The following is a 141792-nucleotide window of genomic DNA, read 5'->3' as shown; positions in this document are numbered from 1 at the left end:
GCAGCAACTTCTTATACGACTGAATATACAGAAACAACACTAGATCCCTCAAGTCAGCTCCCACGGACTCAACCTCCTCCGGTTTCGCCCCAACCAGAGGATCACCCTCGGAATGAAGCACCGAGCCGAGAGTCTCGAGGACGAGGCGCGCGTGGTCGCCGGAGATCTGGAGGACCTCGGCGATTACGCCCGATCCGACGCGGTTGTTCGTGGCGGCGTCGGCTAGCTTGCGCTTCACGGGAGCTAGGGTTTGGATCGGGTCGGCGAAAACGAGCTTCTGGATCGGGAGGAGCCCGTGCTCGAAAGAGACCCGTCGAGGGTGGATTGCTGAATTCGGGTTCGGGTTTGGGTCTGGAGGCGGTGGTGACTGGTCGATGAGGTCTTGGTCTTCTTCGATCATGGCTCCTTCGTATGTGAAGTTGCAGATCTTTTCTTTGGGTGACGAATCATATGGGCATTGAAGGGGGGGAAGAGAAGAGGAGAGAGAGAGAGATTATTGTAGTGCGCGCACGTGTATGCTATTAATCTACGTCTTTGTTTCTGTCGCCGTCGGATTTACCGTTGATCCGAGCTATGACACGTCAGACGAGAATGATTCCCTTTTCATATTTTTAAAAGATGAGTTTATCATGTAAACTACTTAACACATACTCTTTGATTAAATTGTTTCAGAGTACTTGAAGAAGAATCGGTCGCACATCAAAGGTTCCATGTATTATATGCATTTTTCAAAGGCGTTCGGCTAAGCTTTTAACGAAGGGGATATGTGGTCAATGGGCCATTCAGTGTGGGTCAAGAACGTTACAACCTCATTTGGTGGAGAACTCACTGGCGACAAGCTCACCAACACTTATGACCTCGTTGAAAAAATGCAGTATCTTTACGTTCGTGTTGTCAAGGCTTAGCATTATTTAATGGTATCCAGTTTAAAACTAAAAGGTAACAGCGACACCAAACGAACAACCAACCAAAAACAAAGACAAGCTAAGTAAATGTGGCGAGGGCCTTCTCCTTCTTTTTCATGTGTCACCGAGGGTACGACGTGCCATGACCAGCGAGGCCAGTACATTGCCTCTAACATATCCACTCTGTGTGGAAGGGTACACAAACTCATTCCCGACCATTTTCCCAACGCGAGCCATCACATCAAGTCCGTCCAAAACCCGTCCAAACGCGATGTGCTCGCCGTCGTCGTAGTCCGGGGACACCTTCATGTGGAGCATGAACTGAGATCCGTTGGTGCCCGTAGAGAGGATGCCTGGACCGTCGTGCTTCCTGATGCAGTCCTCCTTGGGGAACTGCTGGCCGTAGATGGACTCGCCTCCAAGTCCGTTACCGTGAGTGATGTCCCCACCGAACCAAATATGATCTGGGATTATGCCGTGGATGATGGTTCCTTTGTAGTGGAGCGGCATGCCGGACTCCCCTACGCCTTTCTCGCCGGTACAGATCACAAAAGTTAATGGGCCCAGAGTGGATTAATGGGCCACGTGAAAAATGGGATAGGTTTTTTCCATCGCGTAGGTTTCACGCTACATTATCCATTTGACTTCTTCTTTCTTTTTAATTTAATAATTGACCGGTCAGTTTAATTAAAGGAACAAAGGAAGGTAGAAGGAAAAGGACATTCATCCGCCGCGGAATCTGGACCGTACGATTCTCCGACAGCCGTTTCCCGGCTTTAACATACGGGCAAATCTGTAACTTACACTTCTTCGTCTGCTTCGAGAATATATAAATCGAGAGATAAAAGAGTTTGAAGAGCAGCTATTGAGAGAGAGAGAGAGAGAGATGGCTAGTGGAATCGCTCGTGGTCGTTTGGCTGAGGAGAGGAAGTCGTGGAGGAAGAATCATCCTCATGTACCTATATTCTTCTTCTGTAAATTTTTTTGATTTTTGATCTTTGGGTATGGTTTATTGTCTCTGATTATACACTTGTTGTGATGGTGAAATTAGGGGTTTGTGGCGAAGCCAGAGACTGGGTCTGATGGGTCTGTGAATCTGATGGTGTGGCATTGCACTATTCCTGGTAAAGCTGGGGTAAGTGTGTAGGTTCTGTTTTGTTTCTCTTTATAAGCTTGATTCTTTTATTGTACTTGTATCTCCCTCCATGTTCTGTATTGGCGCATTAAAGTTATGGTCTTGATGATCATTTTGAATTCGAACTCTCCCATTATTAATTTTGAATGTTGGTAGAAAGAGTAGCTGTAATCTCATAAAGTTGTGTGGTCTTTTTGATCATGTGTGTCTAAGTTGAACTCTGCTGTGTACCTTTTTCAGACTTTTCGACTTGGTTAAGAGTTTTTAGTACAAAAGTAATTGCTATTCATTCCTTTAGTATTATTCATAGCTACTTGACACGACACTGTAGACTGATTATTATCTCAATTATTCTAGAAAGAGTGGCTGTAATCTCGCTATTCATCTTCACCTGTGGTGCTCTGAATCCAAGCTTTGAAATTGCATAAATGTTGTGGTCTTGATCGTGTTTTTTTTTGCATTTGAACTCTGCTGTGTACCCTTACTTAGCCTTTTCGACTTGTTTCATCACTGATAAATAGTTTTTGTGCAAGAGTAATTGCTAATCATAATTAGCTACTTTACACGCCACTGTAGACTGATTGTCCCATTAGTTGTTGTGAATGCGCACTTAGTAGATAGAATCTGTGATGTCCTGACCTTGGTCTAGATAACGACATTGAATCTAACTCTGATGTCTCTATCTTACACTCTTTAGTTTGAGGTTTAATTGGCTTTTCGATATCTTCAAATGGTTGCCTTGGTTGGTTTATAAGTGTAACTGCTAGCGTTATACTCATAGTGAATTTGCTTGACACTACAGACTGATTGGGAAGGTGGATACTTTCCATTAACGATGCACTTCAGCGAGGACTATCCAAGCAAACCCCCCAAATGCAAATTCCCACCAGGCTTTTTCCACCCTAATGTCTATCCATCAGGAACAGTCTGTCTCTCCATCCTTAACGAGGATTCCGTAAGTACACTCTTTTCTTTGCATTTTCTCCATGACCAAATCGATCTTCATCATGCTCTCAACCTCCCTGTTGTTTAAATGTTGATTAGGGATGGAGACCAGCCATCGCAGTGAAGCAGATTCTTGTCGGTATTCAGGATTTACTTGACACCCCTAATCCCGCTGACCCTGCACAGACTGATGGTTACCATCTCTTCATTCAGGTACTATCTCTAATTGATGGCATAGTTTATGAAACATATGAACCAAAGTGATTGTGAGTTTATTATACTGATGGAGATTCAAATATATGCAGGATGCAGTTGAGTACAAGAAAAGGGTTAAGCTGCAGTCCAAGCAGTATCCTCCCATTGTCTAAAATAACCTCAGAAGGGAACAAACACCAAAACTGATGACAAAAACTTTGAATCTTTTGTGGTCTTTGTGATTTGTGTTTAAATATCATCGGATGACTGAAAACTCCTCATTATGGCACCTTTGAGACACTACTATAATCTCTTTTATTTTTCATAAAAGAAAAAAAAACTCTATTTCTCTCTGTTAAATATGTTAATATTCTTGGTTACTGAATCAGTTGGTGTTTACTTCTTTATTCATTTACTATGTTCTCTAATCCATTATGTGTTACCAATTAAATCTGATGTCTTATTCTCAATTCTGGCGGATTCTAAAATTCAATTGTATTTGTACATCAAAAGCTTAACATATGAGATCTTAATTATTCTCTGAACTTCAAAGTAAACAAACTAGCAAAGGTAAGGATTCATACCAACTCACAATTATTCAACGTGACAACAAGAACGAGATTCATCTACAAGGGAAAAATGTCTACAGTAGAGACTCCAAACATTATGTGTAAAACTATCAAAACTATATTCATCAGTAGATGATCCCTGATCTTACAAAATCATCAACAAGATGATTGAACTTTTCTAGTAGAATGAATCATAAGAAAATGATATACGCAAGGACTTGTCGAAGTCAATATCATCAGAAGATGATAATGATTGATTTTGATATCATCAGAAGATGATGTACTCACTGATACCTTCCCTCCGGTGTCTCTTGTCCTAAGTGTGGGATCATCGCATAGACATCAAAGTCTTTACCCTCTTCTCCCGCTCTTGCCGTTTTGCAAGCGGAGTGCTCTTCAGTTTCTGAATCTCCGCCATCACAATCTTCTCTACCACGTCGATAGAATTGAGTAGCTTCTTCTCGGGAGTGATGAACCCTGCTTCTTCTTCCTCCTCAGATATCTCCTTTGTGATGTCAAGCAACATCTTATGGACTTTAGCAGTTGATGGTGGGCAACTACGCTTCAATCCCACAGCTGGAGCAGGCGTCACCATTACGCAATTGGGCTCATCTGCCGCCAATGCTAGTGGAGTTTCAAGAACACGAACTTGTTGGCGAGATGGAGTCTCAGCCCCCAGGCCACTGTCTACTCCCATACCAGCTCTTCTTTTTCTCTCAATAGCCTGAAATTGACATAGCCATAAACAGAGTAGTAAATCGCCAGTACAAGCAAAGACTAGTGCAAGAACAGCTACGATTCAGACACAAACCAATCATCATTAAGCTGGAAAGGAAGTGCTTAAGAGACCCAAATGTGGAAACTAAGACTCAGCAAAACCCATTGTCAGACGAGAATGAACACACAAAAGGCTGAGCAAGCTTTTGGGCTTTATGATTCATCTAACACAAAAACGCTAAGATAGCCTACTTCAATGGATTCATACACAAACCAATCGCAATTCAGCTGAAAAAGGACAAAGAGACCCAGTGATGAAACCAAGACTCAGCAAGAACATTCTCCATCTAACCAAGCTCCACCCAAAACTGATTTATAACCAGAAGGACTGGTGAATTTACCCGCATAATGTGGGTTATATCACGTAGAGGCGTCCTTGGGTACCAAGAAGGTAACAAACTCCGTGAAGCGCCACCTCTTTCACGCCTAGCAGACGCCATAGGCACGTTCTCTCTTCCCTGGGAGGATCTAAACTGACTCTGACCACTCCCGCTCCCATTCCCATGACCAGGCCTCCATGAACTGTAATTGCCTCCAACCAAAGATCCAGGCACGCGAGAACCCGATGGCAATCTGCGAACTGGATGTTCGAACACACCGAGACGCGAGGCTGGCTCGTCGTCGAGCAACACACCGCGACTGCGTCTGTTGGCAAATATCGCCGCGTAATCCACCGGCTTCTCCAATCGGTCTCTTGCCTCTGCCATTTTAAGATCCGGTGGCTGAAAAAAAACAAGAATCAGATTCGTCAATTAGAGAAATCTCAAGACCGAAAATGTCAAATTCAAATCCGAATCCGTCATTTTCAATATAAATCTCAAGAAATCGATTCACAAGAACGGTGTTAAAGTCACTAATAGTCAAACCGAAGGGATGGAGATTTGTTTACCTCTGAATCTTCAGTAAGCGATTGATGAACTGATGAAACTCTTGAAGCGGCGAGTATTCTGGGGGAAGAGAGTGAGTTACGATCTCTCAGAGGAGCGGGATTATAAACAAATCAAAACGTTCGCACGTGCGAGAGTGAGAGAGAGACGCGCTCACCTAGTCACGTGTCTGGAGAGAGCAATTTCGAAATTCGAATGAGAGGCGGGATAAAACGCAGATAAACCTACCTACCGTTCCTGGTTTTGGAGATTACGGTTTTGCCCTTCGATTGCGTTAGCTTTGTTGTTGTCTACGTGCGAGTCTACCTGAGCTTCTGTGCTTTGTTGCTAAACGAACCGGATCATTTAACTAACCGTTCACGGACGGATACAGATCTGACCGTTCTTTTTGCTAGTGTAGCCGACACATATCTAAGCTAAGAAGTAACGCTTGGGGGTGCTTAAATTTTTTTTTTTTTTTTAAGGTTTTTTTTGTTTGATTTAAAAAAATTAAAAATTAAAAATTAAAAATTAAAAATTAAAAATTAAAAACGAACCAATCACGGGCCGCCGCCGCCACGTGTCAGTGAGGCCCGTGAAACAGTGCAAGCACTGAAAAAACACGGCGCTTGATCTAGCGTCTTTGGCGTCGGTGCTTCTTCTTTTGCTATGGACCCCACCCGTCAGCACTTGTCTAAGCGTCTACTTTAATGCTGGCCTTAGATTCGAAACGTTATAATTAATGAAATTGTACAAACCTGATGTTTAGAGTAATTACATTTTTTTAAATTTACTCTAATCTAGCTTAAATGTTGGATCTAAAAGTCTTTTTTTTTTCCAGGACAGAAGACGGTTACATCTAATTAATCTCTTTTAATAAAAACAACTTGTGATTCTATATCATGAAACCCCGTCTCGTTTTATACAAATTTGAAATGGTTGGTCAGATTGTGTGTTTATAAAACGTTGGTAACAAGTCATGAAATTCTTACAAAGTTTGTTGAAATAATCATGTTTGAGATCTTTAGAACATGAAAAACTTAATGGGACATTGTTTTATTATTACAAACTTTGTTATTGTTATCAAGATGATAAACAAACAACAAACCATATTAATTGATAACAATAACCCAACGATGAAGAATCCTAAACCCTACGACATGGCAAAACAAAGAAAACACAGCTTCTCGAGAAGCAAGACATGATGGTGCATAAATTTTACACTCGGATTCGCAAAACTTCCTTGATTTCTCAGCTATTAGTCTAGCTTGATTCGACCAAGACTTTCAGATACTGATCTCATCTTTGGACGAACCTCTGGATCCTTCTCCGTGCAGTTCAAGGCGACATGAATGGCTGCAATAACTTGCTTCTCTTCATAACCTTTGTTTATAATCTCTTGGTCTAAAATCTCGTCCAAATGCTTCCCTTCTTTAAACCAACTCCTCACAACACACACAAGCTCTTCACCATTGTTTTCAGATGAAGCATTAGGCTTACGACCAGTCAACAACTCCATTAAGACAACCCCAAACGAATACACATCGCACTTCTGAGATAATTTGCAACCAGAAGTAGCTCGAGCCTCTGGTGCAAGGTAAGCAACCGAGGGAGATGAGATTCTTGTCACCACTGTAGCAGAGGTTAAGAAGGTTTGGTCTAGGCTTTGCCTCTTTGCGGATAACGAACCGGTGAGTTTTGAGTAGCCCGAGACTAGACGTGTTAGACCAAAGCCTGAGATGCGAGGCTGCAGCTCATCATCGAGCAGGATTTTTGTTGATTTTAGGTTTCCATGGACGTATTTTCTAGGGCTGTACTCGTGTATATACATCAACCCACGAGCAGTTCCTTGTGCAATATGTAACCTTTCAGGCCAAGATAGTGAAGGCAGAGTATTTGAGGATCCTCCTACAAAACAAAACTAAAAAGTCAACGATGAACAACAAGAATCAAAAACTTGGCAACTGTTTATCGATAAACAAACATCCCTCAGAGCTTAATCTGACTCATGTTTCTGTCTCATTAAACACTGTTTAAACTGATCTTAAACCAGAAATGTTATCTCATGCAAGTCAATACGAACAAGACCGTTACACAACTTTCCAGTGTTCTCTCCTATTTCAAATCTACCACAAACAAAACAAAACGAATTAAGTTTCTTCTTCCGACAAGAAGAAAGATCCAAAGCTTGTCTGAAACTAAAACAGTTACCACACATGTGAACTAGTTCAGAAAGATTATGAATGCGAAAGGAACAAGAGGAACACGCCAATCAATACAATAAAATCAAACAAAGACTCAAAGACAGAAACTTTATGTACATAGATCCAACCATCAACTCGATCAATAACACTAACTACCAAATAAACCTAATCTTGTCTTTTTTTTCAATCTCAATCAAACCTCATAAAGGTAAAGCAAAACAACAAAATAAAAGAATAATAATTGTAATTAGTGGTTAAGCTAATGATGAAGTTTGCCATTACCATGTAAAGCAGAGTACAAGCTGCCATTACGAATGTAATCCGTGATCAAAAGCCTCTCGTCCTCTGCATAGTAATAAGCTCTCAGCCGTACGATATTCGGATGGTGGACCCTACCGATTGCCTCCACCTCATTTTCAAAATCTTTCCTCCGCCACGTGGCGTCCCCGTCGCTGAGCCTTCTAACGGCGACGACGGTGGACGTTGAAAAAGTCGCCGCCACCGTGCCCGATCCCATCCCGGCGACTACTCTGTACACGATCCCGCTTCTGCTCTTCCCCACGACGTAAGCTGAAGCTCTCAGCATATCCTCGAGCTCTAGCTCGAAGCCTTCGTCCATCGCAACGAGCTTACCTACGTCCCCCTCCGGCGGCGGCGCCGTGTTCTCCGATTTGAACTCACCGGAGCTCTGTTTTCTTCGAATCAGCCATACGGAGAGAGAAACCACTCCGATCACGACGGAGAATCCGGTTATCAGTGAAACCGTTACGGTTCCGGTAACCGGTTTATTCTTACTTTCGAAAATCCGGTTTGGTTTTCTGTTGAGGACTTTCGAGCCTTCCGGTTTAGGACTGACGAGTTTAGGATTCGAAGCTTCTTCTCTACACATCTTCTGTAACGGAAAGCCACAGAGATCAGAGTTTCCGGCGAACGCGGTTGGTCCTTGGTTCAACAGAGAGCCTATCTGAGGTATTTTTCCGGTGAGAATGTTATGGCCGAGGTCCAAGCTCACGAAGACCGGGAATCGGCCGTACGACGGCGGAATTTCGCCGGAGAATCGGTTGTAAGAGAGGTTGAGAGTGCCGACGAGGCTTCCGAGTTGGGTGAGCGACTCGGGGAGCGAGCCGTTGAGGCGGTTGGAGGAGACGTCGAGATGAGTGAGATTCTTCAGGGCTTTTATTTGGGCCGGGACTGGGCCGGTGATTGAGTTGTGGGAGAGGTCGATGTAACGGAGGTTAACGGCGTTGAAGAGACGAGTGGGGACGGGTTCGGAGAAGTTGTTGCGGCTGAGTTCGAGTCTTGTGAGTGAGTCGAGGAGTCCGAGTTCTGAGGGGATGTAGCCGGAGAGTCTTCTTCCGGAGAGAATTAGGGAGGTGACTCTGCCGCGTGTGCAGGTGATGCCAGGCCAGTGGCATGGAGTTTGGTCGGATTCGGACCAGGAAGTCATCACACGTGTCGGGTCGTGAGCGACCGCGGATTTGAGTGCAAGAAGAGATAGGCCATCGTGGTTTAGCGACGAGGAGAAGCTGATGAAGTGGAAGAAGATAGAAGAAACAAGAAGTGAAAGAAGTCGATGAATTTGCATTTTTTTCTCGTGCAACGAGGAGTTGCTGAGATAGAGAGAGAGGCGAGCGAAGAAGATGAAGAAGAAGACGAAGGAGAAGAATGTAGGTGATGATGGGTTCTAGTGTAGCAACGTGGTGTAATGTAGACATGGGAAAGTTTTTTGAATTCTTGTGAGAGCTTCAAGTATGTTGGAGGATGTGACAAAATTTGAAAATATAATAATAAAATAATAGTGTTATTTGTTTGGTTTTGGATTTGTTAAATATCCAATGCTTTAGTCATTGACTGATGCAGGTGTGTTGCTTTTCTATAAATGTCTGTGCTTTTTAAAACAATTTTAAAATTCTCATCAATGTTTTTGGCCAAAGATGGTGATGTCGATGATCATTGGATTTGGTTTTTGTTGGAAAATGGACATGACTGGGGTTTTCACTAGGAAGTCGAGTCTCCCGACAAGATTTTGAATTTGAGTTTGCATTAGTAGATAGAGCAGAACATATAAGCTCTAGTCATTATGTGACCGAGGCTCAATTAGCTAGTAGGAACATTACATGTCTTCACCAGCCAAAATGATATAAATGATTGAACAAAGCTCGTGGGATTGACGTGAGGGGTAACTATATTTCTAGGAGCGAACTCCATCATGTTATCAAACTTTATGAAATTATGTGATAATCCGTATAATTGAAACACATGCCAATGACACTTACACAAACACTGAGAACCTTGTAGTTTGAACTCTGATGATTTGACAATATGTGGCACATGGACTATAACGAACGCATTGAATTTTATTCAAATTAAAAGTAAAAAGAGCTACATAATAGTAACAATTTTAAAGCCATTCATCATCAGCTCATTACACAAACATTTTCAACATAAAGACGTATTTAGAATATCATTAACAAGATTTATGACTCAGTTTCTCATACATAAAATAACAAAAATAAAATTGAAGTGGAGTTAGAAAAATATTTAAAAACGATCTTTTCACAGCAAACAATTTTTACTCGTAAAAATTAAGATTACAAAATTAATATTCAGACCTTTTGAACAACAAATTATTACATAAACAGATATATGTGTCATATATTGAAAAATATACAATGAAAAATGAGTTTAATGATGTTTTTCGAAAGGAAGCCTTACTCGCTAAATGAAAGAATCAAAATCTATTATTTCCTTCTCATGATATTTTTCTGATACAAAATTTGTGTTTGTCTAAACACTTTTAGCTAGAATTCGTAATAACATATACTCCATCCGTTTCATAGTAGATGATGTTTTAGAAGATTTTTGTTGTTTCGAAATAGATGATGTTTTGATATTTTTATGTTATTTTTAACTTTATTGAAAACTGTGTAACTAATTAGATGTTGTAGTCATTTCTGTAATTGATTGGATGATTTTTAAATTATATTTTTAAAACTACTTTTTAGAGAAAAATAAATTTATGAATCTTTGTGCACTAAGGAATAACATCATGTATTGTGAAACGGAGGGAGTATAACATTATAAAACGCAAAGATTCTGTATGAACTTCTGAATTTTCTTCAAAATACAAACTCCTTTGTATCCAGATCATTGGAAGATGATTTTACATTGACTTTAATCGCAATTTTTGAAACACTACAAGAAAACACAAATTTAACGACGGCCAAAATCGTCGTTATTTCCTCGGAAAAGAAGACTTACGAGGAAATGGCGATGAAAGGCGTTTCGTCGTTATATGATTGTCGTAAGAGAAGATTCGTCGCCATTTCCTCGTTAATTAGCGAGGTTATATTTTCCTCGTAAAGAAGAATTAAGTTTTCGTCGTAAAGACCACGTGGGGTTTCCACGTAACGCGGTCGTTGTGGTTCCTCGTAAGAAACTCGTAAATGATTCGTCGTAAAATACCCGCAAAAACCTCTAAATAAATTCGTCGTAATAACAACGAAAGGAACACGAAAACAATTCGTCGTAATAGAATCGTAACTAAATCCACGTAAAATCCTCGTTAATTTTCCTCGATATTTCGTCGTTAATTTTCCTCGTTAATACATCGGGAATTAGCGACGCAATTACTTTGTTTTCTTTACTGAATTTATAAATAAAAATTATATTTATTTAATTTATTAATAAAATTTTAATTGAAATTAAATCGAATAGAAAATTTTTTTTGGCCGAATTAAAATGAAATTATATAATATATAAATAAGTTTTGAATTTTAAAATACAATAACAAAAAAAAAACTAATGCTGCATTGCCGCGTCGTAGAATTCCTCGCTCCTTCTCGAGAGATCTTCCTCGTTGACTTGCACGGATGTCTCGCCTGGAATGGGGTTTTGTTGTCTCATGGTCCTGAACATGGCCTCCCATTCCGGATTTGTGGCCGCTATGACGTCCAAGAAGTTCTCGAGACCAGTCATACGAGCTGTGAACGACGATTTTGTCGAGGCCAACTCGTTTTGTGTCGACGACAGCTGATGTTGTGTCGTCTCCAACACGTCGCGCAGCTGAGAGACTTCATCATCCCGTCTCTGGCCATAAGAGGAAGTCGCTCTCGGAACATCGTTGACGGAACCAATCCCCAACACACGTCCCTTTTTCTTGGGAGCGACCTTAAAAAACAATAAAATATATATTAAAATTTAAATTTTAAAGTAAAATGGAATTAATAAAAAATTTATATAAAATTTACCTCCTCGTAAATTCTATCCACTTCTATTGTGGATAAGACGACGGGTGATCCGTCGGCGGACTCCTGCGCCAGCTGGGTCTCACGCTCGTCAATACGAGCTGCCACATCATTGTAGATCTTCTCAGACTTCTCATCTACAAATGCGCCCGCCTTGTTCTTGTGGGTCCGATCGAAAAGTTCCATAAGAGTCGGTAAACGTCCCAACTCCTTGGCCTAAAAATAGTTAAGAAAGTTTTTATTATATATATATATATATATATATATATATATATATAAAAAAATCAAAAAGTTAAATATTTAAATTACGTACCATTTCCAAACGGACGCGGGCGTGTGGCTTTTGGCCCGTACTATGTTGCATCGCCCTGTGGCCGTGCTCATCTACCGAGTTACGGGAGGCGGAGCAAGACTGGGCGACTCTCATGGCATCAGGATCCCTCCAGTAACGGATGAGGCCATCCCACACGTCCGTGGTGATGGTTGTGGGTTTGCCCCGCTCATAGCCCTTCACGATCCAGTCACCCTTCCAGTTGGAGACCGTGTCCAACAAACGTTTCTTCGCCTTGTCGATAAACTCTTTCCGCACCTTCTCAGTGACCCCCATGGACCAATTAAATTTTTGCTGCAAAAAAAAAAATATTAATAATTAGTTTAGAAAAATAAAATTTAAAAAAATATAAATCAGGAATAAATTGTAAAAACTTACAGCGTAAATCTTGAACCACGTCCTTCTGATGTAGATCGGAGTGGATTTCCAGTTGGGATGTGCCATGGAGAAGTAACCTTTAATCGTCTCGGTTACTTCTGTTGCAAGGCAGTTATCAACCCCAAACCTGGAAAAAAAAAACAAATTCAAAGTTTTAAATATTTATTAAAGTCACAAATGAATTTTAAAAAATAAATGTAACATACATACCAAAGTGTTCCTTCAGGTCGGTCGGGGTCTATGATCGGTAAGCCTTCTCTGCCTGGCAAACCGAGAATGTCCTCAACAGTGTACTGAGAGTAAGGACAACTCGCTGGCACCATCAAATCAGCATGAACCTGATGGGCGGGCATCTGAGGAGGCACATGAGGAGCTGGCATCGGAGGAGGAGCTACCGGAGGAGGCACATGAGGAACTGATGGCGATGCCGTAGAAGAAGGCGAGACTCTCTGAGAAGATTGAGTCTCGGGGACGGTCTCCTGCTGACCCGAAGAACCGGGAGCTGAAGAAGAACCGGGAAGTGAAGGCGGGTCTAACCGACTACCCGGTGGACCGAACATCTGCGAGTAGTGAGCACTACGCTGGTGTCTACGAATAGTCTGCAAAATTTAAATTTCTAAATTAAAATCAAGAGTAAATAAAAAATTATGAACAGTATTAACTACGTAATTAATAAAATGAGGAAACCTAAATTTTGTAAACTAATTTCGTAAACTAAATTCCCTAAACTAACCACCTAATCTAAATTCCCTAAACTACTTAGAGAGGAAAGAGAGTTACCATGTTGAGAGGAAATGGAGAGGCTGTAGAGAGGAATTAGAGAGGAAATGAAGAGGGCTGCGGTTTCGCCTATATATAGGATTAGTGTTCGTCGAAAATTCGTCGCAAAATAACGAGGAAAGACAGAGGCCCGTCTTTCGTTTTGTCGCAAGGCCCAAGCAAATTAACGAGGATATACAGAGGCCCGTCTTTTTTTAACGTCGTTCTTGCGATGATTTTTGTTTTATCATCGATTTTACGTGGGCCCGTCTTTCGTTTCGTCGCAAGGCCCAAGCAAATTAACGAGGATATACAGAGGCCCGTGTTTTATTTAACGTCGTTCTTGCGACGATTTTTGTTTTTATCATCGATTTTACGTGCAAATAGCGAGGCTTTTTTTGCTAACCCCTAAAATCTTAAACCCCAAACCTCAAACCCTATCTTTCTTATCTCCAAACCTCAAACCCTATCTTTCTTATATTTCTTATCTAATACTTCATATATTTCTAACCCTTTAACTTCAATATATATATTTTTTTGAATTTGAAAGGTTTAATACGTTGGAAAACAATTTTACAAATTTTGAATTTGACGTATCACACAACAAATCAAACACACGCTACAAATCATATATGAAAGGTTTAAAAACAAAAAAAAAAAGAGAAGAAGATATTTGAATACAAATGATGTAGATTTATGTGGGCTACACTTACGTATCTCGTCATATGTGTTTCCAATATCTTTCTTCTCTTTTTTTTTTAAGTTTATATAAAATTGAAAATTAATTTTTTTTTAGTTTATATGAAGTAGGATGGGGAGTTTTAGGGTTTGCACATTTGGGGTTTAGGGATTTGGGTTTCATTTTAGTTTAGGGTTTATATTTACCGACGAATTAACGACGAAAAGTAAAATAAAAAAGCTAACCTCGCTCATTCCACGTAAGTTAACGAGGCTCTTACGACGTTTTGGTCTTACGTGGAATAAGCGAGGTCCGCTTTTTTAATTATAAATCGTCGCTTAGTCCACGTAAGTTACGAGGCTCTTACGACGTTTACTGTTACCGTGGAATATGCGAGGTAATGTATTATTAATCGTCGTAAAATTCCCGTGAGATAACGTGGAAAGTACGACGACTGTCTCTAAACCCCTAAAACGAAACCCCAAATCCCAAACCACATCTTCTTTATCTTCTACTTCATATATCAAACACTTCTATCCTTTAACCTCAAGCAATTCATTCTAATCCAAACCGAAAATTATAAAAACACAATTCCTTTACTTATAATTAATGTCGATATCTTATTTATAAATAAACTCCCATTATCTTTAATTATATATAATAAATCAAACTCATACAAATATGAAATACATTAATCGGATTCATCGACATTCTCGTCATCACTTGAAACATCATCATTTACATGAAACTCGTCTTCAACAGCTTCCTCCGTGGGATCTTCGGTAAGATCTTCATACTCGTGATTATGCGGATCAATGAGAAGGATGTCATCAATTTCTTGTTCAGGTTCATGAACTTCATTTATTTGTTCTTCTTGCAATGGTGGTTCTTCTCCTACGATGATTCGTCCTCGAGGTGTAACTTTGATCACGGCTAACCAATTTATACCCGACTCTCTCATCCGTGGGTATGGAAGGAAGCTAACTTGGTCTGCTTGTGAAGCTAAGATGAAGGGCTCGAATTTGTTGTACCTCCGGCCACCGTTGACATCTACTACACCGAATTTGTTCAACCGAACACCTCTATTGACGACGGGGTCGAACCATTCACACTTGAAGAGGACGCATTTTAGCTTCAATATCCCTGGGAATTCGACTTCAATAATCTCCGTCAAGATTCCGTAGAAATCTGTTTCTCCTTTCACACAAATTCCATAGTTACTGGTTGCCCGCTGTTTACCATACTCATATGTGTGAAAAGTATAGCCTCGTGTGAAATACATCTGTGATGTGGTGACCTTTACAAGTGGAGATTGAATTACTTCGTGTAACCACTTAGGATAATCTGCATCGTCGTCATAATCAACCTATTTAAAAATAAAAAGAACGTTGAAATACAAATCATTCATGTATGAAAATTTTAAAAGTATTTGATTAATACCTGATTCTTCAACCACTTAACAAAGTGTTGATCTTTTCTTTTGTCTACGTCACTTGTGGATATACCAGGAAATGTTTCTTTGACTTGTGAAACAAACATGCTGTAAATTCACATTTTACATGAATTAATCTCTCTCAATTATATAATGTATACTCAATTTAAGTTACCTTTCAAAATAACGCATCAATGGATCCTCGCAATTGAGTAGAATATAGGTGTGTGCACTATGAGCGTCTTCTTCACTCGACCACCAAACCTGTTTTGATTTCCCACCAAGTCGTCCAATCTGGCTAAAGATTTCTGGAACACCAACAACTGCATATGTGGGCGCAACGCCACCATCATCATATCTTCTTGGAGCTCTTCTTCGGGTACGTACTTTTGACGCAAAGTAGTACGATGTGAAGTGAGAAACTTCTTCTGTCAAACTTCCAGCAATTATAGAACCTTCAACTTTGGCGAGGTTCTTTGCTTTTCCCTTCAAATATTTCATGGCTCGCTCGTACTGATACATCCATCCGTAATGTACCGGTCCACGAAGCAATGCCTCATATGGGAGGTGGATAGCTAGATGCTCCATCACGTCAAAAAAGCCTGGAGGAAATATCTTCTCCAAGTTGCACAATAAGATAGGAATGTTCTCCTGAAGCTGTTCTACGACTTCTTCTTTAAGAGTGCGTGTGCTCAAATCCCTGAAAAATGCTCCAATGCCTATTCCAAAAACAATTAAACACATTGTTAGTCAAATACTATTATTGTAAACTAAACCAATTTAATATTATTGTCCTATTGTAAACTACCTGCAAGTGCTTCATGTACGTTTGTTGCAAGTAGCTCCGCAAATGCAAATGGCAGAAGTCGTTGCATAAAGACATGACAATCATGACTCTTCATCCCGGAGAACTTTTGACCCTTTTCAACACATCTTGAAAGATTTGAAACATACCCATCAGGGAACTTCACTTCTGATGCCACCCAATTGAACAAAACCGACTTTTTTTCTGAAGACAATCTAAAAATTGGAACGGGAACTTGGCCATTGCTTTTTATATGTAACTCACTTCTTGAGCAAATATCCGGCAAGTCCAACCTCGATTTTATGTTGTCTTTTGTCTTCCCTGGGACATTCAATATTGTATTCATGATGTTCTCAAAGAAATTCTTCTCTATATGCATCACATCAAGGTTGTGGCGCAGAAGAAGATCCTTCCAATATGGTAACTCCCAAAATATACTCTTCTTGTGCCAGTTGTGATGAACACCGTAAGAATCAGGCATATTACGAGGGACATGCCAATTACCACCCCAGCGAACTGTTTCGTTAGCTCCGTAGTAGTCGATTTGCGCTTCAATTTGTTCTCCAGTTAGATATGGAGGAGGAGTGTCTCTCACAACCTTTTTGTGCCTAAACAAATTCTTGTTTCTTCGGTACGGATGGCCAACTGGAAGAAATCGACGGTGACAATCGAACCAACTTGTCTTTCTACCATTCTTCAGTTGAAATGCATCTGTCGTTCCATTACAATATGGACAAGCTAATCTCCCATGTGTAGTCCATCCAGACAACATCCCATAGGCAGGAAAGTCACTTATGGTCCACAAAAGCATAGCTCGCATCGTAAAATTCTTCTTCGTTGAGCAGTCATACGTCCTCACCCCTGTTGACCACAAATCCTTCAACTCTTTTATCAGTGGTTGTAGGAAAACATCAAGTGACCTTTTTGGATGCTTCGGACCGGGTATTAATATGGTCAAGAATAAAAACTCCTGTTGCATGCACATCTCCGGTGGCAGGTTGTATGGCGTAAGAAAGACAGGCCACAATGAATATTGTCTCCCTGACATTCCAAATGGACTAAATCCATCTGTGCATAATCCGAGGTACACATTCCGGCTATTGCTAGCGAAATTCGGATGTACTTTGTTAAAATGTTTCCAGGCTCTTGCATCTGATGGATGAGTCATCTCACCATCCGTCTGAGTATGCTCGGCATGCCACCTCATCTTTCCAGCAGTCTGCTCCGATTGGTACAATCTTTTCAATCTATCTGTAATTGGTAGGTACCACATCCTTTGGTACGGTACCCTATTACGTCCCCTTCCTTGCGGCTTGAATCGTGGTTTCTTGCAGAATCGACATTCTTCCAACTTCTCATCATCTCCCCAGTAGATCATGCAGTTGTCGATGCAAACATCTATCATCTCCGAAGGCAACCCAAGACTATAAACCAGTTTCTGAATCTCATAATAAGAATCAGCAGACTCATTGTCTTCCGGCAAATACTCTTTAAATAAATCTGCCCATTCGTTCATGCAACTTTCAGGTAGATTGTGATCAGTTTTAATATTCATCATTCTAGCAGCCAATGACAATTTAGAGAGACCTTCTCTACAACCACTGTAAAGTGGTTGATTTGCCGCATCTAACATTTCATAAAACTTTTTTGAATCTATGTTAGGTTCTTCATCTTCATCATCATGAGCTACGAATGCATCAGTTACCATATCATGAACCCTATCATAATCTACCATCGGCTGATCCTCCTGATGGTAACTATGTGCATTATGCAATTGATGATCAACCGGTTCTTCTTGAAAGTTGCTATTACTACTACTAGCTTCATTCTGATCATAACTATAACCTTCTCCATGTTGAAACCAGATATAATAATTTGGCGTGAAACCTCTATTTACTAAATGCTTCCAAACATTTTCACGATTTGCCAACTTTGAATTGTTACATTTCCTACAAGGACAGAATATTTTACCGCTTTCTTGGGCGAGCGGTGTAGAATCTGCTTGATGCATAAAACGCTCCAACCCAGCAAGATATTCTTTCGTCACTCTCCCGTTAGCATCTCTATGCATATACATCCACCTCCGCAACTCGAAAATATTTCCCAAGCCCGACATTTTTTTCACGTTTTTTTTCTTGTTGGTGTGCTTAAAATTATGTTCAAACCTCCATATATATAGAAAATTTTCGAATCTGGTAGTTGAATTTTGCTAGGAATTTACGACGTTAAATTAGGTAGGTGGCAAAAAAAACGTGTTAAGTTGGTGGATTTTTCGTTCTTTCCTCGTAAGTTATTTCCTCGTAAAATCATGCTAAAATTACGACGAATTTGCGACGAAACACATTTTTCTCGGAAAAACCACGTCAACTTACGACGATTCTACGAGGAAAAGAGAGTTACTCGGTATTTTACAAGGCCATTACGAGGAAACTTTATTTCCTCGCAATTTCATCGTTAAGTCATCGTAATTTCACGAGGAATAGTTTTCCTCGTTAAATTTCCTTGCTAAAACTGTGTTTTCTTGTAGTGAAATTGTTTGTCATTAGTAGTAAAGATGGTAACTTCTTTTCTTATCAAACTCTTTGTCATTGAAAATGATTATCAAATATTAAAAAAAATAAAAACTCACTCAACCCAAAAAAAAAAAATTCAAAGTCATGGTGAATATTTGACAATATATACATTTTCCAGGAAAATTTGACTTTGGGTCTAACTGGTGAATGAAAGAGAATAATACATTTTTACTATTCCTATTTTTTTTTACCATTTACAAAAAATATTTTTTCTCATTCTTTCTCATTCATTTTATTCTAGAGGAATATAGAAAAAAATTGTTCCACCCCATAATAGATAAAGAATAATTTTCCTTTTCATTTCTCTGCATTTTTTTCTCTACTCATTCCTAATGTTCTTATAATGGTCATTTGTGAATATACCAAACATTTTCCCATGGAAATAATCTGATGCCATATTTCAACACATTAAAAGTCATTTCAATATAAGAAATTTGACTAATTCCATATGCATGTATGTTTAAGGATTTACAGGCTTCCTTTGTTTTCTAACATTTTCATATCCACATCCCAAACTATTTAAAAAAATCATTCCAACCAAAATTGCTTTAATAAAAGTTTAATTTATCGTTGTTTTCTCTTATGACATCTTCAACTTCATTCTATTTTTCATTATAAAATAGAATTTACAGTAATAATACTCTAATGATATTTTATTTTTCACTCTATAATAGAGTAAAAAATAAGTTTATTCTATATATAGAATAACTTATTTTTTCTTTGTTCATCACTCTTTTTTTCACTTTAAAATAAAATACAGTTTGAACAACATATATTTATATTATAGAGTTACTCTATTTTAAAGAGATGGTCTTACTTACTATCCATTCAAGACTTAAATATTTTATTATAACTTCTTTTCTATTTTTCTTTTACTTTATAATAAAAACATTTTCATTTCAACTTTTTCTACACACAGTTCCCCCTCTATCTACACTTCTATGGTGAACAAAAAAAAATCTACACTTCTATAAAACAGAAATCACTTCCACACATTTTGTAGATAAAACTATAATAAACTAATGATCATTATTGTTTTTTTCTATGTATAGCATTCACGCCAAATGAATTCAACTTTAGAGGTAAATGTAACACTGCCGTCTACTGTAAAGCTCGATGTGAAGCGCCTGAGTTCCCACCAGGGACTATTGGTAAATGTGTGGTAAATCATATTGGCATTGGACATCTTTGTTGTTGTACAGTTGATAAATTATTCAAGTAATATATAATAATATATTTTTATTAATTATCACCAAAAATGTGTTACTTCAATGTTGTAAGCTATGAGTAATGACAGTGTGGAGTATTGTATTATCAAGCATATGAAATAATCTTAATATATAACAATAAAAGAAATCATAATAAGTTTTTATACATTTACTACAAAAAGTTTCACCTAAGATTTGAAAGTGTAACTAAGTCTGTCAAGCATAAATTATTCAAAAAATATTTAACCTCATTTACCTGTAAACCAAATTTTATGTGAAATTTTTATTCAACTTTTAATCACTTCATTTCAACCACACGGTGTTTATCAACAATACTTACATATCACACTGAACATTCTATCTCAAATCTCCACAAATCTCAAATCTCCACAAACAGTGACAACTTTGTATTATTACGATTGAGTAATTTGATAATCACTTCATATAGTTACCAAATCTCCACAAATCTCATAAGGCTATAAAGGACACATTGTCAAATCTCCACATATAACTATACCAAATCTCCACTTCATATAGTTACCAAATCTCAAATCTCCACAAACAATAAAATTTGGTTTTCACACAAACTATTATTGGAAACAAGTATATTACTTAAAATTGATTCAAATTAAAAATATCAAGCACATAACAAAATATATCTATATAAATTACCAAAAAGAGGGTGTAAATTGTGAAAAGCTTGAGATACTGAAACTATATGAATATCTATCCAGACATACACAAACATTAAAAACCTTGTAATTTGTACAATGATGATTTGACAATGTGTGACATAAGGCTATAAAGGACATATAAGATGCACTCATCATCAATTTACAAACATAAATTTTATTTAAATTCATCATTGAATGACATTTTCTAATGTTTTATCTTATTTTTATACATTATTAAGAATATATTTTTTAAAGGAAAATTTAAAAATTTGACTTTGTGATTTGACCAAACCTTTTTTTATAGAATTTTGATGCCACATTCCAACACATTAAATCATTTTTATACGAATATACAAGAAATTTGACTAATTCGATATGTATGTATATTTAAGGATCCACATGCTTCCTTTGTTTTCACGAACTGTTTTTAAAAATCATTCCAACCAAATGGCTTTATCAAAGGTTCAACTTGTCGTTCTGCTCATGGCATGTTTTCTCCTATTTACTTCTCAATCAGAAGGTAAATATTTTACTTATGTTTCTTCTCACTTTATTTTGTTATAGATTAACGTTATTATTTATTCTTTTTTTGCTGTCAACCGTTATTATTTATTCTACACTAGTTTCTAGTAAACACAATTTTTTTTATAAAATACAAAAATTACTGACACATATTTTGTAGATTAAATTATAATTAACTATGAGCATGTCCATTGGTAGATTTTCAATGGATATCTCACCAATTAAAAATAATTTAAAAAGAAAAAATAAAAGAAAAAGATGAAACTTTCTAAAGAAAAGTTCTGCATTTGGAATTTTCTAGAACCTCGTTAGAACCCCAAATGCTAATTAATGTGTGTTTCATCTATTGGTTTGTCTTTTGTTTTTAGATTAGACTTTAATTTAAAAATTAAAATATTATTTACTTTTTTGTTTTAGATACTCTAAGAATATCTTATCAGTAATGGATGTTCTAAATGATTAATAGTCATTTTTTTTCTTATGAATAGCAAATACGATAAATGAGTGTAATTTCAGAGGTAAGTGTAACACCGCTGCCGACTGTAAAGTTCCATGTGAAGATCCTGAGTTCCCACCAGGGACTATTGGTAAATGTGTGAAATATCTTCTTGGTAGTGGATATCTTTGTTGTTGTACATTGATTGATAAATAATTCAAATAATCTATAACAATATCTTTCTTATTAATTATCGGGTTATCACTAAAAATTCACTACTTCAAATGTCGCAAGCCATGAGAAGTGAACAATGTGGAACACTAAATTATCAAGCACACAGACGAATCATTTATTTTTATCAACCCACATAGAAGAATCACAATAGACAACATTCACAAAAAATAAACCTGTTTCACTTCACATTACATTAACCGTTAAAAGTAAAAGAAACTATGTAAATTTTTATATAATTCTATTTCTCACACTCGGAGGTGGCCTTGAGTTTATTTGATTTTCGTTTAATATAGAATTGATAGCAATAGTATTCAGCTTTTTAACCGTTTCATTACAGCCAAAACAGAGTTACCAACAACACTATCTAGCATACTGACCATATTTTCAGGAGTTCCCACAAACATTGAGAACTTTGTGTTATCACGATTTGACAATGTGTGGCACACAAGCTATGATTTGAACAACCGTATTATTTGAAAATTTATTCAAATTTAAAAGTATAAAGTGCAAAATTCTACAAGACATGTCTATCTATATAGATTGTGGTTAAGTCAGAAAAAGATAAGATAAAATCATTACCACCTGACAAAAGTTACCAACACAAAGATGCATGTGACGATCCCCACTTGCTGTCGGCAACAACTAACCTTTCTGGAGGTTATTTCCGCCAATGCATACACATTCCGATTCAAAAACAAGAACTTTCCATGCTTTTGGCATCGCTATAGTTTGGACTTGTGAGTTGGAGCTTTACTCTCGTGTATCAAGAGGGCGTCGTAGTGACTAAAACCATGGTATAAGACCCGTATTGGATCTTCTTTACCGTATTCTTGACCATATTCTGCTATAGTTATCAATCCTCCAGCCTTTTCGTCCTTCATATACACTGTGATTGGCATCCTGTGATCATGAAAAGCAAGTTCATGTTTCTAACAAAAGACAACAATCTTTTGGAGATTGTTTTAACAATCACGGAACATAAAAGAAAAGGAGGAGAGGAAGTTACTGGAGGACATGTGAAGCCATGAAGAGTTCAGGTTCACCTCCCCACACATGAGGCTTCTGAATTTGTTTGACGTACGTGTCAAAATCTCCTTCTACAAACCTGATGAGAAACATCAAATTGAGTAGGTGCATAAAATGTTATGATCTCAGTAACACCAATAGTAACCAGTCCATGAATCAATGGCTGAAGAAAATGATGCAATAAGAAAAAAAACTAACCATTCTGTTTCTTCTCTTCTATTGATAAATTCCTCAGCAACCTATCACAATCAAGATAACTCATTAATGTAAATATCATGATAAATGTAACATAAAGACCGTTGAATCACAGAGACCAAACAAACCCATATGACTCTCAATTCAACGTTTTTTTTTTCTGTTGCAAGAGAATGATAAATAAAAACACTTAAACCATATTCACTTACTCTTGCACGTAACGCATCAGCGAGTTCTCTCTGTGCCTTCTCGCTTGGAGCCATTTTACCAGAGCGTAAACAAAACCCATGAGCCACAGAACGAAACAAACATCTACCATCTCCAGGTATACCTACAAATCAATTACAATTTTCCAGTTTAACAAATGTCAAAACAAAAAAGAAAAGAAATATAAAGTCACCAAATGTGATACTATCATACACTTACCAATGACAGAGTAATCTTTGTAGACTCTCTTCCCGTTGTTGTGATCACAATCTTTACCCCACGAAGCGTCTGAATGTGCTGATTGAGGAGTTGAAGAACAACAAACAAGCAAGCTGACAATCACACCTGTATAAGCAAATCTTGAACACCAATACATGTTTCTCATGTTGGACATTTTCGCCTCAGGGCTCAAGAAAGAAGCTTCAAGCTTTTTTCCTTTAGGACCATCAACGGTCGATCGATTAATCAATACCGACCAGCTATAAGGTTGTCTATTAGATACCGATACCCCTGAAGAAAGACTGTAAGTTCGGAACTTGCATGATCCCTGAGAGAGGTGAGTGCCTAATTGCCTCTTGATGTAGATAACATTCCTAGAACATGTTGTGATCGGAGTATAACAACTCATCATACCTACACAAAGAGCAAGACTCTTATAGCAAAATCAACTTCGAGAATTGATTTTTTTTTTTTTTTCATTACTTAGCAAAATCTACTTCAAGAACCGAGAAAGCAATAAAATTATCAATAGGCAATTCGATAAAACAGAGGAAGGCTGGGATCTGAATGAACGCAGAAAGAATGATAACAGTTGCGTACGCGTGAAGAATCGGGAGAAGAACACGTGAGAAGAGTGAAACAGAGGATTGCAAGGTCGTTAAGCAAAGTATACCTGAAGAAGGGTGTTAACTGCAACTCACTCGGATTTTTCCGACAAAAGTAAGAAACCAATGTTTGATTGAACAAAGCTGAAAATTTTGATTCTTCTAGTGCACGGTCTCAAATCTTTAACTGGTGATGCGATGAAGCAAACTTGTAGAACACAAGTCGAGAGACGCGATAAGCATCGTCGTCTGTTGCAGGCACCGAACAATCGCTTTACTCGATCTCATCACTAGCTCTCTTGGGCCGAGTATTGGGCCTTTTATTGGGCTGTGGCTCTGTGGTTAATGGCATATCTTTCACCTGGATTCAAATAGTTTGGGAAATACGGTACAATAAAATAATAATTTAAGTTTCGATTTCTATTTTTTTTTTTTTCCATCCATAAATTAATATTTAAACAACTAATCCGGCAAAGAACACGTTTCTTCTGGAGCCATAATCTGGAGTCAGAAAAACATAATTAAACTACAGAGATACGAGAAAATTAAGACACGGAAAACAACAACTTAAGCTAATAGCCTCGCTTAAGATATGAAGAGGGTCGAAGGTGAGAGGATAAGAGAGAGAGACTAGTCATTTTTGTTTTAAGATATTTTTTTCTTCTTGAGTTTCCATTTCTACTATATCAAACGAAAATAAAATAATTATGAAAATTTGAATATACAGAGAAAAATATTATTTTTGTTCAATTAGTTTTCATCAAAATAGATAGAAAACATTTTTATATTTTAAATAAATCTGAAGAAATGAGAAGAATAGAATAACATCTCTGTGCCAAAAATTTAACAAAAAAATTAATATAATTGATATAAAATTCAAAGAATAATAAATTCATCTTTTTTTTATAAGGTCACGAGTTGAAGTCTTGCTGTTTCGAAAACAATTTAATACATTTTTGAAACAATAGTGGAGAAAAGTCTAAACGACTCACATATTAATATCTCGTAATCCAACAAAAAGCTAGTCGCGTCACAATTTTTTTCTTAAACCGGCCAGCATTGCAGTCAGTGTACCGCTAACAGCTTGCCCGTTTGTGGTACACACAAAGGACACTGGCAAGCAATGAGTGAGCTGGGCCCATCTAGATCTCTCGTTTTCGCGGCCTATTTAGATCCAACACATAACTGGCCGTGCAACTTGTTTAGTGGAACCCGTTACTACGCCCTCTGGCGTCGGGGTTCACAGGGGATTGTCATTTTTGGGGTCATTATCGTAAGGGCCATATTGTTTGGTCCTTGTCTTCTGGGCCCACGCATGTTGCAAGAGCTGGTTCCAACTAGATATGTTGAGGCCATTAGAGCATGATTATTGCAAAAACTCGTATAAGAGGTTCTTATTACTTTTTAATGCATTTAATAACAAAAAGTGAAATAAGAGACAAGATTAAGAAACCACACATTTTAGTGGTCCATTGCAAGGTTCTTAATTTAGGGATCTTAAAAAAAAATCATTAAACATTTTTTTATTAAACTTAACATTTTTTATTAAGTAAAACATATTAAAAGATAACATTTTAAACATAGATTTTTAAATAAAAACATAAAAACAAAGATTAGGAAAATAAACGATAATAATTTGAAAGAAGCATCGGAGTTCAGTTGTTGTCTTCATCACGTCCAAATTTAAAACATACATGTTCAACCAAATCATCTTTCAGTTGTTGATGCATGTGTCTATCACGAATTCTAGTTCGAACTCCCATCATATTGGCGATATTTGTAGGCATATCTGTAGAATACGTGAGATCCACAAAGAGATGACACATATCTACAACATTCATCACAAAGAGTTGACATCTATCTACAATATGAACATCGAATTCTATCTATTTATTACCGAGAATTCAATCCTAATCTAACACTAACCAGCATCATTTATTACGGGAATTCAAACCTAACCTAATCTAACACTAACCACCATCATTTATTACCGGAATTCAAACCTAACCAAAGACAAATGTGTTACCTGTATTGATTTTCTCGTCCTTGTTGATGACGAACCTTCCTCTTCTCTCCTGATCCATCTATATTAAGACCAAAAGACAGAAACATTTCAGATAGAATTAAAGGATTTATATCAACAATTGTGCAATGTTCAATGTCAAAAATCTATAACATGTGCAATGTTCAATGTCAAAAATCCTGATCATGATACCAACCAACCTAACGAAAATAAATATTAAGACCTCAAAAGATTTTCTCTGAATATGAACAAATCGTAAATCAAGAAAAGAACACAAAGCTTGATTCTTGAGATGGGTTTTTGTTTGTATTACCGCTAAAGGCAATGCCTGAGGAAGCAACAACACAAGTCTGATTAATTGTGTTATCTTGTCTTCTAAACGCTTCACTTGCAAGTCATGCTCCTCAATCACACCATCTCTGTTACTTTTGAGGTCTTAATCTAGACAAACAAGAACAACACATGCATCAAGCTTTCCTTTCGATTCGATTGAGCTAATTGAAGGATTGAAAAAAAAAATTAAGATATCTTAACCTTTCGATTTGAGGAGCAGCAACATACGAATGCTTCCTCCTCGACAAAAGCCACCGATGATTTGATTCCTCGTCGATGAGAAGAGCCACCGACGATTTGATTCGTCGTCGTCGAGGAGGAGAGCAACAGTCGATTCGATATTTGGTCGAGGAGGAGAACCACCAACGATTTGATTCGTCCTCGAGGAGGAGACCCACCGATACACACGATCGTCGTAGAGGAGGAGAGGACCGGAGATTTGCTTCACCGAGACGACGAGAGCACACGAGAATTTTGCCCACGCCTCGAAACTGATTTTCTCACCCCATCGTTTTCTTCTCCCAAACTGTTTAGCAGACCAACACGTGGCATCAAGAGGCGTCTCTTCTCAAGCCTAATTAAGAGACGTCGCTAATTCTAATTTCCCTTTTTCTTTTTTTTTTAATCTATCATTTAGCTTAAACCCCCTCATTAAAGACCCGGATAAAGATGGTCTTATAAACGATGGAAATAGTCTAGTAATTTTATTTTTTTTTGCTAAAAGGGTAAACATGGTAACGAAGGTTTGATTACAAGGAAAGGAATTGCAATCTCATGTGCAACTGGGGTGATTGGTAAGTGGTGTGAATGCTTTCCACGGCTCATTTGTTTTCTACATCCAATTTAGTTTACCAATCGTACTTTAAGAAAAAAATAAAAGCTACGGCAATAAAAACTAAAATAAAAAATAAAATAGCTTTGAAAATCAATTTTTCTAGAGCTTTATATTTAGTGCTCTGGAAATAATTAATCTACAGCTACAACAATAAAATCTACAACTATTATCCTAAAGCCAAAAAATAAAAGCTACAACACTTGCTAATCATCCCCAAACCATTCAGATGAAAAAGACTGCAAAAAATATAAAAAAAAAACTATGAAGATTGATCAACAGAACAACACTTTGATCTATCACTAAAGCAACAAGCATCAACAAAGGTTCCTTACAAACGCTTCCAGGTACCATGAATGGTGACGAGGAGAAGGCTGCGCAGAGTCTGCGCAGAGTCGGTTCACCGTAGACGAAAACCATAGAACCACTCAGCCGCGACGACGGAGGGCCAACAGCACACCACAGTATCCACACTTGAAATCCTATGTCATTAATTGGAAACATTTCAAATTCACGTTAAACAGTATGGTGATCCTTCCAGAAAAAATCTTATAACACTAAGTGCACTGTGCATTCTTACCAAAATCGACAGAATCAGCCAATATAGCATATAAAAAAAACTATGAAGGGACTTTGTGAATTCGGAGAGTGGGTAAGATATTTGGGATACTCCTTTCAGTTTTACTCAAAAAGGTTTGTCTTTCTAATTAGTGATTAGACAGAAGATACACCGTATATTTGCAAAATAAATGATCAAAGTAATGCTAAAAAGCTGTATCTTACGTACAACTAATACATTTGAAAGTGGAGTTTCGATCTTAACTGAATTTACAGATCACTACAGTCATGTGAGCATCAGTTGAGTACAACAAAACTATCATCTGGACAATGATTGGTATAAGTGTTTTATTTTGCATCACTCGTTACCTGTCACGTATTTACTAATACATGTCACGGTATTAGTATCGAACACTGTGTCAAAATTTATACATATACATACTTGTATATATCATGGCTACTACGAACCTTACGTGTGTAAACATATACCACTAAAAAGTTAGAGGCTGTATCTTCTTCGTCCATATTCAAGTTTATATACCCAGTAAAATTTTATAGGTTTTACTTCTTTTTTTTCCGTCGATAATTTTATTAAAAAGGAAACGGGCCAAGCCCATGGCCGAAGCCCAAGTGCAAGCGTACTGAAACAAAAGCCCATAATACAAACCGGGCAATTACAACGAACAGGCCGAAGCCAAAAGGGAAAGCACGGCCCAACCGGCCCAATACACAAACGCGGGCAGTTCTCCCTAGTCGCGCCGAATCGAGACGGCCACCGACACCATTTTTCGGCGGAGCTCCTAACCTGCAGAGCCTCCACACCTCTGTAGTTGTTCTCCGCAGCCAAGTCTTCACGCCGGAGAATTCATCGACCACGTGAGATCATCTCCGACTTTGCACCACCAAACACTTTGGACAAGCGGCGGAGAAACACCACACTTTTGCCCTTAGCTTCGCCGGAACTCAAAACATGCAGAGCTCCCGACTAGAAGCACAGCTATCATCGAAGCTTTTCCTTCTTCTACTCGGAGAGAATATACCGATGTCAACGATTCCTCATCCGATTGAGATCCAAGATCCAATTATACCCACTTAACCGCGAGCCAAACAGCTCACACACATAAAGGAACCAAAGTCCAAAGTAACGGACCACCACAGCCGGCGACGTAAGGAAGAACATACCTTCACATCCCGGAAATTTGACCGACGACGGCGGAGCTGTCGAAGCCTCCACCCCTCGGAGATAAAACCGGCGTCGACAGATCTGTACAAGCCTCTGTCTCCCGGGAACCGTATCACAATTGACCATACGACAGGCCCACCAAACCCACTCCTCTTGCGACCGCGTCTTCCCTCCAGCGGTAGAGTCGCCGATGATGGATCCCGGACCACCAAAGCTTAGACAAGGCGGGGGAAAGAGAAGGCGAGTGGAGACGGCGACCCCCAGCTTCTCCGGTGATATGAGGGACTCCGGCGATGGCAAACGCGCAGACGCGCCGGCCAATTTTATAGGTTTTACTATCCCTTACCAATATTTTTTTTTTGATCAAAACTATCCCTTGCCAAATTATTGATCCATCATCCATGCAACTAATGATATAGGACTTGTTCGTTTTTCCGTTTTTCCATCCGGATGGAGATGGGAGTTTTGTTCGTTTAGGCACTAAAAGTGCAACTCATTCGGATGGATCATCCAGATGACTTTCGGAAATTTAGGCTTAATTTTAAAGTTCATTCAGCTGATCCAATTTGGACCATTTGGATGAAGATGATTTATTCAATATGGTATAATGTCTATTATGCCCCTGATGTAATTCACAAATTACAAACATAATATCATTTTGTCACATACGTAAACTGACAAAACCACAAAAACACATTTTCTCGCGAAAACCTAAAATCGAATTTTTCACGCCAAAACACTATAAATGCATTTCCGCACAAAATTGCAAAAACGTGTTTTTCCGCCAAAATTGCAAAAACGTGTTTTCCCGTAAAAACGTGTTTTCATGCCAAAATCACAAAAACGTGTTTTCACGCCAAAACCCAAAAACACATTTTTCTGCCAAAACACAAAAATACGTTTTCCACCAAAATCGAGAATGCGCTTTCTCATCAAAATGCATTTCCCGCCAAAATTGATTCTCGTGAAAACCGCAAAAACATATTTTCCCGCCAAAATGCATTTTCCGCGAAACCCGAAAAACGTGTTTTCATGCCAAAACTACAAAAACGCGTTTTCATTCTAAAAATGCAAAAACGCTAAAACGCGTTTTCCCGCCCAAATCGTAAAACGTGTTTTCTCGCCAAAACCAAAAATTGTCGTTTTCCTGCCAAAACCGAAAAATCTTGTTTTCCCGCCAAAACCAAAAATCTCGTTTTCCCGCCAAAACCACAAAAACGTGTTTCCCACCAAAACCACAAAACGTGTTTTCTCGCCAAAACTGAAAATTGTATTTTCCCGCCAAAGCAAAAAGTCTCGTTTTTCCGCCAAAACCGAAAAACGCGTTTTCCCGCTTAAACCGAAAAAATCTCGTTTTCCCGTCAAAACCGCAAAATGTCTTTTCTCGCCAAAACCAAAAATTGTATTTTCCCGCCAAAATCAAAAAAATCTCGTTTTCTGTCAAAACCGAAAAAATCATTTTCCGCCAAAACCGAAGTTACAGTCGGTTTATTATTAATACTCTTTTACTTTGAAACTCTAAAGTTTTTTTTTCAAATACTTGTTTATCAATATTTTTGTTTATTAGAAGTTATTATTGTAGTAAATTTTAACATATGATTAAATCAAGACAATGATATTTTGGTAATTTATTTACTAAACTCATTTGGATGGAAATGAAAATAAAGAAACAAACATAAAATTCATTTAGATGAATCATCTGGATGGACAAACAAACAGTCCCAAAAATCTGAATGAATTATCTGAATAGATCATACAGATGGATCATTTGGATGGAGATTACAGATGGTGAAACGAACAGCTTTATAGTAATTGTTACTTATAAACTAATGTTCTTATATCTGCTAAGCATTTTTTTGTTCTCATTTGTCACAAATACTAATCAAAATCTTTGTGGTTGTCAAAACTCACTCAACTCGATAATTTGACTTATGAATTATTAATGTTTCTTTACCAAAAAAAAATTGGATTTCAAATTCCAGAAAACTATTTATTAAACAATTATGTCAGATTAATGGAAAAACTCAAATATATTTTTAACATGGTGCAAAATAAAACTGATAAAACATAGATCCTCATAAGATCTTGGAGTGAAGTAGTTAGATGAGTATCATTATAAAACATGTAAAATTGTTGGTTGAAAAGTCGTTTATACAATATTTCTTATAATAGTAATACCATATGATAAATCAAAGTTGTAAATATTTGTGGTCTCGTTTATATCCATCATTTTAACTAGACCACGATCTGCAAATGTTGTGATCTGTTAAAGAGTATTATGCACACAAAAATCATGCAAGCTTTTCATTTGTATTATAAGATTAATTTTTATAAAAAGGGTTTACGATATGATATTAGAAAAGAGAAATTAGCTTAAAATGATTGTTGATATAGTAAAAGCTGCTTATTATAGTCTAGCAAAAAACTACTGCTTATTATATTCATACGGGCTATCACGTTTCGAGAAATATTCATTTTTGATAAGTACTCTAAACTTTCTGAACAATCCGTTGATGAAGATTGTAGCATATTTCATATTCTATTGATTCAATTGTCTAAAAACATAAATAGTGCCGTATGCTTCCATATATTTCATAAATATAGAATAATGCGTAAATATGTGTATGTAATACGTACGAGTTTGGTTGGTTAAAGATAGGCTACAAACTCTACACATCAACCTAAAGGGGCAATGGATGTTGGAGAGTAAGTAACGTTTCCAAATTAGAAATGCCCAAAACGACTGTATGTACCTTCCCTCTTTGATTGAAACTTTACTACTACACCCAACCTTACAACAAGGTGATGAAATCGATTTAAGATTGTTAACAATTCTCCAAGTTCACAATATTTAATTTCTCTTCTTATAAAATAAACACCAGCGGTAAGATACACTAGTGTATCAACTGCTAGATTGTGATACAAATAAATGTTCGACTTATTAATTCAAATGTTTCTTTTGGGATTTAGCGTTGGTTATCTGAGTTTCCTCACCTGTTTTCCATAATTAAAATATGTCAGCTATATGATCTGTTTTTAGAATGTATGTGTGAATTGTTTTACATAATTATCTATTATATATAATTTAAAGCCAATTAAATTAATAAATATAATTTCTTTTAGAATTTACAATTAACATTATCTAATAAAAGTACATTAAAAAGGACGATATCTTTTAAACAACAATTTTAGAAAATATAATTTTGGAAGCAAAATAAATTATATTTTAAATATACTAATAAAAGATTATTTAAATTAGTGACAATATTGATATGATGATTACAATTTTTAAATTTAGTGGTCAAGATTTTGGAAGTCAAACGTTGGAGGCGGGTTTCATTCTACTTTAAACCAAGTTTATGAATCTGGTCCAACGTCATTAAAATCTGAAAAGGACGATAAGCCTACAATGTTATCGAAGCCCTTTATGAGCTAAGGGGTGATTCATTTCACGCCAAGCTAATACATTCAAACCATAACGTAACAAATGTCAAAGCATCTTTTAAGATCCATATCATCTGAATATTTTTTCACATTACATTAGCATAGCTAAGGGGAGTGTATTGGACCAGAAGTTTTAGAAGACTTTGGGGTGTTTTAATTTTAGTGGGCGAGTTTTGAAGTTAATCAGACGATTTTGATGAAACTTTAAAAATACAAAATTTATAGGTGGTTTGAAAAGATTTCTTATAAATTCTAGAGTGGTTTAGGTGATTTGAGTATACTAGTTCTCGTCAATATATTTTATGCCTGCATACTTTGCTTTTAGGTCTTTCTACCTATGGTCTCTCTACCTTATATGCATATAGAAATTAAGGTTTTGGCCACTACTAGCATATTAATATATATATATTACCAACAGTCCAATACTAATATACAGAATGAGTCAAAAACAAAACAAGAGTTACTAGCACTACTATTTTAAAGATGGAGAGGTAGTAAATTCTTCCTCTCCTCCAAGTTTAAAGAACTAGCAAAGCTATGTGCAGTGGCAGCTTCTCTGTCGGCATCACTACTGATACATCCACCACTTGTTCCGGAACCTATACCACGTCATATTCCTTCTAATTAATGTTAAAACGTTCTCGAAACAGTGTAGATGCATAGACAAATGATGCACTTTATAGCATTAAGAGTTCATAAAAAAAACAATCTAGAAGCATGAACAATGTTACAAGGAACCCACTGTTTCTCTATTTCAAGTTTTCAAAGAAAGAACAACCGGACCAGATAATGGCTGAGGCTATCCAGTTTCTATGTAGGCTGGTAGATAAAGGTAGCTCATGATTTAATATAACAACAGAAACAGAGAGTAAATGGCATGTTTGGTGCGAAGTAGACATATATCAAAGATTACAGAAGTCAAAGCTTCAACCGAACTGAGAAACATCACTCTGCTTGTAAACTCTCTCGAGTAACTTCATATACGCCTTCCTCCTTAGATACAAAGAGAAAAGCTAGTCAACAATGCTCCAATAAAAACCCCACCATGTAGGATTAGAACTAATAGTAGTATACTTCCAAGCAATGGAAGTTACGTCTCTGTCTCTCCAGTTCAAGAATCCAATAGTGTTATCAAACATTAAAGTCAATTGAAAAAACTGAATTTTTAGCTTACCTTCAAGCAAGCTGAACTCATGCTTCTATCCAAACCCCAACCGATCGTGGTCCTTGTTTTGCATCATATACTGCTCAAGAAGCCATGTCTTGCATCATATACTGCTCTATGTATGAAATCTCCGACTTGATTCGGTTTAACAAAACAGTTTAGTTCCCATCTTTCATTAATCCCTAGATGAAAATGAAATATGAGATTAATAAATCTCATAAATTTATCACTAATTCAACTTGTGAAGGCCACCCATTTATAGACTGGGAGGAAAAACAAGAGAGATGGCTAAAGAAGAATTTTAAAGAACTGGTTCATCGTTTATGAGATTCCAGGTAGAGAAAAAAGCAGCTCGGTGTGATCCAAGGTGTCAGCTCAAACCATCAATTTATCTACTGTAAATTAATGGTGGTGAAAGATTTCAGGAAGAAATAAATCGAACAGAGAGATGAACGACAGTACTCCTCAAGAATGTTTTTTTTTATTTCTCTTCAATTGCCACCTATAGAGATGTTATTCTAACGAAGATGTTTTTAACTATAAAATGATGTAAAGTCTCTTCAAATCCTTTTTCACAATTTTCTTTTGTAAATACTGTTTAGCTTTGAATAACAGTTGATTTCATACAGTTTTTATAAATGATTAATTGAATAATAGATGATTTTAAGTGAGGTTTGATAACTTTGCACAAACTCCTTATTGAATAACACATGATTTGAAACTTTTTCTGAAAATTATTAGTTGAATAACAAGGGGTTTTAACCAAATCCCACAATCTCTTCGAATCTTTCTTTCAATACACCCCCTTAAGTTTGAATAGGATGAGACGACTATAAAGACACATGATACTCGTTGGAGATCACGTTGCTGTTCCGACCTACTCCTAGAGATTTTTTTTTTGTCATCTGGTGGATTAATATTAAAACTTAAACGGGAAGTACACAAAGCTCGCAAAGGTATGAAAACCTTTCCAGAGCCAACAGCCAGCATAGTAGACATTACTATTTGGAATCAAGAAAAGGACCAAGACAACAACTGAGAAGACTTAAATCTAGAAGGGAACAAGACCAGAAGAAACTTTTGGAGTTAAAAACAAGTATCAAGAATGAGAAGCCACGATGATGGAAGCCGGAATGAGAGAGAAAGCGATGATGGTCTAAATTATTGGGGTGATAGCAAAGCTCCAACAACAGTTCCGATACGGAACTACGAGCACCAGCCACTCAAGAACAAGCTTCAACTGAGGGAAGCCACAAGATAACTGATCTCCACCCGAGCATCCGACGAAGAAGAACTCAGTTTACAATCAAACTACTCAAAGACCAATCGTGATTGAGCTAAAGCTAGCTTCCCAATTCCTTACCAAGAAATCCGGAGAACCCGTCAGTTAAAAACCAAGGAACATCACAACTTCACAGCATCATTGCTTCACAAAGACAATACTCCAATAAACCACAGGTCGAGCAAGGCCTTACCGCATACGAATCCCGGTAAGCAACATGACGCCACAGAGGATAGATGTCAATACCATAGATGAAGGCAAGGGGATCCTAACCGAAGGCACTATGAAGACACTAGCCATCAATGCTTAAGACCACCACACTCCAGAAAGTCAAAGAAATCTTGTTAACAATCAAACGTTAGAACACAAGCCAAAGCTAAGATAATCGTAGACAAGGACGTCAAGGGACAAAGAGAAGGCCTTCGAAAACACTACATCACCGAAACCTTATGAAGAATATTTCACCAAATCTGATGGAAGAAGTAGCCACCCACATTATAGGCGGTTTAGACCTGCATACCGCGCACCAGAAAACAGATTCGAAGCTGAAGAAATATCCCAAGCAAGGAGAGAAAGTGATGAGCAAACCCGACAACCTCTCCAAGCAGTCCAAATCCGACAAGGTCTCAGATTCAAATAGCAAACCAACCTAAAACTAAAGACCAGTACACTAACATACGCACAACATCGTAGGTGCGACCAGAAAACATGATAACCTTGAAAGGAAGCTTGAACAGCAGACTTCACTGACGCCGGATTCCGACAGACTGGCTCACGGCCATCACAGAGAAGTCGATGAGGCCACCAACCCTTGGTTCTCCATCCGATTGCAGACCAGAGTATATCCGTGACAACTCTCCCTAAACCAGATCTGAAGCCACGCCTAAACGATGTTGAGATGCCTTAATTCAAACTAAGACGACGAATAAAGAGACGTAGCGGAACCGTTCCCGACGGCGGTGAGAAACACCAACCGCCGGAGCAGCAGATCAGAAGACGGTGGCTCTTTCTTAGGGTTCTTCTGTCGCGAGAGAGTTTTTTTACTCCTAGAGATTAGATCTATAAAAAAAAAGATCAAAGACAATAACAAAAGGATTCAAATTCTTTGATAGCTAACTTATACTCTTAATACTTTTTATCTCCATTGTTTATCAATACTCTTGAATTCTCTATGAATATATCTTCATGCCTTATCAATAAAAAAAATACTTTTCATAATTAGTCAACCGTCTACATTCTTTTTTTTTTTTTTTTTTTTTTTGTCAACTTTCGTTTTCATTAAACGAAGCCCAAAGGGGCATTCTTACAAACAGTCTCAGAATACAATCTAGCCCAAATGAAGTCCAAATCTTAAAGATAATGATAGATTGCATGTTGAACACGTGGTCAACTCGTGGCTTCATCTCTTCCAATCCGTGAAAGAAAAAGGCGGTGCCGGAACCTCGCCGGAAAACTCGCCGATCTTCATCTCGAAACTTGTTTGAGGCTGCTTGTACGTTCTTCATACCTCCAATCGCCGTCGATGTCAAGATCGTCTTCTCCAATTGCTAGAGTTTATCCAGGGAAAAGCTTCAGTAGAATCAAAAATAGAATCTTGTCAGAACGCTAGCCCTTAAGGTAGCTCTGACTCATCTGGATTCAACCTTGAATCTTCAGAGCACGTTCCAAATCTGAGGTTTTGATCATCGTGGAGACTTTGCTCGAACTCGAAACAAAGGATGACACCATCTCCGAATCAAAACCTGAGCATATCTAACTAATAAGAGAAAATAAACTTCTTAATCAGACGGTATATTAAGTAAAAACAGAGGAGAAGAACCGATCTAAAAGGTTTATTTATGTTTCAACTCAAATCGAAGAAAGATAAGATTGATAAACAGTTCGATTTGGATGAAACTGCTACACATCAAAATCGCTTTATGCGAAACTAAATCGCCTTAGCGAAGAGAATTCGCCTTGCGAAAACACAAAATCGATCCGCAAATCGAAAATATTTACACCCAAAAGGATCGATTCAATCATAAGATTGAATCGAAAGTGAAGCTTCTCATCTCTTCTTCTCCCGTGAAAGATCCAGAGAGAGAGAACGGTGAGAAGAGAGAGAGAAGCAACCGTCTACATTCATTCATAGTAATTTTATTATTATTCATTTTATAGAATCCTAATACCATATTTTAAAGTGGATTTTAAGATTTATCATCAAATATTCAAGTTATCTTAGAATGAGTATACATTTTACAAGAAAGTTAAATTACATCATAATTATATATATATATATCTAAATGAGATGTACAAACTTACGAATCTATATCTTTTTAGTTAATTAATAAAAAATACTTTAAGCTCGTTTGCTTTTTAAATAGTTCTATCTTCGGTTTAGTTACAAGCTCACATTTAATATCAACTACTAGTCCATAAAACTTCAGAACTTAGGCTAAATCTTGCGGCAATCATCCAAAGACTCAGGTAATTACAGTTTTTCTTCTCGGGAGGTATAATTACAGTTTTAACAGGGGCTATATGCTAAAAGAAAAGTAGTTAGACTTATTATTGTAAAATTATTCTTCTAATTTAAAAACTCAACAAAACTATTTTATGGCTGATTTATTATGATATTACAATTATGAGAAATATTACACAGACGATTCGACAACCGACAATACTATTTGCCTTACAAGGATCTACGCCTAACTGCATCACTTCAGCCGTTCTACGAAGATCACGCTTGGCCGAGTTTACTTGCACCATGTTGAAGATCCCTTGTAAGCCTTTCTTTCGTAGCATGCATAATTATTTAATAAATCGCTTTCTCCGGGAATTGAAACCTCGACCTGCTGATGTAGAAACATTAATGAACCATTAGTCAAACCGTTGAACTAAGTGGGCTTCCAAATATTTTACTCTTTTACTCTTTCGTTTCAAAATTTTACATTTAGAAAAAATATATTTCAAAAAGAAAGACATTTTACATTTTAATACTTTATTTAATGGTAAATCATAAAAAAGTTTTAAAATGACATTTATTGAAATTACATTGTTTAAATTTTATTAGAAATAATTAACTAAAATAATACATTGATGATTAAATTTTAAACATTTTATTATATCTATACTATTAAAGCAGAATCCTTCTTAGGATTATGCCCCTGACTTTTCCAATTAATTACAAAAATTTCCATTACCTTTTTCAATTATTTTTAATGGTTTTCAGAAATTAAAAGCCCAACAAATTAGAAAGTAGCATGTTTCTGTCCAACTAAACAAAACAGTCCAATAATTTAAACAATTTATCCATCGTTTTTAAGCCCATTTCGTGTATGTTGACTAACTCATCTATATTCGTTTGTGTTCGAACCCTATACCCTAAAACTCTATTCAAACTCTAACTCTATTCAAACCCTATTAACACCGTCAAAAACCCATTGTCCAAAAAACTATACCAAATAAATTGGAGTTTATTATAATGTCTATGTCTTCTTTATAATTTTCTTATATGAAGTTGCCCAAATATATTAAATATTATCTTTCAACAATATTAATTATACTATTATAGTATAGGGTTAGCATATTTCGAAATCATTGGTTTTAAATGTTATTGACCTTTTAAACAGCCAATAATATTTAAATAATTAAATATTTATATTTACCAAATTTTGTATATAAATATAAATATAAAACGTAATAAATAGAAACTCATAGATTTTCGGATTCAAATCAAATAAATTCCAAAAATATTCTCTATAACATCCATTTTTCGTAATTGCTACATACAATAAATTCAAAAGATAATATATAGAAACAAGATTTTCCGATTTAACTAAATTAACTTGATGAACACGCAGAGAATATATTCTGTTTGACATGGTTACTGAATTTTCCGAATAATAATCTTAAAAGATAGAGATATTTGATAATAAAGAGAAGATCCTCCAACTTTCTCCCCAATTTTCTCCTAAAAGCTAAGCATTCACTTTTGTCGGTTTAAAGATACTTAAACTTGTTTTGGGTTGGGTTATAGAAAACAAATGTTGGTCGTTGATTTGTAAGCTCAATTTACCAGTAACCCTTCATGTAATTTTTGATCCAATAGGCTTTAAAGCTCAGTTTTTACTTTTTTATATTCGTTAACATAAACATGGATAATTTTGTTCTTATTAAAAATAATTATTTTTATGAATTAATTTTAAAAGGGTTCTTATTTTGTATTATAAAAGTTAATTTTAAAATAAAAATCTTGATAGTTTTCGTGAAGTTATTATATATTGTAAGAGTTTTAAATATAATTTATTTTCATTATTAAAATCAACTTCAATATAAATAGATTTATAAAAGATAAGAAATATTATTATGTAAGATACAGATTTCTCGATACAACGAAATCACAGAATATTATATGTTAAATATTTAAATTTAGCCAATTTTGTTCTAAAAATACAAAATGTGATTTTTAACTGTATTATCCAAAAAATAGGTAACGAATCAGCACCAAATTAAACTCGAAACTTTATCGAGTTTTTAATATTTTATCCCAATCAAATTGAGAGCTAAACTAATTAATCTGAAACCAAACCTAAATTCACAAATAATCGAACGGTCCCTATATTTTTTAATTCGAAAAAAGCAAAATCACAACCGAAATCGAAAAAAAAAACAAATTACAGTTGAACTGAAAATTGAACGCACGTGCCTAAACATACTAGTGAACAAATAAATGTATTAATAAAATTTTCAACGAAAAATATTCCGCGCTTTCAAAACGCGGATCAAAATCTAGTATATAAATTAAAATATTTATCTTTCTAAAACGGAATGAATATTTTTTTAAAGTTCGTAAAAATTTCATTCACACTGAAATCGGTATCCATGAAAAGATAATTTTATATATCCCCAATTTATGGCATAACTACATATAATAATATTTATAGATGAGTAGGACGCATTATTGATTTTATTTTTCGGCCTATTTTATTTGAATAAAAGATAGAGGTCAGAGCCGGGCAGGCTGGTCCTGTGGGCAGAATAACTCAATTGGATTTAAAATATACCGCTCTATGGTGGTACGTAAGGTAGAGACTTATTATCCGAAATCCGAATTCGATATGAGATGCGCTCTAAAAATAGGATATCTGGGGTGCTCGGATCCGAATCCGGATAGTAAAATCTTGGATCCGTCCAAACTGAATCCGAATCTGGATATCTTAATTTTTAGGTCTGGATATCCATATCTGGATTCGTATTTTTAAAACAGATTAAAATTTTAAATTTCATTAATATTTATATTTGATTTATTAATATTTATACATGAATTAATCTTATAATATTATATTTTAGTTTTTACAATATTATAGACATATATAAATATATTTATAAATATTTGATTTATGTATTATATTTTTTTAAAAAATATTTTTTTAATTATTTTTACGAATCCGGATCCGGATAATAGAATATCGGGACGAATATCTGAAATCCGGATATCCGGAAACCACGAATCTAGATCCAGATATTAAATTCACGAAGCCTGAATCCGGATACCCCGAATTTCTCGAATATCCGGATCCGTCCCAGGCATGTCCGTCCAATAAATTATTATCTACAGTAATACTATGCAATAATTACAAAATTTTAATTGTTATAAAAATCATGTACTAAAAAATTAGGGATAATCAGAGGTAAAAAAATAAAAGTTATCAGATAAAGCCCAAAAGGCCCAACTAATATCCATTGGGATCCAGCAAAAATGGTCTAAAAAGAAACCGTACCGTAAATACAAAAACCAAAAATTGATTTCTCTCTCTTTTTTTTTTTTTTTTTATTTAACCGACGCACTTCCACAGCTAACGTTGCTTTCGTCCTACTTCAAATGGCTATGGAGTAAATAAAGCTTCTTCCTTTTTCTCTCAGACAAGACAGAGAAAGACAGGTCTCTCTCTCTTACAAAACAACTTCTGGAAGTTCTGTTAGAGAGAGAGAAAGAGATAGGAAAGGTTTCTCAAGTCAGACTCTTTGACCGCCATTGATGCACCTTCTTCGCCGCGATATGCTCACTAACTGACAAAAGTCAATTCTTTATCTCCTCAAGTCTCTCTCTCTCTCTCTCTCTCTCCTTAAGGGGTTTCTCTGAGATTCCACCGTTTATGGATCTGACCGGAGCCTTCGGAGCTAGATCCGCCGCCGTTGGGCCGTGCCGGGAACCACCAGGGCTCGAATCGCTTCATATCGGCGGCGGCGACGGTGGTTTCACGGCGTTGCTTGAGCTTCCGCCTACACAAGCCGTGGAGCTTCTTCATTTCACCGATCCTTCGCTGTCTTCTTCTTCTCAAGCGGCGGCGGCGGCCGTCGCCGGAATCGGTTTAGATGTCTCTCCACCGCCGCCGCTTCACGCTTACGGAGCATTGACTTTTCCTTCTAACTCATTCCTCATGGAGCGAGCGGCTCGCTTCTCGGTGATGGCCAATGAGCAGCAGCAGCAGCAAAACGGAAATGTGTCCGGTGAGACTACCACGACGAGCTCGGTGCCTTCTAACTCCGATAGAGTCAAGACCGAGCCTGGTGAGACGGATTCATCTCAGCGTTTGGAGAACAATCGATGTGGCAAGAGGAAAGAACTCGACAAGAAGGTGAGACAATTTTGTTAACATTTGATTCAAGCCAGTGATTGACACGTGTCCCTTAACATGTCTAGGTGAAAGGCTCAACGAAGAAGAAGAACAAAAGCTCTGAAGAGAACGAGAAGCTGCCTTATGTTCACGTTAGAGCTCGCCGCGGTCAAGCAACGGATAGCCATAGCTTAGCAGAACGAGTAACTCAGCTTCTCACACACTTTTGGTCTTAATCAGTTGATTAATTAAATTAATCGCTAATGGATTATTAATATTTGGATTATAGGCAAGAAGGGAGAAGATTAATGCACGAATGAAGCTGCTACAGGAACTGGTCCCAGGCTGTGATAAGGTTTGTCTCTCTAGATAATGACTTGTTAATTAATCATTAGGTCTTCATTTGTGCTTAACGACATAATATTAACTTAATAGATTCACTGTAAAAAGTAAGAATATTGTATAGTTTTTGATGATTTTAGTTTCTTTTTTGTTAATTAATCAACCCAAAAAGTTGATTAATTAATTGCTTTTTAATGAAGAAAAGTGGTTTCTGATGTGCCAAAGTGACCTTAAGGATCTTAACTTTATTATTTCTGTGGGGAGAGGTATCTCAAAGGGTACACTCTTAGCTTTAAGGTTAAACTAGTCACACGGAAGTGATTGGAGATGGCTTTTAGTCGAAATCTTTTTTCCACTTCTCAAAGTATTTTGTTCATTGAGCTTGATCGATTAGTCTATAAGTGAAAGTGAGGGGATGCTAGCTGTAATGCGCCATTAAGGTTATGGGTTTAGGGGACAGATATTGATGGAAAGATCAAGATCAAAGTGTGTGTTTGTGTTTGGGGTCCATTGATAAGTGGGAAGAGAAAGTTGGAAGCTTTCTAATGGGAAGGTGGGGGGGGGGGGGGGGGGGGGGGGGGGGGGGGGGGGGTAGTATCGTCTCTAACACGTTGGGTATCTATCAAGGAAAAATTGACAATGACTCCTTATTAGAAGAACGATTAAAGCAAAGGATCCTTTACTAAAAGTTGATATTGTGTTTGAGTCCCACATACCTAATTAGTTTGGAAACATGGATGTGACGCTCCTCCTCCCCCAGACAAGTAAATTTAAAATCAATAGAAGTTAGCAGCAATTATTGGTGAGATTAGTGGAGATGATGTTATGCTAACATCAGCCTTTTGTAACATTTTTATTGGTTGCGCTGTGAGGACTTGATTGATTGATTGTTCCATGAACCACTAGAGTACTGATTACTTTTTTGAAAGTGATAAAAGTTTGATTGTGATTGGAGATGCCATTTAGATTTAAAGAGCCATCCTCCTTAAGACATAGTAGCTGCTTAGGAAGGAACTCTTGTTTGTTGGTGTGTAAAAAGCAAATGTCTTTGACTTGCAGATTCAAGGTACTGCGTTGGTGCTGGATGAGATCATTAACCATGTCCAGTCTTTACAACGTCAAGTGGAGGTGAGAATTTCCGTGTTCCAGTTTTGTTCTTTCTACCTATATATAGCCTTGAAAGGACACAGCCAAAAGGTCAACTCAAAACAATCTCATCAAAGTTTTTAACTTGTTTTTTTTCCACAGATGCTATCAATGAGACTTGCTGCCGTAAACCCCAGAATAGACTTCAATTTCGACACCTTATTAGCCTCAGAAGTAAGTATCTTCTAATCTCACACAATACTTAGGTCATCTTGATTACTCTTCTACAGAAAAAAAACAATAGCATGTGTCTCTCATTTGAGTAAACCATACCTCTTTGAATAGCTTCTAGTTTATATTATAAAAGGAGAAATTTTGGGTATTTATTGATACAAACATTAATTTAGACCAATTTAGAGCAAGGCGTAGGAAGATCAACGTCTAGTCTTATGAATGGAACTCTGGGACCTGGCAAAATTACAGTACACACAAACAGTTTTAGTGGGTCAAAACTCGGACCACCATTGTTCTGTGTCTTACTGTGAGTTATGTCGGATGTGTTTGTATATTGATGAGCTTTGATGATTTGAAAGAAAAAAATATTTTATTCGTCAGTTATAATCTATGGGGGTCTCTTCCAACATCTTGTTTCTTTTCATCTATCTAATCTCACAATCAAACACCTGTGGATTCTATCTAGAGTAGGAGACTTTAATCTTACTCATCAAAGATGTTTTGGACCAAGGTTAATAAATGCTCTCTCTCTTTCTTCCTACAGCTTGTACATACCCAATAAATAGCTAGGGTCCCTCTCATTAAGCCTAGTTCTTTTTTAGGATAATAATAACAATAGCTGACTTCTTTGACTATAGATCAAGATCTCTATGAATGAATGATTCTCTGAGCTGATATCTTTTCTTGGTTTGGTTTCATTTATTTTGCAGAATGGTTCTTTAATGGATGGGAGCTTTAGTGGTACAGCAATGCAGCTAGCTTGGCCTCATCAAGTCACCGAGACTGAACAATCCTTTCATCACCGGCAACTGCAACAACTACCACTACCACCGCAACAATGGCCTTATGATGGATTGAACCAGCCGGCTTGGGGAAGAGAAGAGGATCAAGATCAGGGCAATGGACACAGCAGTTTGATGGTGGGTTCTGCTAGTTTGCACCCAAACCAGGTCAAAATGGAGCTGTGAGTAGCAGTAGATTATGAATGTGTATATAAGCTTGTCTCGCATTCTCCACATATATATATATATATATATAAATTATAGATTTATATAAGAATTAGCTATCTGTTAAAGAAGTATTTGATTCAGAGAGACAAAACTGGTATATGATTTATTTCTTTTTTTTTTTTACCAGATTTCCACAATGTAGACATTTAGAATATGTATGTGCTACTTCTCAGTCGGAATATTATTATTTCAATCATGGGGAAAGTGTTAAAACTCCATGAAGGACGATTAAATGTTCAAAACTAAAACTGGCAAGAAGAATATTGACGCACATGTAATTACAGTCTGAGACTCAAATGAGACGAAACTTATGTTTCTTGAATGTTATAATCTCTCACTTGTAGATTGGGACGCCTCACTGAAATGTTTGACATAAACACTAGAGACTCTAGAAGAAGAAGAAGATGATCTCATTCCTTCCCTCTACACCTAGTGACATAGAACATTAGCGATCTACTAATGCTTCCAAAAGACATGCTTATGAACCTAACCATTAGGGAAGAGATTTTGTTGAGATACCTCTATTATTCCTGATTAAGCTTTCTCGAACTGACTTTTTTTTTCTCTGATTGATTCATAGCTATGACATTTTAACCTGAAGAAAGAGCTTCCTAAACTTTCCAAATGAACTAATGTAATGGCCCTACTCCGAGGATATTTTATTTTCACCCTCAAGATTTTAAATATTACAATATTTACCACAATATCGATATTTATTACAATATCTTTTTATTATTATAAACCTGACCATATAAATAGAAAGTTTACAACACCTATTCTATGTCCATCTCTCAATCCTTTTCAGTTCTTTTGCCACTTCCATCATCTTTGGAACATCACCTTTATGACCAGTGCATCTAAGTGAGAGCATCAGAACTGCTTCCATTTGCCGCCTCTCTTGTTCTCCAGTTTCATCATCACCCATACTTTCCAACATTTGTGGATCCAATATCTCAACGACTCTTCCCTCCTCCACAAACTTACACACTCTATCTGAAACCCTCAGGTTCAACACACTGTGCTCGTATTCAAACAAACTCTCATCACCCTTGCAACGATCAACCACTTCACGCTTTCCAATCAAGAGATTTTGCAACAGCACTCCAAAACTAAAAACATCAGTATTCTCAGTCACTACACCACTCGTCACATAATTGTACTCTAAATAATCCAAAACTCCTTCTACTCTATCAGCATCGACCTTAACAAACGTCTCTCCTTCCGGGATTGAGACAGAGAGACAAAACCCACTTAGCTTTGCTGTTCCGTTCGAGTCCAAGAAAATATTAGAAGGCTGTATATCCATATGAATCATAGTCCTTGGAAACGCTGTGTGAAGGTAAGAAACCGCAACAGCAATCTCTTTGGCCATCTTGATTACCATTCCCAAGTTTGGAGTATTGTAAGGTATACGTTCTGCATACTCGCATACTAAGACTGGATACTCAAACTCAAGACAGCATCCTAACAGCTTGAGAAAGTTCTTGTGACCACTCACCATGGACGAGACGGTTATGTCACGACAGATCTTTGCTAGTGTATCAGATGTGTATAATTTCCATGTAGCTCTCTTGATTAGTACAGGACGGTTTTCGAGCGTACCTCTGTATATAAACTCGAAGCGAAACATGTGATTGCTCTCGTGGAAGTTGTCGGTGGCTTGGATGATTTGGTTAGCAGAGAAAGTCTTGATTGGATTTGATTTGCCGTTGCAAAGCTCGATGAGGTCTTGTAAGAGGATCTTACCGTTTTCTTGAAACGATCTTAGCCGTTGATTTGCTTCTGAGAGTTTCTTCTTCTTTGACTTGTTGATCAAACAGTCCATATCTGCTGATCAACACCTTTAGAAAAACTACGGAGACAAGATGAAGATGGTTGAATGATAAAAGTTTTGTCGGAACGTACGTGTCAAAAGGAAAATAAATAAATATAAAACAATATAATTTCGTATTTGATTATTCAAAGTAAAAGTCTTTTAACTTGTAGTCAACGGTATCTCATATAGATTACAATCTGAGGCATCAACTCAGCTATGGAATTCTGGAGAAGGAAGAAGGACAAGGAGAGAGCTTGCTTCCTCAAGAATGGAACCGTGTTTCTTCAACAACTCATCGCTGACTGCAACGGCATATCAAACCCTATCCGAATGTTCTCTTCCGACCAAATCTCCAAGGCTACGGATCACTTCGATGCCGAGTGTTCTATCCTTGATGCTTCATCATGTTTCACCTGGTACAAGGGGGTCATCGAAGGCAGATCGTACGTGATCAAGAGATTCACAGAGCCATGGTATGAAGACGAGCCTTACAACGATATTGTCTTGTCTTCTCGGGTAAGTAATCACACTGGTTTCCTCAAACTCATCGGTTCTTGTCTCGAGTTTCCTCGTCCCGTGGTTGTGCTTGAAGACCTAGACTACACAGTTTTGAACCAGCGAGGTAGTGTTGGTTGCGAGGACGCGCTGTTGTTACCGTGGAATGCACGTTTAAAGATAGCTAGAGAGGTTGCGACTGCTATAACGTATCTTCACACGGCTTTCCCTAGAATCATTATACATAGAAATATTAAACCAGCGAATGTTTTGTTGGATAAGAATGGGACGGCTAAGCTCACTGATTTATCTCATGCTGTGACACTCCCTGAGGGTAAATGTTGGATTGAAGAGCCGGTGGTTGGAACGTACGGTTACACAGATCCTATTTATTTCTCGACGGGTATACTTACACCCTATTCAGATGTGTTTAGTTTTGGAATCTTTATGTTGGTTCTTCTGATGGGAAGACAACCACATTTGGTTGAATCAAATGGCCGGTCGGAATTTAATATTCTTGAATATGTGAAGGATCTGCTGGAGAGAGGAGAGCCTGTTGTATTCGGTGGTGGTTTGAACGACATGAAGCCTGGTCAGATGAGAATGTTTCTTGACCTGGCACTGAGATGCTGTGAGGAGAGGAATGAAGATAGGCCAATGATGATCTTGGTGGCAAAAGAGATTAAGCTAATAGAACAAGGATCACTTGAGGATGGTCATATTTAAAAATTGAAGTTATGCTCATAGTAGGGTTTTGTGTTCTGTTATTGTGTATTGCTGGATTACCTAGCCTTTTATAGTATATGTTTGGAGCACAACATCATTTTGACTAAGAAAAGACTTAAAAGAGGGTATATGAATCTGTAGCACAAAAAAAAGAGAGGGTATATGAATCTATCTTTAGGTTCTGAAAGCAGGAAGCTATGCTTCAACAACCAGCTTGAGATGATTCTTGTTGAAACTGTTTATCAGGATTAAGCTACAAAGATAAAGTTTCGTCTGAACACAACTGGAGTCAAAAAGGAAAATAATTGAATTATAAAATATTTATTTCGTATTGGATGTTGATTATTCAAAAAAAAAAAGTATTTTAATTTTTTACATGAAAAAGAATAAAACATGAGGCTGGTTCCAAAGAAAAGTTTTTTTTCTTATTGGTCAATGCAAAGTTTTGTGAAACAAATTCGAGTCAAAAGAAAAAAATATTTAACTCGTATTGGATCTTGAAACATACTGTATGTAATATGCGCGGAGGAGCTTTTTGTACTGGGGTCAAACTAGACAGACCCCTGGAGGAAGGAAGCTTCAATGGAAACCAGCTTCGTTGTTACGTATACGAGTCGATAACTTGAGATCACACTCGTTTGCCTATTAATTTTCAACTCTTTTTCACATAAAAGAATAAGAAACTTTAAGATCTGAACGATGGGATTCTGGAGGAAGAGGGAGAAGAAGGGAAAGGCTAGTAAGTGGTTCCTCAGGAATGGAAGCATATTTCTTGAGGAACTCATATAGTAGCCGACTGCAACGGCATATCAAACCCTATCCCAATGTTCTCTTCCGATCAAATCTCCAAGGCTCACTTCCATCTTAACTGTTCTATCGATCAAGGGACATACTTCACCTGGTACACCGGCGTCATCGAAGGCAGACCTTACTCGATTAAGATATATACAGAATACGAAGAGCCTTACAACGATATTGCCTTCTTGTCTGCTAGGGTAAGTAATCACAGTGGTTTCCTCAAACTCATCGGTCGGCAGCTTAGACGCGCCGTTGTTGCCGTGGAATGCACGATTAAAGATTGTCAAAGAGATTCCTATTGCTGTAGCTTATCTTCACACGGCTTTCCCTAGAATCATTATACATAGAGATATCAAGGCAACAAATGTTTTCTTGGATAAGAATGGGACTGCTGAGCTCAGTGATTTATCGAGTGCAATAACGCTCCCTGAGGGTAAATCGTGGATTGAAGAGCCTAGGCCTGCGCATTTTACCCGGACCCGAATACCCGAACCGGAACCGACCCGAAAATACAGGTTCGGGTCCGGGTCCGGGTCCATGCTAAGTACCTATTGGGTCTTTTTTTTTGGACCCGCGGGTCTCGGTTCGGGTCCGGGTCCTACCCGAGACCCGTTCGGTTACCCGAAGTACCCGCAAATAATTGTATATACTAGGTATATTTGGGTGATTGGGTATATTTTTGGTATTTCAGATTTTTTTTAAGGTTTCGGGTTTGGATTTTCGGGTATAATTGTAGGTTTTTGGTGAAATTTTAGATTTTTAGAAAATATAATTTGGGTATTCGGGTAAAATTCGGGTATGTTTTGAGTTTTCGGGTCTGATTTTGGATAAATTTTTGGGTATTTTTGCGGTTCTTCGGGTATTTTTAGAGTTTTCGGGTCCAGTTCGGGTACTTCGGGTCTATTTCGGGTCCTAAATATCCGAACCGACCCGGATCCGAAATATACCCAAAAATTTTGGGTATTTTACGGGTATTGAAATTATAGACCCGAACCGACCCGGACCCGACAAGACCCGACCCGATCCGGAACCGACCCGAAAAGTTATAGGTACCTATATGGGTCTAAATTGCTAGGACCCGAAGGACCCGAACCAGATAATACCCGACCCGAACCCGACCTGAAGACCCGGATGCCCAGACCTAGAAGAGCCGGTGGTTGGAACTTTAGGATACACAGATCCCACTTATTTCTCCACAGGCATACTGAGAGCATATTCAGATGTGTTCAGTTACGGAATCTTTATGTATGAGATACATTTTCCAGCATCTTGCTAAAAGAACTCATCGCTGATTTGTAACGGTAAAACCAAATGGAAGCATCTTCCAATTGGTTTTAAGCTAGAACCCATCTATCTTAACATGGTATCATAATAGTCTGATCCAAACAGTCCAATCTGATCTACATCGATCTGGCTCAAAGTTGGTCTACCAATCCTTGCCCGAACATTTCGAGATTGACGCTCAAAGAGTCATCATCTCGAGATGGCGTATTAGAGACCAAGTCTCCTACATCGGTAGTTAGAAAGTATACTTAGTAATATATAAGATAGATGGACCAATCCACTTATCACCAATTGGTTTTAGGTTGAGAGGTCATCTAGCTTAATAAAAACCATTCCTATATTCAGCTTTTCTTCTTCTTATATATTAAAGGACTATATATAAACAATCCTTGTATTGTCATTATGGAAACTCAGGTTCTTACATATAACATATAGCATAATGAAAGAAAGTTTGAATACAAGAAGATTCAGACAATATTCACTACTAGGTAAGTCTGTTTTTGAATCTCACCAGAGAAATATGCAGCTTCAGGTCTGTTTCTCTATATGCTTGAGTTCCTTCGCAACATCTATCATGCGAGGCTTGTCTTCTTCTGGTCTTAAGCCAACATATCTCAAAGCAAGTTCAACAAATGCTTTCATTTTTCACTTTTGAATGATCAGGAACGTTGTCACCCATCGATCGATCTATCAGTTTGGTGAACATTCCTTGCCTCAGACACTCCTCAACATAATCAGGTAGTAGCTTATAACTGTCATCTTCGTACGAATTATGATTGCACCAAGACTTTCCTGTCAAAAGACAGAGCATCATGGATCCTAAGTTATAAACATCAACATTCTCAGTGACAAAGCCTGTTGCCATATATTCGGGTTCGACATGTCCCGTTATCCCGCAAACGATGTCATTTACACCAGACTCTCCCTCTGGAATAGGTATGCTGAGGCTGAAAGAAGTGAGCTTGGCAGTCCAATTCTCGTCCAAGAAAATATTATTAAGCTTTAAGTCCCTATGGATTATAATCCTAGGGAACTGAGTATGAAGATACGTCACAGCATCTGCAATCTCACGGGCTATCTTCAATCTCATGTTCCAAGCCAATGGCTTGATGCCTTCCCCTGCATACTTACCAGTAAGAGCACCCTTTTCCGGGTATTCACACACGAGAACCGGGCCAGAAAACTCTAGACAACACCCTAGACAACACAGATTGCGTTGCTCATGTTGAAGTTGTCTGTAGCTTGAAGGATCTGGCGGGAAGAAAACGTACGGATAGGATTGTATTTACCTCCTGAAGATGCTATGAGTTCCTCCAGCAATAAGCTCCCGTGCTTCTGAAAATTGATCTTCTTCTGCTTCTTCTCCTTCCTACTTGACATACACAACATAATTTAACCCAGAAAGATCTTCTTGTGAAGGAAGCGACACTAGAAAGAAAGAAGGAAAGAGAGTAGCCAAAAACAAGTCAAGTCAACCTGAATTGGCTCTGGTTTATCTGTAGGCCTAGAAGATGGCCTACATGGGTAATGTTTTGTGAGTATGCAGAGAAAAGACTTTTCAACTGGTTGACAAATTCACTTAGGCATGTCCTCAGTTTTTACTACTCCGTTTTTGTTTGTTTCTCATCTACCATTTTGGAGAAACAGTGATTCCATTGTGTAGCTTCTCACCTGTTTCATACATTCCTGGATCATTAATTTCGCTGGCATCTTACATTCACGCCTCCGTTCCACTGCCGCTCGGGAGGGCCAGGGCGCTCGGAGTGCAGAAGTAAAAGTGACCCCGGGATCCTAGATGCAGATGAAAGAGTTCCGGGAGCAGATAAAATTGCCAAGGAAGGAGAAGACGTCTCTAGAATGTCAAGGAGCGCTTCTGTGATACAATGAAAAGGATATGCTAGTAAATATCACATACTCACAAAAAAGATTGGAGATAGAAGCTTGTGTTTTACTTGCACTGAGATGCCGCAAGGAGAGGGATGAAGACAGACGAAGATGATCCAAGTAGCTAAATAACTCAAGCGGGCTGAGACATCAATTTCTTAAGAGATCCTTTGTTTTGATATAGCCTCTACACAACTTTTGTTACATTTCTGCTTGGACTATACATAGCCAAGTAAACAATCCTTGTATTATCATTATGGAAACTCAGGTTCTTACATATAAGATACATAATGAAATGAAAGAAAGTTTGAAAGACAACAACATTCACTACTAGTACTGCATATTACATAGAACATTCACTACTAGTACTGCATATTACATAGATAAGTCTGTTTGATGTTTACAATATCGAATCAACACCCCGCTGTTAAATGTCTCCGTCTTGACTCTCATCTTTTTATTATTACAAACTTGACCAGATAAATAAAATTTACAACATCTCATCTACGTCCATCTCTCGATCCTTTTTAATTCTTTGGCCACTTCCATCATCTTTGGAACATCATCATCTATACGTCCATCTCTCGAGCATTAGAACTGCTTCCATTTGCCGTCTCTCTAGTTCTCCAGTTTCATCATCATCCATATTTCCCAACATTTGTGGATCCAATATCTCAACGATCCTTACCTCTTCCACAAACTTACACACCCTATCTGAAACCCTCATCAGGTTCATCACTCCATGCTTTCCAATCAAGAGATTTTGCAACAACACTCCAAAACTAAAAACATCAGTATTCTCAGTCACTACACCACTAGTCATATACTTGTACTCCAAGTAATCTAAAACACCTTCTGCTCTAACAGCATCGATCTTATCAAACGTCTGACCTTCGGGGATTGAGACACAGACACAAAACCCACTTAGCTTTGCTGTTCCGTTTGAGTCCAAGAAAATGTTAGAAGGCTGTATATCCCTATGGATCATAGTTCTTGGAAACGCAGTGTGAAGATAAGAAACCGCAATAGAAATCCCTCTTTCGCCATCTTAATACGCATCCCCAGTCCCCAAACAATCGATCTTATGATCAACAACATCTGTAATTTTTAAATAAACTATGGAGAAAAAATGAGGATGGTTCAAAGATTAAGTTCTGTCTGAACACACTGGAGTCAAAAGGAAAATAAATGAATTATAAAATGTTGACAAAAAAAATAAATGAATTATAAAATAATATATTTCCCAGTTTGACTATTCAAAATAAGTGTCTTAAAATTTTACCTGAAAAAGAAGAAACTGTAAGATCATCTCTCTCTCTCTCTCTCATCTGCAGAGATTGCAATCTGAGGCATCATTCATCACTAGGCGATGGAGCTCTGGAGAAGGAAGAAAGAGAAGTGCAAGGCGAAGAAGTGCTTCCTCAAGAATGGGAGCGTGTTTCTTCAGGAACTCATTGCTGACTGCAACGGCATTTCAAACCCTATTCGAATGTTCTCTTCCGATCAAATCTCCGAGGCCACGAGTCACTTCGATCGCAAGTGTTGTCTCGATGAAAATATGGATACAAACTTCACCTGGTACAAGGGCGACATCGAAGGCAGGCCTTACGCGATCAAAAGACATACAGAGCAATGGTATGTAGAAGAAGATCAGCCAGCTTACAACGACATTGTGTTATCTGCTCGGGTAAGTAATCACAATGGTTTCCTCAAACTCATGGGTTCTTGTCTCGAATTTCCTTTTCCTGTGTTGGTGTTTGAAGACCTAGACTATAGAGTTCTGAACGTTGGAGGAAGTCTTGGCTGCGAGGACGCGCCGTTGTTGTTGCCGTGGAACGCACGTCTAAAGATTGCGAAGGAGGTTGCGACTGCTATAACTTATCTTCATACAGCTTTCCCTAGAATCATTATACATAGAGAAATAAATCCAACAAATGTTTTCTTGGATAAGAATGGGATGGCTAAGCTCACTTGATTTAAGAAAAGACTTTAAGAGGGTATATGAATCTATCTTTAGGTTCTGAAAACATGAAGCATTGGTTCAATAAACCAGCTTGAGATGATGCTTGTTGAAACTGTTTATCAGGTTAGTGGATTAGGATACAACGCTGAAACCTCATGAAATGTTTTGTGTTGATCATTCTATATGTGCAAAATAGAGTATACTGATGTTTACAGCTTTGGAGTCTTGTTGATGGTTCTTCTCACTGGTAGATAGGTTTACTTTTAGTGTATCTGATGGCTCTCCAGTAGGTATTCTTGAATATGTGAAAGGCTTATACGAGGTTGAGAAGCTCAGTGAAGTGCTAATTGATCCTATGATGATGAAAGATATTACAAGTGCTCAGAGATTGGAGGTGGAAGCTAGTGTTTTACTTGCACTGAGATGCTGCGAGGAGAGGTATGAAGACAGACCGAAGCTGATCCAGGTAGCTAAAGAACTCAAGCGGGTTGAGACCTCAAGTTTAAGAGATCCTCTGTTCTGATATAGCCTCTACACAACTTTTGTTACATTTTTTAGCATGGACTATACATAGCTGGAGAGGCTAAGAGTGCCATTGTCTTGTCTGATCAGATGAGCAACTTTATGAAACTATTTGATATGAATTAATATTTTGAAAGTATTGTTAGTAAATTGTATTATATCAAAGTAGAGAATTTGTTTTAAATTATGTAATTTATGAATTAGATATTTAAGATTTTATATGTACGTTTTTACGCAACTCTCTCTTAAATCTGGACATTTATCTGGATCCAAAAACCGACCAGAAAACACAGGTTTGATTTGGATCCATAGATAAATACATGTTGGGTATTTATTGGACCCACGTTCTTGGTTCAAGTCCACATCCTACTTGAGACCCTATCGGATACTCTAAGTACCCGAAATGTTTTGTGCATATTAGGTATTTTTGGATATTTCGAATATGTTTTCGAAATTACTATATCCTCTTAAGTTTCATGTTCTGGTTTTCGGTTATAATTTTGGTTTTTAGGTAAATTTTCAAATTTCTTAAAATATACTATTTTGGGTATCTGGATTAAACTTTGGGTATTTTCGATTTTTCGGGTAAAATTTCTGGTCTTTTCGGCTATTTGAATATTATCGGATATTTTATATATTTTCGGGTTTTGGATTTTTTTTGGGATTTCGAGTACTTCGAGTCTTTTGGGTTCTAAACCCGAATCGATCCGGACCTGCTATGTACCCAAAATTTACATGTATTTTTGTAAGTATTTGAATTATGGACCCAAACCAACCCAACCTTGGAATGAATTGACCCAAACTCAGATAGAAAATTTTCAGATATTTAGTTGAGTTATAATATTTAGGATTTAAAAGACCCGACCAGAAAAAACCCCGACTCTTATCTGATCTGAAGACCCGAATGCCAATGCCCACTCTACTTATTTATTTTGTTCAATTAGTGAGACTTAAGACTTATTTGGCAGATTTTAAGCTAATTTAATAGTATATATTTCCAGGAGTTTTATTTTTTTTAAACTTATATTGAATAACAATTTTATCATAGATATTTTTTATAAAAATTAATTGAACGTAAATATAAATAATTTTATTTTAAAAAATGATTTGGTGAAGTGTTTTTATCAAATTTGATTTTGTAAATATTTAGAATTATATAATGTTAGATGACATTTTATAATATGTTGTATGATATATGCTTTCATTTTAATAATTGATATCTAAATATTATATATCCATCATTGAGCATAATATATTTATATAAGGAGAAAAATAATTGGAGAAGAATGAGAAATAATAATAAGATTTATTTAAAATATTTAAATTATTTATAGTTATAGTAGTTGATGGTAGGATAAAAATATAAAGAGTTATATATAGTTGCAACAACCTTTTTATAATAGATTTTAAAATGATTTTCTTTTCATAATATAAATTTTCAAAATCACATCTATAATATTTTTTTAACAAAAATGTTCTAACAATATATTTAGAATATGATGTATAAGCTTTGTAGATAAATATATTAGAAGTGTTAGTCAAGGAAAATCTATGATGTATAAGGTTTGTAGATAAATATTTCAGGAAGGTCAACATATTCAGAAACACATTTCAATCAACGAAAAAAATGATAGAGTGAAGCCTTTGGTAAAAAAAAAATGATAGAATGAAATGCTGCAAAGTTGGTGGCACCAAGGAATAATATAGTTTTGGTATTTAAATTCATCAGTCACGTTTTGGTTATTGATTCATGAGACATGTTTTGGTAACATGATATTTTAGTTAAGTTGAGTAATAAATAAGAATATTGATTGTTTTATAGTTAAAGAAATGTATGATAATTGATTATTGTATAGTTAGAAAAATATAATGTAAACCAATAAAATAGTTAAGTTTAATGAAAGGGTCCAACAACCTTTTATATGTATATTTTTTTTAGGCTTCTTCTCTTTTAATAGTATAGACTATGTTAAGATCCGCGCCTTGCGCAGGATAAATATTATATATAAAAATTATTTTATGTATTAAATATTTTTACATATTATGAAATAATAATATATATTGAATAATTAAAAGTCAGCAACTATTAAATATATAATTAAATTGGTGCGAACATATAAATCAATTTTATTAATCTAAAAAATATTTTTTTAATATTTGATAGGATATGTAATTAAATTTAAATGATACTAACATACATAGTATATTTTAGTATATATTTTAATATTAATACCTATTAAATGATGATTTCTACTCATAGTTTTTTTGATCATTTGTATCTTTTATAGAAAAAAATTAAATTACTGATAACAAAATTTTTTTTGTGGGATTAATAGTTTTAATAATTTATAATTTAAAAAAAAATAAGTTGTCAATGTTCGTTTAAAATTTTTACCAAAAAATTATTCAAAGTAAATTTTGAAACTAAAAGATTTATGTATTTTATATGGTTTATAGCTTAATTTAAAACGATATATATATATATATATATATTAATCTTAATAATTAATTAAATTATACTTTTTACTTATATAATTTTGTAATCATTTGAATGTGAGACTTTTAACAGTTTTAGTAATTTATAGTCGTTTTTAAAAATTCAAAATATAACATATACAAAAAAATCTAAATTTTTTATTATATGGTTATTGTGGTTGTTTAATTTATTTAATAGTTTAATATTAAACAAATATGATAGAAGATACACTAATTTTTATCAAATTTTTATTATTCAAAATCATTAATTGTCATATATACTTTAGCCACATTAGGCAATTCCGTAAATTTTATTTAAGGAAATAATAAAGTACATTAATAATGAATTTATTGTTAGTTTAATAAAAAGTTTATTATATAATTAGATGGACCAACATATTTCTCTAGTGATTCTAATAATCATCCTATAGTGATGACATATGGTTACAAAAAGAAGTTGTAATGTTTCTCAAATAATATATAGGGGATTATATGATTGGTTAACACTTAACTATGTCGGTTAGCTGTTTCCAAATTGATTTCTCTCCATATTTATAGTCTTTCAACTTCCACGGATAAGTTGAATAGTAGTAGTAAATAGACTTATTCTTGGGTTCACCCCCTAGGGTGAACCTCTAGGTTCACCGACCAATAGGATTGTGTTATTTCATTTTTGGTATCTTTTAAAAAAGGAAACAAAATATTGTCAAATTATATTATCTTTTTAAAATTAAAAAGTAAAAAAAAAAAAATAGTAGTAATTACAAAAAAAATATTTTTAACGTCGTCAGCAAAACATTAAACCCTAAATCCTAATCCCTAAACCCTAAATCCTAAACCCTAAACCCTTGGGTAAACCTAAACCCTTGGGTAAATGGGTAAACCCTAGACCCTTGGGTAAACTCTAAACCCTTGGGTAAAACCTAAATCCTTGGATAAATCCTAAACTCTAAATAAAAACACTAAATCCTAAAACTCTAAACCCTAAATCCTAAACCCTAAACCCTTGAGTGTTTTAGTGTTTAGTGATTTTGATTTAGAGTTTAAGATTTATCCTAGAGTTTAAGATTTATCCTAGGGTTTATGGTTTACCCAAGGGTTTAGGGTTTAGGATTTAGGGTTTAGGGATTAGGATTTAGGGTTTGGTGTTTTGCTAACGACGTTAAAAAAAAAAATTTTAATTCTTTTTTCTGTAACTGCTATTTTTTTTTTTTACTTTTTTTTTAAAAAAATATAATATAACTTGATAATATTTTGTTTCCCGTTTTAAAAGATATCGAATTTGAAATAAAGAAATCCTATTGGCTAGTGAACCTAGAGGTTCACCTTAGGGGGTGAACCCAAGAATAACTCTAGTAAATATTCGTCGCATTGTATACATGCATGCGTATGATTTTCACCGTGTTTGATGTGTCATGTGATATGACCCATATCATAAGGCGTGCAAGGAAAATTTTGCTACTATGCTTGCTTGTGTAGAAAATTACAAAATCATTAAATAATTTCGAGTTGGGTAACTTTGGCATGTAACGGAAGAATATAGTACGCATTGCTACTTATGTTTGCAAGATACCTACCATATGAATAGACTAGTCTTGAGTATTTTGAAAAATTAAAATATTCATATCTCATTATGTACATTAATATATGAATAAATGTTCAAAACTCGATTTATATCTGAAATATAATGACAACTATTAATTAGATATCATAGCTCTAGTAATCTTTGATTTAAAGTAGCATCAGAAGACAGCCTAGCCTAAGTATCATTAATACACCACAAAATCGTCTGTTAGTGCTGGTTGATAGCTTGATGCTATAACTGGGACCACCGGTTTGGAATTTATAATTCCACCCCAAAAAAAAAAGAATTTGTATGAGGACCGGTTAGGTTAGGTTGGGTTTGATGTTAGTTTAATACCTATCGATTGATCCAACGGCTTGGGATCAAAAAGGTGCATAGAGATTAAAGAGTAGAGGATCGGAGCAGTCGAAGGTTTTGTTTTCCTTAGCTTTTCTCCCTTATTGAATTGGGTAATTTAATAGAATTGAGTATAATTTAAATCGAGACCTAAATCTAATGTTATTGGATTCAGTATTTGGTAAATAGAATTTAAATCCATTGAAAACTCCTGTTATTCAATATTGTTTAGATTTAGTTATAATTCTGGTGAATTTTAATGAAATTCAATGTATATTTTAACTAAAACAAATCCTATTTTTTTTATCAATATTTTGAAGGAAACGAGACTTAGGATATCTTTTCCATCAAAGAACTTGCATACTTAAATTTCAATACTTATTCTAATTACCCAATTCAATAACATCCCCGAAATCGTATTTCACCTGATTTTATTTTATTTGTTTTTTTTAGCAAAGATTTTATTTTATTTGTTATATTTCAGATAATCATGATTCTTAAAAAAATTTAAGTTTTTTTTAATTATTAATTAAGATAAAATTAACTGGGCCGGCCCGTTGTGGCCCAGTAATAAATTGACAAAAACATTAAGATAAAATTTTTCTCCTTTTTACTGGTGAAATCGTATTTTACTTGATTTTTATTTATTTGTTATATATTGCAGATAATCATGATTCTTAAATAATGTAGGTTGTCGTAATCACATTATATATAACAAACATAACCAATAATTTTATCATAGATATTTTTTATAAGAAAGCTGGCAGAGAAGCTCGTGAACTGAAGAGAAGAAAAGAGGTGACATTGAGTCGGTGATTCTTTCCGATCGAGTTGCGATCATCTTTTTTTTATATTTCTAGCAAGATGCCAGAACGTGCTAAAGCTTTGGTAAGAAAATTAAATTATTCATATAAATCATTGGTATTGTGTTTCTCTGAGCTAAAACAAGGGTTTTATCTGTCTCCAAAAGAATATGCACGTAGTGAAGCGCGATGGATGGGTGGAAACTCTTCACTTGGATAAGATTACTGCGCGACTTAAGAAACTTAGCTATGGGCTTAGCAGTTACCGCTGTGACATTCTCCTGGTAGCTCGTGAAGTTTATGCCCGTGTCTATGACGGAATCACCACGAGTCAAGTTGACGAGTTGGCTGCTGAGACTGCTGCTTCCATGGCTTGTAACCATCCTGATTATGTCTCCGTAAGTATATATATATAAATTCTAGTCATTCCTTAAGACAGTTATAATTCTTGCCCTGATACATGCATAATAATTGTAATGTTTTTTTTTCTTCTTGTTTTGTCTTTTTATTTTCAGCTGGCTGCAAGGATTGCTGTCTCAAATCTCCAGAAGAACACACAGAAATCATTTTCTGAGACGTGAGTGTCCAGCTTTTGAATTTTATTTTTGTTTGGGTTTAGGGTGTATCATTGATTTGAGTTTTTATGTTTTTTCAGGGTTGCGTACATGTACAATTATGTCAATGAGGGATCGGGACTGAATGCTTCTCTAATAGCTGAGAATGTATTTTCGATAGTTTCGGAGGTACACACTAATAAGCTCTCTCGTCTGTGTAAGGGGTCGGTCGATAGAATGTATTTATTTTATCTTGTATAATATTACTGAATTGTTCTTTCCTTTCAATCTCTCAGAATGCTAAACGTCTGGACAGGGAGATGGTATATGATCGTGATTTTGAATATGATTACTTTGAATTTAAGACTCTTGAGAGATTGTACCTCTTGAAAGTCCAAGGGAAAGTCGTTGAAAGGCCTCAGCACATGTTGATGAGGGTTGCTGTTGGCATCCATTTGGGAGATATTGATTCTGCAATCAAAACTTACCATTTGATGTCTAAGAGATTGTTCACTCATGCATCTCCTGCTCTCTTAAACGCAGGCTCGCCAAGGCCTCAAGTACTTAAATAACTATATAGAGCTTTATTGTTCTTCAATGTATTTTTTTAGCTCATCTTCTTCTAATTGAATTGTGCAGTTGAGCAGCTGCTTTCTTACCTGCATGAAAGATGATAGCATCGAGGGCATATACAATACAGTCAAAGAGTGTGCTGTTCTACGCAAATCTGCCGGCAGTATTGGTGTTTCTCTTCATAACATCCGTGGCACAAAGGGAATCTCTTATGGTATTGGTAAAATGCTGGATGTTTTCAAAGCTACTACTCGTTTTCTTGATCAAGGAGGAGGTAAAAGAGGAATTTGTACATCTTTAGCTTTCCTACTGTTGTAGTGAGTCATCTTAAGTCTTATCTCTCATGTATATTGTTTGCACTAGGTGAAGGAGGAGGCGTTACAGTATACCTGGAGCCATGGCATGCTGATATCTCTGAGTTTCTAGATCATCTTTGGAAGAGCCACGGAAAGGTACCAAGATATTTGTTGACCATGTTATCCTCAGATGTGGTTTGCCTGCTAACAACGTCCATATACATTTTTTTTTCAATGGCAGGAGAAGCACAGGGCTAGAGACTTGTTTTATGCTCTCTGGGTTCCTGATCTTTTCATGGAGAGAGCCCTTGGGGATGAACAGTGGTCACTGTTTTGTCCTAATGAAGCTCCAGGTTTAGCAGATTGCTGGGGACCGGAATTTGAGAGACTGTACACAAAGTATGAAAGAGAGGTGAGTCCCCCTTGTTTCATTTGCTATCTTATGTAACATGATTTCTTATTGTTATCTCAATACCATAACAGTTATGTTTGTCCATGTCTTTTAGGGAAAGGCAAAGAAGGTCGTTAAGGCGCAGGAGCTTTGGAATGAAATCGTGACATGCCAGCTAGAAACAGGAATGCCATACATGCTTTTCAAGGTAAGTAACATATATATATATATATATATATATATATATATATGATTCTGTACATATATATATGTTATTAGCCATAAATATAGCCAACTGGTTCTTAATGTTTCTATTTTAGGACTCATGCAACAGAAAAAGCAATCAGCAAAATCTTGGTACCATAAACTCCTCCTCCGGCTTATGCAGTGGAGTTATTCAATACAGCAGTCCAACAGAAACAGCTGTGTGCAATCTTGCATCCATTGTTTTGCCTAGATTTGTTAGGGATAAAGTGAGTTATAAGAAAATTGTTTTTTTGCGGGTTCTCTAAGTTTCCTTTTTATTATTACGCTCTCTTACTAACATTCTTCTTGCTCACAACAGGATGTTCCAATGGACTCTCATCCATCTGAGCTTGCCGGCAGCCTGGGCTCAAAGAATCGTTACTTTGATTTTCACAGCTTAGCCAAGGTCAGACAGATGCTAACACCTTCCTATTTGCTTCATTTGACCTTAAAATCAGATTCTCAACGGATCTTTCTGATGTGAATTTATCGTTGTTACTTTTGTGTGGCCAGGTAACTGCTAGTGTTACTAATGATCTCGATAGGATAATAGACGCAAATTACTATCCTCTAGAGAGTGCAAAAACTTCGAACATGCGTCATAGGCCTATTGGTATTGGTGTACAAGGTCTTGCAGACGTCTTTATCCTCCTTGGAATGCCATTTGATTCTCCAGAGGTAGACACTCCTCTGCCTGATGATCAACGTTTTTTGTTATATCTGTTCTGTTCCTAAGCACGGTTTTTAATTTGTTACTCAGGCCCTACAACTGAATACGGATATATTTGAAACCATATACTACCATGCTCTCAAAGCATCTTCAGAGCTTTCTGCAAGAGATGACGCGTATGAGACATATAAAGGAAGTCCCATGAGCAAGGTATGTATGCATGTCACCCTGTAACTATTTTACTTAAACTTCATAATGTTCTAATTGTGGGTAGCGTGTAGGGGATTCTTCAACCTGACATGTGGAATGTGACTCCATCAGACCGTTGGGACTGGGATTTTCTTAGGGATATGATATTAAAGAATGGAGTGAGGAACTCTCTTTTGGTATCATTGGCTGGGAACAACAAAGGTTTGGAGCCTTGTGCATCAAACATCATCAATAACGGAGGGTTAAGGTTTGTATATTATTAAATCATTATGACATTGGTACATTTTTGTAACTGTTTTACTCATTTTGTCTTTGGCTTTTGCTCAGTGGTGAATTCACAATCGTGAATAGGCATCTTCTTCACGATTTAACTAATATGGGACTTTGGTCTCAGAGAATGAAAAAGGTTCTCACTAGTGAGAATGGTTCTATAGGAAATATCCCAGAGATACCTGATGATCTGAAAGCAATTTACAGGTATAATAATGCTTAATTGTTTTTTGTCATATTGCTAAAGTCTGAGATTTCACTTCGTTCATCCTGAAATTCAATTCAGAACTGCTTGGGAAGTTAAAAAAAAAACTTTGGTCAAGATGGCTGCTGGTCGTGGAGGCTATGTAGATCAAAGTCAAAGCTTTAACATTCACTTGAATGAACCGAGCCGCCTCAATGTCACTGACTTGCACTTCTACACTTGGTTTCAGGTTTGATTTTTTAATTTAATTTCAAAATAGTAGTATATTGTCTTTCATTTTTTTCTTTTTATTTCACTGTGTTATTGTGAATTTGTACCAACAGGGTTTAAAAGTCGGGATGCAGCACCTGCTATTACGTGCTACAAAGACACATGGGCTTTCGCTTACCTAGTCTATCGGTGTTAAATATTTGGTTACATTTTCCCGAAAGGGGTTACGCCTGGTTTTTTTTTCGTTTTAGTTTAAACTAGGTGTATTGCCCGCATATGCGGGCTTAATCGTTTTACAACACTTTTTAAAATATATTTTTTTCTTAAATCACTGGTTTAACATTAAAATACTTTTCAACATTAAAAAAACTTTAAAATATGTCACTAAAACTTAAAAACTACAAACTACAAACTAAATTCTTACAACAAAAATTTCTGCACGTACAACTCAATTAATCAGATTCATGATTTAAATATTCGTTTATCTTATTCATATAATTTTTGATGTAAACTAGGTTAGTACCCGCGCTACGCCGCGGGATTTTGTTTAACGTTTTGTTTGGAATAAAATTTGATCACATAAAGTGTATGCTTACAATGGAAATTGAGTTCATAGATAGATAGATTCATTGAGTTCATAGATAGATCAAGCTAAAACTGAATAGCGTTCATGGTAATCTCAACGTAAACGGACGTAATATTTTATTTTCTTCATGTTTATAAGAGAAGTACTAAACAGAAGGACTCATCAGGTTTTTGGTATTCTTTATGTTTACAGTTTTGTTTATGATGATTATTTTTAAAATTATCATTCCCTGAATTTAGTCATGATTCTTCGTATCAGAGCAGAAGAATATTGAATACTTAATATATTAAATTGATGTGCCTTTAGGCTACATTCATTTTATATACTTCAATTCAAAGGATCTAGATATTGCTAACTTAATTCTCTGAACACGTATACGAATGAGGTGAATACATTTATTAGTGTAGAATTGCCATGTCTACATTCATTTGGTTTGATACAAAAACAGAAAAAAAATCTGAACTTCAATTAAATTACAGAAAAAAAATATCAAGAGGAAATGAGTTGTACAAAAACATCAAAGCAGTTTCTGGACAATGAATCAATGCTATACAAAGAGAAAAAAGTCGAAACGATTGTAGAAGACGGAGATCCGCATAACATGCACTCTGTTTAAGACTGAAGTTAAACGGAATTAGATTCGAACCGATTTCATATCTCAGAACTCCTAGAAGTCCAAATCGTGATGCGGCTGGAGAAGAACTCGACGCCGACGATACCGGACCGTCTGAAGAAGAACTCGACGCTGACGACCTTGAAGAGTGCCGAGGATCCCCTGCTGTTTGAGCTAGATCCTCTTGATGCGGCTGGAGACGATCTCAACGCCGACGAGCCCAGACAGACTGAAGAAGAACTGGACGCCGACGAGGCCTGATGCGTCTGTAGAAGAACTCGACAACGAGCTCGGAGAGGAGAAGGAGGAAGAGATGCGATAGAGGAGGGGAAGGAAAGATGCGCCTGTAGAAGAACTCGACGACGAGCTCGGAGAGGAGGAGGAGGAAGAGATGCGTCTGTAGAAGAACCACGGCTCAGTTCCAGTGACGTGTTTAATCCAAATGAATTGATTGGTTTCTCAAATTTTTCATTTGATGACATGTCAATCTCACAGCCATTTTCAGTGCTGAGGTGTCATGTTCTCGAGAGAACCTAGCCTGATTATTGTGTTGATTTTTTGTTAAATGTACAACTAATTAAAGTTTTGTTTTTGTTTTAGAACCACTGTCTTCACAACTTTCGCAGGTGCTTTTTCAATAGTATGTTTTGATGTAATTGCACCATCTATACTTTTACACATATATATATATGTATGTGTATATATAACCAATCTTGACAATGATCATAATCGTATTGTTATCTAACAATTGATCGTTGATTAAAATAGTTATTACCAAATTAAACAATTTTTTTATTGTGTTATTTATTATATTATAGTTGTAACGTCACATGATAATGCAAATTCATGATATGTAACTGAGGTTTTTTTCTTAGAACAAAACAACATAGACAACCAAGATAAGCTATTTAAATATGTGTAGATTGAGGTTTCACTTAAGTTCATTGTTTTCACTTTCTTTCCCACGTCTTACCTTCGAAACAAATATGACTGACTATGTGGATGACAATCCCAGAGATCTTTGGTTGTGCATAGATGGAAAGAGCTCATGCGGCTTAGACTTGTTCATGTGTATAAACCCACTTTAAAAGTTATATGATGTGATTACAGTTGTTTTAGAAGTAAGTGCAGATATAATTTTTTGCGCATCGTTAGAAGTTTGTTTACAGAAACTAAGATGCATTTGAATTTATGATCTTGGTGTTAGTTTCAGAATAATCTTTTATGTAAAAATAAACCACTACTATGCCGGAGTAAAAGCTACAACAGAGGACCTTACTGCTTTTCAATTAGTACTTATAAAGAGTTTTGTGAGCTTTTCATTCTTTTGCCAACATTTATATATGTAGCATTCCCCGCTTGTGTTTTCAATGCCTGCAGCTTTGCTGGTGCACAGAAACTCCATAATCTGTGAAACATTGAGGTAACGAACTGAGAATGAAATATTTTATAGATAAATACATCAGGAAAGCTAAATTTGAGTATGTTAGGACATAGGGGTTTACCTCTCTGGCACCGTTACATGTTTTATTTTGTGGACACCCCCATACTTTGCTGAGCTGGAGGAGCAATTGATGTCACTCCCACACAACCTGCAAATGAAAATAGTGTTTGAGAAAATGTGTGGGAGTAAAGTAATAAGGACATCTTATCATTCTAGGTTCTTACTCATGGAGGTAGCTCAGGCCCCTTTCATTGTCAAAGTAGAAAGGAGTCGCATAGGTTGCATTAAGGAATACTTAGATCCCTACGATGTTCAGATGAACAGTTTGTAGACAGGACATGTGCAGCATGGGTTCTGTACCTTTGGCTTAATGCTTGTGGCAAGAATGACCTTAGGCTCCACATCCGCCTGCTCTAATTTCTAGTGGAGTAGGCTAGCTTGCCCGTCAAACACACAGAGACAAACCGTTGTATCCCTGCATAATTTTCTGCAATTGAAAGTTGTTCTTATGAGGCTAACTTTACCTATGATGGATGGCTGCAACTATAATAATGCTGTTTATTTGCTGTAATATATTCATTATGGCTTTGCTAAGACCATGAGCTAACATATTTTTCTCAAATTATGAAAACAAATTTAGTCAGTTCAAGTTTAATTTGTTGGCTTTTGTAAGGGGTGTATTGAATCTGAAATTTAGACTGATTTGATTTTTGTGAGTTTTTAGATGATTTTAAGTGAAGATTATAATTAGTGTGATTTTTGTTAAACAACTCTAGAATCTCATCTGAAACTATGAGATTTAGATTTTTATTTTTATAGCTTATAGAAATCCCTCTCAAACACCTTTAAAAAATTTAAAACACTCTAAAATCTCCAAGCTAATATATATATATATATATATATATATATATATATTTATTTATTTATTTTATTTTTAGTTCTAGATTTATTTTGAAAATGTAAAGCATGATTTTTTTATAAAAAAGCTTTAGAAAAAAATGATTGTTATAAAACTTTTACGGCTCTTTCAAATCAACCTCGTTCTATTACCTTCACTTCTCACTTCAAAGTCTAGAGAATATTATGAGCATATTCAAATACAATATTAGTTTACAACTCCCAAAATAAAAAAAATTACATAAACATAAATCTCCGATCTTTTTTTAAAAGATTATCTTGTAATTTATATTTAGCATATACCAATGTATCTATCTATACTATACTATTAAAACTGAAATACACTTATAAATTAATCTTTAGTTTTTCAATTTATTTACATCTCAAGGCCACTAAAATAATAAATTTACTTATCTTTTAGGATTCTTGTCTTTTAGAGTTTAATGAATGCATTTTCTTAAAATAAAGTACAACAAATTATGTACTATTTCTTTTTAATGCTGATTTATTCTGATATTACAATTATGATATGAGAAAGATTACATAGACGATTCGATAACCGATAATACTACCTGCTTTTTGAGGACCTACACCTAACTGCATTACTTGAGCTGTCATATGAAGATCCACGCCTCACTAGATTTACTTGCACCATGTTGAAGATCTCTTATAAGCATTTCTTCCGTAGTCTGCATGATTGTTAAATAAATCGCTATTTTCGGACTTGAAACCTGGATTTCCTATAATCTGCAAGAAATTGCATAGTCTGGGATTCGAACCTCATACCTCGATGTGAAAGCCTTTAAACCTTGACCAGTAGGCAACTATGCTTCTTCTTATTTAAAGAATAATTCCTATAATCAAGCTAAACAATAAATTACACTTAATCAATACCAAAAGTGTAACAAAATGTTCATTATTACGGGCTCGTTATTTTTTATTTTGATATATTAACTATGTCTAAAAAAACATAGAAAGTGTTATAAAAAAAGATAATATAAAACACACAAAATTGTAAATAATATATATTCAATTTTTGATTGTATAACTCAAATATAACCATCGACAACAATTTTATTCTACCTAAATATTTGATCCATAAAAAATACATTTGCACAAAGACACGAGTTATATTTTAAAAATATTGGTGCAACAGTGGATGAATAAAAAAAAAAATTATTCACTATAGATTATAAAATTTATGGGTTTAGAAATACATTAAAAAATTATTTAATGCATATAAATTTTATAAGTATATATTACCATTTATATAAGATAAATATTTTTTAAAACGTAAAAAAGAATAGCCGCGCGGATGCGCAGATCAAGTTCTAGTATACAATAAAAAATTAATAAATTAATAAATATAATAAATTAATAAATTAATAAATTTTGTATGACCAATTCAAATATGATGCAAAATTATAAGATCATAATTTTTTAGAACATACTATACAAATATATAGTTTCATTAAAATTTAAATTAATAATTTATATATAAAAAGTTTATATAAGTGTAAATAATAATTTGTATTATTTGTTTTATATTCACAGTAGATTTTATTTCTTTTTCGTAAGATTTCACAAAAGCTTTATCTCACACCGTTGATCTTTTAAGCAAGTTTTTAATTTTTTAAAGTAGTACATCTTTAGGCTGATTTACATGCAGTGCTGGGCCGGACAATTGATGGCCCAGAAACAAAAAGAAAAAAAAAATTGGCCCATTATCGTTTTGGAGTGTTTAAAAAATACAAGGACAAGAATCGAACTCGACACCTGGAAGTATGAGAAGACGGATTGTAGACAGTAGAGCTAAAGACTATTTTCTATTAGTAGTCCCCTAAACTTTTACCTATTCTTGGTAACAATATCCCTTTCGATTGGAAAAAGCACCATGTAGTATCTTGAATGTGATTGATTGTTCACCAATTATTTGAAAACTGCATTATCTTTATCTATTTTTATAGACGAGACTCTGATGAACTGTCTACTTCAATGGTCCCAGTGGGATAAACTTGTCAAAAAACACATTTTCATAACAAAAGAGAAACATAGGTGTTTGATTACAGATAAAAGTTCCAATTTCAAATATTCCTTTGAATACTATATACAACAAAGCTCCGCACACCTAATCTCTAAGACAAATCATCCTAGTTGTAGCCGACTTCATCAGTGTTGCTGCGTACACGAGTAAAACTGCCTGGCCTGTACAGAACCTTCTGATCTCCACGCACCACGCCACTCATATCGAGAACTTGACAAGACTCCTCCTCCTCCTTTTTTGCAACTGCATCGGATTGGTTCTGGATACTGGGACTCACAGTGGGTTGCGTCGTCAAAGGAAGTAACGGGATATCCTCAGTAACGGGTTCAGGTTTCTCGATCAGAGCCAAGATGATGTCACGATTCGACCTCATGTACGTCTTGAGCAAACAAAACGAGAAACACGTAGAGTGAATGAACTTTTTAGGGATGACCTCTTGGTGACGTAGCCGTCGCATATCGCGATGGCATCTTCCACGTCATATAGCAGGTCAACTATGACCAAGAAGAGGAAGAAAGTGATGGATGCGTACATCAGATGGCGATCGTTGTGAATCTTTACAGTCGATCCAAGCCACTCAAATGCACAATAGGAGAGTATCGACCCTGCTGCCTTGAGAGCATCGTACGGTATAGACTGACACCATCGGTTCTGAAATAGCTGGAGCATCTCCTTCGGCCTCAACGTTCTTGGTAGCGGTAACATAAGAGAGACTTGGACAAGGATACAGCATCTCCACATCCATGCAACGTTAGTATCTAACGAGAGGATATATACTCTGAGCTGTTGAAGAGAAAGAACGTCGCCAGAATCATACCAGCCCCGAACAAGCGTACAAGCGTCATAGGTCGAACCATAGAGTTGCAGAGGAGCGACACACGTAGGGCGATATTGGTGATCAAGAACCAGAGACCGTTTCGGATTCCCAAGACTAGCCACGAGAGCGCGTTGAAGACGGCCGAGATGAGCCACACGAGCGCGTTGAAGACCAGGGAGATGAACCAGGAGAGCGCGTTGAGGACGGCGGCGATGAACAACGAGCCAACGATACCGGAGATGAACGATAGAACCTCCGTGCTTTGAACATTCTCCTCCGTGGATTGCATCGCCATGGCTTGAAATCGAATCTCCGCGAGAGTTCTTGAAAGGTTGAATCTTGGAGCTCGTATCTTCGAAAGTGTTAGTTAGTTAATCTTCGTGGATTATGTTAATTAATAACACTCTTATTTATAGTGCCAGTGAAATTAGCCACGTCATCATCTCTTTCGTTTGCGCAAAATTCGCAGATGCTCTTAATTTACGTGGGACTTAACAATGGTTTTAATAACTAAACGGATATAATGAAACAGGCCCACTGGCCCATCTTGCGTCGTATCAGAGTTTCAGCTGTTTCTTTTTTTTTTTTAACTCCAATTCATCGGTCATCATTTCATAATCTCTCACCGGTCAGTTAGATTTTTCTTGTTCATTCTATTTTTTTTTTAAAATATAAGCTAATTTTTTTGACAATTTTTTTATATAATCGCATTTTCTTTTTATTTAAGTAGATCTGGACATAAAATCTGTAACTCGATGTTCGAACCGAACCAAAAAAAAAAACTCGATATGTATCCAGTCTTAAATGTAAGAAATACGAGAATGAGTTTTGTAGGATGGTACAAAACATATACAAACCTGAAGTGTTATTAATCAAACCCGAAAACATAACCCGAAAACCCAAAAAACAGATCGGAATGTCCAGATAAATACCCAGAAATTTATTCCGTATTAATAGTATTGATATCTTGGGAAAAGAATATTAATTTTAGAGGTTATTATAAATAAATCGAAATAAGTTATTAGCGGTTACTTTGTTTGTAAGACATGTTAGTTTAGATTTGAGTAAATTTATTCTAAATGTGGTTAGAATATTCTTTTCCACTTGATTTTGTGTTGATAATCAATAGATATTTAACTAGCTAATAGAAATTACAAAATTGAAATGAACGAAAGTCCGGAATTGTATCTTTGGCTTGAATAGATAAAAAAACAAAACATATCTAATGTAATAAGTGAACAATGATAAATTTTGTAATTTATATTATCGAAAATTATATGCAGATAATATTGTGTTCATAATAGAATTCTGTATAAATGAGAATGTTTGGTATGGTGAATAATGATCAAATTATGAAAGAAATTGATTTCTTCCTGTGGCACGTAGTGATCGTAAAAGAAGCAAATATAATACCCAGTTAGAGTTATTGTATTATTTTCCTATACTAACATGGTCCAATTAGAGTTATTGTATTTTTATTCTAATAGTAAAGAACCTATAGGTTTAGTTAGTATAAGTTCGGATGACATTAGTAGATTAGATTTTGGTTTAGTTTAAGTAATCTGGTTATATTATTTATTAAGGGTGAAAAACATTATGTAACAAACATATGTAATTTACTATCAAAACTGAAAGAGTCCAAAATTTAAAATGAACATTTTTAATTAGATTTAAATTAGAATTCTGTTTTAATAGATTAGATCATTTATAAACAAAATAAAGACGCGCACACGGTAAAAAGTTAACAAATGATAAATGATAAAATAGTAATAGAGTAATAGTTACAGATCCTCAAACGGCCATATAAAAGCACAAGTTTTTTTTTTAAAATTATTATTATCATAAAAGTTAAGAACTACAACCGAAGTTATAGAGTGTTGGAAAAGCGATTACAACAGAAAAAGTTCATATAATAAACGAGAGAAACAATCGGAAGCCAATCCTGATCGGCTAATGATAAGCAATCGAAATGTCTAACCGTGTCCACCGCGTCGTCCACGACCTCGATTTCCCCGTCCATGGCTAGTGGGTTGCCCATGCATCTCCTTTGCTTTTGTAGAAGGTTTAACTGGTCTCTCCCGAAGGATTCTTTTCCCTGAAGGTGTCATGAGATCCAACGGTCCCGTCTCCTTATCTGAATCTATGAAATCTTCTTCTTCCTCGAAAGACATTAATGAGGCGAACTTGTTAGAGCCAAGGTCTACCTCAACTGTTTTATCTTTTTCCGTTTGGGACTGAGTGACTGCTGAAGAGTTTACTTGAGCGCTGGGAACTGCATCAACAGATGTCTCATGGGAAGGAACAGACTGCTCCACAATCTCGTTGATGCAAACATATGAAGGAGGCATACACATGTTCTCAAGAATTGATAAAGTAGCTAAGGATAACAATTCATCCTCATTTTCAGTGACTGGATCAACCAACGTTGATGAATTATGCATAACAAAGAGAGTACTAGGAGGTGATACCTCCATAGCTGATGGGATATGAGACATAGCAGCTGCAGAGTTCTCAGCATATGAGAGCGCATTTGGTTGTTCCAGAGTATTAGATGTCTGGTTGATAACTACTAAATCAGATGGAGCTTGGACCTCCTCAACAGCAGAATCAGTGTTCTTCGCTTCATCTTTTTCAGATTGTAGACAACGTTTCACCTTGTGTCCTAAATGTCCGCATCTAGTACAAACTGTGGGCAACCAAGCATATTCGACATCCACCATAGAAATGAAACCCGTTTCGTCGCTTGCTGCAATCCTTTGAGGAAAAGCTTTACTCAACTCTACTTCAACAAGGATTTTTGCTTCTCCCATATGTATGGGATCCAAGCGAGGTTTATGAGTCGCCATTGGAGCTCCTAACTCGGAAGCTATGTGACTAATTCCCGTAATTGAGTAAACAATGTGAGGTATCTTTTTTAAAGTTACCCAAATAGGAATAGTCTTGATCTCGGGAATAGCTAAGGTCGCTTCTGGTGTCCATGGAGCAACAAACATTAGACAATCGTCAATATGCCAAATGCCTCTTGAAAGTACCCAATTCCTCGAAGCTTCATCAGGAATGTGGAAAAGATAACTTGATTCACCCAACTTCTGTATGGTGATTCTACATTTCCTACCCCATAGCTTGTTGAAAACCGCATAAATCATACCACCTGGAGGAGGAGAGCATCTATAGAACTGGCCTAAGATGTACTCTCTCTGGTTTGCTAACCCTTGCTGTAAGACATGTGTAGGAATGGTTACCTTAGGAGTGCCATCTTCTAAGTACTCTGGTTCCGTCGCTCTGAATAGATTCCGTGATGCTGGATTCATTCTCGCAGCCCAGGGAAACCTAAGAGCATCCTCTTTCCTGTCAGAAAATTTCATAATATCCGGTACAATCCCTTTGAGTGAACCCATGTTAGTTACATCCTTTCTAGTCGGCCTGAAACCTTGTTCCGACAGGGGTGGCCAATGTTCTTTGAATGGTATCTGAGCAACTTCTCCTCCATCCGTTTGAAGTGTTAGGTTCAAATGTGTTGTAGGAGAGAGAATTTTTATCGGCTTAGCCCACGCTCCAAGCCTAGACAAGGGAGTGGCCGTAGTGGTAGCATCGTCGGACGTTGTCTTCTGCTCAGGAACCGCAGAAGAGGGTAGAGGAGCTACAGAGTCCATCCTTGTTCCACAAGCTACCCATCTTCTTCTTTTTCTCTCCACAGAAACTCTCAGAGATTTTGCACAGAGAAAGAGAGACTATGTCCACTGACTTGGTTCCAAAACCTTCTTCCAAGGACGATTCTCGAGCCTATAAGAGCGGAGTTGCTGCGGAAAATACTACGATACCACTAAAGAAGAGTCTTCTTGCAAGAAACGACTCAGAGGCTGGTGCGAATAACAATGGAGTCTCAAACCCTAACGCCGCAGGTAATCCTCTCGCCACCAACGGTTTGTTCCACCGACTTATATAGTTTTTTTAGATTCTAGGTTCTACCGCTAGTAACCTAATGGCTTGTTCATCAAATTCTAGGGTTTTTTAGATAGGTTTTTTACTGGAAGATTTTGTTGCTTAGGTTTTTTTTTGTTGTTTGTTGATTCTCAGATTATCAGTCAACCGTGAGAAGATCCGCTCTTTTTCTTTGTGTGGAAGCTTTCCGCGGCGAGGCTTCCACCATGTTACAGGTAATGTTTATCTATGTTAAACCTCTATTCTCTTTTTCTTTGTTTTCTTGTGTGTTAATTGTGGTGTATTTTCTTCTCTTCCTTCACCTTCAGCTGAGGACTCAAGCTATCAGAGCATTGATGAAACGATGGAACATTCCACATGTCAGCATTGACTCTTTTCCTCATGCTCTCGTTCCCAACGCTGGTGATGAGGCTAGAAGCAGCAACCACTCTAACATTCAGGAAAAACTCGTTACTACTAAACCGCAAAGGTATACTTTGATCAGAAAATTTTTTGAGTTCAAATTTTGTTTTAGTTTTGTTTTGTGCAAACTTTCCCTTTAATTTGACTTTCTATTTCCAGTGCTGGTGATGAAGCTAGAAGAAGCAGCCACTCTAACATTCAGGAAAAACTCGTTACTACTAAACCGCAAAGGTATAGTTTGATCAGAAAAATTTTTGACTTCAAGTTTTGTTTTAGTTTTGTTTTGTGCAAACTTTCCCTTTAATTTGACTTTCTATTTCCAGTGCTGGTGATGAAGCTAGAAGAAGCAGCCACTCTAACATTCAGGAAAAACTCGTTACTACTAAACCGCAAAGGTATAGTTTGATCAGAAAAATTTTTGACTTCAAGTTTTGTTTTAGTTTTGTTTTGTGCAAACTTTCCCTTTAATTTGACTTTCTATTTCCAGTGCTGGTGATGAAGCTAGAAGAAGCAGCCACTCTAACATTCAGGAAAAACTCGTTACTACTAAACCGCAAAGGTATAGTTTGATCAGAAAAATTTTTGACTTCAAGTTTTGTTTTAGTTTTGTTTTGTGCAAACTTTCCCTTTAATTTGACTTTCTATTTCCAGTGCTGGTGATGAAGCTAGAAGAAGCAGCCACTCTAACATTCAGGAAAAACTCGTTACTACTAAACCGCAAAGGTATACTTTGATCAGAAAATTTTTTGACTTCAAGTTTTGTTTTAGTTTTGTTTTGTGCAAACTTTCCCTTTAATTTGACTTTCTATTTCCAGTGCTGGTGATGAAGCTAGAAGAAGCAGCCACTCTAACATTCAGGAAAAACTCGTTACTACTAAACCGCAAAGGTATACTTTGATCAGAAAATTTTTTGACTTCAAGTTTTGTTTTAGTTTTGTTTTGTGCAAACTTTCCCTTTAATTTGACTCTCTCTTTCCAGTGCTGGTGATGAAGCTAGAAGAAGCAGCCACTCTAACATTCAGGAAAAACTCGTTACTACTAAACCGCAAAGGTGTACTTTGATCAGAAAATTTTTTGACTTCAAGTTTTGTTTTTGTTTTGTTTTGTGAAAACTTTCCCTTTAATTTGACTTTCTATTTCCAGTGCTGGTGATGAAAACGTAGATAGAAGAAGCAGCCACTCTAACATTCCTTCTCAGCATAACTTTGAGGCAGACCTCGTTCCTCCTACACAACAAAGGTATCGACTTTAATCAGAAAAAAAAAACTCTTTGTTTTAGATTTTGACTTCTTCTCTAAGTGTTGTTTTGTACAAACTTTCCAGAGTAAGAAAACTAGCTGAGAGATTCTCTACCATTGAGAAGCAGCCCTTCTCATGCATGTGTGGTCAAAAATTCTATGCAAAAAGCAATCTACCAACTCACAAAAAGAAGTGTCTTGCAAGTAAAGAGGAGGTTGATGAGGAGGAAGATCTAGCATGGGCACAGAAAAAGAGAAGAAGTGGTGGCTACTAGACAGAAGTGGAAATAGAGTGTTACCATTTATCTCGACCAATTCCTAGCCTTCATGTATACTAGCACTATCTGCGGGACTACCTTCTATGCAAGACATAACAACCTATCTACTTCATGCTTGTCAAAAAAAATATGAATATTAAGAAAGCTTCTTTGGTCTCATCAAGATGTGTTTGTCACTAACCAAGTGACCTGTTCTTGGTTCTGAGTTTATGAAAAGACCAACACCTTGCAGATTTCAATCACTACCAATTCTGAAACATTGCTACTCCTGCAAGGTCACAAGATATTTCTTAAAGACAAAACCAACTTCAAAGAACACATTGATGGAAGGAATCAAAATACTTTGCAGATACCTTTGGACTAATGATCCGAGTAAAAGGATCACCAAGAGTAGAGAGCATAGCTTTGATCTTTCCATAAGCAGCATCTGCTGATCTTAAAGGAAACATCTCTACCATCGTTTAGAATCCCAATCTGTAAAGCTATAAACTTTCCTCAGATTCATTCCACAAAATCAATCCTATAAGTTCATAAACATTACCCTGATGATTAAAAGTTGGATCTACGAATGTTTCCCTAATCAAACCCCAAGCTTCCACAAGAGTTCTCTGTACTGCAGTCACCTTAACAAGACATTTAAGAACAGAGACGTTAAAAACAGAGTACTCTGTAATTTGGGAATTAAAAACAAAAACTTGATCACCTCACGAGCGCGTGAAACAGGGAAAGCGATGGTAATAGACTCAGCGAGGGCTGTAGAATCGCAGCAGATCGAAGAAGAAACCGCTATTGCAGCAGCGGCTGCTAAACCGAGTAACTTCCTTCCCACGGTATTGTTCATTTTCACACCATGGCTCTCTGTTTCGAACCCTAGACGGCTCGAACAAGGCCGTTGTTTCTTATGGCGAACATAGCGATTTGAAGTTGATGCTTTAATTTAACAGAGGAAGATCAAATCTCGGTGTAACAATCTTCTCCATCTTGAACTTTGAAGACCAAACATGAATCAGGAAGCGAGAGACATGAAGATGATGCTTTTATTCACTCTAATATAATGACGTGTTTAAGAATTAAAGACAAGTTGTGGATACTCTTTATGTGGGCCCACTTGAATCTTTTGTCGGTTATCTAAAGAACTGGAATCAACAAGTACACGTGTTTGCGTACTTGCGTAACTGGAGTTAAAAGACAATTGTGGAATATTCATTTACCGTAATCTATAATATAATATAATGAGGCAGTTTCCTCTTTCCTGCGGCGACACGTCAGCATTTTGGTTGATCCCACTTTTAAAAAATGTGAAAAAAATGTCAAGCATGTGCCTCGAATCCGGGTTATTGAGATATAAACACCAACATTTATACCACTAAACTAAAAGATACTTTGTACATTGATGGCCGAAACTAATATATATTTATGAAGGTCGGAAACCTTTGCTTCTTCGGTTTTCTCTGTGGGCCGGGCCTACAAGTGTATTATGAGTTTCATTTTTAAATGAGGTTCATCACGTTATATGAAAAAAACAACAATTATAGTTTTTCCATATTGTAAACTGTCTTCGTTTAACATGAGTTAGGGTTCTTTTCATCATTGTCTTAGACAAGTCTGAGTTAGAGAGTTGCACTGTGTGTCTGTTCGTAATCTATTTTTTCACCGGTGAACTCTTCATCTCCCCATCTTAAATCGCTTGATCTTAAATGTTCTTGATTTGTAGCCTTTCTGTAAACCCTATATATATGATTCTCATCTTTGATGAACCCAATCTGCATCTCCACAAAACTCATTGATTCCTCTTAGCTTTAACGATCTTCTAGAAAATGTCTCTTTGCCTCTCAAGTTCCTCAAACCGGCGTTCCCGACATCCGTCACTCAACCTTCGAGTCTCTCCGTGTTGGTCGTAGTAGTCAGAGCATAGCCTCTAACCTCCTCGCTTATGGGATTCCATGAACTTCAAGAAAGACAGTAAGTTTATGGGAATCACGGTTCTCTTTCTTGATGAAAAGGTAAGTTAATCTTTGATTTATCACACTTATTTAATATAATTATTTTTCATTGATTTCCTGATTCTTTGTTAAATAATATTATTTGCAGATTACGTAATTCATGGGTTTATTCCCGCCGGACGTGCTAATCATTACATGCCATCTTTGAAAGTCGGTTCCATTGTGAAAGTCGATCGTTTTGAGGTTGCTAGGTGCTCAAGCATGTATAAGATAATTGATCATCCATTTCTCATTCGTTTCATCTAACCAACTATTATTTATGAAGTCATCACGGGTGCTCCTGAGATCAATCTCCAATCATAATTAGACTGTTTGACAATTTTCAAGTGATTGCGAACACAAACCTAGAACTCCCAGGTATATTATCATATTGCATCTGGGTTTATAATATGTTTCATTATCATAACTGATATTGAAACTCGCAGATGTGGTTGGACAAATCCAATCTGTCCAAGGCTCTGGCCTTAGCAAAGAAACAACTCGAGTCGTTATCCGTCTCCTCATTGATCCGTAAGAAACAATCAACACACAATTCCTTTTATATTATTATCTATATTGTGCTAAAATCAATAATCAAAAATATTTCCTACCCAAATTCTGTGGTCGTCTATTTATCTCCCTTATTTATCAAACTAATTTTACACAAACCTTTATTTTACAGCTTAAAAGAAACCACAACAACTCAAACAATCAAAACACCAAAAACTAGAATTCCAAAAAAGACGAATCATTAATGATCACCTCTCTTTTTTGTCTAATCTTAGAAATAAACTTCAAAACAAATATACCAAACCAATCACCTCAACTAAAACTCAACGACACATATATCGAGTCAGATAAACAAATACAAACTACACGGCCAGCTATTTAACAATTTACAAACTTACTTTCGCAACGACACATACATCAAGTAAGCTAAACAAATACAAACTACACGGCCAGCTATTTCACAATTTACAAACTTACTTTCGCAACGAAGAAGACGAAGACGACAACCAAGATCAGTGAAATTACCTAAACAAAAAAAAACAGAGTAAGTTATGAACTCTGATAAATATTACTAACAATGATTTTTGTTTACATATTACCCATCAAATAAAAGATAAACAAACACAACCATAACAAGAGATACAAGAGACACAAAGACGACGACAACAGCTCTACCTGCTCACTCCTCTTGTCTTATAAAAATAGCTTACATGCCCAATGTCAACAGGCCAATGCTATTGTCTTCTAATGAGAAATACATAAATTCGTTTAAAACTCACTAAAGCCCAAATACTCAGAACTGTCACTCATTTTATAGTTATTTCTACAAGTCTTCATGTATTTGTTTTAAAGGTCCAATAAGAGCAACAAGTTTAAAAATAAAATAAAAACATATAACAAACGATAATGAAAATCATTACTTAATACACACAACTTACACAATTAAACTAGAGAAAAAATATCCAGAAACAAAAGGTACTTTCAACAACTTTAATATAATTTATGTACTCTCAACAGTACAAGAAACAAATTAAAAAGACAAACAAACAATAAGTCTCAGTGACACAGTAAACAACAACATGAACTATATCAATCACATTACTAACAAAGTTTAGTCTTTCATAAGTGGAGAACAATGCATACACAGATCATCATCACAACTCTAATCCTATAACAATAAAAAAAACTTGAAAAACAACTCAAAACGCAAAATTCACAACTACAATAACCCTAGCAAATATTGAGATGAAACAAGAACTCTCTCCACAAAGCGCGGGGGCAATGCCTCTGGTAGGTTAAAGACTCGTGTCTTTCTTTTTTGCATAATGGGCATGTTATTATGTTATATACGTTTGACTTTTCAATTAAATCGTCAATGGTGTTTGCTAGACGATTTTTCAAATCTCTTTTGAATAGTAAGTTTTGATATGTAACGGTTATTAAGGCTTTTGAACCATTTGATTGATCTGCAAAACGCCAAAACCCAATTTTAATGTTTTAAAGTTTACGAGACAACCTTAACCAAATTGTTTTTGAAATCAAAAGTACCTCTGAATCATTTCAAAGCGATATAGAGATACGTTTTTTTTTGGTAGCTTATAGAGATAGGTTTTAATATTTAAAATATGAGAAATATTAAAACAGTAGTAAAAATTACTAACTAGTTTACCCAAAAAAAAATTATTAACTATACAAATAGTAGAAAATATATCATATGATGACTATTTCTTACTTTTACCAGATTTCCACAATGTAGACGTTTAGAACCCAATTTAGAATATGGATGTGCTACTGCTCAACTAGAAAATATTATGGGTGAAATTGTTCAAATTCCATGAAAGACGATCAAATAATTCAACTAAAAACTGGCAATTTTTTTTTTAAAAAAGGGACTAAATTCTTATGGTCAATTTTACACAGCAATAAAAAGAAACGTTCCTCTAGTGCACACGTAAGCGTAATACACATAAGAAATATGTGAAATTCCCAATTCGAAGAATGGGAATCGATAAAAATGTTATATATTTTTATTTAATGAGCAAGCAAAGTCGATATGGTTTAGGAAACAATAATACCTAAATTGACGCATACGATATGAACATATATTTAAATTATAAATAAAGCTACAAAGTAAGAAGAAAACCCTAGAGTTTAATAGATGAAAGAAAAGAGAAAGAGAGAGGCAATAGAGGTGGTGGAACGGTTACCACATGTTCTTGTAGAAGATATTTTACAGAGACTTGAGATAAAACCGATTGTAAGATTCACTTGTGTTTCTAAGCAATGGAACTCAACAATCAAATCTCGATACTTTGCATCTAGACATCTAGCCAGAGTGAAGTCACCTAATCCAGATATCCTTCTAGGCGGTGAACTTGTCCATGAATCAAAACCTTATCCTTGTTTACGTACTTTGGGATCACATTCTGGTTCATTGACAGATGTTAACTATATAGCCAAACCCAGTAGAAGACGTCTTGTAGTTACTGGAAGCTGTGATGGTCTTGTTTGCATCTACGATTTTAAAAAAGTGTTGTATGTCTTCAATCCAGCTACTAGATGGTGCCGATTTCTTCCTCGAGCTAAGATTCAAAAAATTAACTGCGTTAGAGAAAACCTAAATTGTAAAGTCTAGTTTTTATATTTACGTTGCTCACATAGTCTATATGTTTTTTTTTTCTATATTGATTCGTTTAATCTTACTTTTTTTCTCGTAGGTAACTCCGCACGAGCTTTTCTAGGGTTTGGCAAAGACACTCTTACAAGCAACTACAAGATGGTATGGTTATATAACTCTTTTGAGAACCTAGATGGTCAAACTACATGCGAGGTTTTTGACTTTGCAACTAATACTTGGAGATATGTGATTGGGTCTCGACACCGGATATGTGATCATGATTTCAAATCTCATCCAGTATATACAGATGGATCACTTTATTGGTGGACTCCTCAGCTTAATAATAAAGAAACAAAGATGATATGTTTCGATCTCCACGCAGAGGTTTTTCAAAGAATGGAAATTCCGATTGACTATGTAGGGCCACATCGGATTATCATGTGCAGTCTGAATAATCGTCTTTGCGTATCAGCAATGAAAATCAACGGCATTCAGGATATGTGGTCACTGAAATCAGACAAGGTATGGGAGAAGACTCACAGTCTAGATTTAAGCTATACTACTTTTGGTGAATACTCTGGTGTTCCACTATCACTGGTCGCAATTTTCGACAAAACACGAATGCTAATTCTTTGGCAATCGCTTGAGGAAAAAGTTCTATTATTGGTAGAAGATACTGAAACACAGAGCGGGAAACACAAAGTTAGGAGCATATCGCCTTGGTTCAATAAACCTTCTTCTTGGTTAGTTAATTTATTAATTGAGTTGGTTCATTAAAATAACTTGAAATGCACATGGTTTAGTGAATTAAACCGGGCTGAGTTATTATTAGAGTTAATTAGGTTACAGTTAGTCGTCTTCTTCACTTAGAGTATGTAACAGAACGGCCGCCATGTCACGATTAGAACATAGGACATGAATAAAGTTAGGTCAAAACATTATAGTTTTGATAGGAATCTACAAGGCGCGCCTTTCAAGCACTTTTAGTGCCTTAGATGCCTTAGATTTAAGCTAAAAGCGCACCATGGCGCACGCCTTAGGGACCATACCCTCGCCTGGGAGGTGCATGGCGATGGGGCTCGCCTTTTAAAACACAGAACCCGCTTGAGTTGTTTATCTACCAAAATTATCTTCGGAGACAGATTCGTGTGGCATGATTGAAAACAGAGCCGTGATGATCAAGAAATTCCAAGAATGTTCCCTTTTCGACGCTGACAACTTTTACCTGTGACATCGGCGTCTCATCTTTGGAGCGTTGTTGCAAATTCTGTAGACAGGCGATGAGAGTCTGTTTGAATACTTTGTTTAAGATTTTGAAATCTTCTCTAAGTTTTGTTATGTGCGAACTTTCCAGAGTAAGAAAACTAGTCTGAGAGATACTCTAACATCGAGCAGCTGCCCTTCTCATGCGTGTGTGGTCACAAGTTTTATGCTAAAAGCAATTTAACAACCCACAAAACGAACTGTGTTGCAAGTAAAGAGGAGGAAGTTGAAGAGGAAGTTGACACTTCTCTCTAGCTGCCAACACTTCTCTAATGAGGTTTACATTGCTCTTGCTGACATGCTCGCTTTATCAGTTTTGTCCCGGTTGATTTTTTTTCTTGACTTTCACATCTTTCATTTGGAGTTTTATATTCGATATAGCTTAGATTCTATCGTGTGGCCAATTTTAATCCTATCAGGAGGGGGGGGGGGGGGGGGGGGGGGGGGGGGGGGGAACAAGATTCAAAACTCGTGATATACCATCCACATATCAAAAAACGAAGAGAGATTATTCTTAATTTACTTTCTCAGTTCTATTAATAAAAAGTGAAATAGAAATAGGTAGGAAATGAATAAAGATCACATAAGTAGTACTATATAACATGATGAAGGTATAAACTTAGTGCATGTAGTAGCTGAAGAGGGACACAAGGGAAGCTCCAATAAGAGATCCAAGAGCCGGCAATGCAGCCGAGGCGGCGGATGCGGGTCCTGGTGCTGGAGCTCCGGCTTCCTCCACAGCCATGACGGCGGTCATGGAAGCAGCAGCGAAAAGCACACCGCAAGCGATCTTCTTCATCTCCATTCTTGAGACCTGAAAGACTTTTTCTTCTTTTTATTTAGTTTTTCTTTGTGTGTTTTGGAAGTTCTTGCAGGTCTGAGGAACATGCATGGCATTGATGGGGGATTTATACGTGTGGAATTGTGTTATATTTAGTAAAAATCATGAATAATTTTTTAGGATATCCAAAATTAACTAATTACCGATGATTATGACTATAATTACGGTGAGAAGAGTTTCGATATATGGCGTAGAATAGTTTTAGCACATCCCGTTGATATTTTCTTGTTAAATCAAACAGGAGTTGCAATTTGGTAAAGAAATTCACGAAACTTAGAAGATAAAACTATAAACTGTATATTACATTACCAATACAATGTAATATTACAAAAGATATAGTATGTAACGGTTGTAACCTAATTCAGTACGTGGCACAATCAATATACATACAAGCTACGCCATAATCAATTTAAGCATTGACTTATCAATATATACGAGCTACAACACAATCTTCACCTAATCATTTACGATAAGCTCCATCAAGAAGCTGCTCCATTGGACTGTCTAGTCTCAAGTTCGTGCTCAGCGACCATAACACACGAATCGGCCTCAAGCAATGGAACCGAACTGTTCATCTTCATAAGTATCTCACCGGTCAAAGAATCAATCTTATCTGTGGTACAATGTACATCAGGTGTGATCCCTACTTGATCAATTTCGTGCAGAGAAGGCGACAAGTACTTAGCTATTGTCACAAACAAAGCCGATCCGTCGTCTAGCTCCGTTACGCTCTTGGAAGATCCCAAAAACATACAAAAAAATCAAGATCAAATTATGTATCTCTATAAACCGAACTAATGTATCTAATATATTTACCTGGATCTTCCCTTTCCCATATGTGCGCCGACCAACAAGTACAGCTCGACCGTTATCGTGTAACGCACCTGCCAAAATCTCACTTGCACTTGCACTTCCTTCATTCACCTGTTCACCATTTGATCTAGACACTTATGGACCGTTCATGTTAACTAGGAGTAGACATACAAACCGAACTCTTTTTAAACTTACAAGCACAACAAGTGGATCATGTGTCACGGCGTGCCCGTTAATCATATTTATTGGTGATGTGACTCCTTCACGGTCGATTGTGTACACAAGAGTCTCATCTCCATCAAGCCATAACTGTGCAACATCAAGTCCTGCTTTAACCAAACCTCCCTAACATAGAAATGTAGAAAGCTAAGTGTCAGGGAAAATGTAAACAAATAGACAATAACTCAAAAACCAAAACCTAAAACTTACAGGATTGTTCCTTAGGTCTAGAATGTATGACTGAACATTCTGATTCTCCATCTCGTGGACCGCATGTTCCATATCTGATGCTGCAGTCTATTGGAAGGTTCAAAATCAATAAACTACATAGCAATTGTCATCTTTTTCACAAACACTAACCTGAGAAAACGCTGTGAGTTTGACATAACCGGTCTTTGCTAAGCGTCCATCAGGAGTTGTATGTGGGATTATAGTACTTGATATTGGAGAGAGCTTAATGTAATCTCGAGGTAACTTGACCTTCACGCATATAAGAGACGACCATTGAGTAACTACCGTAAAAAAAATTTTAACATAAACACCGGTAACTATACCTCTCTGATATGTGAGCCATTCACCTGCAAGAGAGGACAATAAATTTACCTAACTTGACCTCAAAGTTTCTAACAAAAGAGACATGCAGATAATAGTACATACACTCTTAAGTTTGACTGTTACGGATGTTCCAACTCTGCCTCTCAGCTTCTGAGCTGCTGCTTCACTATCTATACCATCCAGTTTCTGGCCTGGAATAATCACAAAGAAACAACATAGTCATAGCCAATTTTCAAAGTTGGTAGGGACAAGGACCAATGAAGAACGTTACCATTTATCTCGACCAATTCCTCGCCTTCATGTATACCAGCACGGTCTGCCGGGCTACCTTCTATGCAAGACATAACAACCTACATTGATCTCTCTACCATGAAACAACATCTATCTACTTCATGCTACTTTGGTCTCATCAAGATGTGTGTTTTGTTACTAACCAGGTGACCTGTTCTTGGTTCTGAGTTTATGAAAAGACCAACACCTTGAAGATTCCCATCACTACCAATTCTGAAACTTTGGTACTCCTGCAAGTTCACAAGATGTGTCTTAAAGACCAAAACCAACTTCAAAGAACACATTCATGAATGAATCAATACCTTTGGGCTGATGATCCGAGTAAAAGGATCACCAAGAGTAGAGAGCATAGCTTTGATCTTTCCATAAGCAGCATCTGCTGATCTTAAAGGAAACATCTCTACCATCGTTTGCTGCAACTTAGAATCCCAATCTGTAAAGCTATAAACTTTCCTCAGATTCATTCCACAAAATCAATCATCAAAATCTGAAAACGTTACCCTGATGATTAAAAGTTGGATCAACGAATGTTTCTCTGATCAAACCCCAAGCTTCCACAAGAGTTCTCTGTACTTCTGTCACCTTAACAAGACATCAAGAACAGAGACGTTAAAAAACAGAGTACTCTGTAATTTGGGAATTAAAAGCAAAAACTTGATCACCTCACGAGCGCGTGAAACAGGGAAAGCGATGGTAATAGACTCAGCGAGGGCTGGAGAATCGCAGCAGATCGACGAAGAAACCGCTACGGCAGCGGCGGCGGCTAAACCGAGTAACTTCCTTCCCACGGTATTGCTCATTTTCACACCATGGCTCTCTGTTTCAGTATAGATCTCTGTTTCGAACCCCCGTTGCTTTAGGCGAACATAGCGATTCAAGCTCGGAGACGGAATCAAAGTGGGTTTCCGAGATCTCGGGAACTGTAACAGAGGAAGATCAAGTCTCGGTGTTACGATCTTCTCCATGTTGAAATTTTGAAGACCAAACATGAATCAGTAAGCGAGAGACAAGAAGATGATGCTTTATTTACTCTAATCTAATGACGTGTTTAAGAGTTAAAGACAGTTAAGTTAAGTTGTGGAAGATTCTTTTGTGGGCCCATTTGAATCTTCTTGTGGCTAGTGTTTGCTGTTGCGTATCTAATGTAAGAACTGGAATCAACAAGTACACGTGTTTTCGCGTACTTGCGTTACGTCAGTGATATCAGAGGATCTATAAAATAATGTGTTACTTGAAAAATGGTCTTAAGGCCCATTTTAGTTTCGGTTTTGGGCCGGCGAGTAGAACTTTCTGACATTATGGACTTGCTTGTTATAAAATAAGATGGTTGAATTAACAAAATATTCTTATAACGTTTAACCTTTGGATTAAATCATCATTTATCAATGGTGTTTACCGGACGATATTTCATCTTTTGAATAGTAAGTTTGATATGTAACGTATGGTAAGGCCTTTATTCGATTGATCTGCAAAAGTTTTAAAAGTTCACGAGACAACTCTAACCAGATTGTTTTTGAAATCAAAAGTGTACTCACCTTTTATATTATTTTTACATGAATTTGAAAGCCATATTAACGAGTTGTCGAACATCAATCGGAATACAAAACAAAATAAAATTTGTAAGAAAACTTTATCATGGTGATATATCTCGTAAAAAAATTGATCAACATTTATGTTACAATTTATAGCGATCATGTACTCCAGACAACTTTCTATAAAAGAGCATACACAACGAATTGCTTCCTATACAAATAGATGATCACCATCATGCCACGTGAATGCAATTAAAAGTGTTGCATGTGCATGCATCGGGAAAAGAACGATCTCAATTTGGGAACTGAAATTTAGGGTTTTGACTTTAGAGATGGAATGTTTACAAGATCGACATACGCTTCAACTCCAAATTGATTGCTTCCCCTTTGGAAGGTAAATCTTGTAAGTATGGGGTTCCTCATAATTCATAAACCCATCCCTCTCTTTATTTTGTTTTTCACATTAGTCCCAACGTGAACGTACCCTTTTATTATGAGTTCCGAGACCAAAATTCTTTAATTAAATGATCTTATAATCGATAAAATTAAAATAGAAGTACTAATAGTCATCACCACACATATATCTAGATATAGTGTCTGTACATTTTTATTAAAATTAATTAAATAAGATATGGAAATTATCAATCAATGCGTAAGCGTGTTATAAGTGGAAATAATTTTATGTGAATTAGTCGAACGAAACTATTATATTAAAACCACTGGATTAATTATTTTATAATAAAATATTCCTGTTATGATTCTAAAAGAGATTATATATGTGTATATCGCACATTTTTTTAACACTATCGCACATATTTTCAAAATGTACTTTTTAAAGTACAAACATGCTATCTCTCGCAAATTAATCTTTATCTTGAATAGCAAAATACGGCCGAACTTACCTAGTAATAATAACGCACTTTTTTTTAAATCTTATAAATAGTCCTTATAAAACTGATAATAATATATCATAACCGAATACACCATACAGAAAGAAAATATGATCGTTGGCTCTTTTTAAAAAATAACAATAAGAAATTCATCTACTGATTTTGGTTGGTTTCTGAAAAGTAATTGAACAAAAAGAAAAACAAAGGAGGTATGGGAAAGGAGATAAAGACATATTTCACTCAAAGCACATTATTGCAGACAAATAAGAGAGGGTTGAAAATAAAAATACAAAAAGATGAAAAAAATAAACGAGTAACTGAAAAAGAGAGCTTTTTCAAAAAAAAAAAAAAAACTGAAAAAGAGAGGAAAAATAATTAACACAGAGAGAGGATACAGACCTGCTCATATCAATGTTCACTACTGTTCATAAATGAACGAGTACCTGATGAAAAAATACATTCACTGACCATTTACTTATGTTGTGTGGTCCATTTTTTTTTGTAGTTGTCACCACTCTTAGCAAATGGGTAGTTACTATAAGTATAACTACCAGAAATCCTCCACTTGATGTAATCGATATCAATCATCCAATCGTAAATCTGCAAATAATATTATCTGTTAGGTTTCTCGTGATGATACTTTGATTAAAACAAATTCGGTCCGACTATGCGCTATCGAGTCCAAGGATAACTAGTTCTTATTATAGCTTTAACTCTGCATGTGAATTATTTAGTGCAGGCGTCATTTCAGGGAAATGTAACACAACATCGTTAAAGTTAAAAAATAATCTAAATGTTTATAATGAAATTAATCTTAACACTAGACCAAGATGTTTTGTTTATCTATTGTAAACTATATAACAAGAATTATCGATAAAAAAATCTAAGTATGGTTAGATTAATTATTATAAATATATTGTCTTTGAAAGATTATATATAGGTGTCTGTATATATACTTTTATGGTAGGAAAGGTTGATGGGTAAAATTGAGAAATGGGGAAAGAGTGTGGGTATTTCTTAGGAGTTATGTTAACCTCAAAATAGAATCTCTCCTCAAAGTAATTGGAAAGACAAAAGTCGATGCCATGTCCAATCATATATAAAGATATATTATATTTTTCTTATAATATAAAAGCACCAATTAAATCAGATATGGTTTTTATTTTCTTTGGCTATTCATTTTTCCTGGTATCGTCTGCCCCTCCCTTCTGTGATGATCTCACCCTACAGCTTCAGTGCTTAACATACTCTGTGATTGTATGTCAGCTTGTGTATATGTGATGCATATGCAGGGCCGGCTGAGTACGGAGGGCGGTTAGTGTGACTGCCCCAGGGCCCGCTTCACATCTAATAATTTTAGGGGCCTTAATTATTTTCATTAGCATATCTGATTACAAAAAAATTTAGTTAATATGTGCATGGTTTTGATGCACATGCGCTAGAACAAAAACCCAAAGAATAATAGTATTAAAAATAACTAAACTTATTATTAACACTAAAAATTAACTAATTATAGGGCCCCAAAAAAAGGTTTGCCCAAGGGCCCCTGTTCGAGTTGAGCCGGCCTTGTGCATATGTGTCACCTTTATTTCGATTCAAAGTAAGTAGAATTGAGATTAACATAGGAAATAACATATTTACATACTATATGCATGTATATAAACTCATCTATGAAATTATTATAGATAATCATGTATAGATAAAATATACGATGATAAATTAGAAATAACCCATGTCCCAAAAAGTGTTAATATGCGTAGTATCGTTTGGTTTTTGTGTAACTATCAATTTAACTATAATTATATGTTCTTTAATTTATCATATATGTATGATAACTTTTTAGAACCTCCCCCTTAATAAAGAGGTTTTGATTTCAATATTATTTGTTTTTGTTGAAAGGTAATTAGTATTACTAGAAAAATAAATTTGATAGAAAAGTGTATCTTAATATTGTTTTCTTAAACTATTATACTTCCTTGGGATAATATTCGCTGGTGAAAGAAACCCAACACTACATACAACTTGGAGAATCTACAAGCATGATGATCAAATAGCTTTAACAGGAGTAGAAAAAATAAAGTTGGGCCAAATTTTAGCAAAGAAAAAAAAAAAAAAGTTGATCAAATAAAGAATATGGACAAAAGAACACGCTCGGACAATGATCACGAGCCAACGACACCACAACTCTTAACGATTATATAATAAAGTATCAATGTAACAAGAAGAAAAAAATGTTACAAAATATCCATCATAATTTCTTCGCCGGAATGGATCATAATATATTGCTAATAACATCAATGTTCTATAGCGCTCGACTAATAGTGGAGGTGAACTTCTAGTTTTAAAAATAATCAAGCTGGTTTTAAATTGTTCAGATGAAATCCAAAAATACGTAAGGGTCCGACTGTATGATATTTTTGAAAAAAAAACCATGAATAAGATTTAAAACAAACTATTAATTGAACTACCTTTGAAAAAATATATTAATCGAACTACCTTTGAAAAAATATATTAATCGAACTACAGGTATATGAAAATTTGTGTTTAGGGGATGCATTAAAAGGCACATATGTAATACCTACATGTTACCGAGTTCCATCTTGTATTCTTCTTCCTTTTGTGTGCCTAATATATTGTGCTATATATACTAATTCAAATGTAAAATACTTTTAAAAATAATAAAATATCGAGATATGTTGTTCTTAGTACAATTTATACTTATATGACTATTCGGAAAATAAATATGAAATTAATTTATTTTGTTTTTTCTTTTGAGGTACCCGTGATTAATCATGAGTCAAGCTCAATTTGGCCTCTTTCTCCCTTTTTCTTTTGCATGTTGGGGCCTTCTTTAATCTTCTTTATGTAATACTTAATCATATGTTTCCTTTCATTGACGATTTCGTTAGATCTTTACGTGGATGTATAGACAAAACGAATACGTTAACTAAAGAATTTTCTTACATAGGAAAAATTCAAATATAAACTGTGTACATATAACATATACGTGTGTGTCCATTAGATTAAATTAAATCTAAGGGAGATGGAGATTTGAGCCACGGCAGACAAAGCTGTCTCCTTCAGATCAGCCTTGGAATATGAACAGTAAATAAATAAATACTCGTAGATTTGAGCAACTAATTTAAACATTTTCATTTCTCGACATGATTATAGGAAATTGTAAAGTACTTATATTTCGTTTAATGAATCTAGTAGAATATATAGCTTCGGGATTCTAAAAGCAGATTTTAAGGCTTTATTGGAAAAAATTTCAGACGAAATATTTTATACATTAAAACAGCCAATGTATAAACTTAGGTTTTGTGAATGTACTGTGTTAGTTAATGTAACAGCATAATTACCGAACAAAGTGAAGTCCAATGTTCGGATTCTTTCCAGCAACAGTATGAAAATCCAAATAAATATTGCTCGGATTTTGAAAATGTCTTTTGAACACTCACATAGAACAATTCAGTTTCGAGATTCGATTTTATTAAAAAATTAGTATATATCACTAATTTTCCATTTTTTATGTTTCTGATTGTCATGCATTTTAATACATAAGCATGTGTATCCTTCAACTGGATATAAGTTTCTACGAAAATTAGAACTTTAGATAGCAATGCTCTTAAAGTTGTAAAATTTAATTATTTACGACGAGAGTCTGCATTGCATTTAGAAGTAGAAGCACTACGATAGGCGATAGATAATATGATTCAATATTCGATATGTTAGACTTTTGGGACGGATTACGAGATTTTGATTGCCATGATTAAAAAACACTATACTCAGCCAAGTTTTGCAAAAAAATTGGAGAGGATAAAGACTCTACAGATATGCTTTTCGGACTTCAAAATCATTCATATTCCAAAAACGCAAAACTAGATTTCAGATTCTTTAGCTAGGATTACAAGATATTTCCATAGATTACTATGTTTTATTGGTTGTTTTGTTCCGGTCTAGTTATCTAGAACACCTCAAATTTGATTAATAGAATAACCGTTCGTTGTCAAAAAAAAGTTGCAAAATTTTGAATTAAATTTATTATTACTTTTAAATTTAGTCACTAATATATATGGTTTATTTATATACTTATATTAAAAGGAAAACATATTTTGTATTTATTTAATCAGTTTTCTATTTGATTTAGCGAAGTGGTTTACAAATTATGTAACTATAGTGTAATACATAGACTCTGAAAATACTTTGTATGTTAGGTTAATATAAGCGGCTACAGAAAACTTTTACTACTTGCATGTTTTTTCTTTTGAAACTAGGCACGTTATTTGTAAACTATATGCATATGACTTACATTTTAGACGCATGTAAGATATATATATAACAACTTTCAATAGGAACCACTTAGAGCATCTGCATTAGTGAACCCCCTCTTGAGATTCATAAGAATTTTTTAATAATTTTATGGTGGAACGATGAATAGTGATGAACATCTATCTACTGTGCTCCTCCATTGGTGAACCTGAAGAAAGGGTTCTTAGGAATAAAATAATATATATATATATATATATATATATTTTAAGTTTTGAATACATTGAGAATTCATGAATAAAAATAAAATATTTTTTAAAATTTTTAAAAAGTTTTTATTCAATACATTGAGAATTCATGAACATACAAAGATTATTCATCTACATTACCAAACTTTTGCCATACATTTTCAACTAAATCAGCATTCAAACGATCATGTTTCTCTGAATCCCGAACTACATTGCGAATGCCTAGCATATTACCGATATTAAAACTTGTTGTTCTTTGCACCTCGGAACTTCTGCTTGACTCTCCTGACTCGAACTCAGATGTATCAATTTGAGTGTATCCGCCTCGTTCGTTCTCTACTATCATATTGTGCAATATGACACAAGTTCTCATAATCCTTCCTATCTTTTCCTTGTCCCATAGTAGAACTGGGTTTTTAACTATTGCAATACTCCAAAAACCCGTTCGACATCTTTTCTGGTGGATTCTTGACGTTCAGCAAAAAGGAGGTTTGTAACTCATATTTAATCATATTATTATTTTCATTATTTCTTCTATATTTTCATTATAAAATATTTTTTTATTGATTATGGCTAGATATGTTCCCTTTATATCTTTTAAACATATAGTTGCATTTTAATATAAATATTTTTTTCATAATCCATAATTTTTTTTCATAATCCATAATTTTTTTTTCATAATCCATATTTTTTCTTTCATAATCCATATTTTTTCTTTCAAATATATTATAGAACAACATTATTATCTTATTAATATAACATAATATGTCATGCACATTTGAAAGAAACAAAATATGAACATCCATTCAAATACTTTCTTCCCAAGCTATTACTAAGCAACATGTTTTAATTAACTTCTAGTGAATTTGATATTTTTTTCGGTATGTGAAGATGAGAGCTGAGTTCCAACTCCCTTCACCGCTTGTCCCGACCCGTGAGAACTACTTTATGAGCTTGGAGTTTCTTGTTTGGTCAACTAGTTTGTGAGCTGTCACTACAAGAAAACAGCGGCATACTGAGGGAAAAAATCGTCGGTATGTCGTCGGAATAAAGCTATTCCGACGACATACCGACGAAAAAAGTCGTCGGAAATAACTCCTCGGAAATTCATTTTTCCTCGGAAATCCCTCGGAAATTTCCGACGGAATTCCGAGGAACTGAATTTCCGAGAAAACTCCGAGGACCACTAGGTCGTCGGAAAGTTCCTCGGAATATACCGAGGGAGGACTTCCTCGGTATATTCCGAGGAAATTTCCGATGGTCCAATCCTCGGAAGTACCGTCGAAATCTTCTTCGGAATTTGCATCGGGAATTTCTGAGGAACGTGGCCACGGCCACGTAGTCCCTCGGAAAATTCCGAGGAACATTCCCTCGGATTTTTTTTTTAAATTCTGACGACTTATTCCGAGGAAAAGGTCGTCGGAAATTTCCGAGGGTGCTTTTCCTCAGAATTTCGAAAAAATTAATTTTTAAAATTTTTTTTTTTAAATTAAAATTTGTGAAATTTAAATTCGAAAATATAAAATTAAAATTAAAACTGAAAACATATTAGATAATTCAAAGTTCTACAAATAAAAATAAAACATTCCGAGTTTTTGGTAAAAAAAAAAAAAAAACTACGGGTCTTGAATGTTCGGGAACACCTCGTTCGGGTACATCCTCTTCATCATCTCCATCATCTGCTCGTTCAACCTCTTCTGTGTCTCATAGCCCGCCTGTTGAGCTGCCATCTGGGTCTCCAACGCAGATATCTGATCATCCTTGTCCTTCAGCTGAGCCGTAAGAACTTCTGGATCAACATATGGCGGTGGTGCAGAAGAAGGAGCAGCCGACCGGGAGCGACGACCCAAACCGACCAAACGTCCCTTCTTCTTTGGAACCGACTGAAATATAAATAGCCAAATTTAAATAATATAAATTGATGATAAAATAAAAATCAAGAAATAAATAAATTGAACTTAAAAAAAAAAGAACTTACCGATTCAACGATTTCGTTGATCGAAACCGGGACAAGTTGGTCGCAGCCGTGGAAGCGTCATCCTCGGTTTGAAGCTGAGACACTTCGTCTACCACCTGAGTTTAGACCAGGTCGACCACATCCCTCACAAGACCGTCATCAATCTGGCCGGTCTTCTTGTTGGTATACGCCCTCCTCATTAGGGCGAGATCATCAACCGGCTCGCCATCATTTTCTTCCGCCTTGAAAAAAAACATAAATTAAAAAAACATTAGAAACTAGAAGAAATGCACAATAAATTAAAATTCTGAAACTCAAATAATTGAAGAAAAAGCGGTTGAACTTACCATGCGATCTTCCAGAGAGACAATAGATTGAGCACCCAAGTTATGCTTGTAGATGTCTTTCCCTTTACGGTCGCTCCTGCGGTTGGTGGAGTTGGTGAAAGAAGTTTCTTTCGTCTCTTCTTTATCCCAATGCGCACACAACTCCTTCCAGACCGTGTCGTTCATCGACTTTGGGACCTTTTAATAATAAAAAGAAAAAGAAAATAGTTTAATAAATTAAAAAATAGTTTAATAAATTAAAAAATTGTTTAATAAATTAAATCGAACCTTATTGATTTCCCACTTCTTCTTCCACTCGTGGATCTGCTTCCCATAGTTGTCCATAACTTTATGGATGAAGAGGTGATAGATAAAGAGCGTCTCATCGGAATTCCAGTTGAACTCTTGCTGAAAAAAAAACACAATTAGTAGAAAATTTATATTAAAGATCAAAAATATAAGTAAAAAATTAGAATACTTACCGCAAACTGACGAAACCACAGATGCTGCTTGTCGGTAGGGAAGTGAGTGAAAGTCAGATGTCCCCTGTCGAGGGCCGAGTACATCATACGGTTGATCCATGCGCTGATCCCGTTCCCGGATCGGTTGAACCTAATAAAAAGAACAAACGGTTAATAATGAATCCAAATTTAAAGAAAAAAAAATATGTTTAATTACCATGTTTGACCCCGTCCATGTGGATACGGAGTGAGATAGGGAAGATGGTCACGACCGGGCTGTTGAACCAACTCCGCAACACTCATCACTCCCGGAGGACCCGGAGGAGCAGGAGCGGAAGCAGCAGCGGGAGTGAGAGGAGCAGGAGCGGGTGCAGCAGAGGGAGATGTATGGTAGGAGCTGTGGGGCGAAGGGGAATCCTGAAAATGGCTGGAATCCCGAGACTGGCTCCCAGTATCACCACGACCACGACGCTGTCGAGACCGGGTCTGATCATCATGAGACCTGTAAATTAAAAAAAATATATTTAATAAATATAGAAATATATAAATTAATTTTTTTTTAAAAAAAATCCCAAATAATAGTTTTTAATCACAAAAAAAGATTTATAGATATTAAAAATGTTTAATAAATATATAAAAATAGTTCTAATAAACAAAAAATAGTTTTAATAAATAAAAAATAGTTTAATAATTACAAAAATAGTTTTAATAATATTAAAAATGTTTAATAAATATAGAAATTTATAATATATATATATATGTATATATATATATATATATATATTTTTTTTTTAAAAAAAAAAAAATCCCAAATAATAGTTTTTAATCACAAAAAAAGTTTTATTGATATTAAAAATGTTTAATAAATATATAAAAATAGTTCTAATAAACAAAAAATAGTTTTAATAAATAAAAAATATTTTAATGATTACAAAAAATAGTTTTAATAATATATATATATATATATATATATATATATATATATATATATATATATATTTTTTAAATCCCAAATAATAGTTTTTAATCACAAAAAAAGTTTTATAGATATTAAAAATGTTTTGTAAAATCCAAAAAATCGAATTTATATACAAAAATCGTTTTGTAAAATACAAAAATCGATTTTATATACAAAAATCGATTTTATAAATACAAAAAAATAAAAAAAATTATAAAAAAATTCTAAATCAATCCAACAAAACAAATTATTCAACCAAATCACAATTCTAAACCTATTATACAACCAAATCACAATCCTAACCAATCACCCTAACAAAAATCTATCAAAACTATACAAAAACCTAACAAATAGAACCTAAGAGAGTGGGATAGAGTCCTTACATGATTTGTGTAAGAGAAGGGGGAGATCGCGGGAGATATCGCCGGATTTCAGTGGGAAATCGCCGGAGGAGTCGCGCAGAGGAAGAAGAGAGCAATGGGGAAGAAGAAGCGGCTCGTGGTTATAAAACCTAGGGTCCGACGGATACTATCCGTTAGAATTCCGTCGGAATTCTAATTTCAATTTTCGCGAAATATTTGCCCGGTTAAATGAAAATATTCCGAGGAAATTCCGACGGATAGTAAAATATCCGTCGGAATTCCGTCGGAATATTTCGAGGAAATACCGAGGAACTAGTGTTTGGGGTTTCAAAACATCAATTTTTTTTTGCCGTATTTCATTTCTTATACCATTGTAATGCATACCATTGAGGATTCTTTGTATAGATGAGCATAAACCATGAAATAACAAATTTCAAAACGAATTGAAAGTATTCCCTTTACCGTTCATTAAAGTGTATAAGTGTTTCTCTTATGTTGTGGGGATTTCGTTCATACAATCGGAAAAGTGTTTATTATAGGGTAAGGAACAAATTTTTGACTTCATAATCAGTCTAAGACACTTAATAAGGGTTATATAAGTGTTATTCAAACCGCAAAACGTTGTTTTCGGTTTAAAACCCATATTTCCTCGGAATTTCCTCGGAATATTCCGAGGGAATTCCGAGGAAACCCTTATCTTCCTTGGAATTCCGTCGGAATATTCCGAGGAAATACCGAGGAACTAGTGTTTGAGGTTTCAAAACATCAATTTTTTTTTGCCGTATTTCATTTCTTATACAATTGTAATGCATACCATTGAGGATTCTTTGTATAGATGAGCATAAACCATGAAATAACAAATTTCAAAACGAATTGAAAGTATTCCCTTTACCGTTCATTAAAGTGTATAAGTGTTTCTCTTATGTTGTGGGGATTTCGTTCATACAATCGGAAAAGTGTTTATTATAGGGTAAGGAACAAAGTTTTGACTTCATAATCAGTCTAAGACACTTAATAAGGGTTATATAAGTGTTATTCAAACCGCAAAATGTTGTTTTCGGTTTAAAACTCCTATTTCCTCAGAATTTCCTCGGAATATTCCGAGGAAATTCTGAGGAAAAACAAATTCCTCGGTATTTCTTTAAAAAAAAAAAAATCAATGGTAGTCTGTTTCTGAGTCGTCATCACCAGATGAATCTGAATCTGGATCTTGGTGAAACTCTCCAATCACTGGTTCATCCTCTACGTGAACAACGGCTTCCTCTCCGAAGTCGGTTAAATCGACTACAAGGCCAACTCCAGCTAAATCTTCTGCTGCACTTAAGTTGCCGGATGTGCTTGGTTGTAATGGGTCTTCCAGCTCAGAACTTCCTTGAACTCGGCCTCTCGGGTTGAGTCTTGTAACAGTAACCCATGGATCATCTCTGTTCCTTACCCGGGGGTACTTGATATAACAAACCTGTAACATTTAGAAAATTATTAGTAAAATTATAAATTAATACACATGATGATGAATCATTCTGAATAATTAACATTTAATTACCTGATCGGCCTGAGAAGCAAGAATGAAAGGATCATAATATTGCAGCTTTCGCCTCGAATTTACTGATGTAACACCAAATGCATCCGTTCTCACACCTCGATCTGGAGTGTTGTCGTGCCAATCACAATAGAAAACAATACAGCGCAATCCAACCATGCCCAAATACTTGATTTCCAAAATCTCATGTATGTGTCCGTAGTATACATCATCTCCTGATGCAGAACAAACGCCAGCATCATAAGTCGTACTCGAACGTCTCCTCTTCTGAGTTGTGAATGCATATCCTCGAGTACAAAATCTCGGATATGACTTCACAACAAAGTTTGGTCCAACGACCATCTCACGTATCCAATCGTCAAATGTTTCACCTCTGGCCAAACCAGCAGACACCTATTAATAGCACATATATATATATTATATCAATAAATGTGAATTAGTATAAATATGTGATAAAATATATTTTAATTTGTTTAAAGCACTCACATAAGTAAACATCCATCCAGTAAATTCTCTCTGCTTCATTTCTTCTAGTTCGTCCTCTGTGGCGTATCTATACTCGAACCGCTTTTCTGCCATGAAAATCCTGTATATGATGACAAAAATGTAATTAATTAAGATTTAAATTTCAACTTGTTAAAATAAAAATTTGTAAGCTAATTTATTTACCTCTCATATTGAAGAACGTCTTCGCAGTTGGTGAGCAAATATGTTTGCAAATGACTGCGCTCCTGCTCAGTAAGTCGACGGTCCTTTGGTTTTCCGCTAAGTCGTCCAACGTCTGTGAAAATGTCTGGAACCGTAACATGATATGTTGCCCGTTTGCCTCTATCATCATGCCGAGCAGGTCTTCTGTTTTTGGTCTGAACTTCTGTTGGAAAGTAGTACTCGGCAAAGTTTGAAGTTTCTTGATTGATCATCTGTGCGACTATAGAACCTTCCACCCTACTTAAATTTTTCACCATCTTCTTCAAATGGAACATATACCGCTCATACAGATACATCCATCTATACTGCACAGGACCACCAAGTTCCAATTCTCTTGCCAGGTGAATAACAAGATGCTCCATAACATCAAAAAATGAGGGAGGAAATATCTTCTCAAGGTTGCACTGAATCACGGCTATGTTAGTCTTCAAATTTTCAATACCTTCAAGAGTCACTGATCTCGTGCATAAATCGCGGAAGAAACCACTTATCCCTGCAATTGCTTCATGAACATTTCGTGGTAATAGTTCCTTGAAGGCGAACGGAAGGAGGCGCTGCATCATTACATGGCAATCGTGGCTTTTCAAGCCAGTAAACTTTCCTTCCTTTCTGTCGATACAGTTACGCAAATTTGATGCGTAACCGTCTGGAAATTCCACATCGTTTGAAATCCAATCAAAGAACGCATCTTTTCCCTCTGCATCAAGTCGGTATATGGGAAAAGGAGCCCTACCATTCTCATCAACATGAAGTTCTGAACGAGCACATATATCGACTAAATCCAGTCTTGACTTCAAATTATCCTTTGTTTTACCTTGAACATTAAGGATCGTGTTCATGAGATTGTCAAAAAAGTTCTTCTCAATATGCATGACATCTAAATTATGCCTTAGCAGATGATCCTCCCAGTATGGCAGATCCCAGAAAATACTTTTTTTGTGCCAGTTATGTAGTTCTCCAACAGCATCTACCGGAAAACGCTCATGTCCACCGACGTCTGGCGTCCTTTCTGCACCAAAATCTCTTAGTTGTATCTTCAAATCTTTCCCACAAATTTCCGGAGGTGGACTGTCAAACACCCTCTTGTTCTTCGTAAACAAATTCCTACTCCTACGATATGGATGATCAGGTGGTAGGAATCTCCTGTGACAGTCAAACCAACACGTTTTCCTTCCGTGTTTTAGTTGGAAAGCATCAGTGTTATCTTGACAATATGGACATGATAGCCTTCCATGCGTTGTCCATCCAGACAACATACCATATGCTGGAAAATCACTTATTGTCCACATTAGTACTGCCCGCATTTGAAAGTTTTCTTTACACGAAACATCGTATGTTTCAGCACCTTGAGCCCATAGTTGTTGTAACTCATATATTAGTGGCTGAAGAAACACATCAAGTGATCTCTTAGGATGCTCTGGTCCGGGAACGAGAATCGAGAGAAACAAAAACTCTCGTCGCAAGCACAAGTTTGGGGGTAGGTTGTATGGTGTAAGAATGACGGGCCATAGAGAATACTGTCTTCCACTCTTGCCAAACGGACTGAAACCATCAGTACATAATCCAAGGTAGACATTTCTTCTCTCATACGCAAAGTCGGGATACTTTGATTGGAAATGCTTCCACGCTTTTGCATCTGAAGGATGTCTGATCTCACCATCTGTTGAGTGCTCCGCATGCCATCTCATTGGTTGCGCTGTGCGTTCAGACAGATACAACCTCTGCAACCTTTCCGTCAAAGGCAAATACCACATCCTTTTATATGGCACTGGAACTCTTCCACTCGTATCTTTATAACGAGGCTTTCCACAAAATTTGCATGTAACCCGCTGTTCATCCGCCCTCCAATAAATCATGCAGTTGTCGCTGCATACATCTATTACCTGATACGATAAACCAAGACCAGCTACGAGTTTCTGAACCTCGTAGTATGAACCAGGAGCTACATTATCCTCGGGTAGAATACCTTTTACAAAATCAGCAATCGCATCCACACAGTCTTCAGCCAAATTATAATCTGTTTTAATGCCCATCAATCTTGTAGCAGATGATAAAGCTGAATGACCATCTCTGCAACCTTCGTACAATGGTTGCTTTCCAGCATCCAACATATCATAAAATCTCCTAGCTTGTGCATTGGGTAAATCTTCCCCTCTAAAATGATCATTTACCATCTGCTCAGTACCTACACCATAATCTACATCCGTTCTAATTGGTTCTTCTAATCTAACCGCTGGCTGAGGTTCGCTAGTACTACCATGTTCATAATCAGTTTCCCCATGATGATACCAAATTTTGTAACTTCGTGTAAACCCACTCAAATATAGATGAGTCCAAACATCCCACTCTTTAATAACCTTTCTATTTTTACAATTAGAGCAAGGACATCTTAACATACATGTTTTTGCTTCCGGTTGTCGGTGAACTAACCCCATGAATTCGGTTATACCTCGTTGGTATTCTTCCGTAAGCAATCTCGTGTTCGGATCCAAATGAGGTCGATCGATCCAAGAACGAAAATAATTTGAAGAAGACATGTTTTTTATGAATCAAATTCGTGTGTAAAGAGAGTAAGAGGGAGGATGAAGATATGGAGTGAATGAAGAGGAAGAGGGGTGCTTGTATTTATAGTTGAAATCCTGCCGACAGACCGAGGAAATTCTGACGGAATTCTGACGGAAACGGCTAGTTCGTCGGAATTTCCTCGGAATTTTTAAAATCCCCCAACGGTTCTCTAACGACTATAATATATCCTCGGAATTCATCGGTTTTTTCCGAGAAATACGTTTTTCCTCGGTATTCCATAAGAATATTCCGACGGATTTGTATTTCCTCGGCATTCCGTCGGTATATTCCGAGGAAATTCCGAGGAAACACAAAATCCTCGGGATATTCCGAGGATTTCATTTTCCGTCGGAATGTCCGTCAGAATACCGCTGTTTTCTTGTAGTGTGTGAGTTACTTTGTGCATGACGTATGTGAACTACTCTTGAATTTGTGAGCTTGGAGTTTCTTGTTCTCTTTCAACAACTTTGTGAACTACTCTTGAATTGAAAGAAGCAAAGTTTTTAAAGAAAGAAACATGCACAGCTGTGAGAAAGAAACATACATATTTTTTACAGAAAGAGAAGTGAAAGACTTTGAATCAAGTTGCACATTTTATAAAGATAGAGAGACATAGTTTATATATAGAGAGTTATAAAACATAGTACATCCGTGAATCAAGTTGTGAGTTACAAAACATAGTACATCCGTGATGCAAAATAAGTGTAGAAAGAAACAAAAGGCTACACTTTCCCGTGGCTTAAACTACCTGTGAAACAAACAGACCTGAAACACGTTACCTGCAACACCGTGACCTCCAACCCGTGACCTGCAACCCGTGACCTGGAACTCGTGACCTGCAAAAGAAAAGAAAACAGATTCAATAAAGCTAAACAAGCTAATAGAACATATTCAAAAGCTCAAGAATTCAACCAAGTTAAACAAGCTAATAGAATTCATCCAATCAACCTAAATAGATTCTACGACTCTAATATTCACTCAAATTCAAGGCACTGACCAAATCAAAGCATTTCATAGATGAGTTTATTCTTAAGAGACACTTCTTGATCAGAAAGTGTGTCTTCGTTTTTGGCTAGGAGACGATCAAAGATCTTTTATTTGGAAATGTTATTTTTCAGAGCTAGCATGCTCTGTATTTGATCGAAAGCTGCTTCATTCCCGTGCTTCTTGCGTTTGGCTGCTTTGCTAGCCTTAACACCAGGAGGCCTAACCTCTTCCTCGTCAGGCACCACCTCCGGACCTGCTTCCTTCCTTTTCTCCTTTGCACCATCTCTCGAGAAAGAGTGTGATCTCCATTTCTGATCAAACCTCAATTCCCTCCAGCAATGTTCAAGGGTGAACTTGACATGATAGTCGATTAAGAAGATGTCATGGGCAGCCTTCATGACATCATTCTCATTTTAGCCACTCGCTTGCTCCTTCAAAGTGGCTTCATGGCTTGCCACAAACTTGCACACCTGCTCATTCACTCTTCCCCACCTCTGCTTACATTGACTCCACTCTCTAGGAACAGAGCCAATGAGCTGAGGGCTTGAATTGAAATACTCCTCTATTCTCTTCCAAAACGCTCCTGCCTTCTGCTCATTACTGACTATGGGATCCTTGCTCGTGTTCAACCAAGCACTGATGAGCACAAGGTCTTCTTTGGGTCCCCACTTTCTCCTTTCCAATGGTTTAACAAACCCGGGAGAGTTACCAGCTGCCTCAGCAAAGTCTACGTCTATTGGTGGACTGCTCTGCGAAGCTAATAGGTTAACAAACCCGGGAGAGTTAAGGGAGAAAGGTTTCATTTTGGTTTAGGTTTGGTTTGGTGTTTTTATGTTTGTGTGTTTTTACAAGTGGATTTGCTATGTTTATAAACTAGTCTTAAGCTGACCGCTTTGATAGGAGAGAATAATTAAACAAACTCTACCTACCAAACATTCATTAGAGAAGCCATTACACAACAACTAGTTCACATAGAGCAGTCAATACACATCAAATCAGTGGAAAAAATTAACTACAGCTAAGTACAATCGAACATTCATCACATCAACCAACCAACCAACAGAAAATTAATGATAGCTTGTTTAAGTTCTAGTTATAGTTCTAGTTCTCGTTGTAGTTTACTTTACTTGTAGTTGTAGTTCTGGTTCTCTTAAGCTTACATTAAGTTATAGTTCTAGTTCAGTTTTAAAAACGGTTAACTTTTTATTAAAAAGTTGAACTACCTCTACTTTTTTAAAAACATAAACATTTTCGAACAAACATATAGCAATGATCACATATACAGTTTAGTTGAGTCTTACCTTTGCTTTTCATTCGAAGCATACCTTCTCCAGGTCAGCCACCTGCACGGTGAGGTAATCTACCTGCCCAGAGAGGATTTTAACTTGTTCCTGGACATGGAAACATCAATGAAAAAGTGTTAGTCACGCAAAAAAAACTAGATAACTATAATGTAACAGCAATGAAAGAGCAAAGAAAGTTCACTAACCTCCAGTGTCTCAATCTGTTTACTGAGATTCGACACCCCCATCATCACCTGCTCAGCCTCCTCCACCCGCTTAGTCAACCTTTCGATCTCTTCCTGCACACCTATCACCCAAGGCTGACGATAATGGAACCCATCAGCCTTGGTTACAACATAAACAAAAATCAGACACTTTTCGATAATGGAACCCATCAACGATAATCAAACTGTGAAAAATCAGACTTCCCTCATAGTTTTTGCAGGTGAAGAACCGCTTCCCAGGAAGAGTGTCGTAGTCGTCCTTCCCACGAACCTCATGAATGATTCTCCCACCACATGGACACCTTCTAGGAATCCCGTCTTCTGAATCGGCCACGAACCCTAACATGTTGATGTAATCGTTTTGCCTCTTTGAATGTCTTCTCTCTTCTGCCGGATCCATCTGTACCACAAATCAAAATTATTAGCACATAATAACGATACAATATGATTAAACGAACCCTCAATCGAACTCCCATATCGATTAAGAACCCTAATAAAAAAAACCCCAAATCGATTTTAAATCACACATATCGCAAATCGCTTTCGAGCCCAAAATCGACTCTAAGAGACCGTGACTCTACTCGATACTGACCTAAGCTCGTGGAGAAGAGAGTCCGTCGTCGATTTGATGGAGAAAACCTCCGGAATTCGCAGTCGCACGAAATATCGCCTCGGAGAAGGCAAACCCTAGCTTTTTCAGAGAGAAATGAATCGAGTTACACGGAAACCCTACTTTCGTCGTCGTCAACGCGGAAGGAGCAGCCACTCAGTGATCGACGTGTGGCTTGAACTCGCCTCCTACGGGTTCACTCGTAAGGCCCAGTTCATCGAAATAAATCCATTTTTCTTTTTCTTTAATCCCTTCGGACCTAAGAACTTGAGCCCATGAACCCATCAAAAACCGCTAATGCGGATGCTCTTAAGTGTTTATCGATAGAGAAATGTGGAGAAGTGTTGAGAAGATGAGAGGGGTCAAAGGATGATAGGTAGGGATGGTCTACATCTCCCAGCAAAGGGGTAGGAAATTGATTGGTAATAAATGATGTCTGAATTAATCCTACATTATTTAAAGATGTACGTTTATATCCTTTTCAGTTTTACTACTGTTTAATTGCTGGTTGTGACCAATGTAACAATAATCCATACACTATATTATATACATCACTCACCACAAGAGCGGGCTTCGTATATCACCGTATTATGTATGACCTTGAATATGAAATGAAAATAAAAGAAGCAAAGCATGTGGGTTTTAATTGGAGGAGTTATGAAAGTTGTCATTTGTGTGAGTGTGTAGGTAGAGAGAGATGGTCAAAGAAAAAAATGAGATGTCAAATCAAATAACAGTGAGTGAGAGAGAGAGGGAAAAAAGAACTGTTGATACCATCAATCTTTGCTCCCAAATCTGCCCAACCCATCACACCCTTAGGGCTCCACTCTCTTCTCTTTTGTCTTTTATCACTCTCCTTCACATTACTTTTTGCCCCTTCTTCACCCATTTATCATCATCTTCGTGTACATTCATACATGTGTATCCACTTCCCTAATTTTTATAAATAAATGTGTCTACACATGACTGCATGCATACGTATGCGTATGCAGCAATAAAGGAATATTCACTGTTCACCGATACTTCTGTACACAAAAGAAATTAGGTCAATATATATGTATATTAGTATATATAAGCCTCGATAGAGAGATAATCATTTGGTTTCGAATTTTAAGATAAATTATAAAGTGAATCATTTATAGATAAAGAGGTCTGATGTTCTTTCAACGAGCAAATATGTCTCTCCACTAACAAAAGGTAGAAAAGAAAAAAAAAGCTAAGACAGCATATTGAAAAAGCTCGTTGCTGGAGGAAAAGTCTCTCTTTAACTGTAATCCTAGTTACACAATCAGATCCAAATTGGATCTTGAATTCTAACACTACAACAAACTGACACACAACAAAAACAGTGACTACAATAACAAGAAAATCACTTGCAGTCCGGTAGTATGATTTGTTTTCATATCAAGATAAATAATTGGCTTTAAGAGCTGCATTTAATTAGTTTACCAAGTGCACATTTAATATGGTGATTATTCATTAGAAAAATTAGCCTGAACATAAGTACATAGGAAAGTTATATCAAAAAGAAGCCAGCAAAAATGATTTGAACATATATCTATATATATAAACATGCTTTAGCACAAGGAAAATTTGATTGAATAACAATGCATTTTACATTAAATTATTTATGTGATATATTATTAGTTATATTATACAAATTAGCAATCTTTTCGAAAAACATACGCAAGTTTTAAAATTTTCATTTTTGAGTATTTGTGATTCAAAATTTTATTTGCTGATCAGTGAATTAATGACTTTCTTCCCATTGGTGTTATGTTAGGGTAATACAGTCAATTATGAATTGGAAATTGTAAATATTATAACCAACACAAGGAATTTGGCAAACGATATAAGTATAAGTGCTGATTATTAGAGCACCATTATAAACACAAAAAATCCACATACATATATTATAATAATTTTTAACCATATGGCCTCCGCATAGCATCATCAAATCATTTTAACACAATAAATGAAGTATGATAACCTATAACTTTATATTTGATCTTCCTAAGAAAGTTTAGCAATTGAGTAGTAATATTCTCTAGTGTCCATTCTCTCATTATTATCCATGATGTCACTAGACAATTAAGTAGCATTATTTAAGTGCTATTAAATAATAAATTCGAAGATAACACCACTAGAAAGCAACAGTCTTTCAGAAAGAAAGAAAATAATCTGTTTATTACTCGAATTAAATTATGGAAATATTCATTATGATCTAGAGAATATATTATACATTTAAAGAAAACTCTTAACAAAGTCTACATGCTAAATAGTTTTTAATGTGTTCTGGATTTAGTTGATTGTCCCTTGATATTCTAGAAGTTTGATTGTACTTTATTTGTTTTTCAGTTTATGTTCTTGTTTCATCTTGTCTCCCTCTTTCCGGGGATATATGTTTATTCCGCCGGACTTATGGTTGTGTTCTTATGTATAAGTTCTTGATGTAATATTCTGAATCAATATAATCAATCAGTGTTTAAAAAAAAAAAAACTCTTAACATAATGCAAGCATGAATGGATAGCATTGCTTTTGTAGTATTTTACTATCCCACCAAATATAGGTCAAACGTTTATGATTTATTTCCTTGGAAACGAAAAGTAAATTAATTCCAATATAATACATAAACAAGGTAGAGACCGTGGAGAACCCCATTATTTGGAGTTATACATTCCTTTGTAATAAATTTAAGTAGAAAGCTAGAGATACATTTTTGAAATTTTCCAAGTGATCCTGATCGTTTTTTTGTATATGACCATTTAGATGATCACATAGCTCTTACTAGATAAGCCCTACCTCCATCAAAACGTGGTCCATAGTTTTAGGCATTCTTAGAATTAATATATATACTGAAAACTAAGTACTTATACTAATTTATAACTATTTGGATATTGACTCATGATCATTGTCTAATTGTTCTACCTCAGAGGCAGGCTCATCCTCTTCATCAAACCCATCAATGCCATAAGCTCCATGGCCATTTCCAAAAGCCTTGATGTGATCTTTCAGAGAGCGCTTGTGCTTGAAATCAGATCCACAAATACAATACCAAAGCTTACCACAATTCTTCTCATGTGTTCTCCAGTCCCCTCGAACCGCAAAAACCTTTCCACATTTCCTACACATGAAAGGCTTGATTCCATGTTTCCTCTTGTAATGTGTTTGAAGTGTTCTGAAGTCTTTCAGAGGCTTTGCCCTTGGATGGTCAATGTTGTTGCGACAGCCTGGTGCGCAGCAGTAGCACGGAAGCCTCAGCATTCCAGTTGGCTGCGTCCCCCTTAGAGATTCGGGTCCTTTTCTGTATTGTGATCCATGTCCCCACATATGCATCTGTAAACAAATCGTGTATATATATGATCATGCAGTCTTTGAAACTCACAGTATGTCCGAAAGTTGATAAGATATGATATGTTTATTAGCCATTTTAGTAACATAATGTGTCTGCTCTAAGATGTTATAATAACTCTAACCACCATACATAGATTAACTTGCATACTGGCCTTGAAGCGTCTTTTATCCAACAAAGATGTCACACAAATGCTGAAATGTGATAAATATAGAAATATACTTCATAAACTAAAGGAGGTAATAAGAAGATATATAAATGCATGCTTAGGGTAAACAAAATAATCAAGGGTAAACTAAAAAGCAAGATGCTTAGTTCATGTTCATTACAAGATCTTATCAAACTCACATATAGAGAAAATGAAGCCATACATATATCTGAATATATTAATAGGATACATAGGTATCCGAAATCGTATGAGTACTGTTATTTTACACGTTAGACATTAAAAGACTCTCATACAAAAAAAGGATGAGACACTTGCGAAGACACAGAGACTCTGAAAGTACTAAAGACATAAAGAACATTTACTGTCTTGTTAAATCTCAGTCTCAGTCTTCACAGTATCTCAAGTCTCTCGGTTCTTTGTAATGCAATAATTTATTCATGCATCAGCAAGCAAAGACTACGTCATTTAATAGATTTGAAAACAGTATACATATATTCGTGCACAGATTAAAGGTGAAGACTATTTTTTTGTCTTTTCGAGGAAACTTAGTGAGCAAACAAATTTTCTTTGGTTTTTACCTTTTGGTTTTAGTCAGAAAATGAAGAAAGAAAACGAATATTTCAAAACATATGCATATATTATTACATATAGAAATAGATTAGAGAGGTTTTGATTTAAGAACCTGCATGTTGTTGTATCTGTTGAAGGTTTTGAAGCAAACAGGACAAGAGAACTGAGTAGGGCCAATGAGAATCTGAGAAGGTGTAGGGATCCAATATTGACCCTTGTTGAGTCTGCTTATTCTACATCCGCCGTCTCCACCGACTGAATCTTCATCGTCATCTTCTCCTCCTCCGACGCCGCCTTGATGGTAGTCGTTGTCGAGATCTTTCTTTCCGTTCATGTCCTCAAGATAATGAGTAGTGGGCCTTGAGGAAGAGGAGGAAGAAGACATCATGAGCAAAGAGGCCATATCTTGAGGACTAGGGCTTGGAAGGCCTATGTGAAGAGCAACGGTGACGTCATGGTCATGGTCATCGAGGTTATGATCATCTTGATGGTGATGATGATCGTAGTCAACATCCATGGAGATTGAAGGTGGTTCTTGAATTTGATGGTCATGGTGGTGTTGTTGTTTGTTGGCGGGGCTGAAGCTGAGGAGAGGGAGGGCTTCACGGAGAGGAGGGGAAGGAGGAGGAGTTGATGCTGGCGGTGGACGGTGGAGGTCGCCGGAGTGAGGGAAGAAGAAAGAAGAGGGAGGAGGAGGAGAAGGGTAAGTTGAGGAATTAGGGTAGTGGTGAAAGGGATTGGACTTGAACCAGCCCGTGAAGAAATTGGAATAAGGATCAGTCATGGTGAAGAGAAAAAAAGAGAGAAGGGAATAGTTTTCACTCTTGTGGGATTATCTTTATACAAGAAGACACAAGGATGGAGATGAAGATGGAGATTGTGATGGGATGGGGAGAGAGATGGGTCCTTTTCCAGAGAGAGATTATTAAATGTGGAGTGATTTTATTTTTGGTGCAACCTGAGTGAAAACTAGAAAATTCAGACTTTAACCCAAAAACAAAGAAAAACAAAACTAAAAGAGCAGGTCAAATACAAATGTATATATTAGTCTACCCAGTAATTATTTCATTCAGATATGTAGGTCCTTATTATTTGTAGAACTATTGTGCCAATTTCAGTTTCTAACTACCGCTTTAAGAGCATAATTAATAGGTGTTTTAAGAGGGATTCTTATCGGAATATAAGAACTGGTTCTTCCCTGAGAATGTAATACCATTTATGATGTCAATAACTTTTGTCCATATTTAAATCTGAATTCGTGTACGTAAATATGAAAATATGGTTAACAAAAAAAATATGTGATGTTGGGATATAATGATTTGGGTATCGTAATCTTTTTAGAGTAAGATGAGGCGAAACTCCCAACCTTTTATTATTTATTTAAAATTTTAAAGGATATTATTTATTTATAGTTATATATATCTAATTTAATTAATAGTTATAGATGATTGTTTATTTATAATTATATATCTAATTCAGTTAATAATTATATATGTTCACTGCATAGTGAAACAATATGATTTTTATATTACCAAATTACCATACAAAAATTATGCAAGTACGTACAAAGTATTTCACATCTATGGATTATATACTCAAAACTATAGATGCTGTTTCATACAAACTACGTTAAAATATAACTAAAGATAATATGAATTGAGCCTTGAGATTTAGGGTAGCTAAGTTGAAGAGTAACCCAAAAAAAACATGCACCAAAGACAGTAATCTTTAGCCAATTATGACAAAACAAAAAAATTACTCGATCTTAATAAATTGGTTGTATGTAATATTTGGAGTTTACTTAATTATATCAAGTATGAGTAAAACAGAATTATATGTACATGAGAAGGAGCATAAAGACAAAAATAGGAAAACGAAAATACAATAAAGCATATGAGGTGCAGATACATCATACAAAGATAATGTCGCTGCTTTTTGGAGAGATTGGCTTCCATCCCAAACAAATTTTCTTATCTTAAACGCCTTTTCTCAACGACAACAACAAAATAGGCCATTTTTTCAGTTTGAGATTTTTAATAATAGTTTTAAAGAGGATAAATTTAAGGAATTAGTTTTTATAGATGAACGAATTTATCACATTGAAATTTAAGATATAATTGTGGTTTAACACACCCTTTAGTTTAAAAAGACTTATCATTATAGTGAACACCTTTACAAGAGAGAAAAAGGATACACAATACCAAAAAATGTTATTCACTAATAGTAATGATTTTGTCAAAAATATGATTGACTAAAATAGTTTGAAAATTTAAACCTACACAGTATAAATCTACAAAATATAATGTCATAAGAATAAATAATGACACTATATGTCAATTTCGAAATGATAGGTTTTAATATTTAAAATGTGTGAAATCTCAAAAATAATAACTAAAATTATTAATTATATGAATAGTAAAAATTAATAAAAAGAGATGAATAGTATATATATTTATCACTTTTTTGAAAAATATATATTTATCACTTATCTTTAAATATATTAATAACATAAATTTAAGAATCAGGAAATGTTTGTACTCGAGTAATTAAATGTTCATCTCTGCAATCACTTCATCGGAATTCGATTTCACTAGAATGCATTGACTTGCATTGTAGGGTTGGCCATGGATTGAGTTTTATCAGTCCAACCGACAAAAGACATAAAGTTTAAGAACTTGTGAGTTTTGTGCTAAAATTGAAGCATTATCCCATGATTTTGCTAGTTTTGGGATTTGTTTTAGAGTTTAGATTCATATATAATAGATGCCGTCCTCATCATGATGTTTTAAACTAGAATAAAATTAAAACGCATACATGATAATTCAACAATAAATAAAGATTGCTAATCAAGTAGGAGGACCCTGGATCAAACTGAAACGTATTCACGATAATTAAACTTTTAGGATCGTGAGTGCATACTGTTATTCTACGTGCATACTAATCATAAAACCAAAAGTATTATATGGAGTATAAAAATACTTCTGCTTATGTTATCACTTATAGTCTTCTACCATATTATTATAGAAGTTATAAAGAAATTTTGTAAGAAAAAAGGGGAAGCAATTGCATTGGTGTGCGCATCAATGGTCGGCTTTCCCTCAAACGGTAAAGATCATTGAGTGTCCAAATCCCCACCGCAGATCCTGCCGCACTGTTCCTTGTCTTTCTTCTTCAGTTCTGTACCCAATATCTATCTATAATTTTATATTGGCATAATGGTCGAAGAAAATTGCGGAAGAGAACTATTTTTTATAGTCGGTGATTGTTTTCTTTGGTTTTGGTTACACGGAGTTGTGTGTGTGTGTTTAGTCTATGTTACATAGAATAATCAGAAGTGGATATACAGAAGTAAAAACGTATGAAGAAATACAAAAATGATTTTAAAAAAAATTAAGAAGCGGACAAGTGTTGGAAATATAAAAATAATTTTATAAAACTTGTGACTAAAATATATATAATTCAATATATTTACTAATACGTATTTTAAAAATGTAAGTTCTATTTGTATGATTGCACTTGTTCTTATTCTATAAATTTTTAGATATTTAAATTTTTTAAATTTATATATATTGAAAAAAAACAATTTGGAAATTATTTAAAAGAATAAACTAACTTGTAGATATTTTTATTTCGAAATCAAAATCTCCTCCTTTGATATATTAACGGCCAAAGTAGAATAATCATAGTGTAATATATATTATTGTATAAGATGTTGGTCAATATGAATTAGGAAATTATGTGAGATTTATTTCAAAGCGTTAGTATATACATATGCTAGTTATTAGAGATTGTTAATATGGTAGTTTTGAAAGTTCATGGAATGTTAGACTGAGTCGTGCTTTTGTTTATGCTATATATTTTGTTGGCAGACAAGAGATTTTTTTTGGTTCAACTCAGACAAGAGATTGTTTAAATTCATAAATTGCGTACTTTGAAGGTTTTATAATGTTCAGAGTTAATTTTATAAATGCATTAGATTTTTAGTGAACTAAAATGTCACTTTTCACAAATATGCATAATAATGTTTATTTATCATACTAGTTTTTTTAGTGGTGACATATTCACATAATATTGGTTTTATATATCCATCATGACACTATTTACGCGCAAAACGGACCACATGTTCACGACGAACATTTCATGTTCACTGTTGCGATTGTAGTGTTGTTTTTTGGGAATATATGTAGGTTATAATCATGAGTACTATTTTCACCAGTAACCATCTATTTAACCTAATTGTCTTCTTTGTACCATTCTAAACCATTTTTTTCTAAGCGCTTCAGTTAAGTGGTTATCAATCATACTCATGTCAGCTAGTTTACCAATACTTTTAATGACTAGTTAAAGGTAATAAAAATATGAGGAAAAAAATAATATAAAATCAATACTTGAAGGTAACAATCTATACTATACTAAAAGGGAGATATAAGCCATAGAGAGGGTGTCCACATAGGATAAAAAAATCAACCAATCAGAGAATCCGAAATTGCCATGTCATCTCATTTTTTTTCGTAAAAAATAAAAAAACAATGCGAAGGTGAGGATCGAACCCGAGTTAGTATGATATATATATAGGACAGTTACCACTAAGCCATTGAAACTTTCTTGGACACATATACAAGAACCACTAAGTATATAATCACAAACTCTTATGTACATTTACAATAATATGAATTCAACTTTCAAGACTCCGATACTTTATTTTGTAAAAAAAAAATAAGTAAGTGACTAAGCTAATATATTCTTAGAAAGTGTGAGAACGTTGACAAGTATGAAAAAGCATAGATTTTTGTTTTCGTGACAAAGTTAAGAATTTTGTAAAAGTAAGTTGAACATATAAATTTTCGTGACAAATATGAAAAAACATAGATTTTTGTAAAATTTTGACAAAACAACTCATAACATACTTCTCTAATGTCTTAATAAAATATTATTTAAGGGTGCAATAATTAAATATATTAATTCAATAAATTTTGTAATTTATAGACAAAACAATAACACAACAAATTTTGAAACATTTGTTTAACCTATCGATTTTTTTTCATGAGAATCCAACTAAACAAGATAAAAAAATAATTAGATTTACAAATATTTAATTACCATTTTATTCAATTTTGATTAATTTCAAATTATCATAATGTATCTTTTTGAAGTTACAAATATGAAAAAGCATAGATTTTTGTACAATTTGACAAAACAACTCAAAACATATTTTTCTAATGTCTTAATAAAATATTATTTAAGGATGCAATAATTAAATATATTAATTCAATAAATTTTATAATTTATAGACAAAACAATACCACAACAAATTTTGAAACATTTGTTTAACCAATCGATTTTTTTTTCATGAGAATCCAACTAAACAATTAGATTTACAAATATTTAATTACCATTTTCTTCAATTTTGATTCATTTTAAATTGTAATAATGTATCTTTTTGAAGTTACAAAAAATAATGTTTTTTCTTTATTACACTAAAATTATATATAGATTCTATATACACAAAATAAATATAATATAACAACATAAATTTACTTTCCCCGATTCATATGAAAACTTTTTAAGTTATCCACCAAAGCAAATTAATTAAATCAATGAAATTGTTAAAATACAGCAAATTAATATATAATTTTATTTTAAATTAAATTATTTAAAAAGTGTATTTTTGTTAAAACAAAATAATAAATAAGTAAAACTGATTTGATGGTAATTTTTATGATATATATATATATATATATCAATTCTGTGAAAGAAATAGAAGCTTAATATGGAAAAAAATCTTAAATACAAAAACCTCTAAAAATTAACAAAAAAACTAATAAATTAAACTATGATATCACTTAAAAGCTTCTTAGACCATATTAATAAAATATTTAAGCGATAATTAGACAAATTTGATTTTTTTTCCAGCAAAAAGTTTTTTATTAATTAGCATCAGTTATTTCAAGATGTTTAAGAAATGGTGGACAAAAAAATAGGATGGACATTAATGATATATGAACTATGAATAGTACTTTGTGAAGCAGACTTAGATAACATATATGCACATACATTTTCAGTCCTTTTTGATGCCTAAATTCAATTTCTTCAGAGTAATTATTCCACAAATAGATCGTATGAGATATTGTTTTGATATGTAGATTTGTTTTTTCAATGTTAAGAAGATTGATAACTGTAAAAATGTCTCATTCGTATATGATATGTCTATAACCGAGTCCCCAACATGAGACAAGTTTGTTTAAAAAGTAAATAATTTTTTTTTCTTATATTATATAATAAATATATATTATTTACTGATAATAAAAATATAGTTATTCATCTATCACAAATATCTATGCAAATATGTGAATCAAGTACAATAATCAAACAACATAATGATTTCCACAAAGAAAATTTAAAAAATATATTTATGTTATGTAGTCATATTTTATATTTTTTAAATAATATAATACAATATTATACATTATTTTTTAGAATTGAGAAATACATATAATATCTTATCCGCGCGTAGCGCGGTTAAAAAATCTAGTTTACATAAATGATCATGGGAAATACTCAAATACCTAATGTCAGAGCATATATATAATAATAATGAATAATCTTAGTATGTAACTAGAGAAACATTCTTAGAAATTGACAATTATATGAATCTTAATTAGTAGGTAAAACTCACATTGAGTAAAATTTCAACACAAGAAGACTTAGGGCCTTCTACAAGAGGTTGGACCCTCCCAAGCCACACCTTGTGACTATGTATGTGTTTATGTTGACTACTTTTATCCTTTACGTGTGTTTTATACACATAAATACATATATACGTGTAGAGAATAAGAGAGATACAAAAAGAAAAAAAAAAAGAGAGATACCATCACCATGGTTCTGTGCCCCTCTTTGTGCTTAGGTTTTATCTTGGATGTGACGTTTTGTGTACATATATGTTAAAAATTAATATCAGATGTCGGGTCGTGACATCACTAATTCTATATAGTCTATATAGTTAAAACATCTTATATTGCATGTGATGTTTCTTATTTAAAACAGTTTTATCGATGCTACGACTAAATGTTTAAATAGTGATTCTGTTTGCTGAGGTTGAAATGGTAGAACCGCAGTATATACATAGGTAGACAAATGATATATTGGGGTCTAAATGCAGTAAAAATAATAAATTTTTGTAAAAGGTCTTTTGGGTGTTATATATGGAGCTTAATCCTTGGTCCGCCGTAAAGAAATGGTGGACGAGAATGGATGCTGATCGGTATGTGTATTCCAAACTTGTTCTCGTTGCCTTAGAGTTTTCCCTTTGTTTGTCTTTTCTATTTTTGTTTCTTTTAGATCGTAAAAAGGTTATAATTCTTACGTTTTCTTGTGTGAATTTTGTTCGGTGAAAAGTGGATATAGTTCTCCTAATTAAGGCGAACTACAAATTGTGCATGTCATTTTATATTCTTTCTCACACTGTGTTATGAGAGTCGGATTTAAGATCCAGACGTTAACATTCTGTTTTACTATATGATTAATTAATACGATCATGCACTCTAATTTAATTCAGAAGCTTTATTTTCTAAAACAAAATAGTACAAAAAAAATCACTATCTAAAACGTTTACTAACTATATTTTAACTAAAAATTTTCCCGAAAATAAAATTGATATTTACATATTTTGAAACTTTTAGTTGAAACTTTTTAGTTCTGTTTTGGTTCATATGGTCAAATATAAATGAGAGGTATATAAACATCTATAACCTGGGGGAAATTTCACTTTTACCTTTTTTTATACCACAATTCATGTTTACATTCACTGATTTTCACAAATACTTTCATTAAAGAAACAAAAGACTTTTATATCTTTATTTTATAGATATATAAATAATTAAAAAATTATAGTTTTTGAATTATACATTTTCAAATTCCAACTTTTTCTATTTTTCTTTTATTTTTTCGAATATTATTTTTTCAGATTATTTTTTTGAAATTCAAAAATTCGTTTCGAAACTATTTTTTATCAATTTTTAAAAGATTTTAGGTATTTATTTATATATTTATTAATATCCTAAACCCTATCTTCTAAAACTCCACCCCTCAATTTTAAACCTTATGACTAGATTATTTAACCCTATCGTTATAAGTGTCTATTTATTTCTTTAATTGTGAGGGTAAATCTCATCACAGTAAATATGAAGCGTAGTATTATGAATGTGCTAGTTTAGACAATTTTTCTATAACTTTAGGTTTAACTAATCTAGATTTGGGGTTTAGAGTAGAGGGTAGAGTTTTGGAAGGTGGGGTTTAAGGGGATTTATTGAATTTGAAATTTGAAGTGATTTGATTTTTAATGAGTTTTCAAATGATTGTAGGAGAATCTGAGAATTTGGTGTGATTTTTGTTAAATAACTCTAGAATCCCATATAAAACCATAAGATTTAGATTTTTATTTTTATAACTAAAGAACCCCTCTCAAACACTCTAGAAACACTTAAAGCACTTTAAAATCTCTAACTTAAATTTTGGTCAATAACAGTGGATTTCAGAGTGTTTTATAAAATGACAAGTTCAATAACACTGGATCTCAAAGTATTTTTTAAAATATATGTTTGAATTAGTCATGGGCATATTATCCGAAACCCGAAAACCGAACCGGAACCGAACCGAAAAAACCGGGACCGAAACCGGACCGAAAATTACAAAAACCCGAACGGTTCCTATATTTCTGAATCCGAAAAACCGAAACCGAACCGGGACCGAACCGAGAACCGAACGGGTACCCGAATATTTTGAATATATTAAAAAAATTATTATTTTTAATTTTAATATATATAAAATATAATTTATAAATAAAAAATATCTACAAAAATCCGAACTACCAGAATAACCCGGATATGTTTTCGGTTTTTTCCGGGTTTAGATTGGGTTTTCGGGGGTTTTTTGGTTTTTTGGGCTTTAAATCCGAACCAAACCCGAATTATTTGTAATACGGTTCCATTTCGGGTTTTATAAAAAAATAGAAACCCGACCCGAACCCGACACTATCCGAACCGAACCGATCCGAAAAATGTCCGGTTCCTAAACGGTTCCTAAACATCCCAATCCGAATAACCCGAAAACCGAATAAACCGAACCGACCCGAACCGAAAACCCGAATGCCCAGCACTAGTTTGAATAACAATGGATTTGTCATTTTAATACAAATCATCTCAAATTCCAAATTGAATACACCCCCCTAAGATTTTAATAAATGCATAAATAAATAACTAAATTTTTTTAATTTTTTCAAAAAATAGTTTCATAATGAATTTTTGAATTTCAAAAAGAAAATCTGCAAAAAAATTTAAACAAAAAAAAAAAAAATTCAAAAAAATTATAAAAAAATCGAATTGAAAACATATAATTCGAAAACTATAAAAAATAATATTTATTATTATTTATTTAAATAACTATTTATATTTATATATATCTATAAAGCAAAGGTATAAGTCTTTTGTCTCTTCAATAATTTTTTATTTTATGAGAATGAAGGTAAACATGAATTGTGATACTAAAAAGAAGGTAAAATTAAAATTTTCCAAATATAAATCTACACCTTAACACAATTGTCCTGATTAATAAAGATAATATATAATATGCTGGTGGGGACATTGTGGAAGAAATAGTAAGCTACTACATTTTTTTGGACAACTCAAATTTAAAGGAAGTGTACCACAAACTCTAGGCTTCACCTAATGTGTATATTACCTACTATTTTGATATTATTGTTCTTATATACATATACAAGATCGCATACACAAAACACTCATGGCAGTCTACCAATTATTCTCATGATTTGTTATGATAGATAGGAGTTTATTTTGTGATTTAAGCTATCATATTATTTTTTATAATCGTATTTCTATATCTAAAAACAACGCAGCTAGAACTTTCTCTTTTCCTTTAAAGCAAAAGGGTGAATAATAATCGATAAAAGGAGGAAAAATGAGTGTAGTATTCAAATAAAGTTTAAATAAAATCTTTAGACTAACTTTTCTTGTTTGGTGGGTACACATACGAGAAAATTAGTGAAATTCAAGAAAGCAGGAAAGAAATGCTACAATGATCCAAAGTCCAAACATTAACAAAAGGAAATAATTTCTAAGAAACTAAAATCAACTACTCCAGTGATTTGTAGAAATTCTGTATATTTTTAAGTTCAAAAAAAAAAAAATCTGTATATTTTAAAATGCTTTTTAAGTTTTATTTTGGTCATGCATCATTCAGTTCCAAATTAAATAAAACCTTTTTAAGACATCACATAATATAAGACTCTACGTCATTTATTGTTATCATCCTGTAGAATTGTTTGGTTCGATGGAGAGTGGTTTAACCTCGAAAGATAACGCCATATAAGAGGATCATGCCATGCAAAAGCACAGAATAATCACTTTGCATTTTTGCATGAAAGGGGATAGTGTTTTCGACGTGTATATATATGAGTTTTGGCGCATTGTTTCCAGATTAACCTTAAATTTAGATTAGATTATGGAGTAACTTTTAAATCTTGATCATCTAGGATTGTTATATTAGGGGAGGGGGGGGGGGTATTTTTCTAAATTCTAACCGTCACTTTCAAGAACTGAGGTTATCTTGGAAGTTGGAGCTAGTTTTTAGTTTTAACAATCAAAAACGAAATAGAGACTGACAGACTGTACATGATGATAAACAGAGAGACAAAGTTATTAACGAAGTTTTCTTCTTCCAATTCAATCTCTAGATTCAAGTCAGGAATCCTTTTTTTAAATAAATATACTATTCACAAATACACAAATCTAAAACTCTTTCGATACACCGTTCACTCTCTTACATTGGATTCTCAACGCCAAGCTAGTTATTGAGCTACGTTAAATATCCGTACGAGTGTACGCCTTTACTATAAATCTGCAATAACAACAATTTTGACACACCGCAGGCTCATACAAGTAGCTTTACGACCTCCACTGGAAAAATACAAATATATCATCCATTAGTACGTATATGAAAACATTTCATATACACATGTTGGCATACTTTCATATTTGTATCGCATTATCTTACAAACTAATTTCGTTGGTTTTTTTTTCTAAACATAGAACTTGACTTTATTTACAAATTCTTCTAAGCAAATAGAAACTCTTGATCTCTTTTTCTGCCTTTTGTTTTCCAAATTCTTCAAAACTTTACTTTCCAAAACTTTTTCTTTCGTAAAACACGACACTTTCAGAATTCATATTTTCAACAACTTTCTAAGCACCCATCAATTATCTAAACGGTTTCGAAAATTCATGCGGTACTAAGCTAAACTAAACAACACAACGGTTACTTAAAATCCAAGAAACTCGGTTCAAAAATGAAAATCCTCGATATAACCACTGGAGTTTACCGAAGCGAGAAGGCAATATTAGGGGCGGATCTAGCCTCTATAATAACATGGGGCACAAAGTATTAAATAGCAAAATTATACTAGTTATAGTTGATTTTCAACCAAAGGTGCATGGGGCAATGAAGACTAAACCATCTAAATTTCTAAGTCTTTTCAGTAAGACTAATGAAAATTAAAATTTCTGTACGTGGCACTTGCCCCACCTAGTTGTAACCTAGGTCCGCCTCTGAATATATATATATATATGCATGGAGGATACTTATCTAAACAATAACAAATCAGATCATTATAGAAGAATATAATAAAGTAATTATCGAAGCTTACTTAATAACAATTTATTAATTAATGAGCTAGGGATGATTTTTTTTTTTAAACGCTGGATATATTATGTTATTACAAACTTTGAGAAATATTACAAACGATTCTACAACCGACAATTCTACCAGCCTGATGAGGATTCACGCCTGACTGCATCACCTGAGCCGCTTTATCGGATCCATGCTTGACGGTATTTCTTGCGCCATCCTGCAAATCTTTTGTATGCCGTTTCTCCATTAATTCGCATAATTCCGTCTTTTCCGGAAATTGAAACCCAGGCGTAGAAGCATTAATGAACCTTTGGTCAAAAACCATTGAACCAAAAGAGCTTGGGATGATCGTAAACCACAAATGAACATACTAACCCACGAATTTGGAATTAATACATTTAAGAAACTAATGAAAGTACAATGGTGAAAATGAGGGGAACATGGTAAAAAAACTATGAGTCTTAGGTTTGGGAAAGAAAATGCAAATGTTAGTGGAACATGCAAGCATTTTTGCAGCGATGGAAGGACATCGATATTAGTGGAATGACACACATCTAATGCTAGATCAACTAATTTTTTTAAAGTATTTATGTTTTTATGTAAAAAAAACAAAGAATTATAGAAAACCAGTAGTAACTTGTGATTTTGTTCAATATTCATAAGAGCTCAAAAAATTAAAAATATAGTCATAGTTGATGTGACAATTAGAGCCAAATGTTGATATTTTTCTCCTTTCACTTGTGTGCGCATGAGTATAAGCGCGTCACATTGTGTAGCAAACATGATTAAAATATACTATAGTATATACTATATAACATAGTCAAAGGAGGCCGTACATTTCGCCCATGGCAAGGATTAAAGTTGCATTTTCCATTGGCGATGTATAAGAAACCTTTGCATCTATCGTTTTGGAGAATTCTAAACTATAAGTGATATAGTATATATTCAATTAACTTAAGGTATATGCACTTACAATCGGTAGCTTACACGGTATCAAACCAGATACTATACAATATTTAAAATAGTATAGGACATATGCGTTGGGTATGGACTAAAAGAAATAGCAAGTAAATCAAAAATTCGGCCCAAGTTGTACACTTGGAGGCTATAAAAGGTAGCAGTATGCCATAGATGAACCTTAGCAGTATGCCATAGATGAACCTTACTAATAGGAGGCATGCACTAGATAATACAACCGTGTTTTTGAAAATGGCTGGAAGTATTATATAATGTATAAGCTATAATATGGAATGGTCTGGTCAAGTTACAACACCAGCAACAACATGACATTGTCAAGTACGGTGTTTGTACACAAATACAATCAAAGGGGGGGGAGAGGAGGGTGATTGTAACACTCCCGAACCGTTCTAGTCATCGACCAACCCATCGGCCAACAATCAAACAAGAACATGACCGACGGACCGACCAACGCCAAGGATTGGAGATGAAATGGACCGACCGACCAGCCAACAATCAAACAAGAACATGACTAACCGTCCAGCACATGACCTGGTTCGAGAAGTATTACATGATGGGCTAGGGAAAATTCGGTCAGAGTCACAAAACTTAATCCACAACCTAGACCAGTTCGTCCACTAACACGTCCCGCTAACTCAAGGCTTAAGGCTTTGCAACACGTACCCGAAGTTAACGGTTCCGTTAGATCGAGGCCTAAGGTTTTTCAACCCGTACAAAGACCTAACGTTGTGTTTCCAAAAATATTATGCTTCCAAAACGTCTGTCTGATCAATCTAAGACATTTTCTAACCATGGTCGAGCAGCTTATTCGACTCATGGTTCACTCACGGTCAATTTTTCGACCACCTCGTTCTTCAACATTTCTCAATCAATTCTTATAGCCCGCGATTCGACCACAAAGTTGACGACCAATCTTCCATTTCCCTCCGAACCATGTTAAGTTTTATGTGATCAAAACTCAACGTTCTTCCAAATACGTAGACTCCCAAAAGTTTGGCTCCGGATTCTGACTTTTACCCTCTCGACCAATTTATCCCGAAGAGCGGGGTATTACAGTGATGGTCCGAGAACAATAATGTTATTTCACAAATGGGTACTATGTAATTGAATCTTTAGTTCTCCTCGTGCAAGAACATAACGTGAAGTTGTAACTGGAATATACATATACAGCGTAATGCAACAATGTACATGAACGTGCGACACAATGAAGACAGTATAGCAAAGCCGTAAACACATTGAATATGCCATATAAACACACATGGAGGGATTAATGTAATACAATCTTCCATTGGCGATACATAAGAAGCCTCTGCATGCAGCATGTTTTGAAATTGTTGACCCCATTCCAAACAATAAACGATATAGTATAGAATAGATAGTTGGAATCATGTCTGATACAACTGCACCGGCAAACCCCAACTCCTCCATCCTATACATGGAATGTGTATACGTTATTTCACGTCACATCCATTTACAAGTGAAAGAACCACATTGTTTTTTTGGTCATATAGTTTTCAATGTAATAATATAGTTCTATGCCGCAAAGTAACATCAATCGCCCTATACTATGACATTATATAACATAGTATTTACTTCGCATTACAGATTTCATCTCTTTTCCTCTACGAAGAATCAGATAATGAGTTTTGAAAATAGCAGTAATACAAGAACATCTTTCACCAGATCTCATATTATGTGTAAACAAGAACACCCATACCTGAATTTAAGGCACTACCAGCCATCTCCGATAACCTTTTCCTAGTCCGCGAGTATCAATTCCACATGTATCTGCAAAATTAATTAACGGGGTTCCAGTTATGGGTGTTTAAGAAATCAGTCAATGTACTCGTAAAATCCGCAAAAGGGCCATTTTGTTTTCAATGAAACTGGAAGTACTTTAATTCTTTTATTTTTGCTCTTCACACGCCTCTCTATCAGAATCCTAACTCTTCTCATCTGCCTTTTGTTTCTCGCCGTAAGACATCCATCAACGCCATAGTTGTTATTTTGAAGACCAATTTGTAAAAGAAGGAAAAGAGAAGTGTATCATACTATACTGTAATTTAAATATAGTATGTAACATATGACGCGAGATACTGTTCATCTTCCCCAATCTAATCTTCACATTATTCTTCATATTCTTAAAGATATTGATTCACATATTTACTTCACTGTCAACGAAATTGTTGCTTGACCCCATAATTATAGTCAATTATATTGGACTTACTGAAATTTAATAATCCAAAAAAATAGAGCTTCGTAACTTTGAAACTTATGGTGTGTCCCTTATGCTATAAAATCATTTTGGAATTACCCTGATTACTTTACTTGTGCTCTACAATCGCTCACGCCGCTTTGAAAATGGAAGATCATTTGTAATCATAACTTTGAAGAGCCAATTGATGTCGCTCTGAACAATCGTTATTCGTCGAGTCAATAGTAACTCATGATCTTAATGGTATTTAGCATCTTATTTAGCTCATTTTAATCATTCTAGGTTGCATTTAGGTCTTAATATTGCATTTACATGCATAATTGCATAAATAGGGGCTAATGTGCACACTTGAGAAGTTTGGGACGAAATTGCAAGGTTATCTTTGCAATTTACAAAGTTTATGGCCGAATTGAGAACTATCAAGAAGCGAGGGACCATTGTGCAATTACGGGGGTCTAGAATGCTCAGTCAAAAGTTTAGGATTGATTCGAGGGGACCTTTCTGAAAATCTAATAGTTTTGGGACCAGATCGTAAATAGCCAAAAACGAAGGACCAGATGTGCAAAACTATGAAAACCAGCCATTGGAGTATGCGATCTTCTTCTCGCCGGATCTGGAGCACAACGACGACGGCGAAGCTCGATCCGACGACGGCTGAGGCTGGGCTGACGACGACGTGTGGTTTCAGACCGTCACGGAGGAGAGCTCGACGAGGAAGACAGAGACGAGACTGAAGACTCACGCCTATGGAGGTTTCGGGGAAGAAGGCCATGACCGGATTGGAAGCTACGACGGCGAAGCTTGAGGCCACGGTGAAGACCGAGCACGGCGGAGGACCAGAACACGGACGGAGAAGATCAGAGTAAGACAACGAAGATTTGTGCTTGACTCGTCGAAGATTGAAGAAGCTTGGACGCACGCGGCGCGGGCTCACCAACGCGACTGTGACTGGGCCGTGGAAACGCGACAGAGAGAGCCTTGGCCCGGATGAGAAACGCGATGGCTGGCGCAGGTTGATGCGGACCGCAGATTAAGGGCAGAGACTCAAGATTTAAAAAGCTTTTGTCGCGGACTCACATTGCGGAGGAGTCATGTCCGCGGGATTGGACGAAGATGGAGCGCGGGCGTTACTGCGGACGAGCATGGTCCGCGGAAACGAGGCAGAGAGGTCGAGTTTTCGTGTCGACGAACCGCGGACCACGGTCGCGGGTTGGAGCCGTCCGCGGTCGATGCCAAGACCATCTCACCCATTTGTCTTTCATGTCAAACCCGGGTTTGTCGGGTCGATCCGGTTCGAGTTTTAAGCTATTATAAATACATTTTAGACCTAATTTTAGGATTTATATCATTTTCTCTCCAGACTTTGTCTAAACTTGTAAAAGCTTGAATCTTTTGATAATCTAAGGAAGTACTTCATCTTATATTTGTGTTTCTCTTGCTCATTAACATGATTAGCCTTGATCCTTACATGGGTTTAAGGTTTCTCATGGAGATTAGTGAGTAGTGACCTTGTGATTCATGGGTTAGATAGATTAGGGTGATTAGGTGGATATTTAGGATGTTTATTGCTTGATTAACATTGTTCTATACTTGCTAAGTGTTCTTAATGCTAGATTAGACTTGATCACTCTCATCTAGACCTTAAGTTATTTTACGCTTGGAAGGTGTTTGTTAAAATGCTTGAATGAACCTAGTATTGTCTTTTACATACTTGGCCAACGGCAGTTGATGTTCGCGGTGTTTAAGTGGTTAGTAGACTTGTGATTTATGCATGCTTGAATGTGATAGCCAACGGGAGTTGATGTTTGATGCATGACTAGCATAAGGATTATTATCAAGGGAGTGGATTAATCTATTTTGAATGAGATCTAGATCTATAGACTTGTTGATTGTTTTGTTTGAACATCCTAGATTGAACCTTGATCACCTTATATCAATTATCATTGCCCATGGATCAATCCTTAGCATTTGATTGAATTCTTGCACTTATTTCTTGATTGGATTCGAGATCACCTTGTTTATATTTATAGGACATTAGTTTGTTACAAAATCATCCATCTTCTTATTTGCTTAGATTAAGGAAGCTTGTGTATTCTTGGTGTTATAAGTCTCTAGTTCCTTGTGGATTCGATCCTAAAATGCTACAATGACATACCATTCGATTGTGGCATTATTGGCACATTAGGTTAATTTGTGTGTGTTTAAACGCGTAATCAGTCAACCATTTTTCCTTCTCATGCATAATCGTTCTATTCACCTAGATTTTCTGTTTCGCTTGTGAAAGGTTAGTAAGTAAACACACTTTTCAACTGTCAGATTAAAAAATGACTTTCAACATTTCATGCGCAGATAAAGGATATTGTTGGAATATTTCATAAAATTATACAAAATATCATAGCATATATGTTGTAATGGTTATATAGTTAATTCTTTTTTTGATAGGTATATGTCGCCTAATTCCCTAGTAACAATAAGGGAATAATGAAATAATCTATATTATTAAAAGAGAAGTACCCATTTGAAAATGTTTTTAATTCATTAATTAAACTCTTTTTTTTTGCTTGTCTTTTTCAGTTACATTTATGAAATATCCTAAAACGAATAAAACTGCCTAATTTATTACTTGTCTTTTCAGTTACATTAATGAAATATGCTTAAATGAATTTAAACTTCCTATTTTATTGTTTATCTTTTTTAGTTACCTTAATGAAATATCCTTAAATAAATTTGGACATAATGTCATTTAATCAACAAAAAAAACTCATGAGTTATCCTTACGTGCATAATTTTAATAATGGAGATTTTTAAAAACGTGCATCATTAAAATATTACCTAAAACATGCAGCACTAATATATAACATGCATCAATAAAACTAGAATTTGACTCACACAATTGTACGGATATTATTTTCAGTTGATTAAATTTAAAAATAATTATTTATTCAAAAAATATTTAAGAATGGCTATGTTTTTAAAAATTATATGATATTATTTGCTCATAACTCATTTGTCATTTGATAAATTGTTAGAAAGAAAATTTTAGCATAATATAACTCAGTTGTCATTTGCTAAATTTATGGTTTTTATTTATATTTTTTATTATTTAATTATAATATTTTCATTTTATATTTGAAAGATAAATGAATTTTCTTTCAAACAATATTTTGTAAATGTATTTTTAAAAAAATAATCAATTAAAATTGTTATTATCATTGAATATCATTATTTTTGACATAATTTGAGTTTTCGTTTACATCAAAACTTATCATATTTTAGGATAATTTTAATTTAAAATGTAATTTTCATATTTTTCAAAAAAATTCTAAAAATATTTTTTAAATATTTTGTTTTAATTGTTAAAAAAATATTGAGTTGCATTTCAAATAAAAAGGTAAAGATATTAAAAATATTCTAATTAAAATATGTAAAATTTAATATAGTTTTAAGGAAATGGTCAAAATAAAAAAAATTATACATAAAATAATCATGATTTTTGTTAACTGGGTGGATCATTATTTATATGATATCGCACACGAAAGAAAAATTTCTGTTTTTAAAATTATCTAATTAACTCTATACTCATTTTTTTATATCTTTTATATGATATCACACATTCGTAAAAAAATAGATAGTTTAAGATGAAAAAGAAATATTTACTTAATGAATATAATATGAACGAATATTACAAATACATCATTTAATAAAATAAATAATTAAAAACCGAAAATTCATATGACGCGCGGATCACGGTCTAGTAAATTTTATAAAAAAAGCTTTGGAGAGTACGCAAATAAAAGAGATGTCAGGCACGATTGACCAAATTCACGAGGGGAGACTTTCGAGACAGCACGAGGGGCAACCTCAAGAGTCAACACGTCCTCATGTGTCTCCACTCTTCGTGCTTTGCGTTTTGGCTCAAATCAGAATGTGTGGAAGTTAAAATGTTTAATGTACAATTCTTAAAGACCATAGATTTGAAATTTCCATGTTTCTCCTATATATGGTTTTTTTTGAAACACTAATTTCATCAAGAATTTAGACATTTGGGTTACAACAGAAGAGGGAATTGTTTAAAACTCCAGAAACATGAAATATTTTTTTTTTGAAAAAGCAGAAACATGAAATATTACAATATAGCTAAAGTGATAATGGGGATGATTGGTAACTGCTGTACCTTTATATTTTTTGTTGTAGAATTTAATCTGTAGATTTATTTGCTGTAGCTTTCTTTGATGTAGATTTCTAAAGCACTAATTTTTTGCTCTGGAAATAAAGCTCTCTACAGCCATATTTTGATTTTGCAGAGATTTTTTTGCTGTGAGTTTTTTTAAGGAAAGCAAAGTTCGATTGGTTGATATATATAGCTGTAGACTAAATTTTGGCTGTTCAGAGTATTTACAGCCCCAACCAATCATCCCCAAGATGTGGTTTACTGAGTTAATATGAGTCTGTAATGTTGTCGACAAAAAAAAAAAAAAAAAAAAAAAAAGCTAAAGTGATAAGATAAAATGACAACGAATTTAGAGTAAGATTCGGATGAGTCGAAGTATATAATAGAGGCAGAAAATTATTTGGCTCGTCAAGCTACTAACAGAGTTCAGAGCGGATGAGACTCAATCTATCAAAATTCACGGCACCACCAAAAACTTGAGATTTATTCACTATAGATCATGACGTAAGTATCCAATCCACACCTCAGTGTATCGCCAAGATTTTCTACAATGTATATGACTTATTATCTCGTGATTTTAGGTCAAGTTGTAAAGTACACAACGTTGACACAATTGATAAGAAAATATTCGAATTTGAGAAACTAATAAAAATAAAAACCATAAGAAAATATAATCCAAATCTCTGTACTTATTGAAGTGATCTCCTCATTCATATGCTAGGTTGTGTAATGACCATATATTTGTTCGTTTAATTGTTGAGTGACTAAATGCAATCTTTAGACATTTAATTTGCTATGATAATAAATTTTGATGACAATGATATCAAAATCAGGCCAATGTTCAGTTCATTAAAACCAGAAAACAAAATTTTCGATTTGACTCGGACCACAGAACTAAGATTAAGACTTATCATCCAATAGTTTTCAGGACACATAATCAATCCAAAACTGACACAAAATAATTTAAAAAAACAAAAGGTGCCAAACATAAATTAGGTAGAAATACAAATAAAGTGGCCTAATGCATTACCGTCAGTAAGCAAACATCAAATCAAGATCAAAAAAGTCACCAAAGATGCAGCTCTTTCCTTCCAAACTTTTCCTCCGTTGTCGGCAGGCGAATCTATCCACTTGTAGGAAGACATAAAATAGAGAAAAAACTAGGCAGTAGGCTCCACTTTAGGATCATCTCAGAGATCCATTCTCTGCAACAAGTCGAAGCAACCTGTTCCCGTAAGAGCGGGCAAGCCAAGACATATTCTAGCTGAGGGAGTTTCAAGCCTATCCACTTCTCCATAAGTAGCTGCTTGAACAATAAACTTAGTGGCCGTCTCAAACGTCATTCTGCAGAACGGAGAAGTTGATTCTGCAATTCCTCCCATACGGCTCATTGGACGGTACCCACCAGAGAACGTCATGTAATCCGCGATGAGGTTCAAGTGCCTGATGCTAACTGAGATACCGTACGATTTGAAAACGTGGTTTATCTCCCTGATGATCGTCTCTCTAGCTGCTTCAACTCCAAAAGTGTTGAGCATGTCGTGGATGCTGTTGCTGTACAAGTACCTGACGTCAAGCTTGTCTTGAAACTCCCAGAGACCAGCAAAATCAACTCCTGATGCGTGGAGAGCTGGTGAGGCTTTCTTTTCTTCGTTGGAGATCTCTGCTCTCTCCTTTGGATTGTCTCCGTAGTATATCACTTGAGGATCACCACAGTTAGCTACCGTGCACCGTTCGATCTTCCCAAGGTTCTGGATGTAAACTTTCTGCGCTGTTTTTTGAGCAACCTGCGTGTAATAAAATAGTATGAGGGCTTAGCACACATCAGAGTCATAAAGGGTAATAATAGCTTCAAGGAAAAGGTACCTGAGCAAGTAATATATGAGGCTCATTTTTATGAAACTTGAAGTGGACCTCAAATGTCTTTCCTTTGCCTTCAGCAAAGATGTGTCTGTCTTTTTCACCACTGACAAATCTTTGTCTCTTCTTTTTTTTATTCTCTTGTTGAACATTCTTCACCTCTTTCTTCGCTTCCAAGGTATCTTCCTCCGGGGTATCTTCCTTGCTAACTTCTCCGTCCTCATCTTCATCATCATCCATCTCAGGGTCAACTACTCCACTAACTGAAGACGGTTCATTCTTCTCATCGTCATCACTCTCCTCATAATCCTGCTCATCTGTTGCTTGCTTCTTCCGTTTCTGTGCATCTGCACCAAGATCATCAGCCTCTGTATCCTCTCCCTCATCATCATCATCGTCATCATCACCTCCAGTCTTCTTTCCACTATCGGAATCATCATTATCCGTTTCGTTTCCGGATTTTGGACCGTTGTCTTTCTCAATCTTTATGCCCCTGATTCTCAAGAGCATTTTCATGTGAGTCTCTATAGCGTCTTCCAGCTTCCTCAGAAACGTGACCGTCATTGTCTCTTCCCAGTCTTCTTCGGTAATATCAGTGTGCTTTGGATAATGCTCTGGCTTGTATAGATTGATCTTAAGCTTGTGAATACTGCAAACTTCACCCCCATGAACTGCAAATGGTATGACGGACACTTCCATACTCTTGATAATATCTGCTACGGTAATCTTCCTCAACTTATCAGTGATTTGACTTGCATCATCACTGCACAAATGACAAAGTTCAAGCCAAAAAATCCAATTTCATATTACTAAGTGTTCTAAAAACCGGTCTAAACGGTCTCTAGGTGGCAAAAAATCAGTCTAGGCGTTCGTCTAATCAATAGTTCCCTAACGCATGACTACCGCCTAGCGATTTTTTAAACATATCCTAAATACTTTCTAAGAGAAGCTACCCATCAAGTGACCATAACTAAAGCAACTTACTTTGTTTTGCCCTTCAGCAACGGGCAGGTCATGATGGGTGTCTTAATGTCTGCAGCAGCAGTCATCAAGATCTCTTGTAAACGTGGAATACCAAGTGTCACATTCATCTCTCCACGTCCAGCAAGATGGAAAGTATTCAACCTGTAAATTGACAGCGCAAAAGAGAACTATAAGCAAATATTTAATGAAGGATTCAAAAGTTTCAAGGAAATAACTAACGTCATCTGTGTTGATGGCTCTCCTACAGATTGTGCAGCAAGTACACCCACAGGCTCCCCTGGCTGGGCGAGACTTGCAAAGAATTTTGACTTCACTAGCTTCAGAAGATCTTCTTGTCTCACCATTTTAGAAGCAATACGTTCTTTCATAGGCATTGCCTCTACAAACTTCTCAGCTCCCTTCTTAAGCGTAATAGGAAGATCAGTTATGTAACTACTGGATCCAGATAGCATGTCTTCGCTACATCTTTCAAGGAACATATCTTGATTCTGAATAACGTTAAATAACAACATAAGTTTCCGAGAAGCAGATAAAGATTAGGAAAAAGGCTAAACCGTTTGAAAAGGAATGTTTACTAATGTCATTTCTTGGAACTTTTCAATGAAGCTAGATCGATGAACATCCACGCCATCTTCACCATATTGGAACTGAATGATGGACCCATCAGCATCCCGTACTGTACAATCATAGTTGACTTTCAGGCTCTCAAGATTTTTCATCAAACATCTCTGTAGATACCCACTACGTGATGTCTTCACTGCAGTATCAACTAACCTGTGGACCAGAATGACTTAAGTGATTACAATGCGCCAGAAGAAAGATGGCAAAGACTCTTAGCAGAAATATCACAGGGGATGCAACAAAAGAACACTAAAAAAAAGCTCAAAGAATATAAGTTTTATACTACTTACCCTTCTCGTCCAGCCATACAATGAAAGTAGTATTCTTGGGGGCGAAGACCGCTAAGGAATCTGTCACTAATAAAACCTCCAGCTCTAGGTGACCAATCCCATGGATGGAAGCAAGGTAGTGTCTTCCCTGAAACCATTCGGGGAACTCTTTTTCCTTCTAAATCTTGCTGGCCAAGGTGAGAAGAAATTTGCTGGAAGTTAACCTGCACAACGTCAATAACATGAGAGAAATGACGAGAACTACTTGCACACCATTGAAAAAGTAAATCTATCAAATTGATGACAAGTTGTCTGTCTTTTGGTAAACTGCTTCTTTATCTAATTTCCAAAAATATATATATATATAGTTTGAAAACTTGGCATGAGCTAAATAAACAGCAGAAGAAGGAAAGTTCTAAGAACATGTAAGCTCAAAACCAATTTTTAGATACTGTAAATGCGTACTTGAACAAGCAAACTGAAGAAAAGACTCACCTTACTGCCCTTAGCCCCAGATATTGTCATCAGAGAGATACAATTCGTTCCAGGTGTTTTCAACAACCCATCAGAGAGCAAATCGTTCATCACCCCCTTGCCTGAACACTGGTTGAGCTCACTTACGACGCTCCTGTCCAAAGATGCCAAAGCAAGTTCGCCATCCTCATACAGAACTCGCTCAATTCTGGATTTCATGTCCTGAGGATCTGTAGGAAAGAGTAATCTGTGATTAGTTTATTTGGTAAACTAAAATTTCCTGCTTCATACTATACAATGTAACAAACGACCATGTCGATCAAGTACATACTCTGCCTCAAAAATACATACCTATTTGAGCATTAACATCAACGCCAAAGGTCTTACGGAGTACTTTTTCACCAACCCCTTCACATTCTCGAAGTTGCTCCGTCCTCTTTTCATCCACATCTTTCAAAATAATAAGATCATCAACTCCACAGGTGAAACCTTGAGTCTGAAAAGATGTTTAAGCAAAAGTTCAGGATACAAAAACTCCGTAACAAATGAAAACAAACTATAGACTTCATGAGAGCAAAAACCTGAAGGAAGACTGTGAAGAGACGACTAAAGACAGAAAGCAGGTTTCCTGCAGCATTTGGACCGTAGAGCTCATGCACTGTATGAACCAACCCATAGTCCGCAAACTGAGCCTTGTCAATCACACCGCGGACAAATTCATTCTTTCTGATGAGCAGTTTATCTTCATTAAAATCACTCTTCTTGCTCTTTTTGCTGGATTCTCCACTTTTAGACTTTGTTTCTCTTGTTCTACATTTGAAGAAGTCAACCGGAAGTTTTGTAGATTTCTCTACGCTGAATGGGGGATGGCCTTTGGTTATCTCATTTAACACTGCCGTGATGACCTAGAGCATAACAAGAGAACCACCTTGGTCAGAGAAACCAACAAAACTATAAACAGAACAAATAAATATCAGGGAGTGTTGTGATCACCTGCTTTCCTGTCCAAAGAGGTACTGGTTTCAAAATGGCAGGCGTGACAGTCAACAGCTCTGCATTAGAAGCTGATTGTGTGACTTTTTTGCCAGATCGTCCAGAAAAAGAACTGAGCACCATGTCAGTCACGCCGGAACTGAAGAGAAGCTGATTGAATTCCTCTTTGTCCAAAAAGGTGTCCCCTTTTGTAAGTAAAACCGAACTAACAATGTGGTCCTGTAAAGTAAAAATACAATGTCAATAAATACGACTCAGTTTGTGGAAATGAATAAAAAAGGTTTGAAGAAAAGCTTGGATGCAGAACCTGAATTAAAGCTCGAAGTGGATCACCATTAGAAGGCCTGGCATATTGGTTGTTGGCATTGACAATATTGTAAGCCTCAGATCGTGAAATCTCATCTTGTGGAAAATGGACATTCATCTCATCCCCATCGAAATCTGCATTGTATGTACTGGAACCAAAGTAGTTTTAAAATCAGTCCTGAGATACATCAAAATACATGTGAAAAGATCAACAGAGACATGGAAAATTGCATATCCTAGGAGTCTACCTGCAATTTGCATAGTGGAGACGAAGTGTTTTCTCCCCCTTAAGAACACGGACAATGTGAGCCATAATACTAGGTTTATGTAATGTTGGCTGTCATGACAAGAAAAACACTTGTAAGTGACATAGACAACCCAGAAGACACTTTCCAACATCGAGCTCAGAAAACTTGAGAAACAATTTAGATAAGAAAATCAACAGTACCACACCTGACGATTGACAAGGACGACGTCGCCATCTTGCATATGCCGGTAGACAGTTTTACATTCAAAGTTGACATCACAAGTTTTCCCAAGTTCTGTATTGACTCCTCGTGAGGACAGCAGCTTTCTTGCAATTGCTATTCGTGCTTTTTTGGTAGGAGGCAGCTTCATTGTAGATACTCTGTCAGAGTAGTGTGTTGCTCCAGGGTGAACGTCAGGACCATTAATGATAGCCTGCCTTAACTTTTTAACATTCCAAGGAGTCACCCTCTGCACCGGAAAAAAAAACATACATAAGGTTACAATACAGCTCGGACAAGCATCTTTGTGGAAAAAGACTATGTTTTCAAATTTGAAAAGCATTACAAGCAAAGATAATAGTTGTCTTCACATATGACTCTTCAGATCAATAAACCAAAATTTCATCCATCTAAGACTCTCGGGCGTGTGATTTAAAGTCAAAAGATTAGTGGTCAAATCAAGTAACAAGTGCAATAAACTGTTATATGACATCATACCTCAGGATAGCTCAATTTCAAAGCAAAGCAAGGAGGAATTCCAATGTCATTGACAGCGATAAAAGGATCTGGAGATATCACAGATCTGCAAGCATGATTCACTCTCTTTCCCATCATCTTTTGCCGAAACAGACCCTCTTTCTTCTCCAGCAGTTGACATATTCCAGTACCCTCTCTCTGGCTTTTAACTGTAACGGATAATATCAGTCAGTCGACAAGTGGGGCAATCAGTTGCTAGAAAAGAATAAGGATAGTTTTAGTGATAGATGCATCTAGAGCAAGTCAATGAGCAAGAAGCTAACCTGTGGCAGTCTTGCTATCAAACAAGACATTGACTGTTTCTTGAAGATTCATCCATATGGAAACTATCTTGGATAGACCTAATTTGTTAGTACAGGCATTTCCAAGGGCTATATTGGCTTCCAAGACCTTATTTAGCCCTGCGGTGTGAGCATGTTCCGTAACCTGTAAGAAACAAAAACGTAAATATATAAGTTAATGGGGGAAAGAGACACTGAAAGTGCCTCGCAGAGGCAATGCCAACAGCTATAACACAAACTCCAAATAGAAGTATATATGTAAAGTAGAACTTACGCTATCACCTCCTTTTGTTGGAGCTCTAAATTTAGTAGGAGGCACAAGAACACTCCCCAAAAAGAACATAGAATAGTCCATTTTTTCAGATCCACTCTTCCAAAGATCACCAATGAAGGAGCAAAACTCATACTCATTATCCCACAAACCTTCTAAGATTTCCTTGACCTGAAACAAATGTAATAAAACAGCAGAGACATTATAAATGTGGAAAATTCTTGTAAAGTTAAATTATATTAGAAACAAACCTCAATCGGTAAAAGGTCTCTTTTAGAAGCCTTCTTGAGATCTCCATAGTCTTTAGCTGCTTTCGAAGACTTTCCTTTTTTCTTTTTAGCACCATCTTCAACTTCATGTAATCCACTGATACCACTCTCATCACCGTCATCGGAATCTTCCCCACTGTTAGCGGACTTCTTAGCCTTAACCCCTCGCATTACATTAGCTCCAATGTCGATCGCTGACATACCATCCTGTTTGAAAAAGATTGTCATTAATGAGAATATCAAAGAGGAAGAAACAAAATTCAAGAGGACATACCAAGCGAACCCATCCGAAAATAGGCTTCTCTAGTTTAGGAGGCTTTGCTTTGCAAGACTCACACTTCCTTGACTTCAACCTAAGAAACTGATTGATTACGTCAGTGGCTTCAGCGAACTGAAGAGATGTCCATCTCTGCTTCCCCATGTCAGAGTCTTCACATTCCCCTGGTGATGAATCTGTGGGTTTAAGAGACAGCTGCTTAGCGGCAATCACATCACCTTTCATGATGAGTTTCAACTGAGAGACGCACCTTGCAACCTTAAAAATGAACCAAAGATATAAAGAAATTTTAGTAAACGCAAACGAGGAGCCAACTCTTATCAAGCTTGTTATCATATATACATATATGTAAATCTCATCTTACCACTTCCTTTTTAACCATAAAGTGATGGCAGAAGAAACATGTCCTCTGCAAAAAAATGAAAAGGAGATTGAACAGCAAAGGGTGGTAGATAGGACGGACAAGCTCGATACGCCCACAATGTCCTGGACAATCTAAATTGCGCTGATCACACGTTTTACACCTGCAATAATTGGAGAATGTAAAAAAGCTCAGATTAAGCAAACAATATGACGAGAGAATCATAGAAGCTAGTGTTCTAAAAATCGGTCTAGGCGACACCTAAGCGCCCATTAAAGCGCCTTTGAACATTGTCTCTCTAACTAAATTACCATTATAACTAACATGTTCAAGCAAGAGACAAAAGGAATAAAAAAAAATCAAATCTTTATATAAAAGTCCTTAAAAAAGGGAGAAGTCTTTACTTTGATCTATCATCCTCCATTGGACCCATAAGAGGATCATAGAGACCACCAGGGACAGGTCTCCCAACGTTATCGAGCAAGATGGGTTTTGTAACTTGAAGAACACTGTGCTTTCGGACATCTTCCTCTGTCATGAAGCTAAACCTAACGGATTCAACCACTTGGGAAGCTCCCTGGAGAAACCCAAAACCTCGAAGGCATTAGTTAAAACCATCAAAAGCACTGAACTTTATGAACCAGCAATCGAAAAACTATTAACAAACCTCTGTGGTGGTTTGAGCCATAGCGAGTGAGTTTTGCAAGAACGGAGAGAATTAGAGTTCAATTACTTTATCGCCGGTGATAACGCGGCGGCGCGAAGAACCTGCTTTATTTTCCTTCCCTGCAAATACGGCTTGAAGGGTTTTAGGTTGAAGATGAAAAAAAAATGTGTGTATTTATTAATTATGATTTATTTATGTAAAACCTTTTTTTATTTTATTTTTGTCTCCGTGTGTCCGGCCCAAAATTAAAAACCTTGTTGCCGACAAAAAAAAGCCCACTAGTTAACTTCGGCTTTTAATCATGTAATTAACTTTCAGATAGTGTCTCGTTAGTTAACGTTTTCTTCTGACATTTGTTAAATTTAGTCCATAAATCTCTAGTAATAACATACTATGTTGAATAATTTAAAGCAAGGTTCTTAAAATTAGTATAGGTGGTGTCTAAGACTCTGAGCCCCGGCCTAGGTCCAAAATAATTTTTAAAAATTTGATTTATACAATTCAAATAAGTTTAAACCGTTCAAAACAGTTTAAATCGATTTAAGTGAATCTAAACTAGTTTAAGTGTTAGATTAAATAATAATGTTAGTACAAATTCACAAATTATATAATTTATTTTCCTTTGTATGTCATCGTTTTATAATTAAACTCAAAAACTAAAATATTTTTATCAATGTAATAATCCGTGAATGTCTCTTAGTTAACTTTTTCTTCTATCATTTGTTAAATCTTGTCCAAGAATCTCTTGTGATAGCATACCCTGTTGAATGAATTTAAGAAAGAAAAAAAGAATATCGAAAATGAAAGTCTTTAAGAACAATCCCAACTTCCAATTCTAATAATATAAAGTTGTACAATGCCCTATGCACTTAAGAAGAAGAAAAATCACAAGGGAGTAGGCTGAGTAAATAGCAATAGTAGTAGCTAAACAAGATGGAGCTGATAATAATTAAGGGATTTCACTTGGGAGAGTTTTGTTTCTTATAACAAAACTGATACGCTTCTTGTCTGTGTTTTGATCTTTTCGACCCTTTCTTTTACTTCTGCTTCTCTACTTCTGTTTGGGAGGATGATCCTGAGTCGTTATGATTGTCTTTTGGCTTGGCTGGAACGACTTTGGCTGGGGTAGAACGCTCTGACTGAGAGGAACGGATCAGGATCTGCATACAGAGAGTGATGATGCCTAGACCAAGCGCCGAAAACGCGATGCCTTTCCATGAGGAGAAGAGATTTGACCAGTGCAAGAACTTCATTGCTCCAAGAATCAGTAGGCATGACCATGATAGAACCACCTGGAAGAAAAGATGAAGGGACTTGTGAGATTTTGAGTATTATAGATGGACCAGAGAGAATGTTTTGATGAGACTCACTGCAAGAGACTTTATGGGACGGCCAATGTTCTGTTCTTGCTGACCAGGGAAAGTGTCTGCAGCTATGTGTTTGTCTAATAGTGCATCCTGTACCACAGAGCCGAGAATAGAGAGTGAGTCAATATGAACTTTTAACTTAGCTTCTCTCTATGTTGAATCTTGTCACTATATCCATAATCTTAACCTTAGCCACAAACTGATCTCTGCACCACTGTGCAATTGCGTCATCTGATTCAGGCAAGTCTTTCATCGAGTGACACTTGATGTGAACATGCACCTGAAACCACCATCAATGGTTTGGGGGAATGGTCAGTGAGTTACAAAAAGCTTTGGAATCCGACGAGCCCTACGATTTCTAACACATTATAGGAGCAAAGGTAACATTCCACAAGATAAGGGTTGCAGCGAAAATGAAATGGATAGAGCTGTGAATACTATGAAATGCGTTGTGAGAAGAGTGCAAGTTGTAATTGCTATATGTTGCTTAATGATGATGACCTATTCATATGTTTCACATGCTTACCACAGAAGGTTGTCCTTTGAATAGTCTGAGCATCGTTGGGGGTGGAGATGTTTTTGGAATAGCCACGGTCATATCATAAATGGCTGGGACAAATGAACGCATATTACTAACAGCTGACACAAAACCCTGACAATAAAAACAAACCAAGTCTAATAATTAGTGCACAAAGATATCAAGTTGCCCTAAGAATGGGTAAAAAGAAAAATAGTAAAACTTACTTTGGTGCGAGGAATCAACACATTTCGAGGGACGGGCAGCTCAGAGGAGGCAGCGTACTCTTGTGCTGCTTTAAGTTTAGCCTCTGTAAATCGGGTTCCCTCCACGAAGAGTGCTAACCAGAAAGGTCTAGGGAAGTCGTTCAAGCGTTGAAGACCTGACTGTAAAATTTAGATAATAAACACACATAACTCATGAAGGGCCAACGAAGATTCTGCATTTTCGGGCTAATAAGCGTTTAAATGAATTGCACAAGAATAATAGAGATGCATGCATACCTTTAAAGTGCTTTCATCCTTTGCCCAGTTTCTTTCAAGAAACAGATACTCCGAGAACCACATTGACCAGCCTATGACCTGTATGTGCAAGTCAGATCATAGAATGAAAAGGAGAAGTATATGAACCTAAAGCAATGATCTTTTTTCTCAACCCAAATCCAGTTATCAAGTTTCTAACTTATAGCAGAGATTCAGAAATAAAATTGAAGATTGCTACTTTCTTTAAAATCTAGCAAGCACATCAGTAAACTTAATAGATCTCACATACGGGAAGAAATTTGGAAGACTTCTTCATTACAGCCAATGCGCTTCCCAGGCAGCCTGATCTCTGCAAGGAAAGAAAATACGAAACAATACATTAAAGATGTAACAAGCATAGCATTGAGCCTGTTATTATGATGCTATATTCTATCTGATCTCGTCAGTGGATGATTAAGGACTGTAACCTTCTATCTAAGAGAATCTATATTCACTAGAAACTAGAAAGTAACACATGGTCCCATTTCACAAATACAAGCTTGGTCACCAAGAGGTCTATGTTGAACCTCATTTACACATTCAAGCAAACATGACTATCTAGAGAAAAAATATGCATGAAACTTTGAGATTAAGTTATGTACCTGAGCCAGAATCCACCCCACAAGCCAATCAATATCACTCCGATGATTACAAACGACAAGAGCATGTTCTTTGCCTGGATAAAAAGTATAGAAACAATCACTCAAGCTACAGAATCTTTCATATATATTATGACTTGTATATCAATAAGCAGGAACTTACCCATTCGATTGAAGGTTTCATTATCAGCAAACACTTGGATCTAGGGCAAAAGAAAAAGGAAGGTCTCAAAGGATATCATAACAAAATGGCAAAAAAAAATTGATGGTCTCAGTATGTTCCTTTACTAAGATAAGCTACCTTTATAACGAAAATATGCAGAGGCAAAGGTCTGCTTCCTAATCATTTATACTTAAAAACGGAAAAGACAATACCTTTACACCAGCCCACCAGTCAACAATCCAGACAAGCTCAAGCCACAAGGTTTCAGCAACCACCCGGTTGATTTTTCTGTACGTGTTCTTAGACAGAGGTCGAATAAGAACATAACAAATCGCCTGAAATAACAAACAAAAAAAAGTTGTAAAAACATCAAACGAAGCTCAGAGACAAGGCTCAATTCGCACTTAAGACATAAAAGATCCTTTCTTCAATCCCAAAACCTAGAAAACTCAGACGGACGGAGACAAACATTTCTCTCAGTCTAGTGAAAAATCAACATAAATAAAGGAACTTTACACTTCAAAAAACCACACAATAATAACTCTTATGTTCAGTGCAGGAGCCCTAATAACAGAGAAGAAGAAGAAGAAGAAGAGGAGATCTACAAACGCAGGAGAACATCAACGGAATCTTTTCAAAAAGGTTTCGAATTTTAGGAAACCCACCTGAAGGAGATTAACAACGAGACCAGATATGAAGAAGAGAATGCCCAGAGGCACAATCACAGCTGCTGCCATCGCCATGGAATAAACACACCAAAGCAGCTAATGTGATGATAACTCCGTTTCCAGATTCAAAAGGACAAGTTTTTTTGCAGATTGATTTTAAAAGACGAAAAATTAAATAACCCCAACCAGAAACAAATCGCTAAATTAACTTTTTGCGATTTTAATGTTTCCCGATACAGTTAGAATTTTGGGAGCGATTTTATTTTTATTTTTATTTTTCTATCATCGGTGTTATAAGGAGGAGTTAGATGATTACGAGGACACGGAATGGGCGTTTCTCTCTTTTATTTCATTCTAGCCCCTCTCTTTTGTAAATTATTTAAAATGTCCCCTTTCTCTTTTTATAATTCAATTAGGTCAACCAACTTTCTTTCATCTATATTTGAGTTCTGACGTAATATATTAGCTACAATTTTTTTTTGTTCAAATATTAGCTACAATTTATCTCTAGTCTAAACATCTTCAGATCACTTCTCCACCCAAAATCTTAACCATGGTTTTAATAAGTTTTAGACTCCGTTTGTATTTGCTTGCATATGAATTATGGAGGACTTAGTTCCTATGTTTCCTTTTGCATGTGTAAAAAAATGTTATGCATGTTTTTTATTTATTTATGCAAAGATTACATTCGGGTAGTTTAAATAAATATGTATCAAAAGCAAGATATTGTTCCAATTTTTACCAAAAAAAAAAAAAGATATTGTTCCAATCGAATTTAGACCATACGTGTTACGACCATTAACATGTAGCAAGATACTTGTTCGCAACAATTCTCCAAGCGTTCAAACTTTGCCAACATTATTAAACCATTATCACGACAAAAGTCCCATGTGAAACCCGCCCACAGTATATTTACATGTTTATCTTTGTAAACACTTAACGCCCCAGATTGATATCCATGGTATGCTACGAAGTGAGACTGTAAGAGACAAACTAATTATGCTTCTTTCTGTTTTTGCCATGCATATTCTAAAGGTGGGTTGTATACTATCGTGGATGTTGAGTCTTCCACTTTCTTCCGTATCGATCTTGTCAATTTTCTACTTCGCTTCTTTGTGGATTTTCATACATTTGATTGTTTCTGTTCACGTGATTGACATGGTCCAGATTGTTTAGTGCGGTGTAAAGTGTAAGAATCTTTCGTGTAATGAGACTTAATACGTTATCACTGTTGAAAGTTCTTTTAAGTAAAGTTCAAATATTTTTAATGATAAAGAGTTTCAAGGTACAAAAGAATATCGTTGAGGTGGTTGATCTATCAAACCTAATTTTATTTTTTTATATAAACAAATAAAAAATCAAAACAAAGTAAAGTAAAAAATAAGAAAATTTGATCTTAATTAGTGTTATTTATTTTTAAATGCATTTTGTTCGCCGCTTTATTAATATTCTCCAATATTATACTTCTTCTGTTTCATAATATATGATGTTTTGGCTTACTATATTATACTCCATCCATTCTAATATAATTTTAAAATCATTGAACCAATTATAAAAATGACTGTAAAATTTAATTAGCTGAACAGTTTCTAATAAAGTTAAAATTAATTTTAAAGTTTCAAAACATTTTATATTTTAAAACTAACATAAACCTTCTAAAACACCATATAACTTGAAACAGAGGAAAAGGAAGTATGTTTTTGCGAGAAAGGGGAAAACATAATTACAAGCAGAGTTGTCGAGTCTAGTTACAACTTTCTTATGTAAGATCATTTGTCTTAATTTATGTAGCATAGTCAAAGGCATGCATGTTCTCTATAATGTTAAGGCGGCAAGAAAGATTGTTACTTCTGTGATATACATCCCACTTTTTTTTTTGTCAACTTGAAATTTATTAAACAAGTTCATATTTTACAATAGGCCCAAGAGAAGGGCTAGACTAAAAAGGTCCAACAATGTCTAAATAGTTGGCCCAAATGCAAAAAAGAGAGGAGGTCCATGAAGAGCGGCCTAAAGTTTTTCAAGGCAACAACTGCGCCTTTACGATAAAGACGATACGAGAAAAAACTCGAAACACGTGTAAAGCTCAGAATGAGAAAAGAACACGTGCCGCTTGAGTCGATCCACCGCTTCAATGCCGACGACAATTCTTCCCCGGAACTCCAACCACCCGAAGACGAAAACGTCCAACGACAAAGGGAGATCGCTCACTGAGGAGCACCTGTTGAGAAGGGAATTGAAGCCGACATCAATTAACAAACCACCACTTCGATAAAGAGGAATCGAGCGCTGCGATCGATCTAAGAAATCGGATTCACCTGTAAATAAAAGCAGACACCTTTATAGATAAAGAGTAGCTCGAAGGTGAAGCGGCCCAACAAAGAGAAGGAGAGAACAATCAGATCCTTAGATAGAGAGACAATCGAGACCGAAAGAAAGCATAGTGAATCAGGGGCGAAGAGAAGAACCCAAAACAGAGGAACCGGTATGAACCACTCGCTAACAACATTGCCACAAAGGATGGTGAGATACGAGAGGGAAGCCGACGAAGACGGTGCTAAGGAAGCCACTGCTTCCTAGAGGCAAAAGCCGGCGAAGTCGGAGCTAAGATAGCCATCACTTCCCGAAGTCAAAAGCTGGTGAAGATAGTGTCATGGGAACCACCCCTTCCCAGAAACAACCATCTGATCTACTGATCACACAAACAAAAAGTTTTGAGAATTCTCAGCATCACCTCCGTAAAAGATATTAGAGACAGAACAGAGGGATGAGAGAGTTCTCAACGTATATACATCCCATTTTTCGAAAAAGAAATTTCAAATTATTTGACAAATAGTAATTTATACGTTTGATAGAACAATTCTCTCAAATAGTTTTTTAAAGTTTTTGTCACAAAAATAGTTCTCAAAAGAGAAAATAACCAAAATAACCTCTTTTATTTTAAATTTTTTAATAATTATTTTTTATTTTTTAAAATTTGAAACCATATCCCAAAAAATCCACCACTTTAACTCTAAACCATAAATCTAGATTAGTCAAATCCTAGGGAAAAAAATTATTTTTATCATTTAACAAAACTTATTTTAGTCAATTTTTATTAAAGCTATCATAGATTGTATAGTTGTTAGTCTTTGTCGAACAAGCTAGGATGTGTCAAACTATCAAGAACGATCTCATCATTCTGATGGTTGGATGTTTCTCATAGATGAATTGAGTTGATTACAAACTGACATTCCTGTCTTTGGTTCATGAAGTTTGTTACGTTAAACGAGGATGCGCATGATATGTTTTTGTTGGGATTACATTAAAAGTCTTCTAGCAAAACAAGAACTAAGCCCCGTTCGTTTGTACATCTGGAAGATG

The 141792-nt window shown here is 35.6% G+C and overlaps 17 protein-coding genes, 1 long non-coding RNA gene and 3 pseudogenes across 22 annotated transcripts in view; 8 read left to right on the top strand and 13 right to left on the bottom strand.

The window, feature by feature from the left end:
- LOC106377229 (TBCC domain-containing protein 1-like) overlaps positions 1 to 507 on the bottom strand; it is a 3869-nt gene extending 3362 nt beyond the window's left edge. Inside the window, exon 1 of the mRNA XM_048764776.1 lies at positions 1 to 507. This exon is cut by the window's left edge and continues 92 nt beyond it. Within this exon, the coding sequence (XP_048620733.1) occupies positions 1 to 400 (400 nt within the window). The 5' untranslated portion in view covers positions 401 to 507.
- Positions 508 to 723: 216 nt separating this feature from the next.
- On the bottom strand, positions 724 to 1415 carry LOC106355219 (peptidyl-prolyl cis-trans isomerase 7-like). Its single transcript, XM_013795205.3, has one exon. The coding sequence runs from the start codon at positions 1413 to 1415 to the stop codon at positions 1020 to 1022; it is 396 nt and encodes a 131-aa protein (XP_013650659.2). The 3' UTR covers positions 724 to 1019.
- A 155-nt stretch (positions 1416 to 1570) lies between these two features.
- On the top strand, positions 1571 to 3591 carry LOC106377139 (SUMO-conjugating enzyme SCE1-like). Its single transcript, XM_013817350.3, has 5 exons — positions 1571 to 1860; positions 1957 to 2040; positions 2843 to 2995; positions 3085 to 3198; positions 3291 to 3591. Exons 1-5 carry the CDS (start codon positions 1792 to 1794, stop codon positions 3351 to 3353), a joined length of 483 nt encoding a protein of 160 aa, XP_013672804.1. The 5' UTR covers positions 1571 to 1791; the 3' UTR covers positions 3354 to 3591.
- A 142-nt stretch (positions 3592 to 3733) lies between these two features.
- LOC106451503 (protein GIGAS CELL1-like) lies at positions 3734 to 5606 on the bottom strand. Its single transcript, XM_013893436.3, has 3 exons — positions 5416 to 5606; positions 4868 to 5248; positions 3734 to 4473 (listed from the first exon to the last, which is right to left on the bottom strand). The coding sequence occupies exons 2-3, from the start codon at positions 5231 to 5233 to the stop codon at positions 4078 to 4080; spliced, it is 762 nt and encodes a 253-aa protein (XP_013748890.2). The 5' UTR covers positions 5234 to 5248; positions 5416 to 5606; the 3' UTR covers positions 3734 to 4077.
- Positions 5607 to 6415: 809 nt separating this feature from the next.
- Positions 6416 to 9407, bottom strand: LOC106376962 (receptor protein kinase-like protein ZAR1). The gene is made up of 2 exons (XM_013817140.3): positions 7879 to 9407; positions 6416 to 7300 (listed from the first exon to the last, which is right to left on the bottom strand). Exons 1-2 carry the CDS (start codon positions 9179 to 9181, stop codon positions 6651 to 6653), a joined length of 1953 nt encoding a protein of 650 aa, XP_013672594.2. The 5' UTR covers positions 9182 to 9407; the 3' UTR covers positions 6416 to 6650.
- Positions 9408 to 22343: 12936 nt separating this feature from the next.
- On the bottom strand, positions 22344 to 24413 carry LOC106376867 (OVARIAN TUMOR DOMAIN-containing deubiquitinating enzyme 4). Its single transcript, XM_013817029.3, has 6 exons — positions 24195 to 24413; positions 23522 to 23935; positions 23305 to 23426; positions 23099 to 23139; positions 22881 to 22979; positions 22344 to 22774 (listed from the first exon to the last, which is right to left on the bottom strand). Exons 2-6 carry the CDS (start codon positions 23931 to 23933, stop codon positions 22597 to 22599), a joined length of 852 nt encoding a protein of 283 aa, XP_013672483.2. The 5' UTR covers positions 23934 to 23935; positions 24195 to 24413; the 3' UTR covers positions 22344 to 22596.
- Positions 24414 to 32890: 8477 nt separating this feature from the next.
- Positions 32891 to 35616, bottom strand: LOC125591169. Its single transcript, XR_007327151.1, has 2 exons — positions 33674 to 35616; positions 32891 to 33492 (listed from the first exon to the last, which is right to left on the bottom strand). It is a non-coding gene; the product is annotated as an uncharacterized LOC125591169 (long non-coding RNA).
- A 5137-nt stretch (positions 35617 to 40753) lies between these two features.
- Positions 40754 to 44413, top strand: LOC106376778 (transcription factor bHLH60-like). The gene is made up of 6 exons (XM_013816930.3): positions 40754 to 41566; positions 41632 to 41748; positions 41835 to 41900; positions 42947 to 43015; positions 43136 to 43207; positions 43918 to 44413. Exons 1-6 carry the CDS (start codon positions 41084 to 41086, stop codon positions 44173 to 44175), a joined length of 1065 nt encoding a protein of 354 aa, XP_013672384.1. The 5' UTR covers positions 40754 to 41083; the 3' UTR covers positions 44176 to 44413.
- A 442-nt stretch (positions 44414 to 44855) lies between these two features.
- On the bottom strand, positions 44856 to 46042 carry LOC106371584 (serine/threonine-protein kinase ZRK4-like). Its single transcript, XM_013811666.3, has one exon. It carries the CDS (start codon positions 46040 to 46042, stop codon positions 44996 to 44998), a length of 1047 nt encoding a protein of 348 aa, XP_013667120.2. The 3' UTR covers positions 44856 to 44995.
- Positions 46043 to 46249: 207 nt separating this feature from the next.
- On the top strand, positions 46250 to 47382 carry LOC111212434 (serine/threonine-protein kinase ZRK1-like). 2 transcript variants are annotated; one of them, XM_048764773.1, is made up of 2 exons: positions 46250 to 46931; positions 47060 to 47382. In XM_048764773.1, exons 1-2 carry the CDS (start codon positions 46250 to 46252, stop codon positions 47140 to 47142), a joined length of 765 nt encoding a protein of 254 aa, XP_048620730.1. In that variant the 3' UTR covers positions 47143 to 47382. The 2 variants fall into 2 exon arrangements, with proteins under 2 accessions (XP_048620730.1, XP_022569696.2); XM_022713975.2 differs by having other exon boundaries at positions 46250 to 47382.
- Positions 47383 to 47658: 276 nt separating this feature from the next.
- Positions 47659 to 50801, top strand: LOC106355209 (annotated as a pseudogene).
- LOC106371569 lies at positions 49714 to 51265 on the bottom strand (annotated as a pseudogene).
- A 188-nt stretch (positions 51266 to 51453) lies between these two features.
- LOC106371557 lies at positions 51454 to 52333 on the bottom strand (annotated as a pseudogene).
- A 100-nt stretch (positions 52334 to 52433) lies between these two features.
- LOC106371546 (serine/threonine-protein kinase ZRK1-like) lies at positions 52434 to 53943 on the top strand. Of its 2 annotated transcripts, none has more exons than XM_048764774.1 (2): positions 52434 to 53081; positions 53474 to 53943. In XM_048764774.1, exons 1-2 carry the CDS (start codon positions 52590 to 52592, stop codon positions 53489 to 53491), a joined length of 510 nt encoding a protein of 169 aa, XP_048620731.1. In that variant the 5' UTR covers positions 52434 to 52589; the 3' UTR covers positions 53492 to 53943. The 2 variants fall into 2 exon arrangements, with proteins under 2 accessions (XP_048620731.1, XP_048620732.1); XM_048764775.1 differs by having other exon boundaries at positions 52435 to 53081; positions 53471 to 53943.
- Positions 53944 to 58822: 4879 nt separating this feature from the next.
- Positions 58823 to 62857, top strand: LOC111202266 (ribonucleoside-diphosphate reductase large subunit). Of its 3 annotated transcripts, none has more exons than XR_007327150.1 (17): positions 58823 to 58989; positions 59072 to 59302; positions 59420 to 59481; positions 59560 to 59647; positions 59755 to 60018; positions 60098 to 60305; positions 60395 to 60483; positions 60569 to 60739; positions 60834 to 60926; positions 61039 to 61191; positions 61284 to 61370; positions 61478 to 61642; positions 61725 to 61844; positions 61916 to 62091; positions 62172 to 62321; positions 62438 to 62548; positions 62643 to 62857. XR_007327150.1 is itself a non-coding variant. In XM_048764770.1 (17 exons), exons 1-17 carry the CDS (start codon positions 58966 to 58968, stop codon positions 62709 to 62711), a joined length of 2298 nt encoding a protein of 765 aa, XP_048620727.1. In that variant the 5' UTR covers positions 58823 to 58965; the 3' UTR covers positions 62712 to 62857. The 3 variants fall into 3 exon arrangements, 2 of the variants coding, with proteins under 2 accessions (XP_048620727.1, XP_048620728.1); XM_048764770.1 differs by having other exon boundaries at positions 62401 to 62548; XM_048764771.1 differs by lacking the exon at positions 58823 to 58989 and having other exon boundaries at positions 59072 to 59279; positions 62401 to 62548.
- Positions 62858 to 72988: 10131 nt separating this feature from the next.
- On the top strand, positions 72989 to 75034 carry LOC106371520. Its single transcript, XM_048764769.1, has 10 exons — positions 72989 to 73087; positions 73181 to 73341; positions 73434 to 73505; positions 73598 to 73669; positions 73762 to 73833; positions 73926 to 73997; positions 74090 to 74161; positions 74254 to 74325; positions 74418 to 74513; positions 74598 to 75034. Exons 1-10 carry the CDS (start codon positions 73079 to 73081, stop codon positions 74785 to 74787), a joined length of 888 nt encoding a protein of 295 aa, XP_048620726.1. The 5' UTR covers positions 72989 to 73078; the 3' UTR covers positions 74788 to 75034.
- Positions 75035 to 79440: 4406 nt separating this feature from the next.
- LOC125591168 (F-box protein At1g11270-like) lies at positions 79441 to 81095 on the top strand. The gene is made up of 2 exons (XM_048764768.1): positions 79441 to 79906; positions 80000 to 81095. Exons 1-2 carry the CDS (start codon positions 79441 to 79443, stop codon positions 80674 to 80676), a joined length of 1143 nt encoding a protein of 380 aa, XP_048620725.1. The 3' UTR covers positions 80677 to 81095.
- A 1187-nt stretch (positions 81096 to 82282) lies between these two features.
- LOC106376608 (carboxyl-terminal-processing peptidase 3, chloroplastic-like) lies at positions 82283 to 84930 on the bottom strand. Its single transcript, XM_013816737.3, has 12 exons — positions 84544 to 84930; positions 84382 to 84463; positions 84184 to 84314; positions 84025 to 84111; positions 83862 to 83940; positions 83693 to 83781; positions 83590 to 83613; positions 83396 to 83515; positions 83246 to 83332; positions 83012 to 83161; positions 82820 to 82927; positions 82283 to 82734 (listed from the first exon to the last, which is right to left on the bottom strand). Exons 1-12 carry the CDS (start codon positions 84868 to 84870, stop codon positions 82483 to 82485), a joined length of 1536 nt encoding a protein of 511 aa, XP_013672191.2. The 5' UTR covers positions 84871 to 84930; the 3' UTR covers positions 82283 to 82482.
- A 20436-nt stretch (positions 84931 to 105366) lies between these two features.
- Positions 105367 to 107886, bottom strand: LOC106376525 (zinc finger protein WIP2). Its single transcript, XM_013816649.3, has 2 exons — positions 107006 to 107886; positions 105367 to 106138 (listed from the first exon to the last, which is right to left on the bottom strand). Exons 1-2 carry the CDS (start codon positions 107675 to 107677, stop codon positions 105689 to 105691), a joined length of 1122 nt encoding a protein of 373 aa, XP_013672103.2. The 5' UTR covers positions 107678 to 107886; the 3' UTR covers positions 105367 to 105688.
- Positions 107887 to 126786: 18900 nt separating this feature from the next.
- On the bottom strand, positions 126787 to 134777 carry LOC106376431 (DNA-directed RNA polymerase I subunit 1-like). The gene is made up of 21 exons (XM_013816547.3): positions 134595 to 134777; positions 134332 to 134504; positions 133931 to 134090; positions 133564 to 133824; positions 133272 to 133496; positions 133024 to 133191; positions 132732 to 132894; positions 132430 to 132617; positions 131918 to 132181; positions 131713 to 131801; positions 131466 to 131613; positions 131159 to 131377; positions 130747 to 131070; positions 130517 to 130661; positions 130187 to 130395; positions 129713 to 129915; positions 129377 to 129575; positions 129021 to 129289; positions 128802 to 128942; positions 127824 to 128580; positions 126787 to 127744 (listed from the first exon to the last, which is right to left on the bottom strand). Exons 1-21 carry the CDS (start codon positions 134613 to 134615, stop codon positions 127148 to 127150), a joined length of 4923 nt encoding a protein of 1640 aa, XP_013672001.2. The 5' UTR covers positions 134616 to 134777; the 3' UTR covers positions 126787 to 127147.
- Positions 134778 to 135407: 630 nt separating this feature from the next.
- LOC106376348 (1-acyl-sn-glycerol-3-phosphate acyltransferase 2-like) lies at positions 135408 to 138572 on the bottom strand. The gene is made up of 11 exons (NM_001316052.1): positions 138427 to 138572; positions 137974 to 138096; positions 137762 to 137801; positions 137602 to 137675; positions 137250 to 137309; positions 136982 to 137059; positions 136706 to 136864; positions 136488 to 136613; positions 136149 to 136241; positions 135965 to 136051; positions 135408 to 135886 (listed from the first exon to the last, which is right to left on the bottom strand). The coding sequence occupies exons 1-11, from the start codon at positions 138502 to 138504 to the stop codon at positions 135632 to 135634; spliced, it is 1173 nt and encodes a 390-aa protein (NP_001302981.1). The 5' UTR covers positions 138505 to 138572; the 3' UTR covers positions 135408 to 135631.
- Positions 138573 to 141792: the final 3220 nt, after the last annotated feature.

This window comes from Brassica napus, chromosome C8, assembly GCF_020379485.1.
Source record: "Brassica napus cultivar Da-Ae chromosome C8, Da-Ae, whole genome shotgun sequence".
Lineage (NCBI taxonomy): Eukaryota > Viridiplantae > Streptophyta > Magnoliopsida > Brassicales > Brassicaceae > Brassica > Brassica napus.
The sequence above is the reverse complement of the archived record's forward strand: the minus strand, read 5'-3'. Positions and strand labels throughout refer to the sequence as shown.

Bases quoted from the DNA above. Each gene is read 5' to 3' on its own strand.
- LOC111212434 (XM_022713975.2), top strand. From the start codon at position 46,250: ATGGAATTCTGGAGAAGGAAGAAGGACAAGGAGAGAGCTTGCTTCCTC.
- LOC106376431 (XM_013816547.3), bottom strand. From the start codon at position 134,615: ATGGCTCAAACCACCACAGAG. The intron at 132,618-132,731 runs GTTAGCTTCTTG...TATCCGTTACAG, and splicing joins TGATAGCAAGACTGCCACAG to TTAAAAGCCAGAGAGAGGGT. The intron at 130,396-130,516 runs GTATGTATTTTT...TCTTTCCTACAG, and splicing joins TGATGTTAATGCTCAAATAG to ATCCTCAGGACATGAAATCC.
- LOC106376348 (NM_001316052.1), bottom strand. From the start codon at position 138,504: ATGGCGATGGCAGCAGCTGTGATTGTGCCTCTGGGCATTCTCTTCTTC. The intron at 136,865-136,981 runs GTATGCATGCAT...TAAATTTTACAG, and splicing joins AGGATGAAAGCACTTTAAAG to TCAGGTCTTCAACGCTTGAA. The intron at 135,887-135,964 runs GTGAGTCTCATC...CTTTTCTTCCAG, and splicing joins GTCCCATAAAGTCTCTTGCA to GTGGTTCTATCATGGTCATG.
- LOC106376962 (XM_013817140.3), bottom strand. From the start codon at position 9,181: ATGCAAATTCATCGACTTCTTTCACTTCTTGTTTCTTCTATCTTCTTC. The intron at 7,301-7,878 runs GTAATGGCAAAC...TTTGTTTTGTAG, and splicing joins CTTGTACTCTGCTTTACATG to GAGGATCCTCAAATACTCTG.
- LOC106371520 (XM_048764769.1), top strand. The intron at 74,162-74,253 runs GTATACTTTGAT...CTCTCTTTCCAG, and splicing joins GTTACTACTAAACCGCAAAG to TGCTGGTGATGAAGCTAGAA. The intron at 74,326-74,417 runs GTGTACTTTGAT...TTCTATTTCCAG, and splicing joins GTTACTACTAAACCGCAAAG to TGCTGGTGATGAAAACGTAG.
- LOC125591168 (XM_048764768.1), top strand. From the start codon at position 79,441: ATGAAAGAAAAGAGAAAGAGAGAGGCAATAGAGGTGGTGGAACGGTTA. The intron at 79,907-79,999 runs GTAAAGTCTAGT...TTTTTCTCGTAG, and splicing joins CGTTAGAGAAAACCTAAATT to GTAACTCCGCACGAGCTTTT.
- LOC106376778 (XM_013816930.3), top strand. From the start codon at position 41,084: ATGGATCTGACCGGAGCCTTCGGAGCTAGATCCGCCGCCGTTGGGCCG. The intron at 41,567-41,631 runs GTGAGACAATTT...TAACATGTCTAG, and splicing joins GGAAAGAACTCGACAAGAAG to GTGAAAGGCTCAACGAAGAA. The intron at 43,016-43,135 runs GTGAGAATTTCC...TTTTTTCCACAG, and splicing joins CTTTACAACGTCAAGTGGAG to ATGCTATCAATGAGACTTGC.
- LOC106371584 (XM_013811666.3), bottom strand. From the start codon at position 46,042: ATGGACTGTTTGATCAACAAGTCAAAGAAGAAGAAACTCTCAGAAGCA.
- LOC106376867 (XM_013817029.3), bottom strand. From the start codon at position 23,933: ATGATGAGTTGTTATACTCCGATCACAACATGTTCTAGGAATGTTATC. The intron at 23,427-23,521 runs GTAAGTGTATGA...ATTGATTTGTAG, and splicing joins CAAAGATTACTCTGTCATTG to GTATACCTGGAGATGGTAGA. The intron at 22,980-23,098 runs GTTAGTTTTTTT...GTTTCTCATCAG, and splicing joins AGAAGAGAAGAAACAGAATG to GTTTGTAGAAGGAGATTTTG.
- LOC106377139 (XM_013817350.3), top strand. From the start codon at position 1,792: ATGGCTAGTGGAATCGCTCGTGGTCGTTTGGCTGAGGAGAGGAAGTCG. The intron at 1,861-1,956 runs GTACCTATATTC...TGGTGAAATTAG, and splicing joins GGAGGAAGAATCATCCTCAT to GGGTTTGTGGCGAAGCCAGA. The intron at 2,996-3,084 runs GTAAGTACACTC...AATGTTGATTAG, and splicing joins CCATCCTTAACGAGGATTCC to GGATGGAGACCAGCCATCGC.
- LOC106376608 (XM_013816737.3), bottom strand. From the start codon at position 84,870: ATGTTTGGTCTTCAAAATTTCAACATGGAGAAGATCGTAACACCGAGA. The intron at 83,516-83,589 runs GTATAGTTACCG...ATATGCGTGAAG, and splicing joins ATGGCTCACATATCAGAGAG to GTCAAGTTACCTCGAGATTA. The intron at 82,735-82,819 runs GTAAATATATTA...GGATCTTCCAAG, and splicing joins ATGGGAAAGGGAAGATCCAG to AGCGTAACGGAGCTAGACGA.
- LOC106451503 (XM_013893436.3), bottom strand. From the start codon at position 5,233: ATGGCAGAGGCAAGAGACCGATTGGAGAAGCCGGTGGATTACGCGGCG. The intron at 4,474-4,867 runs GTAAATTCACCA...TGTCAATTTCAG, and splicing joins ATATAACCCACATTATGCGG to GCTATTGAGAGAAAAAGAAG.
- LOC111202266 (XM_048764770.1), top strand. From the start codon at position 58,966: ATGCCAGAACGTGCTAAAGCTTTG. The intron at 60,740-60,833 runs GTGAGTCCCCCT...CATGTCTTTTAG, and splicing joins ACACAAAGTATGAAAGAGAG to GGAAAGGCAAAGAAGGTCGT. The intron at 62,322-62,400 runs GTATAATAATGC...AATTCAATTCAG, and splicing joins GATCTGAAAGCAATTTACAG to AACTGCTTGGGAAGTTAAAA.
- LOC106371546 (XM_048764774.1), top strand. From the start codon at position 52,590: ATGGAGCTCTGGAGAAGGAAGAAAGAGAAGTGCAAGGCGAAGAAGTGC.
- LOC106355219 (XM_013795205.3), bottom strand. From the start codon at position 1,415: ATGCCGCTCCACTACAAAGGAACCATCATCCACGGCATAATCCCAGAT.
- LOC106376525 (XM_013816649.3), bottom strand. From the start codon at position 107,677: ATGACTGATCCTTATTCCAATTTCTTCACGGGCTGGTTCAAGTCCAAT. The intron at 106,139-107,005 runs GTTCTTAAATCA...ATTTGTTTACAG, and splicing joins ACAGATACAACAACATGCAG to ATGCATATGTGGGGACATGG.